The 144179-nt window shown below is 43.6% G+C and overlaps 2 protein-coding genes across 3 annotated transcripts; one reads left to right on the forward strand and one right to left on the reverse strand.

The window, feature by feature from the left end:
* The first annotated feature begins 60931 nt into the window (after nucleotides 1-60931).
* On the forward strand, nucleotides 60932-73330 carry LOC148509097 (phospholipase A2 inhibitor NAI-like). The gene is made up of 5 exons (XM_088443628.1): nucleotides 60932-60983; nucleotides 62033-62149; nucleotides 63389-63535; nucleotides 68321-68464; nucleotides 73137-73330. The coding sequence occupies exons 1-5, from the start codon at nucleotides 60932-60934 to the stop codon at nucleotides 73328-73330; spliced, it is 654 nt and encodes a 217-aa protein (XP_088299754.1).
* A 7661-nt stretch (nucleotides 73331-80991) lies between these two features.
* LOC148509098 (phospholipase A2 inhibitor 25 kDa subunit-like) lies at nucleotides 80992-105541 on the reverse strand. 2 transcript variants are annotated; one of them, XM_088443653.1, is made up of 5 exons: nucleotides 105464-105541; nucleotides 92828-92944; nucleotides 87240-87386; nucleotides 83475-83615; nucleotides 80992-81473 (listed from the first exon to the last, which is right to left on the reverse strand). In XM_088443653.1, the coding sequence occupies exons 1-5, from the start codon at nucleotides 105510-105512 to the stop codon at nucleotides 81280-81282; spliced, it is 648 nt and encodes a 215-aa protein (XP_088299779.1). In that variant the 5' UTR covers nucleotides 105513-105541; the 3' UTR covers nucleotides 80992-81279. The 2 variants fall into 2 exon arrangements, with proteins under 2 accessions (XP_088299779.1, XP_088299778.1); XM_088443652.1 differs by lacking the exon at nucleotides 105464-105541 and adding an exon at nucleotides 96710-96786.
* Nucleotides 105542-144179: the final 38638 nt, after the last annotated feature.

Here is a 144179-nt window from a genome sequence, read left to right on the forward strand (position 1 = left end):
AAAAGTTAAAATGAGTTTTGTGGATGAAGCAGATTGTTTACAGCAGAGAGAGGGGTATTCAATTCATAGTGAAAAGAGTTGGTTAGTCTAGGTTGAGTATTATTTTGTACACTTTGTTATGGAGGCTGGTAGGAGCAGAGCAGAGAGGATAGGGCATACTTGCCTACCCTCCCGATTTGGTCGGGAGCCTCCCGAAAATCGGGTACCGCTTTCGACCTCCCGGGAAGGCAGGCAATCCTCCCAGCCCCGGCGAAGTGTCCGCACCCCCCCGCGCTTTTAAGTAAAAACCCCGGCAGCAGTGGGGCCGGTGATGCGATTTGCGCTGAATCGCATCATCGAGGCTCCGCCCCCGGCTGCACAATGCCATTAATCACGGCATTGTGAAGAGGGGGCGGAGCCACGATGACCCGATCGCGCCATCACGCCCCATGCTCCGCCCCCAATGTTGCGTCATGTGCCGGGCCCCGCCCCCTTTGGCCGCGTCACGCCCCCAGCCCTGTAAGTCCGACAGCTCCCTCCCGGAAGGAGGGAGCTAAATGTCGGCAAGCCTGGGATAGGGAGGTGGAGAAGAGGGCTGTGGTTAAGAGAAGGCCTTCTGTAGAGGATAGGGAGGTGGAGAAGAGGGCTGTGGTTGTGAGGAGGCCTTCTGTAGAGGATAGGGAGGTGGAGGAGAGGGCTGTGGTTGTGAGGAGGCCATCTGTAGAGGATTGTGAGGTGGAGAAGAGGGCTGTGGTTGTGAGGAGGCCTTCTGTAGAGGATAGAGAGGTGGAGAAGAGGGCTGTGGTTGTGAGGAGGCCTTCTGTAGAGGATAGGGAGGTGGAGGAGAGGGCTGTGGTTGTGAGGAGGCCTTCTGTAGAGGATTGTGAGGTGGAGAAGAGGGCTGTGGTTGTGAGGAGGCCTTCTGTAGAGGAGGGGGAACCAGCATTTGCTGAAAGTGATCAGGAGGAGGGTCCAGGAATCTGAATCTGTGGAGGAGCCACAACCTGTCAAATCAAAAAGAAAGAGACACATGTAACATATGTTAACAAGCGCAATTAGCTGGTAACTTAACATATACAGGTGACTTAATGTACCTAGCAACCATCCCACCTGGCATTTGGCCAACCTCGAACTATGCAGAGAGGGACAAATTACTGAGGATGTAGGCATCGTGACACGAACCAGGATAGCCTCACAGACCACCTGCAGATTCATAGAATATGCATGATGGCGATTAATGTAGAGGTGCGCAGTATTCCCGGGTGGTCTCGGCCCAATGTGTGTGCAATCTATAGCTCCCAGGACATTCGGCATGCATGAGATACTATAGAAAGGTACCCTAACTTCATGCCACCATGACTCCTGGCTGGAAAACAAGATGTAGGTGTTGCAGAGGGGAGAGGTTGGGGGGATAGTGCTGCCATAACTTGTGAGACGCGTCTGCTAAAGGTAGGCTGAGGAATACCTAACACTCTCCCAGACAATGACTGAAAGGAGCCAGTGGGAAGAAAATGCAGAGCACACAGCAGCTTGTGCAGATACGGCACATGACAGAGCAGTGTCCGGCTCAGGCTGAGTCTTGACGAGGTCATACAGCATCATAAGGTTGGAACGGGAGAGGTGAAACATCTGTATGACTTTGCCAGCAGACAAGGCATTAGGATGTAACCACCCACAGAAGAACCTAGGCCAGCGTAGACTCTGCGGTACCTCAATAAGCTGCTGCTGTTTCTCTGCTACAGGCTCCTGGGTACTCTGTCAGGTGGTGATTTGCATACCGCAGGAAGGTTGCCAGCATTACATATACAGGATTAGCCATTATTCCAGCAGCCACAGTGCAGCACATGCTTGTGTCCACGTTTATAAGTCGCACAATTAAGTTACAACCAATAGAATGCTGTTTAGAAGCTCAAATTGCCTGTCTGTTAGTAATCTATTATTTTGTTGATTTTGGGTTCAATCACGTGTGGGAGTTGTGTTTGATTTTCAAAACTATTGTTAGTAAATCAGGGGGTCCTATGTTCATCTATGTAAAAGTACCAATGTTTTGGCGATAATCAATTTTGAACAGGATTCAGTTTTATATTTGATTTTACACTCAATTTTGTCCTCTCTGATGTGCAAAATCGAATGAAAACCGAAATCCAAAACACCACAAATCCAGAATCAAACTTTCGTAAATATACCCTCAAGGCTTTATAAATCTTCCCCATAGTGGCACAGCAGTGGCAGACAGAATGTAAGCTATATGACCCTTTAAAATGTTTTTTTTTCTTTAATGAAGAACATATATACTAAAAGTAAAGGCCTAGCAGAAAAACTATAACATATTACCAACAAACTTCTCCAAATAGCAAATCAGAAATCACAGGCCTCAGGCCAGTACAGACAATTCAAGCCAGAGTAACAGCAGATTAACAGGCTAGTACAAGAAATGTATAATTGATAATTAATTAATAATTATCAATTATTCTAAGCAACAGAGCAGAGCAACAAACGCATGGCAGTTTAAAGGATTATAGCATATTTAAGAAACATAGTGGCACTGCAGTGTCAGACAGGAAGGCAGTTTAATAAACTATATGACCATATAGAACTAATAACCTAAAATAAAATTCCTAGTAGAAAATATCATATATTACCAACACACTTCTCCAAAGCCGCTAGTTTAGATGCTGCCCACAGCAAAAACATAATTTTTGCATGGGGTTCCCCCAAATCAATAACCAGCCTTGAACCAGCCTGTTGGCTGATGCTACAGCTGGGAGATACATGGTGTGGGGTCACCCTGCTATGCCGTCAACCAGCCCCAATCTGGTCAGCCCGGGGCTGCAATTCCTCCAAAAGTGCAGACCCCAAAAATAAAATGGGTTATCCTCCTCCCAAGGAAGTACTAGCTCTGGGCTAAAAGCCCAGGCTATTCCCTGCACCCCTGGTGGCGGTGTGTGCAGGGTTAATAGTATTAATATAATATCTATATATAGTATCCCGGCTTGATGGCATTTGTAGAACAACATGTGCCAGCATGCACAGACATAAAAGGCCAGCAGGCACCTGTAGTCCACTTGTAAAAAAAATATTAAAATAACCACAGTCCACAAACAACATAGGTGGTAAATTTTTATATAAAAAATAAAACTAACGCTAATTACATGCTTTCCAAACCCTTGGGTGGCCTTCTCTGTGGTCCATGTAGGCATTCATAAGTCTTAGCAAAATTAAAAAACACAAACCCAATCTCATCACAGAGAGTGCTGCACTCTGTGCAGTGCCCAAACCCGTATGACTGGGGTTACTATCACAGAAATGAATGGAGGAAGTACTGAATGGCTGAGAGCAAGGGAGTGTTGCTCTCTGCCAATTAGCGGTTCCCTGTCATTTTGGGTTTACACACTGTACAGAGTGGAGTGCTGTCTGTCATGGGATCGGGTTTGCGTGATGGGATCGGATTTTCGTCACTACCGATGGGTGTCTTCATAGTATGACCATGAGTTGTGGCCTTAACATAAAGAATCAGTAACGGCAGCAACATAAGTGCACACACCAATGAATCACCCCCTGAGTAACAAACTAATCAGCTTGAAGAATATTGCCCAACTATTTACCATTCCCAGGGCCATTAAGAGCCGTCTTGGGCCACATCACTAATGAGGGGTGTGGCATAATCATGGAAGGTGTGGCCACGCCCACTTAGAAAAAAAAATAGGACCTGCAAAGAGGAGGGGGCGCTGTGAGCCCCTTAACCTGGCACAAATCCAGTAGGGTGGTGATCAGCATCATCCCCCCCCCCCCCAAAGGCAGAGCATTGAAGCTTGTAACGCACATGTAATACGCATGCTGGACTACAACAGCTAATTGCAATTACCGGCACAGCAGTATTTATAGAGGCTGCTGCAATCTAACTACATACTTCTTGAGAAAGCCGCCGATGGGCCTGAGAGGCGGTAAAATGCGTACAAATTAGTTCCCACCTGTGGATAGGCTCTGGTGAAGGAGGGCTGGCATGTGACTGAGTGGTTCCCGGGTCCGATGTAAGCACTATTCCCAGCACTTACTCTACACTGGTGCTTTACCGACTGCCGGATTTTTTGAGCACCTTGATGTGATGGATTGGTAAAATATGCAGTATTCTGAATTAATAACATTTGAGTTCTGATAACTTATAAGGGATACCAGGTGGGAGCGAGATTTTGGGCAGTAATTATTGTGCATGCATGCTACTTATCTCTAACTCTCCCTGCCTGAATCAGTATGTAATGCCGGTGGCTGTTTAGCCGATGGATCAAATACTGACAGTGGCAGGCCGGTGGGTCGAAATCCCGACAGCTAAAGGTAAATACCCTAATCCTCCCCTCTCCCCCTCTAACCCTAACCATTCTTTAGGGGTGCCTAACCCTAACCTCCCCCCTTAGTGCCTAACCCTAACCTCCCCCCAGGGGTGTCTAGACCTAACCCTAACCCCCTCCCCGCACCCTTAACCTAACCCTCTAAGATGGGTACCAAACCCTAACCTCCCCCCCTTCACCTAGCCTACCCCTAACCATCCCGGGGGGGCTGCCTAACTCTAAGTCCCCGCAGGGTCCCTAAACCTAAACCCCCATCCCCAGGCTAAGTAGTATACTTATCTGTTCGAGGACGATCGGGATGTCGGTGATCGATTAGGATAGGCGTCTGCATTTCGATGCCTATCATAAGTCCCTTGTCGGGCAGGACTAGTCAGGATTTAGACCAGCAGCATTGCGTCTGCCGGTCTATTAACTACATCCCTCCCTGCCACCCATGCCTAATAAACACAGTCCCGACTATTTCAAGCAGGAATGCTTACTTAATTGGATCCTATTTTCTACTTTGAAATACAGCGTATCACTTACAAGCCTGATCTCGCTTACCATGCCTGTGTGAGTTTTTATAAGCAAAGGGAAATGCTGCTACATTTACAAAATTGGAACATTGAGACTGTTTTTTTTTTCTTTTCCTAAAAAAATTGCAACATCTGCTATAAAAGATACATATCTTGATATTATTAACATTGCAAACTTTATTTTGTTACTGTTTTTTGCCAATGTTTATGTTACAGTTGAAATAAGGTTTATTTTTCTGTGCCTATCTGCTAATTGATACATTTCAATCCATTCGCATTAATTCTTGTGTAGTTTTCTATCTATAGGGCTGTATCTAGTATATTGATTAGAGATAATTTTTGGTGCAAAATAAACCTGATACATTTTTAGGCTGATTATAATTTATTGTATGTTATTATGTCTGTTTTTCTTTTTGTTATATATATATATATATATATATATATATATATATATATATGTAATAAATGTTTATTTTTAAGTGACTAGCGCTTCCAACACTTTCTAGCGTTTTTGGTCATAATATTTGGGGATCCAGTATTTCCCCATCTGTGTAGGGGCAGCTGTCAATCTATCTGCTAATTTAAGCCCCCCCACACATGGTGCGATTTTTTTTTTTTACACAATTTGGCCATGTTCGATCCACTGGAACGATCAATCATTTAAAAAGTTCCGTGTGGGGATGATAACGATGCCGATGCACGCTCTCGCTGTCACTGATCGTGGTCGCTGATCTCTTGAACATGCAGAAAAATATCGACCTACCTTTCACGTGGCACACATCGTTCCGTTTGTGTGCACGATGAACGATGCGACGGACGATGTACGATATGTCGTCAATGCTCCTGGCCACTCCCCTCCTCCAGTGGCATATGTGAGTGAGTCTTCCTCCTCATCAGCCACTCCTTCATCCAGCAGGACCAGAATTTCCTCCTTTCCTCAGCTCCCTCATCGCTCAGCCTCATATAGCCATAGGCTGGCAGAAACTTATAGCGATAGGAATCCATCACCACAGAATAGAATGCAGTAAAAATGTCAATGTCCAGGGATAGCCAGGTATACAGTGATGAGGCCCACCACTGCTGTTGGGAGATTTGTCAGGTCCCTGTACTAGGTGGCGCAGTCAAGCATGAGGGGGCATTGGCCATGCCATCATGGGTGTATTTTGCACCTCCCTGGCAGATCAGTTCTTCCAGACAGGTTAGGGCCTGGGTATTTTGTACCCAGCTCATGCACTCACTGCACCACTTGCCAGGCTTGATATTTCCTACCAATACTGAGGGAAACAGAAGCAATGATGGTCCTGAGGCTGCCAGTCAGTATTTGTGCCAAGTGGTAGCAGAGAGGTGTATGAGGCAAGTATGCAAAACAATTTATAATTGTTATCTTACAGATTTCAGAAGGCAGGAAAAAGAAAATGAAGGTGCACCCTCTATGCACTAAGAATACTGATAGTTCTAACAATTATGATAAGCTCTATAATTAACATGGAGTATAAATGAGGTTCTTAGCATTTTTGGTCAAAAATGCATGACCATCTACCACGTCAAGGTAAATCCCATCATATGGCTCCCTAACATCTCTAATACTGACACATTATATCAATTTATCCAGGACTTACCTATATTAATGACCCTTTTGTATGTAGACAGCAATTCAAGGACCTGTACTAAATAAAATCCCCTAGCACCTGCATCTAAATATTCTTTTCCCTGCATGTCTGAGCATGTTCACATTTGCAAGTTCACAGGTGTATTCATTACTCACTGATCCATTTTAAAAGATCCACAGGTGGATATAATTATTTAACGTGATTCTGTGAGGAGACCTGGAAAACATGCACTGTTTGGGGTTCTGAGGACCGAGTTTGAGAGCCTGTGCAGTAACCTATAGCAGCAATCACTGCAAAGTGTTTTCATGTTCAGTTTGTACAGTACAACACTAATAATCCTAATAGCAAAGTTGATGAACACATATACATTAGATTGTATTGATCAATTTGGTTGTTTGCAATTATTTGTTTGTCAAATTGATTACTTATTGTATAAAATAACCAGACCAAATGTGTGTACCAATTTATTTATTAGTTTCACAAAAATCTACATTATTCTTGGTCTCAAAAATAATTTGTATTTCAAGATATTGACTTAAGTGTTTATCATGTGTAGGGACAAGCCCAAGCTGTACTGATGCCCCTGTGGAGTGCCCTGATGGAACTGTTTGCGGGTACGCATACGCGGAATCTGCTGAAGGTATGTATACAGTGTCAAGATGAGCAATAAAACTTTGGATCCAAAACATTTTGTATAATTGGACATAATAGGCTCATGTGCACAGACCTCCGAAAGAGAGGACACCAACATAACAAACAGGATGCCTTAATCTTAGGCAGTGATGTCTAACTCCGGCTATCCAGCTGCAGTGGAACTACACATCCCAGCATGCACTGCTACAGTTTTGCTATTAGGGCATGCTAAAACTGTGGAAGGGCATGCTGGGATATGTAGTCCACAGCAACTGGAAGGCCACAAGTTTGATACCCCTGATCTTAGATAACTGGATTTGTTAGCTAACTATGACCAAGTCATCTAAAGCCATTTATTGCTCAGTATATAAGACCTGATGGACGTAATGGGGATTTCTATGCAGATCGAACGATTGTTTGCCACTGCGCATGCGTATAAGATGAATTGTGCGTGCGCAGTGATCGCATTGCGATTACGGACGCACAGAGAAATCCATCGTAAAGTGAGTGCCAGGTTGTCAGTGTTTGGGGGTGGTAACAGGGGGGTGGTCAAAAAAAGAAGGCATGTCTGACTGTTTAAACGCCTTTACATTGGCGTGCATAAATTAGCCCTTGCGGTCTCCTATGCAGCACGAGAGCCCTCTGCGTGTCAGGAGTGCTGCTGAGTCTGCGGTTGATCAGACCTACCGCATGAAGGGGAAATAATTAGCAACATGTATAATTAAATGGATTTCTGTGAATGCTCTTATGAAAGAAAAAACAAAAACCTACAGAAGTAAGTACATATGAATGCTATGACCACCAACAATTTTAGGAAGGTTGTAGTAACATTATATTTAAAGGGCACTTATTCAAATTAACATATTTTTCTGTCTGCCATTGCCATTACCACAGTCACCTTATTGTTACTGATCCCTACTTACCGCCATACATTACACATCTTTTAGCGTATTTGTTGAGGGCCTGATTCCGAGATCTACGGTAATGCAATTGCATTTTCTCACAGATCGCAATTGCTAAAATATGCTAATACCTTCCAATGCACAGCCAAGCATAGAGACGCCCACTGCTGCCTTCTCATATCCATCCGACGACGTGCCACAAAGAAAACACCGGTAACAATGACGTACATCGGGCAGTCACACAGCTTGTAATGGTGTGTACACACTTAACGATTTTTTTAACAATTTGTCGTTAACGATAGCGTTATTGTTGAGTCGTTCAAAATATCATTCAGTTTTAAGCACCAAATGATGAACGATAACTACCAATGCGCGCTCCCGTTTGTAGTTGGAAGTTATCGGTCACCTTCGTCCATTCTGACTGTCCTACATAACGATTTTGTTAGTGAAATCGTTCATACTTGACAGAACCAACGATGAACGATGGCCATTCACTGTATGCATGCTAACGATATCGTTCATCGTTGATGAAATCGTTGACAATATCGTTCATTTCACTATACAAAATCGTTTGCTTTTTCAAGGGAAAATCTGAAGGGAAATCGTTACATACTTATCGTGGCATACACAAATCGTTACATGTGTACACACCTTAAGGTAATTCTAACCAGCCTATATAGATAACTAGGTAGGAATGCGCTTAATTAAGGAAACAAAACTGTGAAATGGCAGAAAATCATATAGCAGTCAGGGTTCCACATAATTTTTGATTTAATCACATATAAAAAAATAATAAAAGCACACAGCATCATTTTAATTTACACTATTAAGCATATTATTAATAATCAGCTATAATTCTTAAATGATCGATCTATATCAAGGTTAAAATGTCAATGCGTACTTTAAAAAAAATGTCCCAAAAGGATATTTTATGATGGAATAAGAATATTATCTTCCTTTAATAGGAGAACATATAAAGTGTATCAGTGTATCAAGCTCCACTTGAAATTGTATCGACAAGACAATCTGTGAGAAATGGTTTGTAAAAAAAATGTTCACGTATGGTCTGTCAGTCTCAAAAATGGGAAAAGCTGTATAATTAGCAAATAGTTCTTATAATGTTACAAGTTCTGACCAAACTTGGTATACCTGGTCAGCGGAGTTACTCTGGGTAGCAGCCTGAGTCGGGCAGCCCTGCATCAGCAGTCTTATTCAGCTCCCATGCGCTCCAGCCGATCCAGCCATATAGGTCCACAGGGGCCAGCTACAGACACAGTAGTAGTTGCGGACCAACTTAGGCCCCCGTTTACTAACGAGTTTTATCACCAAAACGAGTGATAAATGTCACTGTGTATGATAAATGGTGCTCCAGCCAATCAGCTCCCAACTGTCATTTTTCTAACAGGTGACAGTTGGGAGCTGATTGGCTGGAGCACCATATATCATACACAGTGACATTTATCACTCGTTTTGGTGATAAAACTCGTTAGTAAACGGGGGCCTTGGTCTTACAATCCTAAAAATGAGAAGGCATGGCAAGTGCACACGATAACTACTGCTGTGTCCATAGCTGGCCACAGTGGAGCCAGCAGTACGCACTGAACTTTTAACCTTGATATAGATCGATCATTTAAGAATTATAGGTGATAATTAATAATATGCTTAATAGTGTAAATTAAAATGATGCTGTGTGCTTTTATTATTTTTTTATATGTGATTAAATCAAAAATTATGTGGAACCCTGACTGCTATATGATTTTCTGCCATTTCACAATTTTGTTTCATTAAGTGAGCGCAGTCCTACCTAGTTATCTATATTGTGTTCTTTTTTGGGTGCACACACAGCCTGTAATGTGGACTTGCAGCTAGTTTACTAATTAGAGTGTTTCTCTACTGATTTGTTCATATAGTTGAATTACTACAGTGACTTTAAGGAGTTATACAAGCGCCGAGGTAATTTGTTTGTCTTTATGTAATTCTAACCAGCCGAAAACACTGCAGCTCTCCTGACATGCAGAGCAGGGGCATAAAAATAGCCCCTGCAGACCCAATGGTAGCTTGGGGGCACAGCTGCTTGGGGGGGGTTCTGTAGCTTGGGGGCAGTGTTTATGCAGATTCCATGCGGTCTAGCAGTCGACATGGAATCTGATGAAAATATACCTTCAAAAATGGCCTAGGAGGAAACAGATGCTAAAGGTCCTACTTAACTTCTAGCATCTGTCATGGAAGCACAGAGCACATAGCGGGTTCCGGGAACGCTGGTGCCACCGAGAGAAGATGCAGAAAGTTGCAGTTTCTGCCGTGAAACCCCTGGCAACAAGCATGGAACCCCCGGCAATGAGCATGGAACCCCTGGCAATGAGCATGGAACCCCTGGCAAAGAGCATGGAACCCCTGGCAATGAGCATGGAAACCAATAGCATACAATCCCTGGCAATGAGCATGGAACCCATAGCATGAAACCCCTGGCACCGAGCATGATACCTCAAATAACTAGCAGGTAATTTAAAAGTAATTCGAAGCTTTACTGTGAAGCATAAATGGTGTTTAAACGGTCTAACACATCTGTATTTATCTAACCACCCCCCATTACCACCCCCAAATGCTGACTACCTATCACTCACATTGCAAATGTTTCCTCTGTACCAGCGTAATCGCAATGCAATAACTGTGAGTCTGCAGTGTGGCTTTCACCCATGCGCAATGACAAACAATCACTCGGCTTGCAAAAATCTCTGAATATTCATAAGTTCATGATGGAAAAATGCTTTTATTTTCCTATAGGTAGTGAAATACCAAACAAAGTCTTGCTCAGGGGATGTATTGTAGAATATCAATGTAATGTCACAGGAGGAATTACTTACAAGAATGGAAAGATAAAGAGTGCCATGACTTGTTGTACCACTACCAACTGTGATCTACTTCCATCTACAAGTAAGAGCTTCCATAATTATATGTTATGCAGGCTATGAAGTGAAAATGAATTATCGTTTGGCTAATAATGTTCTCTGCTCAAAAGAACAAATTCTAACCTCCAAAACTTTAAACTTTAAACATTTTCCTGAAAAATTAACACACCCGAGTCGAATCGAGTCCCAGTTTGGAATCACATTGGGGTTCTGAGTAGAGTAGATCTGGGTCTGCTGTAAGTTTGGAACTCAAATTTAAAAAATGAAACTCAGGATTGCATGGAAACAGGTACAAATTAGATGACTTATCTATTTTTATGGATTTTTAATTGAATTTTTAAGGAATCCAAACCAAACAGAAACAGAACCAAAACACTTGAGGGTGGTTTTGCCAGATCCAAAACATGTTGATAAATTAGAACCAAAACCAAAACACGGGGGTCCTAGCACATAAGTCTGTTATCACCCAGTCTTGTATTATATCTCGAGATGTGAGCCGACTCCTGTGGTTTGATTTTGTTTTTTAACCATCATCATGTTTTGACTTTGGCAAAACTACCCTCAAGTCTTTTGGTTCAGTTTTTGTTTTGGGTATGGACTTTTTTAAAAATGGATAAAAACAGCTACAAACATGTAACTTGGAATTCTGTTTGTTCCTATAGTATTAGTAACATCAGTGACATTAATTTCCAGTAATTTCCAGTAAATTTTGACCACCTCACAACACCTGAAATCACGAGGGAGGGACTTACATGCAATCCAAAACCAGATATATCTGAGTTACAGTTTTAAAAATCTTTTTGGAAGTGCCATGGGTACCAGGTTTGCCCCCAGTTATGCTAACCTCTTCCTTTCCAAGTTGTAAGAGGACAGCTTATGGCACCATACATCATGGGGGCAAGACCTTGTATCCTGGAATAGGTACAGTGCATCTGGAAAGTGTTTACAGCTCTTCTCTTTTTGCACAGTTTGTTATGTTGCAGCCTTATTCCAAAATGGAATAAATTCATTTTTGTCCTCAAATTCTACACACAATACCCCATAATGACAACGTGCAAAAAGTTTTCTTTAGATTTTTGCAAATTTAATAAAAAAAAAATAAGAAATCACATGTACATAAGTATTCACAGAAATGCAAGAAAGAACAACTGAACAAAAAAAAAAAAAGTCCTCGAACTTGAAAGAGAAACCCTCCTTAGACCCAAAGAGAAAAAAGAACAGGAGAAGAAAGAATGGACTTTTATAACATTATTTGGGTCTCATCATCCACATTTAGACAATATGTTTAAAAAACACTGTCCCCTTTTACAAAAAGACCCCATTTTTATCTAAGTTTTACCGGAAGAAACAAGTTTTATATATAGAAGGGTGAACAATCTCAAACAAAAACTGGTAAGAAGTGCACTGGATACAGAACACACAAACCCAATAAGAACGAAAGGGTTTCACCGGTGTGGCACCTGCAATATGTGCAAGACAGTGGCCCAAAAAGAATGAAATTTACGAAGTTTACAGTAAAAGGAAATGAATATACAATAAAATACTTCATTACATGTCATACTCCTAATATAATTTATCTTATCTAGTGTGGATGTTGACTTCTTTACATCGGACGCACATCAAGAGCCCAAAAAACAAGAATGATGGAACACCTACAAAACATCAAAAATGACCTTGAAACACACTCCTTGTCAGATCACTATAGAAAGACTCATGCTTGTTCAACAAATTTTTTTCACTAACTTTATGGATATCGAATGTGTCAAAAATGATTGGAAGAACAGAGACCAAGAATCCAGACTAGCCAAAAAAGAAATGGAATGGATCTACAAATTAAAAACTCTGGCACCGGAGGGTTTTAAACAAGCACTTTGAATTAAAATGGTTCCTTTAATGCCCGATCCACTGACCCTTCCTGATTAAGCACTTTACAGCCAAGTTTCTCCATATATCTATTTACAATATTCTATAAAGATTCCTTTATATTTTATGTAGATTCATATATTAATATATTTTTAATGAATTCTTTTTATATAGATATATAATTCATCAAATATATTTTTATATGTAATTTATACTTATATTCTTCTTATTTAAATGGTTAATGTGTTTTTAAAAGAAACATTCAGCACTTTTAAAACATCAAGCACTTTATTTATATTTCACTAATTGGCTGTATTTTATTTACTTGTATATTGCCGTTGAGTGAAATAAGCTACAAAATGGAGGTCCCTGCCCCAAGCACTAGAGCACCGACTGCAGTATGCCAAACCGGAACCAGAAGTAAAGGGATGCACACTTCCGGTTCACGGTACTCATGAGGAGGCCCATTCTCTGCATTCTAGATAAGTCTTTCCTCGATGCCAATGATGGGAGTCACCTCAGGGAAGCCAAAGTATACGTTAAGAACTGAGAGTACATAAGGACCGATGGCGCCACTCGAACCGGAAGCCGTTGTATAACGACTTCTGGTTACACACGATGATGCACCAGCCATTCAGTATTTAAAAGGCCCAGATCTGATTGCACATAGACAGCCTTTAAGAAGAGCAAACTTGCTCGAAATGCGTCAGGGTTATGTGTGCAGCCTACTACAATTCCAGAACTCTGTTAATGCATGTGAGTGTCCAACAAGGGTACATTCCGAATTACCTCTGCTGCTTAATTAACTTAGGACACTCACCGCCACAGACTGGTATGCATACCTGCTGTTTTTATTTACTGTGTCATATTCACAGAATATCTGCTTCATTTGGAGCTAATTATTATTGTTATTACTATTGTTTATCGTGTAATATGTTTTCTATCATTTTAATGGAAAAAAGAAATCTTTAATTATTTTATACTTCATCTGTATACATCTTTTCAGCGCCCAGATCGCTACAGTATATGTATTTTTTGCAGGTTACATGGGCTGACACACCCACGACTCCATAGGATTGCATGGTGCAGGCACAGCTGTGGCTAATCGCATGGTGCGATGCGTGCGCAAATTTGCAGCATGAGAGCCAAAGATGCAAGAGGACACATCTGTAGGTCACCTCCCAGTCTGCACCCTGAAAGGCTCAGTGATTGCAAACCCCATCTCAAATGTTAGCGATTCCGTACGCAATTGCGAACGGCATTGTTCACATTGGTTTGTGCGTGCGCAGTAAGGGTTTATGAGTCTTTTCTCACATTATTATTATTATCCTTTATTTATATGGCGCCACAAGGGTTCCGCAGCGCCTTACACAGTACATAAACAAATGAGCACACAAGACAAGTACATAGACAAATGAGCACACAAGACAAGTACATAGACAAATGAGCACACAAGACAAGTACATAGACAAATGAGCATACAAGAAAACAGAAATTAACAGTACAAACAATGGAGGACAAATACATGATTTATACATTGCTGCATAGCACTTAAATAAATAGCATGGTGTCTGTAACCAAGGGTTGGGTGCTGTTGTGAATTAAAGTATAATTAAGTGAAGGAGAAGCACATGAGGTAAGAGGGCCCTGCTTGTGAGAGCTTACATTCTAAATGGGAGGGGGCATACAAACATGGGTGACACAGATAGGCTGGATAGAAGGGTCACAGTAATATAACATCTATGGAGAGGTTAGTCTAAACTTAAGAGGAAACGACAATGAGGTCTGCAAAATTGCACCAAGCCTTATGATTTGGAGGCCACAACCAAGGCAGCAGCAGCAGCAAAGCATCTTTCAACTGTGTAAATATTGGCACTGTCTCTATCTCTGAAGCATGCTTATTCGGGATGTACAGTACTAAGGGCAAAAATGCAGTCAAACCCCCGAAAATGCAGTTTTTGACGACATTTCTCATAAACACCAAACTTGGTCCCAGGTGGTACCAATAGAAGCCTATGGGATGGATCCAATCTAATGCCTCTCAGCACCCCCACCTGGGCGAGCCCTGTTCTGCGCATGCATATAGAGACTTCGGGGTAATAAACCTGCAAGTCCTCTAGTATCTATCTATTGCAAAAGACAGCGCTTATCGTGAGACCTTTCCTATGCGATTTTAATAGCATTTCTAAGTACATACCGGTATAATTAACGCTGGTTTGTAACCAATAAGTGGTGGGATGTGCCACCTTTTATGTAAGTAAGATCCTGTGTGCTTGTGTGTTTGTATTTCTATAACATTAAAAGCCACTGTATACATTTACATCACACAGTAACATTCTTTCATAAGTGAGGTCCAAAAAACCAGCCCTCACCAATAATTGCTTTTAAATGCATACTGTAGTATTGTCAATGTGAAGCCCCTGTAGTAACATCAGGGTGGTCCTTTTTCAGTATACGTAGCAAACAAAAGATTACTTCTGTAATGTGCATTGCTTCTAAACTAGACCCAATGGTCCATTTAAACTGGTTGACTTCTGTACCTTTAAAGTTCCGGTTGATTCTACTGAAAAAAATGGTCCGGTTTGTCGATCTTGTGCAACGTCAAAATCTGAATGGTGTTACACCAGCGACGTAACTGAGTGCAGTAGGAGTGGAAATATGTGTCTGCTGCGGACGGCAAGGCTTATAACAGGTGAGTGCATTATTTGGGATTTTCTTTTTATTATTATTAGTAATATTATTATTATTAACTATTTCAAATGTGACTTTATATGATTTAAATTCAACAGCAATAACGGGATCCACACTCAGCCTATTATTTAGAAAGAACTGTTACGTTGAGCTAAGGAAGCAATATCAAAGTACGGGGCAATATTAAAGCCTTAAACTAGAAAGGATAATTCCACTCAGAAGTTTTTAGTTAGTATCCCCCTCCTCTACATCTAGCAATACTGTGATGTACAACTTGTGAGGACCACTGCTGTTTGGGAGACGTCATCCTCTATCAGCAGAGAATGAATAATAACTGGTGATACCCTAGCCTGTACATATATTGTACTTAGGGGTTCAGTATAGTATGTAGACAGTGATCCTGTTGACTTTCATTATGTCGACATGAGAAAATTGACATGTTGATAATGTCAACAGAAAAAAAATGTTGACATGTTCAGCATGGTGACATTCTGCATGTCACCACTGGTGAAATGTCGACATGGCGACAATATTGACAATTCTTTGTAATTTGTATCAGTAACCCTAACTCCTAACTAATGATGTGCGCTGACCCCCGTGTTTTGTTTTTTGTGGGGATCTGGATTTCTTTTTCATGTTTGGGTTTTGGTTTTGAATCCGGGTTGTTTTTTAAATAAAATTGATAAAGTTTTTTAAAACATCTAAAATCATATAATTTGTTTAATCCAAAACATGAAATTCAGATTTAAAATCCAAAATCCAAACTGCGGGAAGATCAGAAACATCACTCACAGGATTCACAAAATTCAAGTAGATTCGGATTTCTGTAGAACTAAACCGCACATTTCTACAACTCACCCCTAAATCTAACCACTAACCCTAACCACTAAATCTAACTGTAACCACTAACCATAACCCCTAAATCTAACCCTAACTTCTAACCCTAGTACCTAAATCTAACCACAATCACTAACCCTAATCCCTAAATCTAACCCTAACCACTAACCCTAACCCCTAAATCTAACCATAACCACTAACCATAACCCCTAAATCTAACCGTAGCCACTAACCCCTATATCTAACCCTAATCACTAACCCTAACCCTAAATCTAACCATAACCACTAACCATAACCCCTAAATCTAACCGTAACCACTAACCCTAACCCCTAAATCTAACCATAACCACTAACCATAACCCCTAAATCTAACCGTAACCACTAACCCCTATATCTAACCCTAACCACTAACCCTAACCCCTAAATCTAACCATAACCACTAACCATAACCCCTAAATCTAACCGTAACCACTAGCCCTAACCCCTAAATCTAACCCTAACTTCTAACCCTAGTACCTAAATATAACCATAAATACTAACCCTAGCACCTAATTCTAACCACTAGCCCTAACCCCTAAATCTAACCCTAAGTTCTAACCCTAGTACCTAAATATAACCATAAATACTAACCCTAGCACCTAATTCTAACCACTATCCCTAACCTCTAAATCTAACCCTAGTCACTAACCATACCCCCTAAATGTAACCCTAACCACTAACCCTAACCCCTAAACCTAACCCTAACAACTAACCCTAGCACCTAAATCTAACCCTAACCACTAACCCTAACCCCTAAATCTAACCCTAACCACTAACCCTAACCTCTAAATCTAACCCTAACTATTAACCCTAGCGCCTAAATATGACCCTAGCTCTAATGCTCAACATAGTGATTGTCAACTATGTGACTGCATATCACACATAGCAATGTAGAGGCATACAGATGAACATAATAAAATAGTGTACAACTATAACTATAAGTACTTACAATTAAAATGCTCTCTGTCTGAGGGTGATAGCAATAGAAGCACCATAGTAAAAAAAAATTGTAGCTGGATAGCAATTTGAAAAAGTAGAACTAGGCAACTTAGTGGGAAAACTACAAGTCCCATCATACCTGGTATCTGAAATCTTTACTATAAACTTGTTATTATGCTATTGTGACATAACCAGTATATGTCACTTTCTTTCTCTTAAGCACCGTTGGCGATACGCGGATGTGCGTCTAGAAGCATCTGCAATCATGCAAAACATTCTCTGCCCAGACGGATCCTCCTATCTCCATCATAATTCTTATATCTCTGGACTTTTTGCTCCTCTATTGATGAAACTTCTGTCCTAAAGTTTAGCAGACATGAGACCTTTCCCAAGCACAACTGGAATGGACTTGAGACTTTCTTAGTATAATTTTGTAGGCAGCGCTAACAACCTATGATTGCTGATTTGCATTTACATTGTTATACTCAGCATAATGGATGGGAGATGTTTGCAAATTAGGGAGGTTATTTATTATTGCTCTCAAAGTGTTTGTTAAAAAGTATATTTTTTTATAGCTGCTGTCTGCATCACTCAGAAATGAATTATATCTGCTTATAGGGAAACCGTGCTCAGGGCCTGATTCAGAGCCGGACGCTATTTGCGGACGCTCGTTCAGAAAAAGGGGCTGCTATTTAAATTGAGCGCTCGCTCTTTGCGGTCTGTTGACGCCTCTATGTCTGAGTGAGCGTCCGAAACATGCGCTCGCTATTTTGTAAAGACGCCCCTTGGCCGCTCGCATCATACGTCATCTCCGCTATTTATTTGATTAATCGAGTACATCGAAAGGCGTATGAACTGCTCGCTATTCTTGTGGTAGCATTTTCCTACCGCAATCATGCGAGCAGTTCAGGCTAAAAGACAACCAAGTGACGTGGTCGATGACGCTGCTTTGTTAATTATGCACACCCATTAATCACCCGTTTTGACCGTTTGGCACGCCTGCGTTCGGATCTCCACTCCCCGTTTTCAAGCACCTTCCCCTGTTACCACCCACAAATGCCTCATCCTGTCACTCAAATTAGCAGGCATTCGCTGTTTTGCGAGCACATGATTTCCAACCGCACTGACTGGTTGGTGCATGCGCATTACAACCCATACGCATGCGCAGATGTGCGAACATCGCTCGGGCGCGAACGAGCAGACGCTTAAGAGCGGCTCTGAATCAGGCCCTCAGTCCTATACAATGATGCTGCTAAATAACAAGCATTATCCAACAAATAAAATAAAGATGTTTATAATGCAACAACCTTAATATATGTACTCTCCCCTGGTAAATATATTAGGCTTGTTGTGCTATAAATATTTCTATTTTATGTACCAAATAAGGGGCGTATCCAATTAGACGCAAAAACGGTAAGTTTTTGCATGCAAAATTTTTGCGCACGCTTAGCGGCATTCGCCCCACCAAAAAATACGACAAAAACTGTGCCTGAAAATGGGAAAATCTGCCTGTACTCCCAAAAAAGGTAAACTAACATTTGGTAATAGTTTAGAAGAGTATTATTTGGCAAAATCAAAGGGTTTGGGGTTTTTTAAATTATGTCAAATGACTGTTATATGCGTTTTTCTTTAACAGTGAACAAATGATAGAAAGCAAGTTTTGGGGGCAAAATAAATAATGCAGTTAAATTAGGGATACATAAAAATGTGTGTAAGTATATTTTTGTGTCATTTTAGGGTATTTTGTTTTTTAAAGTTAAAAATACACCTGCTACAGCCACCCGCAATTCCAAAAACACTTGTCCCATCCATATAGCCTCCCAAAATACCTACCACACTACTTTAACCACTTAACTGACGATTTTTTTTCCTGAAAACCGCTCCAAAATTGTCGTTGTTTTTTTTTAGTGAATTAGGTGAGGAACATCCATTTTAACTTATTTAAAATGGTTTCATCATAAAAAAAAAGATTTTTTTTAAAAAAATCGTTTTTTCAAATACCAGAACATCGGAGCCACCATCGGAACATCGGAAACATTGCGACCATCGCGACGTTCAATTTGAGACCAGATCCAGGCACCAGGTATGTAAGGGGAGTGAGGGGGGAGGTTTACTTACTTTTCCCCAGCGGCTGCTCAGTTCTGCAGGCGCTGGGTAGGGGGTCCTGCTTTGCTGACCGATCAGCAGTGATCGGCAGCACAGCAGACAGAGGGGGAGAGGGTGCTGACAAGCAGAGGGACCGGAAGGTCCCTCTGAGAGCAGCAGCTGCGGGAAGATTCTCTTCCTGCAGCCGCCCTCATGTTTATCTCTCTGGACGAAATTTTACGTCCAGTACAGATAAAGAACTGCCTGGTGTGGTCAGAAGCTTACGTCCATGCCAGGCAAGTGGTAAACCCATTTTCCAACACTTTTTACTTTTTCAGCCCAAAAATGACATGTCATTATTAGGGGGAATTAAGTTAAAAAAATATATTTTTGCCTAATTAGTCATTAGGGGGGATTTGTGTCCAAGGGGTTCTGAACCAAGGACCTCATTCAGAGCCGCTCATAAGCGGCCACTCGTTCGTTCCGAGCGATGTTCGCACATCTGCGCATGCGTATGGGTTGTAATGCGCATGCGCGAACCAGTCAGTGCGGTTGAAAATCGTGTGCTCGCAAAATAGCGAATGCCTGCTAATTTGAGTGACAGGATGAGGCGTTTGTGGGTGGTAACAGGGGAAGGTGCTTGAAAACGGGGAGTGGAGATCCGAACGCAGGCGTGCCAAACGGTCAAAACGGGCGTTTTAAGGGTGTGCATAATTAACAAAGCAGCATCATCGACCACGTCAGTTAGGTGTCTTTTAGCCAGAACTGCTCGCATGATTGCGGTAGGAAAATTCAACCACAAGAATAGCGAGCAGTTCATTCGCCTTTCGATGTACTCGATTAATCTAATATATAGTGGAGATGACGTATGATGCAAGCGGCCAGGGGGCGTTTTTTACAAAATAACGACTGCATGTTTCGTTCGCTCGTTCAGACATAGAGGCGTCAACAGACGCAAAGAGCGAGCGCTTAATTTAAATATCCGGCCCCTTTTTCAGAACTACCGTCCGCAAATAGCGTCCGGCTCTGAATCAGGTCCCAAGTCCCCACATTTTTAGCCTAAAATAGGGGTTTTGCACAGTTTTTCATTTCTCTGAGATGGTGAAATCTATTAGCTGCATTTATCTGTGCGAAAAGCCGCAGCTGATAGGATAGCACAAAGCGCATCTTTGGTGAAAAGTTTGCACAAGTGTACACTTTTACCCAAACCGCGGCTATTCGCAGCTAATTGGATACAGCCCTAAGTCTAGCCGTGACAGTGGCACCAATGACTGACTGTCCCGGCAAAGACTTTACCAACTGTGCACTTTGCACTTGCAGAAAGCAGCAGCAGAATAAAAGTCTTACAGGTCCAGGACCATTCTCTATACTGAGGCCAGTATTGTAATTACCCAGCAGCTGGGAGGTATCAGAGTTTTAATAAATTATTTTCACTATGTAGATTGACCAATAAACTTTGCAGGTACCAAATATGATTTTTTGACAGTCAGAATGTTAACACTGAGGGGTAAATTTAGTAAGATAGGAGTTCTATTTAAGAAGTGATGATGCCCATAACAACCAATCAGATTCTACTTCTCATTTATCTAGCACCTTCTAGCAGATAATACCTGGAATCTGATTGGTTGCTATGGGCAACATCACTGCTTAATAGAACTCCCATCTTAGTAAATTTACCCCTGAGGATGTGAACATAGAAAGCCGACAGGATAGTAATATGATTTAAAGCGTTTTAACCATGTCTACATTATAACTTTAAACATGATGTTACTACCGAGTCGGCATTCTGTAGTCGACATCACGCTGTCCACAATCTCGGTATTGTGCAATGTTTATGGTGGAGAAGTCTGTGATTTCTCACCTTTAGCACTTTAATACATTTTCTAAAGTGTTACCTGAGTTTTGAGTTAACTCCACCTAACAAACACTGGTGACTCTGACTGTCTATGATGTCATTCAAGGAAATCTATATATTGTTTTTAAATCACAGGAGACTTTAAATAGTGACCTCACATGATCACATGGAGCAAGTCATGACTAGAGATGTGCGCTGACCCCTGCGTCTTGTTTTTTTGGGGGGATATGGCGTTATCTTCATGTTTTGGATTTGGTTTTGCAAAACTACCTTCAAGTGTTTTGGTTTTGGAAACGGATAAAAATGGTAAAAATCGATAAAAACAGCTAAAATGTCCAAATCCAAAACCCGAGTTCCGGGTCACAAAAGTGAATCCGAATCTTTATCCAGTTCTACTCGGAAGCCCTAAATTCGGGTGTGCTTGGATTTCAGAAATCCGGAACCCACACATCTCTAGTCATGACCCTGTATTGCAAAATAGTAGTTTGAGCATGACTTCTATTCAAATAAATCTGTAATTGTAGTTATTTTAAACAAAAAGTGAATAAACCTCTATATTTTATAAGTACATTTGGTCATTATTTAATGCATCGTTTAATGTATTTCAATAAAAAGCATAAAACAAAGCTGTCCGTGAACATTTGGCGACAGTTTCACTTTATGAAGAAAACCAGTATCTCTATATATTTGCTTATTTGTCTCAATCAACACCTCTTAATCAAATTAAACCACAGATGGGTGGAAGGAGTGAAAGGGATCAGATTTACAGGGACCATCCACATTACTAAACAAGTGGTCCTTGGCCAATTGAAAGTCCTGTATCGATATACTAAATATGTGAAGTGATACATAAAAATATCAGGAGAATAATATCAATATGGATGAATATCGGGTATGTATTACTGTGCATGCGCACTAACCGGCTACACCTGGTCTGGAGCGGGGACTTCTGCTCTGAGATTCTCTGGGAGCCTATCAGAAGACACCAAAAAGCTTTCAGCCTATCAGTGAGGGACTGATTCAGAGGTGCAGATTAGCGGCACAGTCAGAGGACATCTCTGTATGAATCCCATTGGCTGCAGCATTAGCATGAAGACGCACTCGCACCTCGGAAAAAGACGCAGCTGCATTAGTGAACACCTCTCAGAACCTCGTGAAGCAGATGCAGGAGAGAGCTGTAACAGAAACGCTGGGAGGCTGAGAAGGATATATAATAACAGCAGCATCGAAACACATATTATGTCACGTGAACCCCTTTGACTAAAATACCAAAATCAGAATGGGGACCATCTATAAATGTTTTTAAATATTTGTATATTGATGCCCAACTCGACTATGTCACCTATGGAATCCATAGCAGCCAGGAGGGAGCAGCCAGGTCGGTCAAGCAGGGAATCATGGCGCTGCATAGGGGTGTGTGGCCGGGAATAATACCCGCTGATGAGGGAGGAGTGGAGCGTGCTCACGGAATCGCATAATTTTGGCCCCGCCCCTGCTCCACAAAGTCGAGACTTTTGCCATTGTGAAGCAGGGGGCGGGGTCATGATGACACGATTCAGCATGAATCGCGTCATTGCCCCTCCCGCTGCAGGTGTTTTTGTGGAAATTGTGTGTGGGGGTGAGGGGGCGGGCGGGCGACTGCCGGCCGGGAGGCTTACCTATTTTTCTGAGGGGCCCGGGAGCGGCACCCGATTTTCGGGAGGTTCCCAGCCGAATCGAAGAGTAGGTAAGTATGGACAGGAGTCAGGGGCGTTTCTAGAGAGGAGGGGGCCCGTGTGCAGTCTCCGACACGGGCCCCCCTCCACTCTGCCCAGCGGCCGGCAGCGCACTGAGCTGTGCCCGGCCAGCAACGGAGTTATAGACAATGGGCACTAGTGTGTGCCCAGAGTCTATAGTGTATGCACAGGGCACCGGGACAATGGCCGCGGCGGCCATTTTCCCTGTACTGCGCATGCGCTAACGATGGGAAAATGGCCACCGTGGCCATTTTCCAGTTGTTTTACAGTGCCGGACCCCCGCGCCGATGTGGGACTCCGGAGAGGTAAGTAATATTATGGGAGCAGGGTGTGCGGTGCGGGGCCCCCGTGGACCCAGGGGCTCACACACCCTGCACCCATTATAGATACACCCCTGACAGGAGTACTGCAGAGCTGATTACTTGCTCCATGTTCCACCTCTGGACAATACCTTGGATTACCAGTAGACAGATAAGACTTTCATCTGTGTACAGGAGAGTAAGAGGAGGGGAGCATTTGTGAAATGGGGATTTAGATTTATTATTAATGGATATATTAATTTCAACAAATACAATAGAGATGAACATGCTCTGAACGTAGATTCCTGACCTGTCGGCATTGTGAATACTGACGCTTTGTGAAGGTAATACTGTATGTCTATATTTTAGTATCAAAGTTATAATAAATTACCTTTCCGTGACGATATTGACGTGTGATGGGTTTCCTGACTTCCAGCTTAGTAAACCTGACCAAGTTGAGTGGATACTGTAGAAGCTCTACCACACGCGCCGATGGTCTGTGCAGTGCGGATGGGCACAATCTACCTGTCAGATTTGTAGACACATGTCTGTAATATTGATTAAAACATGTGAAAAATAAAATGATTCCTATTATTTTCAGAAATATGGTGATTCTGAGAATATGTAATATTTCCCATTATGCCATATATGTTATATGTAACACACTAGGGCGCATATTCAATTTGAGGCAAAAAGTCCGGGGTCGGACTTTTCGCCATCATCGCCTTTTTACCTGGGGATAAAGTATCGGGCGTGTGCCCACGTATCCCCGTATTCAATTAGGAATCGGCGAAAATGGGACCCGGCGGAAAGATAAGTATCGAAAAGTCCTGTCACTTTTGGGGAAATCAGTCTGTCACACCCCAAAATATGTCCTGACATGGAGAATCACTATAGGTACCCCAAATTTTGCCTGCTGAATAATGTCGGGGTTTTTAAATAGCTGCAGGAAGTGCATAAATGCGGCTATGAAGAATTGGTGAAGAATAGCACTTAGCTTTTTTGGGGGGGGTGAAATAACTATTCCCATTAAATTTGGGGTACATGAAAATAGGTGCAAGTATATTTTTAAGTACCTAAAATGATTTTTAAAAACTCTTCAAAATCCACTTGCTGCAACCACCCGCATTCTTGAAAACACCAGCCGCATACTTGGGGACCCCCCCCCCTGAGTGAATTTCACTAGTTTTTAAGTTTGTCTCTCAACTTTTTTTTTTCACCCTCAAAATGATGCTCCCGTCTGACTGAGCATAATGCAGTGCCGCCCGGCATTTGGCAGAATTGCCCGATGGCCACTCCGGCCCTGTGTGTATATATATATATATATATATATATATTTATATATATATATATATATATATTAGGGATGAGCGGGTTCAGTTCCCTGAGAACCGAACCCACCCGAACTTCGGGGATCCGTGGCGATCCGAGCCAAAGCTCGGATCTCCCTGTCTGCCCCGGATCCCTCTCCCGAGGCAAAACCTCGAGATCTGCTGTCGGATCTCGAGGTTTTGCCTCGAGCGGCCATTTTAAAAAAAATGCCTTTGCCTTTAATGGGCAAAGTGCTGATTGGCTGACAGAGCCGTCTGTCACGGCTCTCAGCCAATCAGCATTATGGTGCTCATTTGCATGTAGCACGGACTCGTGAGAATCGTGCTACATGCATCTGTGTGACTGACAGTGACACAGAGCACAGATGGGTCAGTGAGACCCGTCTGTGCTGCTGTGTATTTCAATGACACAGATGCACGCACGGACCAGGAGATCCGTGCTACTTGCATCTGTGTCATTGACACAGCAGAGCAATGACAGGTCCGTGAGACCCGTCTGTGCTGCTGTAGTAAAAAAAAAAAAAAAAACCTGTGTAAAAAAAGAAAAAAATGGCGTGCACCCCCCCAAAAAAGAGCATCCAGCCCCGGGCATTAGTGACCCAGGTTATTAGGTTATTAAAGGTTATTAAAGTTTACCCTGCGGCTCCCACCATTGACTACAATGGAGGGAGCCGTTCATTGGCTGAGAGACGGGAGATGACCTCTCTCGGCCAATGAACGCTTAGCAGCGGGGTTTCCATGGTGATACCCCGCCGCTAAGCTCTCATTCGGGAAGTACCGTTCTATAGAACGGTACTAAGTTCGTGGATCGCGTTTTCGTTTTGTTTTTTTGCCAAGTCCGGGGATGCCTACTTTGGAACGAAGAGGACAGAACCTCACATAGGAGATGGTGAGTATGTTTTTTTTCACAGGTCCCCTATGGATACTTTACCGGACAAGTGGACCGATGCTACAGGTTACATAGGTGAGTATGTGTACATGTGTGTGTGTGTGTATGTATGTTTAATAAACTTATACTGTCACGGTGTGTGTGTCCTGTGTTTTTTTTAAACATTTTTTTACAGGTGAACTACAGGTACTAGTGGGCCCTTAATGCCCTGCATGCTGGTACTTGTGGTTCTCCAAGTACCAGCATGCGGGGCAGGCTTGCTGGGACTTGCAGTTCTACTTGTAAAGACAATGTTTGATATTCTTTATTTACACCACACCACACAATCAACCTGCCACTCACCGCCACCAGGGGTGGCGGGGATAGCCCCGGGCTATCAGCCTGGGCCTGGGGTGCCCTGGAGAGGGTGACCCCTTTATTGGGGGGGTCCTCAGCTCTCCAGGGATCCCCAGCCTGGGCTGACTAGCGGTCAGGGCTGATGCTGCGGCTGGGGGGCCCGGTGAAAGGGCTCCCCTGGCTGTGGCATCAGCCCCCCGCTAGAAAAAGTCCAGTGCTGGTTCTGGAACATACAGGGGAACCCTACTAATTTTTTTCCCCTGTATTTCCAGAACCAGGACCGGATCAGAGCCCAGAGCTGGTTGCGCAAAATACGGGGGACCCCTACGTCGTTTGTCCCCTGTATTTAAGCACACCCAGCACTGGGTTACTAATGCCCAGGGCTGGTTGCTCTTTTTTGGGGGGGTGCACGCCATTTTTTTCTTTTTTACACATGTTTTTTTTTTTTTTTTTACCATAGCAGCACAGACGGGTCTCACGGACCTGTCATTGCTCTGTGCCAATCACACAGATGCATATAGCACGGATCTCCCGGGTTCTTGCTACATGCAAACGGGCACCATAACGCTGATTGGCTTCCTGTCTGCCACTGCAGTGCCACTCCTAGATGGGCCACGTGTTTGTGCCGCCCACTTGTGTCGCTTAGCATAGTCATCCAGCTACCTCGGTGCAACCTTTTGGCCTAAAAACAATATTGTGAAGTGTGAGGTGTTCAGAATAGAGTGGAAATGAGTGGAAATTAATGTTATTGGGGTTATTAATAGCGTAGGAACAAAAAAAGGCCCATTTTATGTGATTTTAGCGTTTTTTTTTATTTTTTAAGAAAAAATCCAGATCCAAAACACAAAACCCAGAACCCAAAACACGGAAGGGTGGTTTTGGCAATAACCAATCCAGATCCAAAACACGAAGAAAGATCCAGATCCAAAACCAAAACACAAAACACGAAAAGTGGCCGGTGCACACCCCGAATATATATATATATATATATATATATATATATATAAATATCTATATATACAGTCAGGTGCATAAATATTGGGACATTGACAGAATTTTCATATTTTGGCCTCTATTCACCACCACAATGGCTTTGAAATGAAACAAACAAGATGTGATTTAACTGCAGACTTTCAGATTTAATTTGAGGGTAATTACATCCAAATCAGGTGAACGGTGTAGGAATTACAACGGTTTCTATATATACTGTATATTCCACAAAAAAGGCGGCACTCAGAGTCTTTTTTGGCGGTGAAACAATTAGTGTTTTAATCGTCAATCAACGGGAGTCCTTTGGTTGCAACCACCCATTACCAAATGTCTAATTTTTGCCTATGCTCAGCGGGATGAGGGCACTATATTGTATGGCAGACATTTATTCTGCTAATCTGGCCATAACAGTGACTGACAGTCTGTTGCCATTTCTTGGCGGGGAGGGGGCGAGTATGGCTTCCATTTTCCCAAACAGAGGTGTGCCGCCCCCATTAGGGGGGAGGGAAAAGGCCAGGAGCTCCGTTGGCTAACAGAGATTTCCTGGACATTTTTGAACTTCTGCGATCACCGACTGAAGTATCCCCTTTGACATGTAGATGATCTGATGCTGCATCTTAGGATGCAGCTCAGATCAGTAATGCACCTCCTGCTGCATGACCATAAACAGCTACCATATTAGTAGCAGAGATAGCAACTTCGTCCGAGCATGAATCACCCCCCATTATCCTGTGTGGGACTCCTACCCTCACAGGCCCGGTGACAGCAGGCCCGTAGAGAGCTGGGTAGTTTTCGGAGGGCATGCCTTAATAGCGGGCAGCATGGCCATGCCCCCCTTAGAAAAATAAACAAAACAAAAAGTTAGGCAGCAGATCCAAGCAAGTGTGTACAAATACGTAGCCGCTATCGCAGATCATTTGATAATCAGCCACCTGATTAGCCCTGTGGTATGCAAACGGCCACCTGAATTCAGCCACTCTATCTGTGTATGGGATCGCAGATGCAGGCTACAACATGCCCCAAAAATGACCAGCACACACCACTCCCCGTTACCTCCCCCAAACGGTCCCTGACTGTCAGTAACTTTGTAAAGGAATCCTCGCTGAGTATCATCGCAAATGTACTGTACCTTGGAGCCTGCGAAGTGCGTCTGTAACACAAATGGCGATAATAGCTCAACTGTGTAAATATTGGAATAGTGTACATCTTTAAATCAGGGCCACAGTGTGCTGCAATTGAATACTACCAGATAAAAACAGCATAGAAATCTAGCTATCTAACTAATGAAAGTCATGCCACTTATTTTGATCTTGATTTGGAAAATCCCCTTTAATATTAATATAGAGTTGCCGAAAATGCACCTACGCTACCCGGTACTGTCAGTGTTAATACATGACTGTGCAGTGCACAGAATCTGATACAGTAATAAGAAAGACTAACCAATGACTGACCAATGATCACAAGCACCATTCTATAAGTATTGGAAAAGAAATTGCTAAAAGCTGGCAGATATAAATATGTATTAGCCACTGTTAGCGAGTGGAGGAAAAATGAGATGTGTGTAAGGGTTAATAGTGAGCAATGACAGCAGAAACAATCCATGTACTCTTAAGGCTCTATTTACTACAATCTGCATTTTCAATGGTAGTGTGATAATATAGACTGAATTCGCATTGTGATTTCAGGCAATATCACAGGTATTACTACAAATCCCTTGTAGACAGAGAAAGCTCTGTCCCTGCGAATCCCCTCCGCACACTAGTCATGGTGTTTTCGCAAAACTGCTGTGGCTGCTACCCTCCCCCACCGGCGCTAAGCCCCGCCCCCATGACAAAGCCCCGCCCCATGCGATCGCGGATCCCCCCCTGTGACCCTCCCTCCCTTAATATCACTTACCTGCAGTCATCGGTGCTCCGGTGATGTCTTCCATGCCTTTGGTCAGGTGATATCTCATACTGCACTGGGACCCGATCACCTGATGACCGGGCCACAATGCAGCATGGGAGACCAGCTGACCGGACAGAGAACATCACCGAAGCCCCGACCACCGGTCCCTGGAGTCAGGTAAGTGAATTTTTTTTTTTACTATTTTTTTTTTGCAGTGTATCAGCTTGCGGTCTGTTTAGACCACACAGCTGATTACTGGGGTCAGCTCCGGGCTCTGCTCTCCCTGTTAGAGCAGAGTAGGAGCCCGGTAACCGGGGGAGACCCTGGATAATGCCACCTTCAGGTGGCGTTATTATCACAGGGCTTTCCCCTGTATTTTTTTACAATTTATTTTTAGTAACTTTGGTCGGATCACATTTCCCCTTACAATTATGGGAAATGCGATCTGCTTACTAAAAATAAGTGATACTTAGGGGTTGGAGTAGAATTTTACGAATTCTACACCAATTGCCCTGTAATAACTATAGGTGATACTAAAATTATGTGAAAAGGGTGTGAAAACACCCTTTTTCACTTTATTTTAGTAAAAATAATGTTAATAAATCGAGCCTTTAGTAATGTGCTCATCATGTTTTCTGAGAAACTGTCTATGAATTATCACATCGTAGGAAGTCAAATCATTGGCTTTTAATGATCACATGGGATTAGAGTCAGAGGCTCTTCAGTAGGGATGATCATCGGCAGGCTAATTATCGATGGGCACCATCAATGGTGCCATAAGTTATTAACATTGTTGGCAATAAACCATCAACTGTGAACCATTGTTGGTTTTTGCCTATCAATGACCAACCCTACTGGGGTTCACGGCAGGCAGCGGGCCAATAAGCGATAAGCTCTGTGCTCCTGGCACTGACAGGGAATAAAATACATCGATTCCTAGTACGCCGTCAATGGTGGAGACAGATCAAATCTCCACCATCGATGGCAAAACCAACGACCATTGGTTGTTAACCATCAATTGTCGATGGCCATTCCTACTCTTCCGCCCACAAAACAGCCAACCCAACAGCTAATGTAAAGAATATACAAGTGTTATAGATGGAAGTACAAGACCGGATGGGAGGGCTGAGTGCTTCCTGCGCACATCGTATTAGTTTTACCTGCATTAAAAACTGCATAACAGATACACTTTAGTTTTCTATTCTACATACTGTATGTTTGTAAGAAAACAGAGTTTATAAACAAGACTTGACAACCTTCCTTGAAGAAAATTTCAGCATAGATGATTTAACTACATTTACGTGCACATATATGACTGTAGGAACTTTCCACAGATTGTTTAATTGTTTTGTGGCCAAAGTATTGTGCATTGGTACCTGATACGTATGTTCTAGATGCCATATAATCAGATTTACACTGCACTGACTGCACAGATTCTGAGAGCAACTTTTTTCCATTATGTTATAAGTGTTCTTATATTGCTAAGCAGTTACAGTACCATTCTTAAGGACTGATGCAGGTGAGAACCTACCCGGCCAGTAAATACCTGTAATGTGTCCCAATCAGAAAGTAGTGCCAGAAACAAGTCAGTATAATTCTAGTAAATGGAAATATATAGTTTGATAAGACGTGCAAAATTTATATGCTGTGATGATTGACCTGCATGACATCAGAGCTGTGCTGGTGAGTCATGTCAATGAAGAATGAATGTACAACAGTTTAGAATGAGCTGAGGGAGCAGTCACATGTTGACATTCAGAATGGGATGGGAAGGTTAGGGCAGGGCACTAGGGGCAGGGTTACGGTAAGGCTGCGAGATGGGAGGTTTAGGGTAGAGCACTATGGCCAGGGTTACAATAAGGCTGTGGGGCGGGAAGGTTAGGGTAGGGACAGGGTTACAATAAGGCTGTCGGGCGGGAAGGTTAGAGCAGGACCCTAAGGGCATGGGAGGAATAAGGTACTGCACTAGTGGAAGGGTTACGGTAAGGCTGCAGATGGGATGGTTATGTTTAGGCTGCAGGACTGGAGGGTTATGTATAGGCTGTGGGTTGTGTAGGGCACTAAGGGCAGGGTTTACGGTAAAGCAGCGGAACGGGAAGGTTAGGGTAAGGCACTAGGGGCAGGGTTACAGTAAGGCTGCATGACTGGAGGGTTAGGGTAAGGCACTAGAGGCAGAGTTACCGTAAGGCTGCGGGACTGGAGGGTTAGGGTAAGGCACTAGGGGCAGAGTTATGGTAAGGCTGCGGGACTGGAGGGTTAGGTTAGAGCAATAGGGGCAGGGTTACGGTAAGGCTGCAGGACTGGAGGGTTATGGTAAGGCATTAGGGACAGGGTTACAGTAGGGCTGCAGGACTGGAGGGTTATGGTAAGGCACTAGGGGCAGGGTTACGGTAAGGCTGCAGGACTGGTGGGTTAGGGTAGGGAACTAGGGGCAGGGTTACGGTAAGGCTATGGGACTGGAGGGTTAGGGTAAGGCACTAGGGGCAGGGTTACGGTAAGGCTGCAGGACTGGAGGGTTAGGGTAAGGCACTAGGGGCAGGGTTACGGTAAGGCTGCGGGACTGGAGGGTTAGGGTAGGGCACTAGGGGCAGGGTTACGGTAAGGCTGCAGGACTGGAGGGGTAGAGTAGGTCACTAGGGGCAGGGTTACGGTAAGGCTGCAGGACTGTAGGGTTAGGGTAGGGCACTAGGGGCAGGGTTATGCTAAGGCTGCAGGTCTGGAGGGTTGGATTAGGGCACTAGGGGCAGGGTTATGGTAAGGCTGCAGGACTGGAGGGGTAGGGTAGGGCACTAGGGGCAGGGTTATGGTAAGGCTGCAGGACTGGAGGGGTAGGGTAGGTCACTAGGGGCAGGGTTATGCTAAGGTCGCAGGACTGGAGGGTTAGGGTAGGGCACTAGGGGCAGGGTTTTATTGCTAACAAAAAAATGCTGGTGAGGAGAATGGGGCATGCAGATCCATATAATAATCAGTTCTGAAATCACAGAAGCCTTAACATGTCAAAAGGGGATCCCCTCCCAGGGGTGCACAGCTAATGGCAATATTTCCCCCATAGCCACCCACATCTAAGGTAAGACCCATTCAGTAAGATGGAGACGCTGGCCCCAGACTAGAGGCTAACAGCCAAAACACCGCTGTGATGGACAGTGTACCCACTCTGCACCCACAATTCGTTTTGATCTGCCAAACCCTGCTGCCACGACACTGCTAGAGAAAAGGAAAATAGTGAAGGGAGGGAGGGTCATCAGCAACAAAGAGACCTGAGTTCAGGAGCAAAAGACACATAAAGGCCTGGCTCTTGTGCTCTGTTCCATGTTTACGCAGTTGAGCGATGTTCGGTAATCTGCGCATGCGTCTGCGTCGCGCAGCGCATGAATCAAGATGCATTACCATAGTCGCTCACAGTAACTATGTACTCAGAGTGTGATTGACAGTCAGGGCGCATCTGCAGGAGGTAACGGGGAGTGGCGGCAATGAACGCAGGTGTGTCCCAGGTCACACCCTGCTTCTTCTATCCGGTACGCAAAAAAAATGTCTCCGGCCTCTCTGAGAAGACAAGGATTTCTCCAGTATTAAATGGTGTCACTCTGTGGCTGGGAGTATTAAACATTATACTCTCAACTTGGACAATTTTCAGTTGGTCCTTTGCTCTCATTATTTTTAAGGGTGTGGTTCATCATCTAATTGTTCTGGAGTCTACTTGTATCTTCCATATATTTTTTGTGATTTATATGAATTTATATTATTATTATTGCATATTATATTAATGGATAAAGGAACAATATGTGACAGTTACTGTGCTCTTTAGGAGGCTCTAGTTAGCCTTATCTTTGTGTGAGCTAATCAGAATTGTTCTCTTCGGAGCAGCATTTACTGTATAAGACAGAGATTCTCAAATTTGGTCCCCAAGTGACACTAACGGTCCAGGTATTAAGGATAACCATGCTTGGGCACATGTGACTTAATTAGTACATCAGTCAATTTGATTTAGCCATCTGTGCTCAACCATGGATATCATTAAAACCTGGACTGTTAGTGTGCTTTGAGGACTGAGTTTAGGAACCTCTGGTATAAGATCATTGTGCTCTAGTTTTTAAGCCTATTGCACCTGATTAAATATTTTTCCAGCTCTGCGTAAGTGTTTAACCTCCAATTAGTCTGATTGGACTTCCCTTTCAGACATGAGCCGGGGTCCCCAACACGTCCTCAACCCGTGTCTCAGCTAGGGTCCCTCTTTCATACCCCTTTCACACTGCCAACAATAACCCGGGTTATTACACATGAAAGCACAGCAACCCGGGTTACTGTGCAGTATGAAAGGATTAAGTTGAAATAACCCGGGTTGAGTGACCTGGCAATTCAACCCTGGTTACGAGCAGGGTTGAACATGGCTTCAGCTCGGCTCACGATGCAGTGTGAACAGGTAACCTGGGTCGATGGGACCTGGGTCCCATTCACAGCATAGAAAAAGCATCTCCAAGCGCTGGCTCAGCAGGTGATGTCAGTGACATTATCGAACCAGCAATAAGACGGGTCGGGCCGCCAGTCTGAAATGAGTCTCAGTCGAGTCGCACCTGAGATGGACCAGTGTACAGTACAAAATCCAAGGAGCGACCTGGCATTGCGATGGGAAAGGGGTATCACACTAAACCTTGGACCAAGGACATTTCCGGGTTGACCCTGCTCACACTAAGCCCGTGACTGCCCTAGAATTCAGTGTGAGTCATTGAAAGGGGACGCTGTTCTGTGGCTCACAATAATCTGCATGCACTCCAAACAGCCAATCTAGTGTATTTTCCGTTTGAGATGTGCGCCGACTAGAGATATGCGCTGACTCCCGTGTTTTGGTTTTGGATCTGGATCTCCCCTGGTTTTGGATCTGGATTAGTTTTGCCAAAACCTCACCTACGTTTCTGGATATTTTCTTAACAAATCATAAAAATAGTTAAAATCACATAAAATTGGCCTTTTTTTTGTTCCTACAGTATTAATAACCTCAATAACATTATTTACACTCGTTTCCAGTGAATTTTGACCACCTCACAGCTCACAATATGAGGACTGTGCAAAGATGGTGGTTGGGGTATCCCTTGAGGATTGAAGAATTCATAGTTGAAAGTTGGCGCAGTCACTGGCTGAAGTAAGAAGAGTTGATACTTGATAATTGGCGCAGCCTCTGGATGAAGAATTGATAATTAATTGTTGATGCAGCCTCCGGGCTGAGTAGTAGTGGAATATAGAGCTACGATTAGGAAGGAACCAGTCCTGCAACAGCCTTGAGGCCTGGAACTCTTGGCAATTTGCGGCCATAACAGCCTTGAGGGCTGGTGAGGTAAGGAGTGACGATAGATGGCCTTTGGGCCGGGAAGTGGGATGCAGTCTTTGGGCGGTGTGGTAGCAGCCTTAAGTGCTGAGAACCCTTGGCTGAATGTCACTGTTGTGCAACTTGTGCCACCGGGTTGACACAACAAGCAGCAATTGGTTCAGAATTTTCTTTAAAAAAAAATGTAAGAAGCATGCAGGAGGTGCTGTCTGTGGCCATTACAATTTCTGGACATTCATAAACCATAACATTAAAAATGTCAGGCAGCAATGCCCCAACCAGCACATAATGGAAAGGAAAAAGGTGCAAGATGGATTTGTGCTAGGGCCCTCCAACCCCACCCTTATGTTGTATATACAGTATGAAACAGGACATGCACAGTTTAACAAACCAATTACTTCAGCGACAGTTTGGATCCCCCATGCTGCCAATGTGCAGTGGACATTGGTGGCAATGATCCCATACACAAACTGGCTTTAGATTAGATGTCATCATCATCATCGTCATCCCCATCAGTGTGTGCATCCTCCTATTCTTCACACAATATGAATTAATCCCCACTGGAAACCACCATTACAGATGCTTCTGTATTTTTTGGATGTAAGTGCTGGTAAAGGTCTTCCTCATGGAATTTGTAATTCATTTTGATGAACATCATCTTTTCCACATTTTGGGGAAGTAACCTCCTACGATGATCACTGAAAAGGTTCCCAGATGCGCTGAAAACTCGTTCAGAGTACACACTGGAGGGTGGGCAACTTAAGTACAGCAAAGCCAGTTTGTGTAAGGGACTCCAAATTGCCTCTTTTTCCTGCCAGTAGTGAAATGGACTGTCTGACATACCTATTTGGATGCTAACCATAAAATAGTCATCCACCATTCTCTGAATGGTGACCGTATCAGACAAAGTCACGGTAGACATGTCACTCATTGTAGGCAGGTCTTTCAGACCCAACCAGATGTCATTAGATTTTGCTGACTGATCTGCATCACCACCAGCAGTGGATCTCTTACGAAAATGTAGTTTTTTCCTGGCAGCTGTAGAAACTGAAGGAGGAGATGCTGCCATGTCACATTCTGCTTGAGCTGACAATTTTTTCCCCACCAGCTCTTTGCATCATTTCAGATATATGTCCATAAATATGTCCATCGGAAAGAAAGACACAAGGTATGACTTAAACCTAGGATCAAGTATGGGCAGCAAAATATAGTGAACTGATTTCTAGAGATTGATGACCCTTGGATCCTGTCGAAGCGAATGAAGGGCTTGATCTACAAGTCCCACATACTTAGCAGAATAACTCAGTTTCACCTCCTCATTCAGTTTCTCTGCTGCTTTTGCAAAAGTCTGATTAGAGGAATGACCTGACTCAAGCTGGCAGTGTCTGAACTAACTTCACGTGTGGCAAGTTCCAAGGGTTTGAGAATCTTGTACAACATAGAAATAATTCTCCACTGCGCTTGACTAAGTTGCTCCTTTCCCTATGTCATAGGCTGTAGTGCAGCCTTGGATGGCCTTTTTCTGCTCCTCCATCTGCTGAAGCATATAGAGTGTAGAATTCTACCTAGTTACTACCTCTTGCTTCAGCTGATGGCAGGGCAAATTAAACAGTTCTTGCTGGTGCTGCAATTTTACATGTAGTTGGTTAATGTCGAAAATGTCCAGAAATCTTTCTGGCCACCGAATGCATCTCCGACACGCCACTGTCATTTTTAAAAAAATGTTGCACCACCAAATTAATTGTGTGAGCAAAACATGGGATATGTTCGAATTCGCCCACATGTAATACTTGCACAATATTGCTGGCATTGTCAGAAATCACAAATCCCGAGGAGAGTGCAAGTGGGGTAAGCCATTTTGCAATGATTTTCCTGAGTTTCTCTAAGAAATTCTCAGTGGTATGCCTCTTAGTGAAACCAGTGATACAGAGAGTAGCCTGCCTCTGAATGAGCTGGCATTTGTTAGCTGCTGCTTCTGCTGCTGCTGTTTGGACTGTTGGAGACAATACACCTACCCAGTGGGCTGTCACAGTCATGTAATCTATAGTTTGACGTGTCCCACTTGTCCACATATCTGTGGTTAAGTGGACAATGTGCACAACGGCATTATGGAGGACATTAATAACGTTTTTTTTAATGTCCTTGTACAGATTGGGAATTGCTATTCTAGAGAAGTGGAATCTAAAAGGGACATGGTAGCGGGGACACATGACCTCCATTAACTGTGTAAAACCCACTGCATTAATGGCGGATACTGGACGCGCATCTAATACCAGCATAGATGTTATGGCATCAGTAATCCTCTGTGCAACTGGGTGTTTTCTGTCATACTTTTTTGCCAAATCAAAGGATTGTGTGACAGTCAATTGCTTGGTTGAACTTCTTGAACTACTAAAAGTAGTCTTCTTCCTGGTCCCCTTCTGGGGACCAGGAAGAAGGAACAACAGCAGCAGCAGGCGTAACACTCAAGGATCCTTCTGAAGAATAATGAATAGGAGAGTCAGTCCTTATGATATTGGATGCAGGACTACTTCTGATCATGAATGAGAATGTTGATGATGCAGGTGTTGGTGGTGTATACTGCAGGTGCTTGGATCCAGATAGAAGGAACAGCTTGGTGACACTGGACTGATTCTTGTTTGTTTTTTTGTCCCCAAAGTTTCAATACCCTTTCCAATTTGATGAATGCGCTGCAAGTGACTTAACAGGGAGGAGGTTCCAAGATGGTTAAGGTCCTTACCTCTACTCACTGTTACATGGCAACGGTTACAAATGGCTTGGCAAAGGTTGTCCGGATTTGGGTGGAAATGATTCCACACATGAGATGTGGATTTTTTGGTCCTTTGCCCAGGCATGCCAACAATGGGATTTTTCCCACCATGGGCAACAACTGTTGCCTGATTGTGATTTACAGTTTTTGCACAAACATTCTCGGCATCAACATCCTCATCAACATCCTAGTCATCATCAACATCCTCATCATCCTTGTTGTTGTTATCGCCAACTACATAAATATCCTCCTCGTGCATTTCCACAGAAGCATCCTCGATTTCTACGTCAGCCTGTTGACTTGTGCTGCTGATCCCCACATTTGCAGAGGGCACACAAATGGTGGAAGTAGGATCCTCTTCAAGTACAGTATTAGAAATGTCTGGCTCACACATGGCAACCGCGGACACACTTGGACTCTCATCGGGGATCTGTGACTTTTCTGAGACAATTTTATTTAAGCAGAAGGGCTTAAATCATCACAAGTAGAACCACGAGTCATAAATAAAGGCCAAGGCCTTATCCTTTCCTTGCCACTTCATGTAGTGAATGGCATTTTGCCAATTATTTGTTTCTCTAAAGCTGACTTAGCTTTAGATTATTTTTTTCTTAACAGGATAAAAGTTGATTTTTTTTAGCCTGACTTTATGGCCTGACTTAAGCCCTGGTACATCGGCCTTCATAGATGATGTTGACGGCCTTGCATCATCATCATCATCATCATCATCATCATCCTCATGACAGCAGCTACAAGACTGGTATATGGATCTTGCTCTCCACCTCCATACTCACTACGCACACAACAACACAAAAAAAAAATTGTTGGTTTTTACTTTTTTTTTTTTTTGGACAGCAGCCTTTGACAGACAGCAGCACAGCACCCCTGCGCACCTACGCCGATGACAGGTGTGGCTAACATGCACACAAAAAAAAAATATTTATTTGGGCAGCAGCCCTTGACAGACAGCATCAAAGCACCCCTGCACAGCTACGTCGATGACAGTGACAGCCAGGTGTGGCTATAACACACACAAAACAAATTGTTGGTTTTTACTTTTTGATTTTTTGGGGGGGGCAGCAGCCCTTGACAGACAGCATCACAGCACCCCTGCACAGCTACGCCGATGACAGCACACAAAATAAATTGTTGGTTTTATTTTTATTTTTGGGGCAGCAGCCCTTGACAGACAGCAGCACAGCAACCCTGCGCCGGTACGCTGATGACAGTAACAGTTGTGGCTAACACGCACACAAAAAAAAAATATATATCTTTTTTTTCACACAGAGCACCCCCTGGACAACACAGCACAACAGCCAGCCCCTAAATGGACAACAGTAGCCAACCAGCCCCTATATTGACAAAGGTAGCCAGCCAGCTCCTATAGCAAGCAGCAGATCTCTGCTCCCTCCTTGTGCACGCTCCACAGCCGGAATGAAAAATGGCAACGATCGCGGGACCTTTTATAGAATCCAAACCCGCGAGAATCCGGTAGCGGGATGATGATGTATTGCCTCGTTTTCAGATCCGAGTCTGGCGGAAAAACCCGAGCCGACTTGCATCTGCCTCATATCTCCTAAATTCGGGTGGGTCCGGTTCTCAGGGAACCAAACCCGCTCATCCCTAATCACGACTGCTGATGGCAGCTACAAGACTGGTATGTGGATCCTGCTCTCCTGTCATGTGACTGTCCTCCAGACTCACTGTGGTCTTGCAGCAGTGTAAACAACCATTATAGCGCAGCTAAGTAGCGGCTAATGCACACAACTACACAAAAAAATATATATAATTTTTAAACTGGGGGAAAGCACCCCTGAATGAGGCAGCAGCCCCTTGATAAATGACACAGGGCGCAACCCTGCGTAGCTATGTTGCTGATAAGTGTGGCTAATGCACACACACACACACACTTAAAAAAATATACTTTTATTGATTTGTTTTTGTTTTGTTTATACACTGGGGGGGAGAGCACGCCTGAACGAGGCAGCAGCCCATTGATAAATGACACAGGCGGCACCCTTGTACAGCTACGTTGCTGATAAGTGTGGCTAAAGCGTACGCACACAGAAAAAAAACTTAATTTTTTTCACACTGCAGGTGAAGAGCACCCCTGATGGACAGAGCACCCCCTGGACAACACAGCCAGCCAGCCCATATAGACAACAGCCAGCCCCTATGGACAGGACAACAGCCAGCCAGTCCCTATGGATAACAGCTAGCCCCTATGGACATTAGCAGCCAGCCACTGACAAGTGACAACAGTAGCCAGCCCCTATACACAGCACAGGGATCCCAGCCCTCCTCTTCCTCTTCACTTTCCACAGCGGGAATGAAAATGGCGGCGATCGCTGGGAACTTTTATACATTCCAAAACCCACGAGAATCCAACAGCGGCATGATGACATTTTGCCTCGTTTTGAGATCCGACTCAGGCGGGAAAACTTGAGCCGACTCGGATCTTGGCTCAGATCGCTAGGTCCGAGTGGGTTCGTATCTCTGATATCCGAACCCACTCATCTCTATTTTCAGTGCACCGTTCACACTGCAGGAGACCTAGGGCCTGATTCAGACCACTCGCTAGGATGCATTCGCTCGCAGCTGGCCAATTTTTTCGCATTCTGTGCATGCGTGAACCAGTGCGAGAGATCGGAAACCGTTTGCTCACTGTGCTTGGACTGCCCAGCAGTGTGAGTGGCAGGAGAAGCCGTTTGTGGGTGATAACTGTGGCTGGCCATTAACAATGGGGGAGTGGAGGTGCGAACGCAGGCATGCCTAAGCGACTTAACACCGTTTCCGAGGTGAGCATAATTAACAGGCAGCGTCATAGTACACGTTACTTGGTTGTATTTCACACTGAAGTAATCGCAGTGCTTGCGGTAGGGTATAGTCAACCACAAGCGCTGCATTCGCTTCCAATGGTCCTCGATGTACCGATGGTTTCATACTCTTCCTGGAGCAGAGGTGCGCAAGTGGGCATCTTAAGACAAGCTGGTGGGCATCTGCATACTCAAAGCGATCGCACGCCAAGACATAGTGGGCGTGCTTATGCCTTGCCGTGCGATCGCCTGCCTTGCTGGGCGTGTGCCAGATTTGCATACACTAGGTGCGAGTATTCGCATCTAGCGAGCGTGTCTGAACGAGCCACTAGGTCGGTCCCAGAAATAACCCTGATGCATCGCAGCGGCACGGACTTGGGACATCCATCACACATAGCCGCAAGCCCCGGCAATATCCTAGGACGAAAGGCTATGTCTGAAAAAGGTATAAGTCTTCTGAGAAGTTGGGAGTAGAACTGAGGGCCTGACCACCCACAGCTACAGCGAGTGGCCATGATGATGGTCGTGATGGTCAAGACCATCGCAACCATCGGGCTTGCGACCAGACCCTTGTGGTAGGGTCTTGTGGCCGCAAGCCCCAGAGAGATTTTGGCTCTAACAGAGCCGAAATCTCTCCACTGACATCACTCGCCACTCCCCCGTCCCACCCACCAAAGGGGGCGAGCTGTCACTCAACATCGACAGCTCGCCACCTTTGGTGCGAGACCCGGAGCGGCGGAGTGCCCGTCACTATCCGGGTCTCACGCATGCGCACGTCGGAGCCGGCTCCGTTGTGCGCATGCGCACTGGCCCACCATAGACCCGGTTGCGAGCGCTTGCGACCGGGTCTGAATCAGGCCCTAAGATCATGGGATATATTTGTACTGAAATGAGAAACTAATGTACTTAGCAGAGCAGTTTTAAAAATTCCCCTCGTCTCTACTTAAATTTCTCTGTATCTTTTATTGTACCAATTAAAACACGTAACACAGAGGAGATATAAAAAAAAGTTTATAACATGTTTGTATGGGCTGTTCCTGATAGCTATGGTTTTATTTGTGCAAGTACTCACAATAACATTTTATTACATATCAAAATTACAAAACATTATGCCCAGCATACCTCTTGGGAACATTTACTAAAGGCAGTCTGTCACCTTGCACCGTCTATTTAGTCACCTATGTGTAGATAAATCAGCTTGGTGAGGTTTATTCATAGCCATTGTCAGGTCAGGGGTGTTGAGACAAGAGGGTCTGGGAGCGGGTACTAATTACCCGGGCCCAGGCTTGTTGCAGCAGCAGTCTCTTCTTCTCTGACTGTGGCCCTGATTCAGAGCCGGTCACTATTTGCGGTCGTTCGTTCAAAAAAAAGGGGTGGTTATTCAAATGAACCGTTCGCTCATTGCGGTCTGTTCACGCCTCTATGTCTGAACGAGCGAACAAAACGTGCGGACGTTTATTTGAAAAATACGCCCCCTGGCCGCTCGCACCATACGTCATGTCCGCTATTTATTAGATTAATCGAGTACATTGAACAGCGTATGAACTGCTCGCTATTCTTGTGGCTGGTTTTTCCTACCGCTATATTGCGAGCAGTTCTGACTATAAAATAACCCAGTGACATGGTCAATGACGCTGCTGTATTAATTATGCACTCCCTTAAAACGCCCGTTTTGACCTTTAAGCACGCCTGCGTTTGGATCTCCACTACCCGTTTTCAAGCACCTTCCCCTGTTACCACCCACATACGCCTCCTCCTGTCACTCAAAGTAGCAGGCATTCGCTATTTAGCGAACAAACGATTTTCGGCCGCACTGACTGGTTCGCGCATGCGTAGTATAAACCGTATGCATGCGCAGATGTGCGAACATCGCTCGGAACGAGCGTACTGCCGCTTACGAGCGGCTCTGAATCAGGGCCTGTGATCACACCCCCCTGAATTTGTACCTGGCTGAGGGGCTTACAGCGCCCTGCAAATATTTTTTTATCTTTTTATTTTCTAAGGGCTTATGCCCCCGCCCCGTGGCTCTCTACGGCCATTGTTTAAATAGCAGTGCTGCAATATAATACTGCCTCAACATTGCTTCTTTCTGTCTATTTCGTGAAAATCTGCTGTTTTTTTAAGTTACGTTGTGCGAAATGGGTGGAATTATCTGACGCTGCTGTATTACAACATGCCAAGAAGCTGAGACAAAGGATAAGATGTCCTGCGGTCCACTTACGTCTTCCTGCTCTTTTTCTGGTGACTAGTGTACTAAACGGGCCTGGTTCGTTATGGATTGCAACTGCGATAACGCACGCAGGCCCGCTGCGAAAATATGCTAATGTCTGCAATCACTATGCCATCGCAGCCCATCATAAATACGCCCACTTCCCCTAACTCACATCCGTAATACCTTGCAAGTCTGCAAAACCATCAGTAACATCGCGTAACATCGGAGCCTCACGCACAATTACACATGGTCTGACCTTACTCAGGAATTGCTAACCTTCCGGCACGCAGTGAGAGATCAGGCTGCGTATGGCATCGCATTGGCTAAATTATGCACGCCCCTGTAATGGCGTTCAAACACACTGACACGCCTGCATTTCGATGACCCCTCCCGCCCGCCCGCCCTGTCAACATCGCCAAATGCTCACTTCCTGTCAATCACTCCGTGGTGGGTCTGCGTGGTGTCTGCGATTGCAGTGATGTCTTTATGCACGCGCATTGCGATACATATGTATGTGCAGTATGAAGCAATCGCGCTTCTGCGTGCGTAATCGCAATTGTGATCCGTAATGGTTCAGGGCTAAAGTACAGTATAATAAATCCATTTCTAGAGGCAACTATAGAAATTCCAGGCAAGTCTGTTTACCAGTATTAAAGACTCCCTGATTCTGAGTTGGGACTAAAGCAAAACGCGCAAATAACTTTGCACCCGGACAACCCACGCTGCACTGCAAGGGGTGCAAATACATTTATTATTTTTGCATGCATAGTAAACACTGGCTGCCTTTGCGTGTAGTCCACAGGTTGTGGTTTATTAGATCGACATTATAAAGGGGTTGACAGTCAATAAGTAAACAGGGACAAAAGGTCAACACACAAGGTCAACATGGCTGAACAGGTCGACACAAAAATGGTCAACATGTTTTTTGTTTTTGTTTTCGAACACTAATCTTCACCCTAATGCTCCCCTTGGTGCCTAACTCTAACCATCCCTCATAGAACCGTTCCCTATCCGTCGTGGTAAGTGCCCTAACCTTAGCCATTTCTTCTAGCGCCTAACCCTATGGTAAGTGCCTAACCCTAAAAAAAAAAAAAAAAAAAAAAAAAAAAACATGTGTTGACCTATTGACTGTCGACCATCTGGTGTTGACCTATTGCTTGTCGACTTTTTTACTGTCAACCTTTCATCCGGAAGCTTAGCCCACAAATGCTGGACAGCTATACTGCAATTTAGATTTGAGTTTGAAAATACATCTCCCACATGTAAATCTCTGCACATTAAATCTGCCCCACTTACAGTCCAGCTTGGTTAGGAGGGGACCCATGTGCAATCTCTGTCCAGGGCCCCTCCTCTCTTTCCGGCGGCCAGCAGCGCAATAAGGGGTCTATTTACTGAGCTGTGTTAGGGGATAAAGTGAACGGTGATAAGGTACCAGCCAATTAGCTCCTATCTGCCATGTCACAGGCTGTGTTTGAAAAATGACAGTTAGGAGCTGATTGGCTGGTACCTAATCACCGTTCACTTATCTTCTAACACAGCTTAGTAAATAGACCCCTTAGTGCAGCACAGTGCTGCAGCCGTAGACTCTGGGCTCTGAAGATGTTGTCAGCTTTCAGGGCCAAGTTCCGAAAAGATAAGCTTTTTGGAGCTTGATACATAAGGGTAGACAGCAGTCCTAGTGAGAATAATAATCAGAACTTGACAGCAGTGGCGGCTCCAGAGTCCAAAATTCAAATAGGGGAGATACACCAACTGCCACTCCAAACGCTGCAAAACATCACCAATACTCAATGGCAGTTGGTGTGGTTCCCCTATTTGAATTTTGAACAGCTCTGAAGCCCCTTCTCTCTGGAGCCGCTACGGCTTTACCATATTGATCTATTGATCTATTGATTTATCCAGAGTGGAGCTTATTGGATTTATTCTGTGCACACTCACAGGTGGAGAACGGGAGACTCAGGAAGAAAGGCACACTGGTGACTGGGATAATGCTAGCAGGGCCGGTTCTAGATATTGTGGAGCTCAGGGCGAAAGTTCCCAGTTGCGTCCCCCCCCACCCCCAAATAAAGAAATAACTTTTTTTTAGATGGTGTTCCCCTGCGCGCGTGCTTCCGGAGAAGGGGGCATGTCCTTGCGGAATTAATCACACTGTGGGGCGTTTCCAGCACTTACGGAGGTGCTGGGCTTCCCCCAAGCTCTCCCCTCATGGCGAATAATTACCATGCGCAGTAAAGCGCCTTACACACTATGTCTAACACAGTAATGCTCTTTATAACACATTATGCCACATGAAGTAATGCCCTTTATAACACATTATGCGACACACAGTAATGGCCTTTATAACACATTATGCCACATGCAGTAATGCCCTGTATAACACATTATGCCACATGCAGTAATAACCTGTACAACACATTATGCCACATGCAGTAATGGCCTTTATAACACATTATGCCACATGCAGTAATAACCTGTACAACACATTATGCCACATGCAGTAATGGCCTTTATAACACATTATGCCACATGCAGTAATGCCCTGTATAACACATTATGCCACATGCAGTAATAACCTGTACAACACATTATGCCACATGCAGTAATAACCTGTACAACACATTATGCCACATGCAGTAATAACCTGTGCAACACATTATACCACATGCAGTAATGGCCTTTATAACACATTATGCCACATGTAATAACTTGTATAACACATTATTCCACATGCAGCAATGCCCTTTATAACACATTATACCACATGCAGTAATGGCCTTTATAACACATTATGCCACATGTAATAACTTGTATAACACATTATTCCACATGCAGTAATGCCCTTTATAACACATTATGCCACATGCAGTAATGGCCTTTATAACACATTATGCCACATGTAATAACTTGTATAACACATTATTCCACATGCAGTAATGCCCTTTATAACACATTATACCACATGCAGTAATGCCCTGTATAATACATTATGCCACACGCAGTAATGCCCTGTATAACACATTATGCCACACGCAGTAATGCACTGTATAACACATTATGCTATATGCAGTAATAACCTCTACAACACATTATGCCACATGCAGTAATGCCCTGTATAACACATTATGCTACTGTATACGCAGTAATAACCTGTATTACACATTATGCCACATGCAGTAATGCCCTGTATAATACATTATGACACACACAGTAATTCCCTTTATAATACATTATCCCCAATTCAAATTACGCCACACGGTAGTCCCTTATTCATGTTATGACACACAGTGGTACCCCTTTTACACAATGCCCAAATTACTGCCCCTTATATACAAGGCCCACAGTAGTAGTGCCTCTAATACAATGCCCACAGTAGTAGTGCCCATTTTACAATGCCCACAGCAGTGGTGCCCCTTACACAATGGCCCTGGTAGTGGTGCCCCCCATGCAGTGCCCCTATTAATAGTGCCCGCAGTGGTAATGCCCCCATTAGTAGTGCCCACAGTGGTAATGCCCCCATTGGTAATGCCCCCTATAGTAATGCCGCGGAAGTAGTGTCCCCATTAGTAATGTCCCCAGTGGCGTAACTAGGGCAGGGCGAGCGGGGCACGTTCCATGGGCGCCGTGGGACCGGCGGCGCAGGGTGTGTGTGTGTGTGTGCCGCCGGCCACGGTATCGGCCCACCCTAGTTAGCCAGTGTAGTGCCGACCGCAGTGAGTGCAGTCAGCGCTACACATTTAGACAGGACCGGCGCTAGGCTTCCCAGCACCGGTCCTGTGTTGCACAGCTGAGCCCCTTCCCTCCCTCTGAGCGCTTGCCCAATAGTGCCAGGAGGAGGGTGGCAGGCGGGCTCATGCTGTGCATAACACACACGTCGCCGCCAGCACTGGCGGCGATGTGTGTGTTAATCAACAGCCAATGAGAGTCAGACAGACTCTCATTGGCTGCTGCACACACATCTCTGCCAGCACTGGTGGCGATTTGTGTGTTAAACAGCAGCCAATGAGAGTCACATAGACTCTCATTGACTGCTGCAGCCGCAGCACCCACTGCAAGAGCTGGCTCCCTTCCGGCTCCTGCAGTGGGTAATGGGAGAGACATCATGACATCTCTCCCATAATGCAGAGCACGCCAGCCCAGGAGGACTGATGTGCGGACAGCGGCGGGAGCCGGAGCATGGATTCAGGTAAGTATTTTATTTAATGTTAGTGTGTATTTGTCGGGGGGGGAAACGGCACTTATACTGGGAGCACTGCATCGGGGGGGGTACTATTACTAAGGAGGGGCCTACTACTGGTGGCACTGCATTGGGGGGGTACTATTATTAATGGAGGGACTACTACTGGTGGCACTGCTTCGAGGGGGGCTATTACTAAGGAGGGGACTACTACTGGGGGCACTGCTTTGGGGGGGACCACTACTGGGGGGATTCTCCTGGGGGCACTGCAAAGTGGGGGACCACTATTGGGGACTACTACAGGGGGCACTGCATCAAGGGGGACTCCTACTGGGGGCACTATATAAAGGGCACTGTATAGGGGGGACTACTACTGGGGATACTACATTGGGGGGGACCACTACTGGGGGCACTGCATCAAGGGGGACTATTACTGGGGCACTATATAAAGGGCACAGTATAGGGAAGACTACTACTGGGGGTACTGCATCAAGGGGGACTCCTACTGGGGCACTTTATAATGAGCTTACTACTGGGGGCACTGCACAGGGGGGACCACTACAGAGGGCACTGAAAAGGGAGAACCACTACAGGAGGCACTGCATAGGTGGGGTAACTACTGGGGGCACTGCATAGGGGGGTAACTACTGGGGGCCTGCATAAGGGGGGCAACTACTGGGGGCACTGTATAAGAGGCACTGTATAAGGGGCACTATTGGGGGCCTGCATAAGGGGGATCACTCCTGGGGGCACTGTATAAGGGGAACTTATGGCAGGCTGCATAAGGGGGACTACTACAGGGGGAACTGTGTAAGAGGCACTACTGGGGGCCTGCATAAGAGGGACCACTACTGGGGGCATTGTATACTGGGGGTACTATAATAGGGGCCTGATTAAGGATGACCACTACTAGGGGCACTGCATAGGGGGGACTGTATAAGGGGCACTGCATTAAGGTGCAAATGGAAAGAAATGGTCCCAGTGACAAGAAAGGGGTGTCATGTTGACACGCCCCATTTTCAGTGGCCACACCCTTTGTGACCATGCCCATTTTTCAGCATGCGCGCGCCTGCGGCGCACACACATAGTTGGGGGGGCTCCATTTTAAAATTTTCCCTGGGCTCCAAATACACTAGTTATGCCACTGAATGTCCCCTATAGTAGTACCCCAAGTAAAAGTGCCTCAGTTGTAGTGCCCCCATTGGTAATGTCCCCTATAGTAGTGCCCCCATTGGTAATGCTCCCAGTGGTAATGCCCCCTAATAGTGCCCCCAGTAATAATGCCCCCTATAGCAAACCCCCCAGTAGTAATGCCCCCTTTAGAAGTGATGCCCCCTATAGTAGTGCCCACAGTAGTAATACCCTCATTAGTATGGCCCCCAGTAATAATGACCCAATTAGTAGTGCCCCCAGTAGTAATGCGCCCATTAGAAGTGCCCCCAGTAGTAATGCCCCCTATCGAAGTGCCCCCAATAGTCACCTATAGTAATCCCCCCAGTAATAGTAATGCCCCCATTAGTAATGTCCCTTATAGTCTTGCCCCCAGTAGTAATGCCCCCTATAGTCGTGCCCCCTATAGTAATGCCTCCATTACTAGTGCTTCTAAAAAAAATACAATTAAAATACAAACACAATACTTACCTTAAGCCCCGCTCCTGCGTCCACTGCCGTCCTGTCGAAACCCTCCATGGATCTATGGAAGAGACGTCATGACATCCCTCCCATAGTGCTCTCTGTGGGAGCCAGAAGCCGAAGCTCAGGAGTGAGCTCCAGCTTTCGTCTGCCACTGCGGGGAGGGAGCCGGGTGCCCCCGCTGGTAACAAATCTCAGCGGGCGCCCGGCAAATGGAACCTCCCTGCGGGGACTAGCGGGGAGCGGCGCAGCTTTTTTTTTCTGGGGACCTTCTTTTTTTTTCCTGGGAACTCAATGGCGCCCGCTAGAGACCAGCGCTCCAGGTGACAGCCCTGTTAGCCCGCCCCTAGAGCCGTCACTGAAAGCTAGTGGGAGAGAATGAGGGAGGAGAGCCCTGCCTGTGACAGTTTACAGTCTAAAGCCGAGTACATACTAGACGATATGGCATCCATTCCCGCTGATTGGGCCGACATATCGGGCACATCGTCTAATGTGTACCCACTATTCGCGCTTCCGTGGGTCATTCGTCAGGGTTGATGGAGTGACCTAGCTGCCGACGCCACCAAGGTCAATGGTCCTGGTGAATGATACTGTATATCGGGCGGTCCTTCACTGGATCGCGCAGTGTGTACCATCCGCCCAATATATTGTTCATCAGCACCATCAGAAGTCGCATCGGCTTGTTGCTTTGTGTGTACCCAGCCTAAGGGGTAGATTTAATAAAGCTTCTAAAAATTAATTTTCTTGTCATTTTAGAGGCTTAAGTAAATCTACCCCTAAGAATTACAGGCTAACATGTTACATTATAAATTTTCATAAATCAAAATGATTTATTAATGATATTTATATAGTAGTAGCGTATTCTATTGTGCTTAACAAATGAAAATAACTACAATTTAAAAGTTTGAATATGTCAATTATATCTTAAAACAAATGTATCTTTTACTTTTTGAAACGTCCATTTATTTAAACCATTTTATGTACAAAGAGCAACAGGGTGGGGTAGGACTTTGGGTGCCAGTCTCCTCCCCTAAAGGGCACTTACATTACACGAGACGGACGAAATGAGGCTGATTTCTACAAACTAGTCTCTGATATTGTTCTATATATTGAAGGATATTGCCACATACGTATATTATATTACAGGCCAGTTAGAGTGTCTGCCCCAAACAGCTTTTTATTTGAACAGTTTTATTTCCTGATATTTACAATGGGTGGATTTCTCGTCATCACGTTTATTGCCCATCTGGTTATTGTATAAATACTCTTATGATTTATTATCAGCTTAGAGCATACAGTACACCATCGTATCCCAGTTGAGGAACAGTACCAGGATGTTGTATCTCGTGGGCATTGCCTGTATACTTTCAGCTCTTGCAACAACAGGTATGTGTTATGACGAGCCCAGGTTTTCTGATATTATATAAAAGCAAAGAGGATACATTTAGTAAAAGCATTTTATCATGTACATACAATAAGCATTATTTCCAAATCAAGGTCCAGCACTCACATGGTGTGTTGCAATAAATGGGCAGTGCCCTCCAAATGTGGGAACATTCAATTATGGAAAAGATAGGTGGCACTCTGGGGTCTTCGATATAATACAAGTATATTCTTTTGTAACATAATGCAGTAGTACTAACTTTTCAGGGCATATATACTGTATATATAGATACAGTATGTCTATATCTATATCTATCTATCTATATATATATACAATATACATATATATATATATATATATATATACAGTATATATATATATATATATATATATATATATATATATATATATATATATATATATATATATATGGATAACATTTAGGAGGCAGTGCCAATCAAATATATATCCCAACTATACAAGCAGAACTTAGTGTGAACAATCGTTATATTCTCAACCGCACTCTCCAAACTTATGGGTGTCAGCTAGACCAATAATATTAAAGGATTTGGCTATGTGCTAAAGAATAGAGCTAGTCAGTGAAATAGGTTTGCAGTGACTGGCGTGTTGTGTTATTTGTAGCTCTATAAAACCATTTGATTACCATGTGTATGTGAATATTCAAATGCAATAAAGTGCAATGTGTAACAAAACGCTTGATCAGGTATAAATAAATATAATTTCCACCACAATAATTTAAGATTAAAAATATATAAGGAAATGTATCCATACATACAATAAAAACACACAATAACACTAGATTAACCCCTACTGGGTGTCCACCCGATGACCATATATACAGAATAAATGTGAAAAAGGGCAAAGTACAGTGCATTTTCACATGACAATCACTATCACAAAAATAGCTGATATAATGGGTAAACAACTACATATAGCATCATCAACATATACCAAGAGTAAGATAAAATCATCCAATTTTTTAAGTTGATAATCAATACACTTTTTTTTAAAAACAGATATATAAAAAATTTAATAAAAAGGTTCAATTCAAAGCAGCATCCATATATAATAAATAGAAGACATACATAAAGAAATTCCTAAGAGTGCTATGTGCAATCAAAGTAAGACAGTTTGTGCTAGCAGGTTGCTTGAATGTGAAAGTCTGTCCTCTAAATGTTTAAATAAGGTATTCTCCTTTTGAACTGTGTGACATTAGACCATGAGGGTGCCTGTGGATATACCCTCAACTAGAAAATCACCCAATAGAAGGCCAAAAAGGCCAATTAAGATAGATACCAAATGTTTATTTTTAATAAAAACATTGATTCAACTTTTAAAAGTTCTGGTTCACAGTATATATATATATAAAGTAGGGGTGAGCGGGTTCGGATTTCTGAAATCCGAACCCCCCCGAGCCCCCCCGATCCGAGTCCGATCCGAATCAGGCTCGACTTTTCCCACCTGACTCGGATCTGAAATCGAGGCAAAACGTCATCATCCCGCCTTCCGAGTCTCGCGGGTTTTGGATCCTATATAAGGTACCCACATCGGCGCCATTTTCTCACTCGGCTGTGGACAGTGAAGAGGGAGGGTGGGAGTTAGGGCTGTGTAGTGTAGTGTAGTGTAGTGTAGTGTAGTGCTGCTGTTGTCCACTACTTCAAAGTCCATAGGGGCTGGCTGTGTTGTGCTGTGCTGCTGTTGTTAATAGGGGCTGTGTCCACTACTTCAAAGTCCATAGGGGCTGGCTGGACTGTGTTGTGCAGTCAGTTCTCCATAGGGGCTGTGTCCACTCCGAAGTCCTGTGCAGTGTCCCAGTCCTAAAGGAGTGCTGCAGTGTTGTCCAGGGGGTGCTCTGTCCATCAGGGGTGCTCCCCCCAAGTGCTAAAAAAATAATATATTTTCTGTGTTTGTGAATTGTGTGCGCAGTAGCCGCACGTGCATCAACAAAGTAGTGCCAAGCGTGCGCCTGTGTCATAAGTAAAGGGCCGGCTGGCTTGACCGTTAAGGGTGCTGTAACCCCCGAAAGTACACTCCAGTCCAAACCAAAAAAAAAATTATTTTCTGTGTTTGTGAATTGTGTGCGCAGTAGCCGCACGTGCATCAACAAAGTAGTGCCAAGCGTGCGCCTGTGTCATAAGTAAAGGGCCGGCTGGCTTGACCGTTAAGGGTGCTGTAACCCCCGAAAGTACACTCCAGTCCAAACCAAAAAAAAAATTATTTTCTGTGTTTGTGAATTGTGTGCGCAGTAGCCGCACGTGCATCAACAAAGTAGTGCCAAGCGTGCGCCTGTGTCATAAGTAAAGGGCCGGCTGGCTTGACCGTTAAGGGTGCTGTAACCCCCGAAAGTACACTCCAGTCCAAACCAAAAAAAAAATTATTTTCTGTGTTTGTGAATTGTGTGCGCAGTAGCCGCACGTGCATCAACAAAGTAGTGCCAAGCGTGCGCCTGTGTCATAAGTAAAGGGCCGGCTGGCTTGACCGTTAAGGGTGCTGTAACCCCCGAAAGTACACTCCAGTCCAAACCAAAAAAAAAATTATTTTCTGTGTTTGTGAATTGTGTGCGCAGTAGCCGCACGTGCATCAACAAAGTAGTGCCAAGCGTGCGCCTGTGTCATAAGTAAAGGGCTGGCTGGCTTGACCGTTAAAGGGTGCTGTAACCCCCGAAAGTACACTCCAGTCCAAACCACAAAAAAATTATTTTCTGTGTTTGTGAATTGTGTGCGCAGTAGCCGCACGTGCATCAACAAAGTAGTGCCAAGCGTGCGCCTGTGTCATAAGTAAAGGGCCGGCTGGCTTGACCGTTAAAGGGTGCTGTAACCCACAAAGTACACTCCAGTCCAAACCAAAAAAAAAATTATTTTCTGTGTTTAGCCGCACGTATATATCAAATCGATATAACATAAATGGAGGAACCAAACTTTCTCCGATAAAAATAAAATAGAGAAAGATCAAGAACCACTTCCTCCTAGTGCTGAAGCTGCTGCCACTAGTCATGACATAGACGATAACATGCCATCAACGTCGTCTGCCAAGGCCGATGCCCAATGTCATAGTAGAGGGCACATACAATCCCAAATGGCAAAGTTCAGGAAAATGACCTTGAAAAAGACATTTAAATCAGCTGAAGAGAAACGTAAACTTGCCAATATGCCATTTACGACACGGAGTGGCAAGGAACGGCTAAGGTCGATCCCTAGTATGTTCATGACTAGTGGTTCAGCTTCACATGACGATGGAAGCCCTCCTCCCACTAAAAAAATCAAAAGAGTTAAGCTGGCAAAAGCACAGCGAAGAACTGTGCTTTCTAAGAAGATATCACAAATCCCCAAGGAGAGTCCAAGTGTGGTGGTGGTTGCGATGCCTGACCTTCCCAGCACTGGCCGGGAAGAGGTGGCTCTTTCCACCATTTGCACGCCCCCTGCAAGTGCTGAAAGGAGCACCCACAGTCCACTTGCTGATATGCAAATTGAAGATGTCACTGTTGAAGTACAACAGGATGAGGATACTGGTGTAGCTGGCGCTGAGGAGGAAGTTGGCGAGGAGGATTCTGATGGTGATGTGGTTTGTTTAAATCAGGCTCCGGGGGAGACAGTTGTTGTCCGTGGGATGAAAAAGCCCATCACGGTCATGCCTGGGCAGAAGACCAAACATTCCACCTCTTTGGTCTGGCAATATTTCTATCCAAATCCGGACAACAACTGTCTTGCCATATGTACCATATGTAAAGGTGAAATAAGTAGGGGTAGGGACGTCAACCACCTAGGAACATCCTCCCTTATACGGCACCTGCAGCGCGTTCATAAAAAGTTACTGTCAAGTTCAGAAACTTTGGCTAAGACCGTAAGCAGTCCAGGGACACCTAAATCCCGTTGTCCTGTTGTATCCAAGCGCCTGCAAACCACACCGTCAACTCCCTCCTCGTCAATTTCCTCCTTAGTCAGGATCGGAAGTAGTCCTGCAGGCCATGTCACTGGCATGACTGACTCTCCTATCCGGGATTCCTCTGGAGGATCCTGCATTGCTACGCCTACTGCTGCCGCTGCTGCTGTTGCTGCTGCTGGGAGTCGTTCATCATCCCAGAGAGGAAGTAGGAACACCACTACTTTTACTAAACAATTGACCCTCCAACAGTCCTTAGCGAGGAGGATGAAGTACGACAGCAGTCATCCTGAAGCAAAACGTATAACTGAGGCCTTGACTGCTATGTTGGTGTTAGACGTGCGTCCGGTATCCACCATTAGTGCAGTGGGATTTAGACAATTGATGGAGGTAGTGTGTCCCCGGTTCCAAATCCCGTCTAGATTCCACTTCACTAGGCAGGCGATACCGAGACTGTACAGAAACGTCAGAAAAAGTGTCCTCAGTGTCCTGAAAAATGCCGTTGTACACAATGTCCACTTAACCACGGACATGTGGACAAGTGGAACAGGGCAGACTAAGGACTATATGACTGTGACAGCCCACTGGGTAGATGTATCACCTTATGCAGCAACAGCAGCAGCGTCACCAGTAGCAGCATCTCAGAAATGCCAGCTCGTTACAAGGCAGGCTACGCTGTGTATCACCGGTTTCAGTAAGAGGCACACCGCCGACAACCTCTTAGAGAAACTGAGGGAAATCATCGCCCAGTGGCTTACCCCACTTAGACTCTCCTGGGGATTTGTGATATCTGACAACGCCACCAATATTGTGCGGGCATTACATCTGGGCAAATTCCAGCACGTCCCATGTTTTGCTCACACAATAAATTTGGTGGTGCAGAATTTTCTGAAAAGCGACAGGGGCGTGCAGGAGACGCTTTGGGTGGCCCGAAAAATTTCTGCCCACTTTCGCCATTCAGCGACTGCGTGCCGAAGACTGGAGCGCCAGCAAACACTCTTGAACCTGCCCCGCCATCACCTGAAGCAAGAGGTTGTGACGCGGTGGAACTCAACCCTCTATATGCTTCAGAGGATGGAGGAGCAGCAAAAGGCCATACAAGCCTATACATCCACCTATGACATAGGCAAAGGAGGGGGTATGCACCTGACTCAAGCGCAGTGGAGAATGATTTCCGTGTTGTGCAAGGTTCTCCAGCCCTTCGAACTTGCCACACGTGAAGTCAGTTCAGACACTGCCAGCTTGAGTCAGGTCATTCCCCTCATCAGGCTTTTGCAGAAGCAGCTGGAGAAAGTGAAGGAGGAGCTAAGACGGAGCGATTCCGCTCGGCATGTGGGACTTGTGGATGAAGCCCTTCATTCGCTTTGCCAGGATTCCAGGGTGGTCAATCTGTTGAAATCAGACCACTACGTTTTGGCCACCGTGCTCGATCCTAGGTTTAAAGCCTATGTGGTGTCTCTCTTTCCGGCCGACACAAGCCTGCAGAGGTGCAAAGACCTGCTGGTGAACACACTGTCAGCTGAAGCGGAACGTGACACGTCAACGGCTCCTTCTTCATTTTCTCCTGCAACTGGGGCTGCCAGGAAAAAACTTAGGTATCCTAAGCAACCCGCTGGCGGTGATGCAGGGCAGGCAGGACCAAGTTTGGACATCTGGTCCGGACTGAAGGACCTGGCAACAATTTCTGACATGTCTACTGTCACTGCATATGATACTGTCACCATTGACAGAATGGTGGAGGATTACATCGGTGACAGCATCCAAGTAGGCATGGCAGACAGTCCATACCTGTACTGGCAGGAAAAAGAGGCAATTTGGAGGCCCCTGTACAAACTGGCTCTATTTTACCTGAGTTGCCCCCCCTCCAGTGTGTACTCCGAAAGAGTGTTTAGTGCAGCCGGGAACCTTGTCAGCGAAAGGCGTAGGAGGTTGCTTCCACAGAATGTGGAGAAGATGATGTTCATCAAAATTAATTATCAGCTCTTCCAGGGAGACCAGCCTCCAGAAGGTACAGAGGGACCTGTGGTGGTGGATTCAAGTGGGGACGAGTTAATACTTTGTGAGGATGAGGATGTACACACTGAAGAGGGTGAGGAATCGGTGGATGAGGAGGATGAGGATGACATCTTGCCTCCATAGAGCCAGTTTGTGCAGGGACACATTAATTGCCAGCTTGTTTTGTGGGGGCCCAAACGAACCAATCATTTCAGCCACAGTTGTGTGGCAGACCCTGGCGCTGAAATGATTGGTTTGTTAAAGTGTGCATGTCCTGTTTATACAACATAAGGGTGGGTGGGAGGGCCCAAGGACAATTCCATCTTGCACCTCTTTTTTTTCTTTGCATTATGTACAGTTTGGGGCCTAGTTTTTCAAACTGCCATCCTGTCTGCCACTGCAGTTTCACGCCTAGATGGGTCACGTGTTTGTGCCGCCTACTCGTGTCGCTTAGCATAGTCATCCAGCTACCTCGGTGCAACGTTTTGGACATAAAAACACTATTGTGAGGTGTGAGGTGTTCAGAATAGACTGGAAATGAGTGGAAATTAAGGTTATTGAGGTTAATAATAGCATAGGAGCAGAAAAACCTACAAATTCTGTGATTTTAGCTGTTTTTATGCTTTTTAAAAAAAAAATACAGATCCAAAACACAAAACCCAGAACCCAAAACACGGAAGGGTGGTTTTGGCAAAACCAATCCAGATCCAAAACACGAAGAAAGATCCAGATCCAAAACCAAAACACAAAACACGAAAAGTGGCCGGTGCACACCCCTAATATAAAGCAGAGTATTTGGTACATCTTGGGGCTGCTGGTAACTAGATAGAAAGCACAAGGGCATGCCTGTCTCTGTGGTATATAAATAATAATAATTATTAAATTAATTCATTGATTAAGATAAAAAAGAAAGTGAATACTATCATTTATAGCAAAATAATAATTATATGTTTATATGTGAGGCTGCTGAATATTATATTTATTGTTAAATTTCAAATTAGTATGATTATAATGAATTTCAGCAGCAAAATTCTGTTTTTATTTTTTTTGTAGAACAATGTGATTATATTTATTGTTATAATTGATCCACTGTGATTTCAATATATTTTGTTTTCATACCACAGAGACAGGCACTGGTATTTTTTTTAATCTTTATCCTTTGCACCTTTTGATGTTGGAGACATCAAGATTGAAGGGAATATTAAAGGACCCCTAAACCTATATTTTTACATACTTTTGTGATCATGTGATTTTTTTTTCCTGTGGAGTGGTCCTGATCTATTTATGAATGAGATTAGCACCTTAATTAAATAATGGAACCTGTATTTTAAGTCTATTGGTCTTTCTAACCTTGAACTAATTATTGATGCATATTCAGTTATTTTAAAAAGAAAACTCGGGTAATCTGGAAGTAAGCCAATCTCTTGGGATAAACATTGACTTTCTGAAGTGGCGTTTCTAGCGCATAGAAAATGGCCAAGGCACCCTGAACCCTGGAGAATGGGCCATTGCACACAGAAGGAAGATGAGAGTATTAAAAACTGTTGTGTTCTCTGGTCCCAGAACACTGTAGATAAGTTGGGATGGAAAATTGATTGATAAAGACAAACGGTTTTAGTTAAAAATTTTCAGTTCTAAAATTGGTTGTGCTTACCAGCATGCAGTTGCCCCTAGGGATTACATTCAGAGTCCTAGGTATGTACAATTACAGATAAAAATAGATAACTGATAGTCAACAGGTCAAACGGATTAAAAAGGAAAAAAATGCAAAAGTTGGTAAACGGGTACAAAAGAACCCATATTATAGTAATACAGTACAGACCTATTGCATGAGGTAAGGTCCCAAGCCCTGAACTAAAGAGACACAACACCAGAAGTAACACTTTATACTTGCCTATGATTGGACCCTCACATACGTTGGTGTGGAACATACAGATGTTGCATTGTACTATAGGTTGTGATTCCCGCACATCTTTAAGAATCCTATTTAGAAACTGATGTTATCCAATAATGAAGAGTTGGAGATTCCTGGACTCAGATGATCAGGGTCAAGTTTAGCTCTAGTTCCAAACAACATTTATGGCATTATTTGAGTTATTCAATGTTCTACCAGCAAAAACTCATTTTGAGCTAAACCTTTTTTCTAATAAGCCAGAGCTGCGATCACACATGATCGTGTCATCTGCCTACATACTACGGAGAGAAGCTAATTTAAAGACTGTTGGTGATTTATACATACTGAAAATGGCAATGACCCCAGAGAAGAGCCTTGAGTCAGAAGGTGGCACAAATTCCAGATAAATAGGAGTGACCCTACTTTAGCGCTTCTGTTCTAACACATTGGGCGGAATTCAATTGATTTTGCGGACGGCATTTCCCGTCTAAAGTGACAGGAGATCGCAGGCCGCTATTCAATTGTGCCAGAATTTCACGCTGATCGCGCCCATAGAGGTCAGGTTTAGCCGCGTAAAGCAGCTAAACCCGACCAAAGAGCTGGGCGCGATCACGAAAAGTGATGTTTGGGTGCCCAAACATGTCACTTTTCGCACATTTCAGCTCTCATCCCCCAGGGGCTGCGAGCTGAAATGTAGCGCTTGGCAGCTGATCGCGCCCAACAGGAGCAAGAATAGAATAGCTCCGTCGGGCGCGATAGGGGCTGGAAAGAATTGAATTCCGCCTATTAAGTTTCCTTAGTAGCACAATAATAACGCCAATTTTGATGCAAGTCAGGAAAAACCTGTTGCTTATCTGATTAAGGGGTCTATTTACTAAGGAGTGTTAGGAGACAAAGTGAAAAGTGATAAGGTGCCAGCCAATCAGCTCCTAACTGTCATCTCACAGGCTGTGTTTGAAAAATGACAGTTGGGAGCTGATTGGCTGGTACCTTATCACTTTTCACTCTGTCTCCTAACACTGCTTAGTAAATAGACCCCATAGTCACAAAAAACACACAAAAAGAGAACTGACTGCATTATAATTAGCAATGATAAGAATGCATATAAATATAATTCATCTGCTCTTTGGTCAGAAAACACATGAGGCTTCTTATTAGTACGGGATTCGTTTAGGAAGCCAGCGGATGCAATCCCGACCGCCGGCTTCCCGAATAATTTATCCCGGCGTGGGTTAAATGACAGGCATCTAAAATCTAGATGCCTGTCATTTTCCCGATGCCGGGAGACAGGCGCCCGGCATCCCGATCGAAGGGATGCCGGGCGCCGCGAGCGGGCAGCCGCGGGGGTTGGGTTAGGGCACCCGGGGGGGACTTAGGGTTAGGCACCCCCCCGGGAGGGTTAGGGTTAGGCTAGGGGGAGGGAGGGTTAGGCTAGGGGGAGGGAGGGTTAGGGTTAGGTACCCCCCCGGGGGACTTAGGTTTAGGCAGCGGGAAGGGGGGGTTAGGGTTATGCACTTAGAGGGGGGAGGTTAGGGTTAGGCACTTGGGGGGGGAGGTTAGGGTTAGGCACCCCTAACCAGGGTTAGGGTTAGGGGGGTTAGGTTAGTATAGTTTATACTTATCTTAGGGACGATCGGGATTTCCAGCGCTGTCGGTCTTCCGCTGCCAGGCTCTGCTGTTTGGTCGGGCTGCCGCAGCCGGGAACTAAAATGACGGTCATGCGGCAGCCGGGATTCCATACCGAATGCATTAGTACATACATTTTATTCCAACTAGACATACTCTAAAAACTCCTAATAAAACTTTTTCTTGAAATTGGAGACCTACATTACATCTTGGAGGTAATCATCCTTAACATAGGAATCCCCCACTAACAACAGACAATGCATTTGAAAATAATTAAACTTGCCTATTCTACACACTGACACAGGGGTGCATCTAGACTGTTCTTTTAGGGGGGGTGATTAATGACTAATTATGACTCCTCCTCTTCCTGTATTGAACCTCCCCTTTCTGTTCCCAATGCCTCCCCTTTACAGGTTTTTTTTGTGGCCACATTTATTATTACAATGTATATATTTATGTATTCACTGGGCGGAATTCAATTGATTACGCGGTCTGGATCTACCGTCTAAAGTGACAGGAGATCGCGGGTTGCCATTCAATTGTTGCCATTCTTCAAGCTGATCGCGCCCATAGAGGTCAGGTTTAGCCGTGTAAAGCAGCTAAACCCGACCACAGTACTCGGCGCGATCGCGAAAAGTGATGTTTGGGCGCCAAAACATGTCACTTTTCGCACATTTCAGTTCTCACCCCCCTGGGGCTGCGAGCTGAAATGTAGTGCTGGCAGCTGATCGCGCCCGACAGGAGCAAGAATTGAATAGCTCCGTCGGGCGCGATGGGGGTTGGAATCAATTGAATTCCGCCCACTATGTGTGAATACACAGTTTGAGCACCAGCAGCCATCTCTCTGCTCCCCCCTCCCCCAGCTCCACACACCAATTCCCTGCTCCCCCCTTACCCAGCCATTTCTCTGCGCCCCTCTTCCCATGCCCCTGTAGTAGTGCCCAAATAGTAATGCACCTGTGCCTATATGTTAACGCCCACATAGTAATGCTCCTGTAGTAGTCCCCATATGGAAATGACCCAATAGTAATGCCCCTGCAGCGCCCATATGGTAATGCCCCATTAGTAATGCCCCTGTAGCGCCCATATGGTAATACCCTATTAATAATGCCCCTGTAGTGCCTTATAGTAATGCCCCCTGTAGTGCCCTTATAGTAATGCCCCCTGTAGTGCCCTTATAGCCGCTGACACACACACACACACAAAAACTTACCTTAAACTCGCTCCAGCGTCCTCCGCCCTCTGGTCCGCCAGGCAGCTCCTCGGAAGTCGGAACTATGGGAGAGACGTCATGAAACGTCTCTCCCATAGTGCCCGTGGTGGGGAGAGCCGGAAGCTGGAGTTCAGGGGAGAACTCCAGCCTCCGGCTACGGCACAGTCCGCATCGTGCACTGAGCTGAGCAGTCTGTGTTCACCCAGTGCTGTGATCGGAGCCTGCTTAATGCGCTCTCCACTCTCTGCTCTCCGCACATTACACAGGCTCCGATCACAGCACAGGCTGAACACAGACTGCTCAACTCAGTGCATGATGCGGACTGTCTGTGGTAGGGGGGCGATCGCTCCAATCGCCCCCCCTGGATCCGCCACTGCACTGACAAGGGAGTAAAATTAATGATTGATTTTTCTATCTAAAGACTGTTGCAGTTTTCGTGATATTCTAACCATTATTTATATTACTATTGGTGACAGTATATATGAGTTTTATTAGGAGTTTTTAGCGTATGACTAGTAGAAATAAAATCGATATATTGAGAAGAAACCTCACGTCTATAATTATATTGTGTTCATGTCATTGCTAATTGGAGGGTAGTCAGTTCTCTTTTTGTTGTGTGTGTTTTGTGATCTCTTTGCATGGGTTGCAGACACAGTGGGATATGTGACCCCTCCAAGCTCCTCTCCAGACAGGTGGGCATTAAAGCTGACAGAAGGGCACAATGCCTACATTATATCATATACATTGTGTGCCTAATTCAGAGGTGAACACAATACTGATGTGTGTGCAGTTTATTGTGCAATTGCTACTGCGCATGTGCAAAGCGTCCTGAAAACCACGATGGCGCATGCGTTCCCCTGAGTGTACATGGAGTCCGCTGTTACAGACCGAAACTTGGACGTTCCTGGGCATTGACTGGGAGGTGGTCTGAAGTGTGCGGAAAGACAGTCGGTCTCATGGGCCTGTTATGGGAGTGTCACGGACATGGCAGCAGTGCTCCCAAACACAGAGCCACCGCCATAGAGGCCATGTTTTGCCAGAGTTCAAAAGGAGACACTTTGCCAGTCATAGGTTGGTGCAAGTGGCGATGTTGAATGCCATGGCGCGCCAATGGTGGAGTGTTTGGAACCATCGGCAGCTTTGCACTGTCCACAGGCATTGAGAGTGGGCACTTCAGGGCTTGCACTGTCTGGAGCACGCTAGAACTCACGGGAGAGGCTGAAACTAGCATTTAGATATTACCGCTGATGTGACTCCACACAAAAAAAACGCAACTGCGCATGAAGTAGCATCCTCCGCTAAGCTCTGTGTGCTGTCAAATTTGACAATGACGCTGTTGCCCAGCATGTGCGCCAAGCAGCAGAAGCCGCCCGTGTGTGGTCAGCATAATGTTTCAAGTCATCCATTTACAACAACAATTTATGGAACTTTATCATATGGTTTACTTATAAACTAGCCACCCGCCCCGGCTTCACGCAGGAGCAATTTTGAATTTATGGTGATAATCTTTTTTAACTGAGATCTTATAAGATTGTCTTGTACGCGACATTAGTCGCTTTTTATCCAGACATCAACATGAAAATATTTTGTTTTATTGCAAAAGAGCCACGTAAAGTTGTCTACGAGAAAGCAGTCTCCACTCAGGTCAGCTCCAGCCACGTTACTTGTCTGTCCCTGTGCTTTATTTATTGTCATGGCAAAGCCGACTCTTACCGAGAATTTTTACTCGTTTGAAATGAAAGAATCGTTTTTCACATTAATGAAATAGGAACGGTAAAAAATTGAAAAAAATTATTTAGTATTCGCAAACAGGGCTTACAATAAATTTTCTGGAGAAACCCGGATAATACGTATCAATCTCTACATGGTATAAAATAAAGTCCATCGTTGTGATATATCTTTAACGGTTTGGGCATCATAAGCAAAGAAAGCGCTGGGACGGCCATATTTTCATTGACTTGCTCGGCTCCCTTTTGTCATACATTAATGTGTCACATTTTCCTCGACAAATGCTCTATATAATAGTGACAACTGCATCAAAATACTCCCAGTGGTTCTTGAGATTAGCCCAAACAAACAGACGCCTGCCAGGGACTTTATTTTATACTATGTACAGATACTGTATAGTGCTATGTTATTGGAACACATTTTTTTTATTATATATAGCTACGTTTAGTGTATTTTCAGACTGATAAAGTTTAAATTGTTTTTTTTAATACTTAGCGATAATTTGTCATTGCAATCTTTTTTGGTTTCTTTTTGCAGATATTTTAAAAGATGGATTTGTATAAAGATAGCTATATATTGCTGCTTTTGCCTCTCAGCATTAAATTAATGCAATTAATTCAAAACTATCATCTTTATTTTTCATGTTTTTAAATGTTTATAACTTCTGTTTTCTTTCTCTCTTTTTGTTACTTCACTGTAGGTCACTGCCTATCGTGCATATCATGTCACAATGCAACCTCACCATCTTGTGAAGGAGGAAACGTTACCTGTCAGGAAGGCTATGTTTGTGCATCTGTGCACTCTCAAACTACAAAGAGTAAGTTGTATTTAAAGGAAAATGATTGATGCTTCCTGTAAAATGATAAAACTGGGGTATATATTGTTATACAGAGAGAATTTACAGTAATATTTTTTTTTTTTTACTGATGTGAGGGGTTCTGTACTTGCTAGGCAGGCTCCAGTGCAACATCGCCCCCTCATGGCCACAGTGGTAACATGGTCTTTGTAAGAAGCAAAACATCTCTAAGCTTTGGTATCACTCTTGCTGAAAGGAGAATTGTACTGTACAATAATTATATTTTATTCTGAATAGGATATCAGTGCATTGTCTTTTTTTTTCTGATTGCGAGGTGTAGATGTAATAGAGTAGCACAAGTGAACGTAATAAAGTATTATTCTTTTGTTATTGCTAGTTATTTATATAGCACACACATATTCTGAAACACTTTACAGAGAAAATGTGGTCATTACCTGCCCCAGTGGAGCTTGCAATCTACAGTATATTCCCTATCACACATACACATATATTAGGGTTATATTTTTTAGTTGTATCCAATTAGCCTGCCAGTTTATTTTTGGACTGTGGAGTAACCTGGAGCATGTGGTGGAAACCCCCGCAAACACGGGGAGAACATACAAACTACACACAGTTGGTGGAAATTGAATCCATGACCTTAGTGCAGTGACGCAGTAATGCTAATCACTACACCAACTGTGCAGCCCAAACACAGAGCCACAGCCAGCCACAGAGGCCATGTTTAGAGCTATTTCAAAGGGAGACACTGTACCAGTCACGGGCTGGTGCAAGGGAGGATATTGAATACGATGATGCGCCGATATTGTAGTGTTTGGAACCACCAGAAGATCTGTATTGTCCACGGACACTGAAAGTGGGCATCTCAGGGCTTGCTCTGTCCAGCATAAGCTAAAACAGAAGGGGAAGGCTGAAACTAGCATTTACATATTTGTGCGCAAATGACCACACATGCGCAGTCGGCCGCCCGGGGACCCTCAGCACAAAGTAGATCACTTTACTTTACACATCGCAGTGACAGGCTTCGGAGACCCTGGACTTGCATGGGATTTTTTATACATCAGTCCAGTACAGAATTTCTTATGGCTGCGATCGGTAGTGATGAGAAATTCTAATTATCTAAAAATTAGAGAATGAATTAATATAATTATAACATTGAAATTCATATATTTTAGGAAAAAAATTTGAGTTTTAGCAACAATTATGTTTCGGTGGAATTAAAAGTGTTTTCTTCCCTTACAGATAAAATCACCTCTGACACTTTCCTCAGAACGTGTGCACCAAAGAAAGATTGCAACATAAATGGTTCTATTACCTACAGTGACCGGACACTCAGGCTTGCCACCTCATGCTGTAATACTAGTGACTGTAATCCGGAAACCCCCCAGTGTAAGTGACATTTAATGTATGTGTCCAATGCTGTCATTTGTCTGCATAAAACAAGCTGGATGTATGAACCAACCTTTACAGGATAATTGTTCAGGTTCATCAGTTTAGCAGGGGCTTCATATCAATACACTATGCTGTTGAGGGACTGTGGTCCATCTACAACCTATCAAAATATAGAATTAGGTAAGTGCGCTCCAATTCACAGTACTAATGGTTTGAATGGGAGCAGCTTGCTGGCAAGGTCACTACTCAATCTTTAAAATAGTCACAAGAAGAAGCAAACCTATGAAATTGTTTGTGCAGCAAGCACTCAATCACATAAAATGAAATGTTCTGTCTTTGTGTTTAAAATAAAAAATGACAATATACCTTCTGTAATGTTTGAAAAGAATAGTAATAGATACGTTGTTATCTTGGACCACTGTGAACTGTCCCAGTATGAATTTTAAAATAAACAGAATATAATCGAAAAGTATTGTAAATGAAAATTGTTTAATCTCTCATGTAGATAATGGTTATGTACAAATTAATACTACACACTATGGGGCCTATTCATTAAACCTAAAAATTCTCTAGAGATAATTAGGTTTAGAACTCGCATGGAGTTCTACCTAATTATAGACAGAATTCATCATTCCACCTCTCCATAAGTATCTATTCTGAAAAGATGTCATTTTTGCGATGATAGCTTTTTGGGAAATAGATACTTTTCCCTGCCTACACTACCTTATCGCATCTGGAAACAGTGCTGCACATGCGCTGTTACATCTGTAAAACCAGCGCATGCGCAGCACTGCCTACAGATGCGGTAAGTTTGTGTACCCCCCCGATCCCCCCACCCCCCTCCGCTCACCTCCTCCCCCCCCCGACTTACCTGTCCGCGCAGCAGCTTCCTGCTGGTCTGTCATGTGGTTTCCCAGCAGACCACATGACAGATTAGAAAAAAAATATATATATTTTTTTCTTTTTCTAAACTTTCTTGTGCTCTGCTGGGGAGCAGACATGTCCGACCAGCCTCCGGAGCCTGAGGACGGAGCAGAGCGCCGGAGGGACTCGTCGGGGGACCTGCACACGCTGATACAGGTAAGTCGATTCAGCTATTCGCCACCTCACAGTGGCAAATAGTAACTGTATCAAATTCCGAAAATTCATAATTTTCGGAATTTGATGAAAACCACAATTTCCACATCCCCATACTAATGTACTAATGTATGGGGAGTGTGGAAATGAAAGCAGGGGGACTTAGCAAGGAGATATCTGTGATATCTCCTGTGCTAAGTCTGTTCATGAATACCAAAATAACGTTATTTAAGGAAAATGTATTTAAAAACTTTATTTTAGTGTTGATGAATAGGCCCCTATATATGTTACCACACTATTGATACGTTGGTGAAAGGGAGGGGTTGCACAGGTGGAAGTGAATGGGAAGTGAATGTACTTGATATGAAGGAGGGAGATGGGGATGAAAAGAAAGGGAAAAAATAGGATGAAAATAAATGAATAAAAATGAATATAAATATAAAGATAAAACTAAAAATAAATATAAAAATAAGATTAAAAAAAATTGAGTATACAGAGTAGGAAAAAAATAAATGAATAAAAAAAATGCGGATAAAAATGGCAATATATAATGGATACAATGTTGAAAAAAATCCAATGTTGATGTTGGAGCAATCAGATTCTGCTTGAAATCGATCGCTCTGTGTTCTTTAAATGCAGGTAAAACAACAATGCAATGTCTATGTACACTTGTTAAAAATGGATAGTGGGTTCAAATTGAGAATCCCGTCTTTTGAGTCCATATAGCGTGGTATTCCCAGAATAAACCACGTCTCTGCAGTAGCCGTAGCCCGCACACAGCCTGCTTCACTGCTGGCAGACAATGCATGGGGTGCCTCTGGGCACAGCAGAGAGTGCCTCACTAGACCAATTGCCCAGGTATTGGCAGTCCAAACAGACACGGCAGCCGGGATGTGAACCTGCTGCCTGTGCTGTGGCTGACAGTATGCTCTGGTCCCCTGTGCTAACGTGACCCTCCCGACCACGTCACCTCCTCGCAGCCGGAGCCGAGGGCACCTCCGTGACAGCAGATCTTGAGGAACGTCCGTCAGTCAGATGGATGTGCAGCTGGGGTAGCTTACCGGTGTGTATGGCTGCTCGATTGCTGTAGGTTAGGGTCCCTCCATGCACTGTCTAGGAGCTGGTTGCGGTAAAAGTGTGGCGTGATGTTCAATTCCTTTTCCGGGTCCAACACGATCTGGGGTAGCAGCGTACTTCAGGTGTTTCCAAGTTGATGTCTCCAATGCGTTTCGGCCGGCTTTCGGCTTTTAGCTCCAGCTAGCACACCAGTCGCACACCACGGGACGGCTCTGGTGGGAGCGTACGCTTGGGCTCCAAGGATGGCAGGCTGGCAGAATCTCCCGACTCCTGTGCCCTGCCTAGGTCCTGCCACTCAGGTTAGGACCTCCACTCCACTCAGGTCTCTTGTCAGAACTCACTAAAAACCCTGCACTTGCCATTATGAAAACTCTCATTTTCCCATGATTAGGTGACACCCCTGAGCCCTGCTATTGGGTGTCTTGAATGCTCTGTACAGTTAGTGATCATATCATTCACTGCTCCCCCCTGTGGATATCGGTGCCGGCCAGTCCCACAATGTCGACTTTGGTACAAAGGAAACTTAATCATGTTGATAAGCGGGCTGGCTTCCCTGGGGCTATAGAAGGAGTCCCTGTTAACCCCTTGTCGTCATTTGTGATGTCACATGCCATTCAGCTGGCTATGGCTTCCTGTCTTCAGCTTAGAGAGGGGGGCTGTGGGGGGTTATCAGCTTTGTAACTTCCTATGGGGGATATTAGCAGGCATACACAGATACCTGTCTGTCTGTACATTCCAGTGGGTGGGGGATGTCTTCCCCTGCATCCTCACCACACATTATAACATCAGATACATATGTCATATGCATCTTATACGTAACATATCAGGCTTTAGAGATATTATACACTGATAGGCACAAACACTTGTATACACAGTTTACCTGCATATTACACACAGTAACACAACGTGGACAGACCCATTTCTATAAGGTCATATTAATGTCCAATACGCAATTCTGTCCCCAGCACAATGTGATGCACAAATACTTAATTTGCATTAAGTATGACACACAGGCAGTGGTGCTGAGCAGGAGAAACAGCTATTTTCCACCTCCTGGACTTACACACTGGAAAGCAGAAAGCAGACTGTAAAAAGTACACAATTTTGGGCCGACCCAAGCTGCAGGCTTGTATCATGCTTACATAGGTCGTTACATATTCCTCTCCTACTTTTTCCAGACGCTGCTTGTAAGTGTTCCTAACCTTACGCTACCCAGTTGGCAGGAGCAGAGATCACGCCCTGTCCACCTGGGTCAAACAATTTGCCATCTGAGCCCACAAGCCCTTTCGCTGGATCTGGGGGAGCTCGGCTCAGTAGTTCACAGTTTTTACAACTCCCTCCAGAGTCCCAGGCCTGGGTACAATCACCCTCCCCAGTAGAGTGCAACCCACCTCAGAGATTTGTCCCTTCTCCCCCTCCTCCTTCTGGGGCCTCACTCCCATCGCCTCTGGCGCATCAGGGAGGATCGTTATCTGGGGCACTCGGCCCATGTCAGTGAGACTGCCAGGGGTAGGCTATGACTGGAGGTCTCTCTCTGCATCTAATACCCGGGCTGAAGTCGGCTGCAGGGGAGCAGGGAGTTTCTGCTCTTTTTTCTCCCCAGGCTCCCCCCTCAAAAGCCTCTGCCCCCTTCCCTAGGCCTATTACCTCTGCTACTCCCTCAGGGATTAATAACTGGGCCTCACCTTGGGTGTTCTCCATCTGCTCTTTCCTCCCCAAGCCCGGCCGGCTGAGGGACTGGTGGGATGTTACCGTAGGGCTGGATTGCTGGCATCTCCATCACGGCCCCTGATGCTTCATCCCTTTAACTCAGTTGCACAGAGCTGGGAAGCGACAATTCTTCCTGGGCATCTTGTGGCTGGTTTTGAACAAAGTCTTCATTCAGCATACTGCCCGTGGGATCTTCCTGATCCCCCAGCGGGGCAGAGTCTCCTCTAATCCCCACTCCAGATGCATTTTACTCTGACCCCGCTTCACTGATCTGCTCAGGACTTATAACAGAGCTGAGGGGAGAAGGGCCACATTGCATTTCTTTCTGTGCGCCATAACCCTTACCCTCACCATTAGAGCCTAAACCTAACCCCCTAGTGGTGCCTAACCCTCACCCCTGGGGTTGCCTAACCCTAACCTCCCCCCCAAAACCCCAATTAAAAATACTAACCTCGCTATGCTACCTCAACCTTAACACCCCCCCTCCCCCGCATGGCCAACAGCTATGGGCTACTCAGACTTACATCGTTCGGGTAGCCATCCTTCTGGATTCCGGAGTCAGGATTACGATAGGCGTCGTTATTTCAACGCCTTTCTTAAGTCCCTTGTTAGGCTTCCCCCGTCATTGCAGCCGGTGGTCTCATAACTACATACCGTTCCTAAGTACCTAGCTAGTCTAAAACAATTAGTAAGTAAAAACAAGATATTGTCATATGTAATAAAGTATGTGTTCAGAAAGAGTTGTTATCATATCTACTTATCATATAGTATGTAGCCAGCAATAATTGTCATTTTATTTTATTATGTATGTTCATTTTGTTCCATTGTGAAGTTGGATCTAAATGCTTAGGACAAATGACTTTGCTGTGCATAAAAATGCAGAGGAGAAAACCTGTGTTCTTTGTTTTGTCCTTCTAGTACCAGACAATAATGGCAACAACAAAAATGGCCTGATCTGTCGGTCGTGTCTCTCTGATAAATCAGACTGGTGTTACACTTCGGATGAAATGAAATGTACTGGAGAAGAAAAAATGTGCATACGCCAAGCTATACAAATAACAGGTAAAGGACGTTATAAAGAGATTGTGCCATAAAACTATACTGGTATAATAAAAAAGAGAAGCCATTTTTTTATACGGAGGAAGACCTACACAGGGCCGCTGAGACATTAGGTGGGCTCCTGCATTGGGGGCTGAGTGCGGCCACATGGGTAGTCCAGTAGTGGACTCTGTAAGTATAGTGCACTGAGGAAGGCACAGTCGTGCTATTTTGTTGTGTGCAATTTCACCTTCCACTCAAGGTGCATACACACGCAATGATTTTCTTAACAATTTGGTGATAACGACGTTGTTATCGTTAAATCGTTAAAAAAAAAACGTTCAGTTTATGAGTTATAACAATGAACGATAATCACAAATGCGCGCTCCCATTTGTAGTTTGTAGTTATCGTTCATCGTCCATTTCAGACTGTCCAACATGACGATTGTGATTAAGGGAAGGAACATTATTCATTCATCGGTCAAAAAATCGTTCATAACCCTTTATAAAATGGTTCACTTTTTCAAGGGAAAATCTGATAGAAAATCGTTGGTTACAAAATCGTTACGTGTGTATGCACCTTTACTCTCTCGGGTCCAGGGATGCAGAGGGGGGGGGGGAGCGGGTACAAATTACCAGTACCCGGGCTTGCTGGATGGGCCTGGAGGGGGCCGGGTCTGGTACCGCTCCCCCCCTCTTTCATCACAGCAGCCCAGCACACACTGCTGTGTGCTGGGCTGCACTGGGGCTGCTATGAAGCAGCCCCAGCAGTCTCCTATGCCTGTGGGGGGAGCAATACGCCAGGCTGAAATTGTTTTTTTTTTCTTGAAGGGGCGTGTCCACATCTCCTGCAATAAGGCCATGATAAGGCCACACCCCCTTTACCAGGGCCCGCTGCAGCCCCTATGAAGCTTCAGTGCCAGGGCTCTTTGTATCCACCCCACCCTATAGGCTTCCATAGATACACACAGGGCCGGATTAAGGGAGTGGCGACAGGGACGGTCGTCCCTGGGCCCCCACACCCGGAGGGGCCCCCACTAGCAGAGGTGCGCTGTTTGCACCCACTGCTAGTGACCCCTCCGCTAGTGTAGTGTAGACCGCGCAGTGGGCCTGATTCAGAGCCGGACGCTCTGACAGAGCGCTCGCTCTGAATCAGGGCCGGCCCTCTGGTTTTGCAGAACGGCCTCCTGGCCACTCGCATAGCGGCCATGTTGATGGTCGCGATGGTCAAGACCATCGCGACCATCAGGCTTGCGACGAGACCCTTGTGGTAGGGTCTCATTGCCATAAGCCATAGAGTGCTTTCGGCTCTAACAGAGCCAAAAGCACTCCCACTGACATCACAAGTGATGTCAGAGGGGCTGGCCCGAGACGGTAGGCGTTCTCATGGGAACGCCTCCGTCTGGGCAGCCACGCTCCCGGCCCGCCCACCAAAGGGGCGTGCTGTCACTCAACATTGACAGCACGCCCCCTTTGTAGAAAGACCCATAGCAAACGGCTTGCCCGTCGCTATCCGGGTCTCGCGCATGCGCACGACGGAGCCGGCCGCGTCAGGAGCGGGGATTCAGGTAAGTGGTGATTTTTTGTTTTGTTTGTGTGTGCATAGGGGAGAGGGCCGCTACAGAGGTCACTGCATGGGGGGACAGCTACAGGGGACACTGCATAGGGGAGGGGGCCACTACAGAGGTCACTGCATGAGGGGGCAGCTGCAGGGGAAACTGCATAGGGGAGGGGGCTGCTATAGAGGTCACTGCATGGTGGGGGGGCAGCTACAGGGGACACCGCATAGGGGAGGGTGCCACTACTGAGGTCACTGCATAGGGGAGGGGGCAGCTACAGGGGACTGCATAGGGGTGGAGCCACTACAGAGGGCATTGCATAGGGGGGCCGCTATAGGAGTCACTGTATAGGGGGCCATTTCATGGGGGCACGGGGGGCATTTTCTAGGGTCAATGCATAGTGGGGACAACTACTGGCCACTCTGTATAGGGAGGGACAACTACTGGCCCCACTGTATAGGGAGCGGACTATTACTGGGGGCAATGCATAGGGGAGCTACTACTGGGGGCAATAGGGGGGGACCACTACTGGGTCTGGGGGCACTTTATAAGGGGCACTGCTGGGGGCACTGTGTAGGGGGACCACTACTGGGGGTATTATATAAGGGGCACTGCATAGGGGGACCACTACTGGGGGAAATGCATAAGGGCATTACTACAGTGGGCACTGCATATGTGGGACCATTACTGGGGGCACTGCATAGGGGGGGACCACTACTGGGTCTGGAGGCACTATATAAGGGGCACTACTGGGGGCACTGTATCGGGGGACCACTACTGGGGGCATTATATAAGGAGCACTGCATAAGGGGCATTACTACAGTGGGCACTGCATAGGGGGGACCATTACTGGGGGCACTGCATAAGGGGCACTGCTACTGGGGCCCCCACAAGTTTGTTGCACAGGGGCCCCCACAGATCTTGATCCGGCCCTGGATACACAGAGAAGACACCAATAAAAAACTGAGACAACATAGAAAAATATAAATTACTGCAACAAATTGGGTTGCTTTTTCTTAACACAAGTGGAAAAGGTATACATCAAACAATGCGGTAAATACTTATATTGACATAATGCAAGGCTTCAGATTGGCACTATGCAGTTGGAGGTTTTGGTTTATAAAGTCTGGCACCAGCAGTCAGATGTGATGTATGCTGAATATAGGAGTTCATAGCAGAGTATGATATATACTATTATTGTACTTTTAAACAGGGCCGTAGCTAGAGTAGTGTGGCCGGTGCCATCGCAGAGGGCACCACAGGGCAGAGGGCGCTGTTTGGGTCTGTCAAATTTCTTTTTATTATCATTCTTGTAGCTTCCTCTTATATCATCCCCAGCATCTCCTGGCCTCTCCTATCTCTTCCCTGGCCCTTCCCCATGAGGCCCTGGCCCTTTTTTGGGTGCATTATGTCCCTTTGAAAAATGAGGGGGGCGCCAACGCTCTTTCTGGCACAGGGCACCAAAAAGTCTAGTTACGGCTCTGCTTTTAAATAATTAGTATATTATATTGCTGCAATAAATCTTTTTTTTTTGTTATAGATCACCTTTAATATACTAAATAAATATTAGAGATGTGCGTTTCGGTTCTCCAGAAATCCAATTTCACCCCAATTTTGTGAATCCTGATCCAGACAGATCAGAGTAGAGGTTCTGATTCTCTTGCGGTTCAGAACTTGGATTGCAAAAAATACATGATTTTAGCTGGTTTTAAACACTTTCAATCAATTTATTTATTTATTTTTTTAAAAACCAAGATTCAAAACTAAAACATGAAGATGATTCCATATCCAAAACCAACACATGGGGCTCAGCGCACATCTCTACTAAATATGTTATATTATTGTGGTAAATATAAGGAATTAAATAACTGGTACATTACAACAATCTATGCGATAATCTAATTTGCTGTTTAATATTTCTCATCCCAACCTTCCGATCTCGTAGAAACCTTGCAGGCAGCTGCCAGGGGGTAACACTGGGGGCATGTTCATTGTTTATGCCAGGGATGGGGAACCTCAGGTCCGGGGGGCATATAAGGCCCCCGGAATCATTTGGTCTGGCTCTCTGAGTTTTTTTCTGCTAGCCTCATCTTGCTAGCACGGTGCCTAGAATGGCTCCCTCCAGCCAGAATCTATGCAGCAGTGCCGCCTGGAGCGTCCTTAGGATGCTACAGACAGTCACACTACTGCCCTTACAGCTCCCCGGAGCATCCTCAGGATGTTCCGGGCGTTGCTTTAATCATCGGCGATTGTGGCCCCACCCCCTTGGCCTGCACCGGGTCCGCAAATAATATTATATATTAAAATGGCCCTCGGCAGAAAAAGGTTCCCCACCCCTGGTTTAAGCGATCAGTTGCCGATCGAAAAGGTGTGTCCCCAGCTTTAGTGGCCTGGTCTAAAGAAAAAGACCCGAAGTGATTAGATAGTTAACTGGAACTGGGTCCAAAAAGGCCAATAGGCAAATAGATAGGACACTGAAACACCCCTAACTTTTTACTCATACATTGTATATAGAAATAGCATGAAACTGAGCTGAACAGGGGAGTATCTATAATGGGTGCAGGGTGTGCAGGGAACACGGGCCCCCTGAGTCCAGGGGGGCCCCGCACTGCACACCCTGCACATATAATATTACTTATCTCTCCATAGTCCCACGCCGGGGCGGAGGGGCGGCACTGTAAAACAACTGGAAAATGGCCACGGCGGCCATTTTCCTGTTGTTTGCGCATGCGCAGTACAGGGAAAATGGCCACCGTGGCCATTTTCCTGGTGACCTGTGCATACACTATAGACTCTGAGCACACTCTAGTGCCCTGAGTCTATAACTCCGGAACAGCTCAGTGCGCTGCCGGCTGCCAGGCGGAGAGGAGTGGGACCGTGTCGGAGACTGCACACCGGCCCCCTCCTCTCTAGAAACGCCCCTGGAGCTGACGCATACCTCCTTTCCTCCCATTTCTTATGTATGTACATGTGAGTTTTAGTATAGGCATTATGTCCATACTGTATAATGTTCCTGTGGGTGACACAATCTAATCCTGAAAATCCTTGCCAGCATCTTTAAATACTCTTGAAAATGATTTCATCTTACATCTTATGAATTTACGAACGTTTCAATAAATATTTTATTTTTCTTCTAGGATCAAAGAAAGAAAACCAGGCGTTCCGTGGCTGTGCCACTAAAAGCATTTGTGACCTTGACCACAAAATTGTGACGTATGATGGAAAAACCTTAGGTGTAAACTTCATCTGCACCAATGGAAATATCGGTCTTCATAATTACGCCTTCACTTCTGTCATTATCTCTGTCTTGTTATTAAAATGTTTGTTTTAGAACCAAGATATTATGTTTCTTTGGGGGGCGATAAAGTGGAGAGAGATAAAGTACAGGCTGTGATAGATAAATGACAGATGCTGATTGGTTGGAACAGTCCCTCCTCTCTCTCCACTTTGTCTCTCTCCAATATTTGATAAGTCTCCCCCAAGAATGAGTAGATTCCCACTTAATTTATATGTATCAAACCTACAACAAAAGGAAGTTAATGTGACTGTGGTCAACTGAACCATTGTAACAGTTAACAAGAAATATTATACAGTACATATATATATATAAATATATATATATATATATATATATATATATATTTATATATATACACATGCACACAGGTTGAGTCTCCCATATCCATATATTCCGAAATACAGAATTTTTTTAGCATGATTGAGATAGTGAAACTTTTGCTTTTTGGTGGTTCAATGTACATTAACCTCGTTTAAAGCACAAATTATTAAAAATATTGTATACAATTACCTTCAAGCATTGTGAATAAGGTGTATATGAAACATATATGAAACATATATGAATTTCATGTATGTACACAAACTTTGTTTGAGCCACAAAATTATTGAAAATATTGTATAAAATGACCTGCAGGTTGTGTGTGTAAAATGTATATAGAACATAAAAAGCATACAGTGCTTAGATTTGGGTCCCATTCCCAAGATATTTCATTATATTATGCACATATCTCAAAATGCAGAATATTCCGATATCCAAAATACCCCTGGTCCAAAGCATTTTGGATATGGGAGACTCAACCTGTATATATACAGTATATATATATATATATATATATATATATATATATATATATATCAACGTTTGATCAATACAGCCTCTTTAATGTGTAAATCCATACCATGTTTTTTTATTTTACTTTATTTTAGAAAACCCCTCCACCCACCCACACTATATGTTAAAATGCTTTGTCATGTTTAGAGGCTTTCACTATGTCACATATTTATATTAAATGCATCAGTACAGTTGCAAGGAAATTTATCAGGGTGACATTAAAAGAAGCTTTTCATCCATATAATTATTTTTTTTTCAAGTCTAACTTTAATATCGATAAACAAAATTGTGCTCAATGATGAAATTGTCTGTGGTAACAGCAGCATCTAAGTTAAAATCAGTGACACCTGCCAGTCAGTGTTTCGGAAGAGAATCATCATCATCGTCATAATTACAAAATAATGAGTAAAACAGAAAGATTTTTTAAAAATATAAAATTTCAAACTACATTTTGCAAACTGTTGTACTATAAATACACGATAGCTCTCCTTTCAATTGATCATATACATCTTGATAGCTCCTGATTGGCTGCTTATATAGAAAGTAGGCGGGCTTTCCAATCTTAAGTCATTTGCACCGTTAAAGTAATTTGGTCACTTGATAAGGAAACTGTTCCCTTGAACAGAAGATCCAGAAAGGTAAGTATAGCAGCCATGCACTACACCACAGAAATTATTGGGGGACATAAAGACAATTTTTTGAATTAGGTGCTAAATTAATTTATAAACAGTAATGGTTCCATATTCTGAACTACAATAATAAAAGGGCATATATTAGTTTTTTTTTTTAAGATAATTTTATTTATTACTGGGACATATATATTTATTTAGATAGATATATAGATAGATAGATAGATAGATAGATAGATCGATCAGTGGCGTCACAAGGTGGTGCAGAGGTGTAACCGAGCGGTGACACCAAGGTGCTGAATCCCCCTCTGTCACAGTGAGGGAGCTGGCATTGCGCACAGGGCACTCACATCATTGCCCTGTAATGGTTGTACAGGTCACCAAGTTATATGTGTCGTACGGTTGTTCCAAAAATGGAAAAATATAAAGTGTGTACTGTATTTAATAGGAACCAATTAATAAAGTCCAGAACTCAGTCTTCCATCCATTTGATAGGCACTTTGCACCCTTGTCCTAGGATGGTTGCAATAAATTTATGAATCCTTCTCCATGGTCAACTGAGTATCCTGATGACACGTCGTTGCCAGTGCATGAGAGGAAATTAGGTTCTAAAATCTAGGGGAAGATATGGTGCCTATTGTATTGAGGAAAAGGCTATTTGAATCTGTAACATGACAAAAATATTTAAGAGCCTTAGAACTGAAAATGACAATTACCAAAAGTGTACATACTGTATATATTTACTAAAAATCCGTAATTGTACAAATAAAGATCTTTTCAAAATAGTCTCCTAACTCTTACTACACTTATTGCTATTGGGTCACCCCTCTGATGTGGCATTAACAAGCCAAACAGATCTAGGCTTGAACAACACCACACTTTATCACTCACCCATTGAAATAGGCCAGTTCTTCCCAAACTTGATCCTCAGGACACCAAACAGCTCACGTTTTCCAGACCGCCTATTGGGGCATAGATATATTACCAACTGTCACATTTGTGATATCCACAGGTACCTGGAAAACATTAACTGTTTTGGCTCCTGAGGACCAATTTTGAGAACCATTGAAATAGCCTAATCCTCAATACAGGAGAGTTTGGAGTAATGTTTTAGTTTCTTTGTATGTTTCCCATACAATTCAACCAACAAAATTCTAGTTACCTTTATGACTCAAAGCACCGGGCGCTCACTTAGTTAAATTCAGTGCCAGTTGTTTTATATTCAATATACAGTATTAAGAAACACCGCAACCCAATAGGTACTTCTGCAGTAACCCAAAATATTAACAAGAAGAAAAAACAAATGGAGGTAATATTACTCTATTTAGGGTGCGCGCTATAATAGGTGAATCAGGACACAGATATAAATCAAATAGTTTCATTTCACACTAAAAAAGAAAGATATCTAAATCTTCATTAAAATTGTCTGCACATAAATACATCCAATAGAATAAAAAACTCCTCCTCTTGAATTCGATATTAGAGACACGAATCAATACATAAAGAGTAAATCCTGCCACAATTATATAGTAGTTAATTGATAGAGTATTTCATTCTATTTCCACAGGAATTATAAATACTTTTTATTGTCATTTGGAAAGCTTACTCCATATTGTAGCTTGACACACCTGTAAAAGGAATATATGATATATATCGTCTTGCAGTAATTATCAGTCACTTCAATTTAAATTCTTGAAAACATCCAATATGGTTATTTTGTGTTATTTTGTATAAACAGTCTCTCTAGTAGTTCTTTATATCATCCATTTGCTCTCAAAAGCGAGATTAGGGCCTGATTCAGACCCGCTCGCGAGCGCAATGCGCTCGCAAGCGGGTCAATGGCGGCGCATGCACGAGACCCGGATAGCGATGGGCAAACCGTCGCTCTGGGTCTCATACCAAAGGGGGAGTGCTGTCGATGTTGAGTGACAGCACGTCCCCTTTGGTGGGCGGGCCGGGGGGTGGCTGCCCAAACGGAGGCGTTCCCATGTGAACGTCTACCGTTTGGGGCCGGCCCCACTGACATCACAAGTGATGTCAGCGGGAGAGATTTCGGCTCTGTTAGAGCCGAAATCTCTCTGGGGCTTGCGGCAATGAGACCCTACCACAAGAGTCTCGTCGCAAGCCCGATGGTCGCGATGGTCTTTACCATCGCGACCATCTTCCTGGCCGATCGCTATATCTGTGGGTGGTCACCCACAGCTATGCGAGCGGCCAGAAGCCGTTCTAAAAAAAAAAAGCCCTGCCCTGATTCAGTGCGAGCGCTCTGTCAGAGCGTCCGGTTCTGAATCAGAGCCACAGTTCCAGTATAAATTGCTAACACCCAACTCCGGGGCAGTAAAGGGTCACTGTGTGATGGTGAGATTATCACTCATTCCCACTATTAGCTGTAGATAACGGGACGTACTCACAGTAACCACAGACAATCCTCCTGGTCGGCGAGTATAAAGGTGGCTGTTGACTCTTGAAGCAGACGTGGTTACTGCGTAATGCCCAGCTTAATCCTTACTGGCAGGTGGTTTGCGGTGACAAGGAGAGTTTGATTCACGTCAATCCAGTATCCGAATAGAGGGTTAGGAATAATCCGAAAGGTCCCAATATTCTTATACTTGACGCATTTCTCCATTTAGGTATAGTCACGGTTTCCTCAGAAGGTGAATAAAAAGGGGGACTTCATTCTGGTATTATATAATTTTAATGCAAGGCATTGATATTTATTTAGGTTGTAATATACCCGATGATTATGTGTCAATGTATTGTAATCTTGTTCAAACTAGGACTAGATGACTGCTGGTCAAATGTACTTGGATTTCTATGTTTCAAATCTAATTGTCTGATTTATCATGAAAAAATTCCTTTACCTTAACTTATGTCCCAATTTATAAAGATCAATTTTGAACACAAAATCATTCCTCGTAAATGTGGGAACAATGACATCCCGAGGGCCAAAACTGAAATCCCATGTTCTGTTAAAGTGTAAGATGAGAGATTAAACACATTGTCAATCAGTGCTTTCTTCAGCCTCTCCTTGTAGCCCCCCTCCGCCTGTGGGACCTCTGTTGTCCCTGTTTTCTCCAGGGGTGTGTGTCAAATGTGTTACACCTAAAAAAGGCTCTCCTTGAGATCCACTAGGTGGCAATCTCTCATTTGTCTCAATATCAGAAGAACAATAGCAGGAATCCACATTATAACCTGCCCTGCTTCTATTTAATTTAAAGTGACACCAGGGGAACTGGGACTTATCCCCTGTTAACCATTTATAGACCGTATGATTTCTATAATCTTGATGAACAAGTTCTAACTTATTCCTCTTAAACGCTATTAAATCCTTTTTATAAAGATCGAGACTTAGTCCCAATTTATCTAACCATTTTTCAGATTTATCATCTGCTAGAACATTTTTTGAGGACGAACGAACGTCCTCCAGGTCAGCTCTAGTTTTCTTTAGTTCAACCTCTACTTCCTCTACTGCCAGCAGAAGTAAATCCAAGGAGCTCTTATTCAAAATACCACACAATTTACTGCAGAACTCTGGGCTGGTGCATCCTATCGTGGGTACATTTTGAACCCGAAAGCCCCTTGGAATTTTCCTATGACGGTAGTAGTCAGACAAAAATTGTCCATGTAGGACTAGATCAACCTCCTTTTTGCTTAAACACAACAATTTGTGGTACAGATCTAATGCTGATTCAGTCGGGAGCTGTGCAAAGTCCTCCTGCTCAAACAGCACTCTATCCTCATCCTCATCAGTCAGGCTCACCTGTGCATTCTCAAAGTTTCATCCAGAAACCCTTGGACATCCTGAAATCCAATTCTTGATATAAACCATCAACATAAAACAAAAACAGAATTATGCAGCTGACCAGATCCAATTCTATTAGAATGTCACAAATACACATTTCAACACAAAACACTTAAACGGAATAAAGAAAAATTAATTATAGAAACAAAAATAAAAAGTGTCCTTATTGATCCAAAAAATTAATTCTCATTTTAGTTCCAAATAGGCATAAACTTGTTGGGTGCAACTTCAGTAGGATGACAGTATAATCACCATGTACAGTAGTATATCCTTATGTCAGTCAGTAGTTGCACTCATGGTCAGAATAGTTATATTATAGGGGTGCTTTAATAATCACACAGCCATTTATTACTGTGTGAACTTCATAAAATCCAAAAGAAGGGTCACTCACCATGTTCACCTTATCAAAAGACCCATTTAATAGCCAACATTTAGGACACTTTCCATGATCTGTATCCAAACAATCAATTTTAAGGTTAAAGGAATTTTTTTATGATAAATCTGATTTCCAGAACAGACAATTAGATTTGAAACTTAGAAATCCAAGTACTTTTGACCCACAGTCATCTAGCCCTAGTGTCAAGATCTATTTGAGAATGTTTGAACAAGATTACAATACATGGACACATAATCATCGGGTGTATCACAACCTACTTTAAATAAATATCAACGCCTTCCATTAAAATCCCTAAGCACTAATGACAGTATTGTGATAAGAGTTGCTGATAAAGGTGGGGCAGTGGTGCTTTTAGATTACATTTATTACAATGCTGAAATTTTGCAACAATTAAGCTGTAGGGATACTTATACCAAGTTGGACTACAATCCGATGTTTGAAATGAAAAGCAGAGTTGATGCTTTGAAATTAAATGAAAACATACAGATAGGAACACCCTTTTATATACCACTAGTCACCACTCCAGGGCACTAAAGCATGGTTTGCCTATATCCCAGTTTCTCCATGTACTACGCAACAATATCAACAACATCTTAGCGGAGACACAATTCCTGGAGATCAGGGCCGTAGCTAGGGTAGTGCGGCCGGTGCCTTAACACACGGCACCACAGGTCAGGGGGCGCTGTTTGGGCCTGTCAAATTTCGGTTTATTATTATTCTTGCTTGTAGCTTCCTCTTATTTCATCCCCAGCATCTCCTGGCCTCCCCTATCTCTTCCCTGGACCTTCCCCATGAAGCCATGGCCCTTTTTTGGGTGCATTACATCCCATTGAAAAATGAGGGGGGCGCCAATGCTCTTTCTGGCACAGGGCACCAAAAAGTCTAGTTGCGGCTCTGCTGGAGATGTCCAGGAGCAGGGGTGTATCTAGGGGGCTGGTCAAATGTAGACAGCCAAAGGGTCCACATGGACATGACTGCGACAGGGTCGCTATGTCGGCAGTTAAAATGTAGACACAAGCAAAATGTCAACTGCCAAAATGTTGACAACAAAATGTGTCTAATTGTCATTTCAAGATATGTGTAGGACAGGGGTAGGCAATCTATGGCCTGCCAGCTGCTGTGGAACTACACATGCCAGCAAGCCCTGCCACAGATTTGTTATTTGGCCATGCAAAACTGTGACAGGGCATGCTGGTATGTGTAGTTCCACAACAGCTGGAATGCCACAGTTTGCCTACTGAAGGAAGAGCCCTGCACATGCATAAACAGTGATCTTGTCAGTGTCAGCCATACAGTAATTTTTCCCTAAATATCACATAATAAAAAAAAACATTGTCACCCCTCCTGATAGAGAACCTTGCACTGAATAAACACACCGGTTATGTGCCGCACCATAAATTAATTGCATGGTCAAAGGGCGGTATTCAATTGTTATAGCGCACCCGATCTCCTGTCTAAAGTGATGGGAGATCGTGGGGTGCTGTTCAATTGTTGCTGCTTTTCGCGCAGATCATTTTGATGGCTCCCCCCACAGGCATAGGAGACTGCTGTGGCTGCTGTCATCTAAGAAGGGGGGAGCGGTGCCGGACCCGTGCCCCTGCCAGACCCCTCCAGCAAGCCCGGGCAATTTGTACCCGCTCGCCCCCCTCTCGTCGCCCCTGCTCCTGCACATCAGACTCCAGCTCATCAGCCCTCCTGCTAACGCAATGCTCCGCCATCAACACAAAAAACACTGAACACACACCACCGACACTCACAAGTAATGACAAGACAAAAATCAAAATGCCACAGGATAAAAATAAAGACAGACTTTTAAGCCTAACAAGACAACAGAAAAAGTCAAGACAACTTACAAAACCAAGCAACAATCGCAAAATATCCACAAAAACTCTCCTCTCCAGACATAGTGCACACTCCTGCCAACACAAACAAAAAATATATTCCAGTTAGTCATTTTATAGATCTCTTTATAGCCATGAACTTAAAGTAAAAAAAAAATATAATTTATAGAGTATTTCTAATAATTTTTTTCCAATCATTTGTTTTCTATTTTGACTTCATAAAAAAGTAATAACGTCATATGCATTGCAATATATCTTCAAGGGAAACTTTTACATATAGTTCTCTTAATATGGAGATAATAGTGAAATGTCCAAAACCTAGTAAATCTGTGGTAAACAGAGTACTTTCTATATAAAAGTGAAATGCATGGAGGACTTAGATAATTAATATATATATAATTAAACTGTGTCTAGCTGATCATAATATTTTAAAATCTAAAAATAATCGTGGACATGTATTTTATTTTTTTTATAAAGATTTTCTAAAGTAACAATTTTGCCAACAGGAAAGCAAATGCGGAATACAAGAATCCGACATATAGGCCAACTGCTCCGTTGCTGCAGTACATCTTCGTATCGATATTTAACCCACTGAGAGTAGTAACTTGAGGACCAAGTATATCACAGAAGCTTTTGGTTGCACAACCACGAATGGCATCAGTTAGTTGTTTTGTTCCTGTGAGGAAAAGAAAAGGTAATTCATTTCACTGATCCTGTCAACTACAGTCTAAGTAAAAACACCTTGGGGCTGTTGCAGTGACTGCTACACCAATTGGGGTAGTGTACTGTATCTTGCATGGGTTTGCACTGTGTAAACCCAGAACTGTGGCATGTGCATATGCCGTCTTACTCCCACTTGCTGTGTTTGCGCTTGGATGGGCAAAAGCAGGGTAATGCTAAAGCAGGGTTGGTACAGTAAGGGTATATTTGAGCAAATGCATAGGCATGAAGACTGAGAAAAAGGAGCAGATGCACTTGAGACAAATATATTATTTGCTGGCGTTTCAGTGCAAACATCAGATAATGAAGATGTTTCTGATTAACGGTTGTCGAACACTCCTCTGACGATGTTTAATGATTTCTTCATCACTTGAATGTGTTTAGGCAATTTTTTATTATTTTATTTTGCATGCAGGAGAAGAGTAGTTGTTTCCACTTTATTAGAGACATTTTTCATTGTACAGTATTGACACATAAAAGAAAAGTTTTAAACTAGAGATGTGCGGACTCGGTTTTCTGAAAACTGAGCCCACCCAAACTTCCTAAACCCTGATCACAAGTGGGACATACAGTATGTGCCTGTGAGGTATGCCTGGGATAAGACATGCACACAAACTCATCTTGCAATGTGAGCTCTGTATTTGGCTGGAAACACAATATTCCGGCATTTATCTTTTTCAGTCATAAATTATCCTAATATTGCAGCCAACTCTGCACCAACCCCGGTGTATTTTATATGTAGGGTGGCCAAACTCAGCCCTCAAGGACACCTAACAGCTCATGTTTTCCGGACCACCTGTGAATCATCTAACATCTAACAGACAGTCATGAAAGCACCAGCTAGGAGATCTTGAAAACAATAACAGTTTGGGGACCTTAAGGACAGAGTCTGTCACCCCGTTTCATAATGAACTATGGGGGAGATGTATCAAACCTTGAATAGAAGACAAGTAGAGAAGTTGTCCATAGCAACCGATATGCTTTTGTCTATATTATATATACAATCTATAAAATGATATGTAGAATCTCATTGCTTGCTATGGGAAACTTATCCACTTGTCCTCTTTGGAAGCTGTGATACATCTTCCCCCCATCTCTCCAATGACAGTATATCTGCTGTGGGCGTATCTGTGACAGCACAATCAGAATATGATGACTCTGACAAAGTGTTCCAATACTGTTTTACAAGATGTTAGGAATCTTCAAAGTCTCAACCTTGACAGCTCCCGTGACAGTTTTTTTTATCCATGGCTGACACTTTGGAGAAGTCTGAATTACAGGGATTCAGTATCATGGCCGGTGGTTCAAATCCCGACAGCGGCATCCCGGCATCAGTGAAAATCCCGATTGTCGAGTTAAGTATTCACTAACCTATTCTCCCCCCTAACCTTAACCCTCCCTTCGGGGTCCCTAACCCTAACCTCCCCCAAAAGTGCCTAACCCTAATCCCCCCTCTAAGTGCCTAAACCTAACTCCCCTTCCCCGCCGCCTAAACCTAACCCCCCCTCCCCTGCCGCCTAAACCTAAGTCCCCCAGGGGGGTGCCTAACCCTAACCTCACCCCCGGGGGTTCCTAACCCTTATCCCCCCCTGTCCGCACCCGGCACCCGGCTTACCTTCTATCGGTAAGCCGGGTGTCGGGCTCCAGGCGTAGGGAAAATTACAGGCATCGGGAATTTGACGCCTGTCATTTAGCCCTTGCCGGGATTAGACAGTTGGGAAGCCGACGGTCGGGATTTCGTCCATCGGCTTCCCGACTATTTCCCGATTTACAGTACTACAGTACACTACTCAAGTGTGCAGATAAAGCTGATCCATACTGTAGTTGGAATGCAGATGTCTGGAACCCCTAGATACAATATAGGATTTAAGAAAAAAAAATCCTAGCTCAGGTAATTGAACCATAGCAACAATTACCCACTGTCGTTATTTTAAAAAAAATTTAAAAATCATATTACCAGTTAACTTTCTTGCCATACGACTGCACTTGACCTCTTCTCCGGTGCACTGCAAAGTGTCGTCAGTGTAGCAATAGTCGGATTTGTCGGAATAGCAGGTTCGACAGGTCAGGTCATTCTTTTTTGAGCTATCAGCCGGCACTATAATAATAATAATAATAATAACAATAACTGTATATAAAGTGTATAATTCAGTGGAGTGGTCATGTTTTTGTGAATCAGTGTAGGTACTGGCCAGAAGGGAAGACTGTGACTGAGTTGGCCGGCTAAACAATTTATTTAAACATTTTGGAAAAACATTTCCTAAATTGAAATAAAATACAGTTTGAAGTGTAATTAGGTGAGTGCAGATCCTGCATTTTTTTATTTTATTTAAATGGTGTGGTTTGAGTGGCATGGATCAAAGCCTAATGTATAAACTATATATAAATATAATAAATATATATACACACACATTTAATTTAATAATTGCAAAACAACCTTTCAATACAAAGGTTAATAAAATAATCTATCTAAAATGATTTTTTAACCCGAGAACTTGTAAAGCGATCTCACAAAACTCACATGGCTTTTATTTGAAATTATCTGACTTGATAAGATAAAGTATATTGCCCACACAATGGTAGAACTACCACGGCTGCTGGGGCTGTGATGGCTAAGGGACTTTGGACCTCATTCAGAGTCGGTTGCGAGCGCTGAGTGCTCGCAACCGACTTGATGTTTTGGCCCTGCGCACGTGCAGCAGTCGCACTGCGCGTGCGCAAGCCCCGGAGCGAGAGAGAAAATCTATCGCTCCGGAGCTCACTACAAAAGCGGCGGCTGTCGATGGTGATCGACAGCTCGCCCCTTTTTGTAGGCGGGGTGGGGGGGTGGTTTCACAAACTGAGGCGTTCCCATGCGAACGCCTGCCGTTTTTTGGGCGGCCGCACTGACATCAGTAGTGATGTCAGTGGGGAGCTTCCTGCTCGATCAGAGCAGGAAGCTCCCTGGGGCTTGCAGTTGCCGAGACCCAACCCTGGTCGCTAGCTAAGCTGTGGGTGGTAACCCACAGCTTAGCTAGCGACCAGGAGGCCGCACTTAAAAAAAAGAAGCGGCCGCCCTCAATCAGACCGCCTCTGAATGAGGGCCTTTAAATGATAGGGGCCCGGCAACCATTCTACTGCTCACATGGACAGGAAAGGGCCAGCTTGGCTTTCACATCAGCAACTGAAAGCAAAAACATGACTTCAATGTGCACGCCCCAGCCCCTGCCCTAAATAGTACAGTGGGGGCATTTTATTGATGGATCAGCATTGCCCAAATTTTAATATGTGGGTAAGGTAAATTGCACCTCTGTGTCCATTGATCAATATGCACTGATTAATTGTTATTCTAAAAACATAGTATGTCACAGTACACATAAGGTACATCAGGTGTTTTTCATTTCATGGTTTTGTGGTCTGCATTATGTTTTTTATTCATCAATAAATTTACCATGTTATGTAGTTTAGTATAGGTTTTCCTTTAATTAACAAAACATTATTTATAATTATTTAGCTTTATCCCATTTATGGAGTAGGTCATGGCTCAAGGATGGGTCACAAAATGAAATTCACCGCAACAGACAGATGCACAGTACAAGATCTCACTGTAAAGTTTTTGTATTTATTTTTAGATAAAAAAATAATTAGACTGGGACTTTTGTAGAGTGTTACCAAATGTGGGAAATCTTATCATCTAATTGAGATTAACTCGTTATGTATTATTTTCAGAATTTCTAAAGAGACTTAGCTAAGCTTCCATGGATATTAAATCTTACTACCATGTTCTGTACTTAGTAAATGGCTGGCTCCTCCATATTAACTACAGTACCTTGGTGGTCAGAACAATTTAAATTCTATTTAATGCAATTTCTCTAAATATGCAAATAGCAACTTTAAATATTTGAACAGGATAAACAGGGCAGAATTAAGGGGGGGGGAGTGTTGGTCCCCCTCTGGGGCCTCCAAAAACAAAGGAGCCCCCACAGAGGGTTAGAGTGTCACTGCTGAGAACACCTGTCCCAGTACAGACGCTCAGCATGCACAGCTAGGGATGGCCATCGACCATCAATGTTTTCAAAACATTGGTGGCCAACCTATGTTAACTAGTTTTGCCATTGATGGCAGAGAACCAGTCTCCAGCCATCGATTAATCAGAGGGAGACAATTTTTTTTCCTTCTCAGGATGGAGCTTGCAGTGGCCACTAAGCTCTGCCTCCATTTTTGATTGACCAACTGTCTGCCATGCCACCAGCAGCTGTGGCCATTGAGGGGGTGCAAACCATCAATGGTTCACCATAGATGTTTTTGTGCCATCAATGGTAATCACCGATAGCAACAATCGATGGACACCCCACCAATGGTCATCCCTATATACAGCACAGTCAGTGCTGCTGCATATAGCACAGAGCGGCTCCCGAATACTCTCATCAGCATTACGTGACATATAACATCCGTGACGCTAATGAGGGGACTCGGAAGCTGCTCTGCACTATGTGCAGCCGCACTGACTGTGCTGTGCACGCTGAACATAGGGTTGAAAAAGCTGCAATCATTCAGGTGGATCGTGAGTAATCAGGGGCACTGAGGGGTGGAGCACAGTGTGGCATATAGGGGGGCACTATGACATATAGGGAGCACTATGTTGCATATAGTAGGGCACCATGTGGCATATAGGGGCAGGGCTGCCAAGAGTCATGCCGGGTGAAGCGGCATGGCCTGATTATGGGGGCGTGGTCTAATTGTGGATGGTGTGGCCATGCCCCCTTAAGAATAAAAAGGAGAAAAATACTATTGAAGTGCGCTGGGGAGGGGGGCACTGTGAGCCCCTCAACCCAGTGCATATCCAAGGGGGGCATGATCAGGATGATCGCTCCCCCCCCACAGGCAGGGGATACAGCTGCTGCTGAGCTGCTAAGCTGACAGGGAGGAGCAACGATGGACCCAGGCCCCCTCCGGGCCCCTCCAGCAAGCCCTGGCCAGGGTAATTAGTACCCGCCCCCCCCTCTCAGCACCCCTGTATAGGGGGGGCACCATGTAGCATATAGGGGGGGCATCATGTGGCATATATTAGGGTGGCCCACTACTTAGTTGCCCTGGAGCCCCATAAGCATTCATCTGGCCTTGAGGATAAATCTGTTTTCTGTGTACTGTCATATATTGAATAATATCCCAACTAAACCTACAATATAAACTTTTTTCCATGTTACTTTTATGACCAGTTAAATATAAGGCCACCAGTTGTTTTGACTTACATAGAGGCTTTATACACCCAAATGTGCATCTATACAGTAGGTGCTAGTACACTATAGGCCTGATTCGCATCCAAATCTGATGTTAACGGAATTCAGCAAATTTTAACTAATGTACCTGCGCAAAATTCCCTAAAAACTCCTACGGCATATATGTACTACTGTGTGTACGTATAAAGCCGCAGTTTAATATTGTTGTTTATTCTTCTCCCATTATTGTTTGATCCACTTGATCCAGCTTCGAGCACTCAGAGAAAATGGTTTTGCCATTTATAATGTAATCGCAAGGTGTGGAGGGTCACCTGGTGGTCTTCTTCTGAGCGGCGATAATCAGGTGCACTGTTTTTTTTTCAATGATCTATCTTTATAAAACTGAACAATGTAATTTACTTTATGAGTCAGATCTGAAAAATTTAATTGGTGTGTTTAGTAGTCTATTAATATAGTCAAAATAGTGAATGTTAGGAAATGTTTGAATGTATCTATGTACTTACATGTAGGAGTAGGTGGGTTGCAGTTATCTGTGTCACAACATGAAGTCCCTGTCCTTACTTTGCCGTGTATAAAAGACAAACTTCCAGTTACATTACATTGTTCCTTTGTTCCGCATGATATAGAGTACTGGTACGTGTCTGCACCCGCTGTGAACAGTAAATGAGAGAATGTTATTTATTATTTGACTTGCAATGCAGCATACACATTCATTGTTTTAGTGTCAACTTATACCACATAGTGGGGTATTCAATATGAAACGTTAACTTCACTGTCGAAGTTAACGTTTCATATCGGAGTTTTTACCTGCGTTAAAGTATCGGGCGCGCTCCCGCTTATCCCCGTATTCAATATGAAATTAACGAAAACGGGATCCTCCGAAGTTGGATTTGCGTAAAGTTAGGAATTTTTCCCTAAAAAAATTGTAGTACCCCCCTAAAGTTGTAAAAACATGGGGGAACACTATGGGTACCCCCGTTTTAGCCTTTAAATGAAAGTCGGGGATTTAAATAGCCGCAGCAGGTGTTTTTTTCCCGACATTGAAGAAGTGATGCAGAAGAGCACTTAGGTTATTTTTTTCGTTTTTTTAAGTGGTGCCATCAATTTTGGGGTACATGAAAATGGGTATTAGCATAGTTTTAAGTCCCTAAAGTAAGTTTTTAAAAATTCTGCATTTGTGCACCTGCCGCTATTAATCTATTCTAGAATACACCTGCCGCATACATGCAGAATAGCCCTGAACCTATTTACCTATTGTTAAACAATTTTTTCCCATTTTTTTTTTTTCACCCCAATTTTTAAAATAATTTTTTGGGGTGTCCCTATTTTTTTTAAAACTTTTTTTGACACAGTTCTTTTTAAAATGTCATTCCCAGAGTTGCAGGCAATTTTTTCTAAGCCTGCACCCCTAAACCCCAATTCTGCACTTTTTTTCGACACCTATTCAATGGTGAAAAGTTATCACCGTTTTTTATCAAAGACTTTTCAAAACTGCGATAAGTCTTTGAAATTGAATACGGTGTAAAACTAAAACCTGCGATAATGACGTCATAAGTGCGATATTATTGCAAAAACAATGTTATCGCTCCCATATTGAATACCCCTCATAGGGCGGTATTCAATTAGTTTTGCACCAACAAAAATTTTTCGATTGCCGTACTTTTCACCAACATTGCGTGTTTTGGCCGCGAAAACTTTACGTGCACGCCCCCCACTATTCGTCGTATTCAGTTCCAAAAGATGCGAAAACGTAACCTGGCAATGTGAACCAGGCAAGAAGTGCTGTCAGAATTGGGGAAATCAGCCTGACACCCCCGAAAACTTGCACTAACATTGGGGTTCAATGTAGATGCTCCCGAATAGCCCTATTAAAGCTATTTGGGGTACTTAAGTTGTGTCATTTGCTTCTAATTAGCGTCTTTACACAAGTGGTGAAGAATAGCATTAAGCCATTTTTGCAGGTGAAAATAAGTATTCCTGTCAAATTTGGGGTACATGAAAATGCGTGCAAGCATGGTTTAAAATCGCTATAGTGAAGTTTTAATAAACGTAAAATACGCACCTGAAGCAAGCACCTAGAATCAAAAAAACACCTCCCCCATACTTGTAGACCCCCCAAAAGTCTTTGTACTTTTTCACCCCCAATTTCAAAGTGCTTTTTTGGAGTGTTCCTCACTTTTTTTATTGGATTTTTCGATACAGTTATGATTGGGGGGCTGTCCCAAGGGTGCTGAGGGGTTTCCCCAACATTGCACCCCAAAATAGCGATTTTGCACTTTTTCTCTCTAACTATTCAGAGGCGAATCTTTTTTGCCTGTTACATTGCATTGCGTTTTCGCATACGCAAAAACTACTTGGAATTGTATACGGAGTTAAGTTTCCGCCTGGAGAAATGTCGCAATCGGCGATACCTTTTTGCGAATTCCGACTTTTCGCGGCTAATTGAATACGGCCCATAGAATGAATAATAAGTCTTTGACAACCTAGTACACATCTTTAAAAGTAAATTGATGTAAAACATGAGAAGCGATCCAATTAAACATGAGTGACATTGCACATGCTTTTAACCTGGATAAAGTGTTCTGAGCATTTCAATTACAAATCCTGGAATCCCCAAAGCTCCCTGAAATAGTGCCTAATATAGTACATTTTTGCATGCACCTGGTGCCAGGAACTTATCCTAGTTCTTTAATATTTGGTCCTGAGCTCAATTTGAAATTTACAACATTATTGGAATTTTCTTTTGTACCTTCTGTACATTTTTATGAAACACTTTTGCAATGAAGCTCATGCAAAATAGCATCAATGCGCTGTATGAAAGAGCAAACAATGAAAAAAACAGAAAGCAAACAAATGCTGAAAGCAATGGGAAGAATAAAGAAAATGTGCATGAGAAATAGACAGAATTTTAGACACAGACATAAGTGCAGATGTACCAAAGGGATATTGGGTTATAGTGTTACAAATAACTGTATTACTCGGTAAAACACAATGATTCGGCACATGCATGGATCTTGGAAGAATAAAGTAAGATTAATAACCATACCACTGACGGACTGCAGGATAAACTTGCCGAAGCAATACATTCAGTATATTTATCATATGACTCATGGATTGGATGTTGAACTTTACCTAGCAAAGCAAGTGTAATATCCATATATATCTGATGCCATTTAAGGATAGGGGAAGAAACTGATGCTGAATATTTAAATCCTATAGTCTCCATATTGCAGCTCCAATGGATGTTAGAAATAAATTAGGAGATAGATGAGGGAGCGAATTGTCTCCATTATTGGGCTATGGGTCGAATTTATCCACTATCTCGTACTCAATGCAATCTGGGCACGATATTAGTACCCATCATTGCATTGCAGTATACAATAATGCCGCCCGAGTGTATTAAATAGCACACGCAGCAATAGAGGCTCCCTGCAATATTCTTGGAGTGAAGTGACTGAATCAGTGGTGCAATCTTTGTTAATCAGGGGGTGTGGCCTATGTTAATTAGGCAACCCCCCCTTCGCCACATGCGACAGGCGTTGCGCAGGAGTCCCTCGCCACACAGGGCGTGGCTAGGGCTGGAGTCGGCCCCGGTTACGGCCCTGGTTGCGGCTGCTGTCAGAAATGGAGGATATATATTCTGTGGCCTCCATGGCAGATACTTAATATTTCTGGATATCCCCCCAAAAACACTCGCAAATATTTATTGATAAATAGGCCCCTAAATCTTATCTACTAGCAAAAAGAATATGGCCTGTTATATAGCTGCTTTACAAATGAAGAGGAGGATAAAACTGAAGAAGTGTTATTTCAGTGATGAGCGGAAGCCTCTTTCCAATGATCTTCCAATTACTTCAAAAACTTCTGCCCACAAGAATTAGTTTACAGGACAGATCCAAAACACAAGAATCAAGGTCCCAATCTCACCAGCATTCCTCAACAATACTGAGAGGCAGAGCCGTAACTAGACTTTTTGGTGCCCTGTGCCAGAAAGAGCATTGGCTCCCCCCTCATTTTTCAAAGGGACATAAAGGGCCATGGCCTCATGGGGAAGGTCCAGGCATGAGATAGGGGAGGCCAGGAGATGCTGGGGATGAAATAAGAGGAAGCTACAAGTGAGAATGATCATAAACAGAAATTTGACAGGCCCACACAGCGCCCCCTGACCTGTGGTGCCCTGTGCCATGGCACAGGCTGCACTACCCTAGTTACGGCCATGCTGAGAGGTAATGTAAGGAGCCACACTTTGGGATGCCTATTAGGAGTGTGGTTTAATCAGTGAATGATTTTAAAAGCATTACTGAATAGTTAATGCACTTAAGTGGAAATGTATCCAGCCTTGGAGAAAGATAAAGTAGATAAGTTGGCCAATGTAACCAATTATTTCATAGACTGTGCTAGAAAAATGATAACTAAAAGCTAATCGGTCCCTTTGGGGGAAGTCTCCACTTCAACTCTCTCTCTCTAAGGCTCGATACACCTCCCCCTTAGACATTTTGAGTAATAGTGAGAAGGATATGGAGGGTAGAAGATAAATATTTGTTTCAAGATGACAGATTTCACATAAAAGGGCAGATGTGCTAAGCTCTGGAAAGTGACAAAGCGGAGAGTGATAAACTACCAATAAATCAGCTCCTGTCATTTTTCAAACAGTCTGTGACATGACAGTTAGGAGCTGATTGGTTGGTAGTTTATCACTCTCCAATTTATCACTTTCCACAGCTTAATACATCTCCCCCAAGATGTACTATAATTGCTGATCTATTTCAATAAGATCAAACTGCAGCAAATTATTTTCATACTGCCCATCCGTAGCCAGCCCCACATACTGTATATAGCAATCTGTGGGGGAAATGTATCAAGCCTTGGAGAGAGATAAAGTGGAGAGAGATAATGTACCAACCAATCAGTTCCTAACTGTCATTTTTCAAGCACAGCCTACACAATGACAATTAGAAGCTGATTGGTTGGTACTTTATCTCCCTCCACTGTATTTCTCTCCAAGGCTTGATACATCTGCCCCTCGTTTGGACTGGTTTATTAATGTTGGTGGTCCAAAACGTCAGCGACATCCTATCATAACTTGAAAGCATGGTTGTAAGATGATCTCTATGAGGTAATCTCCTGACTGCTCGAACAAGCCCCAGTGCAGCCAGGATCGATGTACAAGTACAAGGCACATGGACCAAGAGGCCACATTTCATCCAGTTTATTGTCCAATATGTGGGTGGCAGGTTCGCTCTGCATGTAGTAGCCAGTATAACCCATTCTACCCTGTTGGATCACCACTGTTTAGTGCTGGTTGGAGGATGCTGTTTGCAGAGCAGTGATGGCTTATTTGTCTCTAAAGGGTATTGTGTCAGAGAACACACAACGGGGCCTGATTACAAATTGCTGGTAATGTCGTGACAATTCCTGGAGCATCCAGTGATCAGAAGTAGGCAAACTCCCACTTGTATTCTGCATCTATGGCACAGTAGAACCCCCAGCCCCCCAGTTGCGAGAGCAGCAGTCACCACCATTAATTGTATCTCCACCTACTCCATGCTTCCTGAAAGACATCTAACTGAAAATGATGTGCACTATCCATATGCTCTACTCAGGTCGGAACTATGGCTACACGACCACGGGACATTTCTCCTACATGCAAATGCCCCATTGCTGCCCAGTAACTTCCATTCAGCCATCAATGAAAAACAGCTAAGACGCTTTGGAATCGCTCGTAGATGGTAGAAGTTGAGCATATCAGCTGCAGCGCAAGCACACTTTGCTAACAATCTTGCATGAAACTAAGAATCAGGCCCAGTATTTATAGAAATAGCAGCCGACTAGGTTAGCAAACATGCATTGTATGGGAGTATGCACTCACTAGTGTCAATGATAGATAACAGAAGTCACTGAGTAATTGTGTGACAATATTAAAAGTTACATGGCTATAAAGGTGAGTTGTATTATAAAACATCACTTCTGATATGTATTAGGATGTATTGTATTGAGGTGCTTTATTACATAGGAACACTTTACTCCTGTTTTACCTTTAACTTACGTTTTATGGATACAACAGTAATTCACCATTCAGTCATAGACTTACCTACTTTGACTACAGAGTAGGCGGCAACACAGATATTCCCCGAAGGGCATTTCTCTGTAGGAGACGTACAGGGTTTATCACTTGAATGCCAACAACTTTTACAGGTGATGGAATAACCTGGAATAGAGAATACAATATAGTCTAAATTTATAGATACAAATTATCATCCACAATTCTCAATTGGATGTTAATGATTCTGTACATTACAGAGATACACTGTAAAATAATAATAATAATAATAATAATAATAATAATAATAATTAATTATTATTATTATTTTTTTTTCCTTAATAATTGTTTTTTATTGAAGCATAACAAACATAATCGTAACTACAATAGTACAACAAGTGCTCAGATACACTTTGGTTATACAATAACAGTGACAAATATGTGACAAAAATATTTACATGTATAATCTACAAATTTCATCATCAACCTATCAATGCAAAATTATGCACAAAATAATGTAGATAGAAATAATGCGAGCATATACACATTGTATGAGCCCGGGGTCTCAACATCGTCCTAAAACATTATTATTATTATTATTATTATTATTATATTATTATTAATATTATTATTAAAAAACTCTAGATGAAGTGAATTTAAATTAAATAGTATAATTTTTTTTCAATAAACCACAAAAAATAATGAATATCCTCTTGTCATAGACCACACTCTTTCATCTATACACCGGTTTTATATTAATATGGATGCACTCATTACATTAAGTCCTGAGGTGGGAACCACATCTAGTGATTCTGTAGTTAACCTACTGTACCTTATTCTCTTTCATTACTACATATAATTTCTGTTCCACAATACCTAACAGTATGCAGATGAGATCATTGAGCATTGTAGGTGGCAACTAATTAGATTTTCGGTTATCACCTCTGTACATACCACGGTTCCCACATATAGTATATACTCAAAGAGCCAGAAGTTTAAATCTCATGCACCATTTTGCTAGTAGAATGGAAAATACCACTGAGGTCATATCGAGTAGACTCTTAGGTAGAGACGACCAAGAGTGACCTGCCTAAATTGGTGGCCAAGTGGTAGGGATGGAGATCAGAAGTGGATGGGTAACAACCGTCAATGTTTTTGATTCAGTAGAAGTAATTTTTCCATCAAATACCAGGAACTTGATGGTTGCCAGCCATCGGATGTAGCTTTCCTATGCCCATTCGATGGCTGGCTTGTGGGGGAGGGGAGGCACACCTCTGCTCAGGTTACCAGCAGGAGAATAGATGCCGTGCACATGTGCACGGCATCTATTCTCAGTGTAGGCGGAGCCTGGGGGAAGCCCATCATCTCGGAGAGTGCTGGGCATGCCGCCACAGTAACGTGGATGGGGATGCCATGAGGCTCTGCCCCCTTTTCACGATGGTTATACTATTTAATGGTTACGATGCAGATGCCGACAACCATTCGAAACCGGGCTTCCAATGTCCATCCCTACAAAGTGGACTTACTTCACATGAAGATGTAATACGAAATGCAAGACATTTCCACTAGATTAATACCAAAATATAGTTTTTATTATTAAATGGAAACTAAAGTACTTTATCTTACCTTGTTTATTAAATGTACAAGAAGGCCATACTTTAAGTTTTCTCTTCAGAGCTGTCTGTTGCGCTAACTAATAGGCAGGATTCAAACTTGGGGGTCAATCCTATTAGGTGCGAATGGCGAGTAGCGCGTTTGTTTCTTGAAACTCGTACAATTCGCCGCGAAGCGCGCTCCTGAGAATTCACCAATCCAATAAAAAATGTCTATTGGCACTACTCGCAGCGGAGGGGTGCAAATTGACTGCCAAATGAGATTTGCGAGAAATGCATGAAAATGTGGCGAGACCATCCTGGACCTCCCCAAAATGGATAATTTCGTTAGCAGGACCGTATAGAAGGCTATTTGTGGCCATTAGGAAGGTACTGTAGATTTTGAAATGGTGTCAAATGGCTGATTTGTGCTATTTTTTTTAGATGCAAGAAAATGATAAAAAAAATAAAATAAATAAATTTCATCTCAAACGGATTAAACGAAAAATGCAAAAAAAAAGTAGGAAAAAGGGTGATTTTGGGGTACTTTGAGGGCACATTGAAAAATTTAAAACAATTATATAAACAATTATTTTTCAACTAAAAAATTATTGTAATTAAATTTGGGGTACCTAAACTAACGAAAAAGTTGATTTTAGGGTAATTTGAGGATAAATTTGGGACTAATTAAGCTAATTGGAAACTTCCAAATGCCTAATTAGTCATTAGGAGGGGGTCCCCCAATCTGTCACCGATGCATGCATTGAGCAGACTCTGGCACTGTGTCTATCAAGCATGTATAAATCTCTGGGAGAATGGTGTCAGCGCCATTTTCCAGGTGATATTTGCAATGCTCGGTAAAGAAGGAAGAATAACTTTGTGCGCACCAAACACCATGAATCCATTTTAGATATGCCCATGTACAATATGAGCCCCTTTATAGGGATAAAAAAGTGACTATAAAAGAATCAACAGATCTGATTTCTAAATCACAAATTTTGCAATGTACACAGAGTTTTCAGTGATTCGTGTTCACACAATATTTACATGAGCGACTGTAGCTCCCTCCCCTCTCCATTGTTTTAAGATTTCCTAAACCTGGCAGGAACGTTGTTATGAGGGGGTGTTTTTTTGTAATAGAACTATTGACACACAGTACTACTGATTCTTTTGTGACATTTTATAAAATGCATAGTCCGTCTCAGTTACTACCGTAGAAATTCTACATACAGCGCGAGATACTATATTTATAAATTTGTTTTTCTATATCTTCACCCCCAGTAGCTCCACCCACCATTCCTCAATTTATTTTTCCAGAAACATAGCCCTGTATGCTTGTATGTACTGTATATATAATATATATATATATATATATATATATACACATAATATATATATATATATATATATATATACACAGTGTATATAGTATTTAGAGAAGAGGGCCCTCAAAAGGGACTTTAAAATAAAAGTTATCTTACAGAGAATACATTTTGGCCCAGGACATTACGTTGTAGTTAATGAGGGCCAAGAAGTACATCCCTGATGACAAATAGCACTGTATATTGTGTATATATATTATATATATATATATATATATATATATATACTTCATCAGGTGCGGCACTCCACAGAAAAGAAAAAACATCAAACACTGTTCTGATGACAATGCTGTAAAGTAGCATTAAATCGTTGACACCTTGAAGCTGACACTGTGGGGGCAACCAGCTAAGTACTCATTATATTACAGAGTGCCAGATTAATAATGAAGTATGTATATATAACAGCCAGCCCTGTATAGATGTGTCCCTCTGTATCTAGGAGGTGAGTACATTTAACTGCAATGTAATGATGTGCTAGGCATATATGCTAGTGTTAGGGACCTGCAGAAAAATGGGGTCCCTTGATGCTGGGCTGTAGGCTTAAATGCTTTGATCAAATCATGACAAAATCCCCTTTGTTTTATTTGCTGCACACACATACATTTGCAGTATATTATTGTTAGCGCCGATAGCAAAAGTTTTTCTGTTTTGTATACATATATGGCATTAATATTGCCATGCTGCTGGTACCATGTATGATATGGGTAAAACCGAGCGCGGGCATATTTCTTTTCTATATATATATATATATATATATATATATATATATATATATACACACACACTCATACAGTACATATACCTACTTTCTGAGTTACTTTCCAGCTTGCTTGTCCTACTGCACATGAAGAGGGCACTACAAGAGGTTGAATTCTACACTTGAAGGAATTTTGTTGTTTGCAAATCACAGAGACCAGTGAAAGCATTGGCAGGAGTGTAATATTGCTGTAATAACTTACCTGTCGCTGTCATTACTGAGAGCACAGCCAAGAATCCTAACGACTTCATCATCAGAGTATTTCACAGTGATTGTGGATTAGTGTAGGGCTGTTCTGCTCAAAGGGAAACTTCATTAGGACTCTCCCCTATTTATTGTACATTGACTGATGGGGCGGAGACAACAGGACAATAAAGAGAGGAAAGTAGGGACGTAATGAGTATACTCTGCCCATTTCTACATTTTCCTCTTTCTTCATTTGATACTTTGTTGTCTTACTCATATGAATCACATGTAGACTATTTCCTGGAGCAATTACACTGTATTAGTGATAACAGGGGCTGGCACAGAGTTGAATGTACGAGTGTTTGCTGATAGTATCGTGTGTGAATTTGTACTGTGCAGGCTCTTTTAATGGGCGCACGTGAGTGTGGGTAGTTGTTGGGGTGTACATGCAGGTGGCGTCTGGTTCTAAGAGACTTGCCCACTCTTCTCTTGGTGGCCGGCAGAGTCAACAAGTATACAGTATGTATGGCATACAGTATGTAGACTATAGGTTTATTGTCAAATTAAAATCTTTCATAAAGATATATAATATATATAAATATATATATATATATATATATATATATATATATATATTTACAGGTCATTCTATTCTTGTTTCACTTTTTAAAATCTTGTTTCTAGTACATTTTTTGCTTTTATGTTGCAGCCCCTAAACATTTTATCTACTAGCATTTATATTCAGTACAGATGTATTGCTTTGCAAATGTTGGGGGTATAAATAACACAAATAGGCTTGCACGGGTTACCCAGGTGGATAATGATTGAGAACCACTGGGCTAGGAACAAGGAATGTTGCAGAAGAGTGAAAAGGAAACTGACAAAGGTATAGAAATAAACAAACCTACAAACCAACCAAAAAACAAACAAACAGTGGAATAAAACAGAGAATAAATCAACACATAAAGAAAACCAATACATGGTAGGCATACAGTGGTGAAGGGGAGAGCTGTAGTGCGCATGGTGGAGACACGCTCCCTCGCTGCCCAAACCCGTGTTGTAATCACTATGGGATCCCAGAGGTGCGATCTGCCTCCAGGGACCACTCTGTGAGCAGTGCCAGCTCCCTTACTGTGTCAGGAGGCGAGCATTGCCCATAAAGCTACATTACAGTACCTGGCTCCAGTCACTGAGTCGGCACTTTGGCATCACCCCGCAGGGGGTGACACCCGAGTGCATCCTGCACCCCCCCTTGTGACACCACTATAGACATATAGGAAGGCAGAACCAACAATTCCAGCACAAAAAACACTAGACATTATCCAATAGCTTCACATAGAAATCGATTAGATCAAGCAAAGATGCCATAGCAGTGAAAGAAGAACTGAGAAGGGTGTTGAATGAGGCAAACTATGAATAAAACATGGCATATTCAGCGCGTTATTCAGAGGCCACGCAATCCGCACACATGGTCAGATTCAGACCCACTTGCGAGCGCTGAGCGCTCGCAAACAGGTCGATGTTGGCCAAGTGTGGGACCTGGCTCCGTCGTGCGCATGCGCAAGACCCACATTGCGACGGGCAAGCCGTCGCTATGGGTCTCGCACCAAAGGGGGCGTGCTGTCAATGTTGAGTGACAGCACACCTCCTTTGGTGGGCGTGCTGGGGAGTTGCTGCCCAGACGGAGGCCTTCCCATGGGAACACCTACCATCTGGAGCCGGCCCCCCTGACAGTGATGTCAGTTGGAGTGCTTTTGGCTCCAGGGCTTGCGGCAACGAGACCCTACCACAAGGGTCTCATCGCAAGCCCGATTGTCGCAATGGTATTGACCATCGCGACCATCTTTTTGGCCGCTCGCTATAGCTGTGGGTGGTCTGAATCAGGGCCACATTACCAATGTTCACGTAGCTGAGTGATTATTTGTAACTGCACATGAATGAAAAATTCTGAGTTCTCCTCCTACGGCGCCTGCGTTACCCTGTGTACGTGCAAAGGTGCTGTTGTGATCAATTCAGACAGTATCAGAAGTTTGGAGGAAAAGTGACAGGCGTTCCTGAGCAGTGACTGGGAAGTGGCTACTAGTGCACGCAAAAGTGGGCCACGCTGTGGGCGTGTTCAGGGAGGGTCGCGGTAGTGCATTGCCTGCGGCCTCCTATGCCTGAGGTCAGATGGACCCACCATCTGGGTCCATCGAAACTTGCACCAGCCCTATGTTGGGTCTGTCTGTGGTCAGACATGTATGCATATAGTCACATACATGAATACATATGCACATATGGTATATTTCTTGTTAGTCATGAAACAGTAAAAATGAAACTAGGGCTGGGACATAGCGGGTAAGGTATGAGGGGGATAAGGCATGAAGGAGCCGGGAGCTGCAGGCTGAGACTGACCTCTGCATAGGACACACTGATAGACACTGACACCACCGCGCCTCACTCTCTCCGGTCGCTAACAGTAATTACTAACCTCAGTCACCTTTCAGTCACCAGGGATCTGTACCCGATAACACGCAGGGACTGTATGTGTCCAGCCGGTCTCACACAGCTCCTCCAAGCTGCTCATCAGTGCTGCAGCGGCACTGACTCCGCCCCAGCCGGTCACATGCTGCTGACATTATCAAAGGTCCTTTAGCCCACTTGGATCTAGCATCCACCCTGGCCCGATGGAAGCAGCTGGGTGGCTAAAATGGAGGCGGAGCCGTGTCAGTCACGGCTCTACTCCGCAAAAGCCCATGGGAGGAGTGTTCACGGCTGGGCATGCGCAGCATGCCTTCCTGTGGCCATCTTGTTTCCTCCTGTCTGGACAAAAGCTCATTCTGACCTGGGCGGTTAAACTGACCACTGCGCTGCCCGATCTGAGCTGAGTTCCGATCGCGGCAGGGCACGGGGGAGGGGCATGCAGCACTCCGATTGCGGCAGCCGGGGGGTCTGAATCAGGCCCTGTGATCACTTATTGGTTGGAATCCGTGATTGGTGTACCCCATACATTGCCGATTTTTAAACCCAATCATCTGCAAAACGGGGAATTGTCCCAATCCATTGTAGATGTAAAGGGGCCTTTAGAGCTGAAGCCCAAATCCATATTAAATTGGTAAATTGCTGCTGAAGCAGTGGAGAAAACCAGTCAGTTGTAATCAGCATTTGTATACAGCCAGTGGTTATGTTGCTTAGCAACCTAATGATCATTGAAATTCATTATATAGTCACCCCTATAGAGTTGCTCCCTGTGATGCCAGAAACTTTCTATTTAAACCCATCCAGACTTTTATCTGCAGTCCCGTAGCTGTTCGATTTTCTTCCCTGTGTAAGCCCCAAACACGTAACAGCATCATCATGTCACACAGAGAAGGTGGGAGCAGGAATAAGAGCAATGCCTGTAGCTCTACTGGCTGACGTTTCAGATACCCTGCAAGCCAAATGCAGATGCCAAGTGGCACTGACGCTGAACCCCATCTACCCTGCACCCTGGGCGGTGGTACCGCTCGCACAACTCTACTTATTGCCCTAGTTAACCGGTTGTCTGAGCAATAGTAATCAGTACCGCTTCCTCAAAATAAATAGTTTATTGAAGATTTGTAGTATCACATTAATAAAAATGTGTCTCGATTGTCTGGTAGGGAACTGGTCAAAATCCAGACAGTTGGGATACCAGTGCTTAGAATGCCGACACCTGTAGGAATCCCGGCACCGGCATCCCAACAGTAAGTAGTGAGGTTAAGGGGAGGGTTAAGGTTAGTCACTAAGGGGGGAGGGTTAGGTTTAGGGTGCGGGGAGGGGGAGGTTATGTTTAGGCATTAGGGGTGGAGGTTAGGTTCAGGCACCAGGGAGGGAGGGTTAGGGGGGTTAGAATACTGAAGACAAGAGTCGGTATCCTAAACCTGACGGGATGCCCGGAATCGGGATTCTAATCACCGGGATCTCAACTGCCGGCATCCCGTACCCAAACAGTTTGTTACAGCATGTGATAAACTGCATAAATATTGTTACGCGTTTCACAGGACTGCTTCTAGCTTGTTCTGTGCTGGGGATTTTTACGAGAGTAATCACTGTTTATTTGGAAGAAGTGGTACCGATTACTCAATTGTGGGAACTTGCATCAGAACGGACATTGGGCCTGATTCAGAGGTGCTCGCTAGATGCGATCGCTCGCTCCCATCGTATGCAAATCCAGTGCATGCTCAGCAAGGCTGGCGATTGCACAGCAAGGTATTAGCACGCCCACTATGTCTTGGCGAACGATCAATTTGTGTATGCAAATGCTCCCAACAGCCATTCATAAGACGCCCACTTGCGCACGTCATCTCCAGGAAGTGCATGAAAACATTGGTACATCGAGCACCATCGGATGTGCTGTAGTGCTTGAGGTTGACTATACCTGTCCTCAAGCAGTGTGATCCCTTCAGTGTGAAATACAACCAAGTGATGTGTACAATGAGGCAGCCTGTTAATTATGCACGCCTATGAAACGGCATTGAAACACACAGGCACGCCTGCCTACGTACTTCCACTCTCTTGTTTCTAGTGGATAGTCAGGGCCGGTGCAAGGTTTCTTGGCACCCTAGGCATTTCTTCAGCCTTACGCTACCCTGCCCCCACCCTTGATAGCTACACAAGCCCTTATACAGTGCCCCCAGTAGTGGTACCTCCATGCAGTGCCCCCAGTAGTGGTCCCTCCTATGCAGTGCCCCCAGTAGTGGTCAGACCATTCAGTGTCCCCAATATACTGCCCCTTATACAGTGCCCTCAGTAGTGCACCTTATACAGTGCCCCCAGAAATAGTCCCCCACCTATGCAGTGTCCCTTATATAGTGACCCCAGTAGTAACCCTCTCTATGCAGTGCCCCCAGTAGTGGTCCCACTGATGCAGTGCTCCCAGTAGTAGTCTCCCCCCCAAGCAGTGCCCCAGTAGTAATCCCCCCAGTAGCAACCCTCCCTATGCAGTGTCCCAGTAGTGGTCCCACCAGTGCATTGCCTACAGTAGCAGTGCCCATAGTAGTAGCCCCCCAGAAGTAATCCCCTCATGTTGTGCCCCCAGTAGTAGTCCCCCAGCAGTGCCCCTAGTAACAGTCTGCCCCAGCAGTGCCCCCAGTAGCAGTCCCCACCAACAGCACCCCTAGTAGTAATCCCCCTCTATGCAGTGCCCCCAGTAGTCCCTCCAGCAGTGCCCCAGTAATCCCCCCAGCAGTGCCTCTAGTAGTCCCCACAGCAGTGCCCTTAGTAGTACCCCCATTAGTGACCCCATCAGTGCCCCTAGTAGTACCCCCAGCAATGCCCCTAGTAGCACCTCCAGCAGTACCCCCAACAGTGCCCCCATAAGTGCTCCCAACAGTACCCCTAGTAGTACCCCTGCAGTGACCCTAGTAGTCCCCCCAGCAGTGCCCCTAGTAGTACCTCCATCATACCCCCAGCAGTGCCCCCAGTAGTACCCCCAGCACTGCCCCTAGTAGTACCCCCAGCAGTGCCCCTAGTAGTACCTCCAGCAGTGCCCCCAATGGTGCCCCCATTAGTGCCCCCAACAGTGCCCCTAGTAGTACCCCCACAGTGCCCCCCGCCAGACACACTTACACAAACACATGAAAAAAAAACCCTCCACTTCCCTTAATCCCCGCTCCGGGCATGCTCCTCCGTCCGGTGTCCTCCCACGCCGGCCCGCTCTGCATGATGGGAGAGACGTCATAACGTCTCTCCCATCAGCCACTGCCAGAGCCAGAAGCCCGGCTCCGGCAGTGGGCACAGCAGCCGATGACAGTCTGTCTGACTCTCACGGCTGCTAAAACAAACACACAGCTGCCGGCGCCGGCTGCTGTGTTTGTTCCTAGTAGTGTAGTGCGGATCGGCACTTATGTGCCGTCCACACTACCGTCCTGCAGTGGCCGGCGCTCTTAGGCAAATGCCTAAGTTTACCTAGTAGTAGCGCCGGCCCTGAGTGTCCTGCCCCTGTTACCACTCACATCGGCCTCTCCTGTCACTCATTCAACTGGGCTGTCTACGCTGAGCGAGCGAGCGCTTCCTGATCTGTCGCAGTGGTTCGCGCACACGCATTGTGATGAATATGCATGCGCAGAATGCAAAGATCGCCCAGCAACGAGCGATCACATCCTAGCGAGCAGGTCTGAATCAGGTCCATTATTTGCATATGGATTCTGTTGGAGAATTTATGGAAATTTCTGTCAAGGCAGCAGAAACCACCAATTGTTTGGATCTAATTCCTCAAGTGGTTTTGGCGCTGGCCTCAATATTACCGTCTGAGACTCACCTGGCTTGTTCATATGCTAGTGACTTTGATCCTGGTTTGCTTTATATTTCATGAGCTTTTTCTACCTTTCCCTACTCTACCCTGTAGTACACTGATCCTGAGTTCTGTACAGTCATCTGCTGTCTAGTAACTAGCAGTGAATACATAAAACGCGTCAACATGTTGTCGTTAATGCTGAGAAAGCAAACAGGAATCCCAGGGGCATGATTATGAAGTGTAGGATTACAGCAGTAATCACCATGCAGGAGCATCTATTTACAGTATGTCAGAGCAATGAGCCGGGGGAAAGGCAAAAACAATGGGGCATATTTATCAACGGTCCTGCTGCACATGTGCAAACCGTAGTTTCTCCATGTTTTTAGTAGAGATGTGCGCTGACCCCAATGTTTTGGTTTTGGCAAAACCACCCTGAAATGTTATGGTTTTGGTTTTGCAATATTTTGTATGGAACAACATGTCCTAGCATGCCCTGGTATTTTGCTTTGCATTATGTTCCCATTAATAGAATTGTAATGAATTAGACCAGGTAGATAGTGCATTAAAAAGCATCATTTTACAAGTACTTTTAACTTAGAAGTGACCTCCTGCTTCCAGTGAAAAATACCACTTCCATATGCAGCCGCAGACAATTTGTTATAAAAATAAAAACAAATATAACGTTACAGCATACATGCCTACCCTCCCGGTTTTCGCGGGAGGCTTCCGATTTTTCGGGTAACCCCCCGCACCCCCAGAAGGGTAGGAATTTCTCCCGCATTCTGCCCACTTCCTAGTGAAGTGGGCAGAATTAGGAGAATACCCGCGGCAATCGCGGGTCTCTGTGAATGTGGCGGGGCTTAAGCTGTGATTCTGCATGAATCACAGCATTTGGCCCCGCCCCTATGTAAATTGTGCCCAATCGCGGCAATTTTACCGCGAGGGGGCAGGGCTTAATGGTGCGAATCGTCAAGCCCCGCCCCCATCGGCCCCTTGTTGCATCTCTTACCCGGGCTTCTCCCGGGAAGAGAAAGTTAAAGGTAGGCAACCCTGCATTACAGCAACTCCAGTTTGACTTTCAAAAGTTTTTGAAAAGGCATTTCAGGGAGAGTGTGTAAGCAGCACCTACTGTATGAGCGTGGTGGTAAAGTGGGCGTGTCCTGCTACATCTGAGGGGTGTGTCCTAATACTGACTTACATCCAAATGTAAATGAGCCACAAAGCAGTCAGTAAGTTCTACATGTTGATGAAAACACACTGATACTTTTCAGATAATGCATGTAGCCATAGGGATCATTCTGCCTTATACCCAATGCAGGGAAATGATATTAATGATCCCATTTGAATGTAGATATCTCTGTTTTTTCATAATGGGGGTAAGGTGCTATCAGATAGAACTGTAGACTCTTCAGGGAGTCAGGGAGATTGCTGCTATCTCCAGGGAGTCTCCCTGACAATCAGGGAGAGTTGGCAAGTATGGGTTAGTAAAACAAATAAATATCTAAAAAAAAAAGAACAGCGATGTTGGTATATGTCAGGGCCAACACCCAGGATGCGTTTGAATGAATGCACTGCTCATCGCAGCAAGTGTTAACAAAGCCGCACAATCCACTCAGCTAATCAGATTTATAGACACATTGCAAACAGGGGTAGATTATTTTCATCTTTTCCAGGGTCCATACATAGCCGAACATTACATACTAGTGAACCTCAAGTTCTAGCTTGGCGCAATTAATACACTGGATTTTTTCAAATAGATAATAATAATAATAATAATAATAATAATAATAATAATAATAATAATAATTATAATTAATAATAAAAAATATAATCATAGGTGCAAAAAAAAACCTGAAAGCTAAAACACAAAACCTTTTAAGATTAGATATTTTATTTCCCTTTCAAATCATTTTCAGTCTCTGACGCATATCCTATTTATGAAGCTAAATTAAGAATCTAAATTGTGATACATTTATATACAACAGTCCAAAATATCAAATGAATATACCAAAAAGTTGCTTCAGGATTTTTAAAAACTCATAAGCCAACCTGGGGCACAATACAGGCAGAACATGGTCATAAATAGTTTATCTGGCAGATTATTAACCAAGCATCCTAACACCACCTACTACAACAATACATTATATAGACCAGTGATTCCCAACCTCAGTCCTCAAGGCACAGTAACAGTTCTGGTTTTAGTGATATCCATACTTGAGCACAGATGGTTAAATCAAAATAACTGAGTTACTAATTAAGTCGCCTCTGTTTAAGAAAGGCTATCCATAAAACCTGGCCTGTTAGTCTGCCTTGAGGACTGGTATAGACTATAATGGTGCTACTGTTACATTTCATATTATGTAACACAGAACTGAATTCTAACGAGATAACACAGAAAATACTTGTAAATAATATTTATACTTATATAATAGTTGCAAACTGTACCAGCTAAAGCAAGTGCTCTCCTGCTGGAGCTGGACGCTCAGATAAGGCAGATGGCAGGGTTTCCATTACCAAATATACAGTAAATCTTACCTGTTGCTGTTAGAGCAGAGAGAAGGATCAGAGATGCCAGCGGTGTCATTATGAGAGGATTCCACAATGGTTGCAGAGCACAGCAGTCAGAGCTCTGCAGGAAGTTTACACTTATGTCAGAGTCTATAGGGGGCAGGGGAATATAATGACAGAGAGAGGAGGGAGCACACTGGCACCGCATGTGTGTGATAACATTTCACATGAAAGATGATCTCCTTTATACCATGTTCTGTGTAGAATTGTATTACCTTAGATCAGTTATCCACTGCACTAAAAAGCATGAAATTAGTGTTTTTCAATGGAGAATAGCCCCCTGCTCTGACTGGCTCAGCTCCCTATCAGCCTACGGCAGGATGTGAGAGTTACAGATGTGTCCAGCTACATATTTGCCAATCGCGCTACAAATGTGCGCACGCATCGTGCCATGCAATTACCTGTAGCAGCACACTCTATGGCTCGCACTGTGATCACACCATGCATCCCTATGGTGCCGCGGGTGCAAATGCATTGGGCATATCCATTCGCGGGGACACGCCTTGCGCCATGCGTAGTGCGATTTGCTGCGTACACGACACATCTGTAGTTACACCCTTTTACACTAAAGTCCCTGGTCTGAACCGGTTTTTGGAACATGGGGGCAGATGTATTAACTGCCGAAGTGGCATCAGTGCACGTTATTTGCACTGATACCGCTTCTCCCCCTGTATGTTTGGGGGTCTGGGTGGTAAATGACAGGAATGCTATGCACCCCTGTCATTATCAGCGCGGATAACCTGGGATATGTATAAACGGTCAGTTCGCCTAACCGTTCCACCCGCTGCAGCTATCTCTATTGACAGCTGCATCTGGCAATGTCCTATCCCCACAGCAAGTCCAGCGTTGTCCCTGCTGCTCCAGCACGCGAGATCCCATGCATGCTCAGTGGAGCCGGCTGGGACTGAAACACAGCCAGTGCCAGATTAAGGTCCATGTGGGACTGGAGCTGTAATGTATAAAGGGCCTGTTGTGTGCCACTGCTGCAGTGTGACTAGTGTGATGTGAAGGCATGACCAGTGCTGTTTGTGTGGAGTCAGAATAGGTGGTGTGGCTAGTTCCATTGAGGGCATAGACAGTGCCTACCTTCAGACAGTTTACTTTATAGTGGAGCGATAACAAAATTTATTTTTGTGAAAAGTATGAACTGTATTGTCTGCCTTTACTTGAGTGCTAAAATAGTTGAAATTAATAAAAAAGAAAAAATTCTAAACTTGTTAATTGATTACTGCCATATTTCTATCAGTGTTTATCCCACATTCCTAGACACTGCAGTAATAATACATTAATTGCTTTAGCTGTAACCTTTATTATTCAAAAAAAAAATTTGCTGCAATGGTCCAGGACAACTGGGTTAACTTACACGAGGTTTAGACATGATCCAGGTCATCATGATGGCTGAACTGTCTAAAGTCAAGGTTAGAGCACCCAAGCTACAGATATGCCCAGCTACATCCTTGCCGCTGACGCAGCAAATCAAGACATGCGCCCAGCATTCGAGCCCACATCTCCATAGGAATGCATGGTGCGAGCGCGGTGCGTGCCATAGCATACCGTAGTGTATACAGGCACAGGAATTGCATGGCGCGATGCATGCGCACGTTTGTGGCACAATCAGCCACAATGTAACTGGGTGCATCTGTACCATTTGGGCGCCCAAAACCAGGATTTCTGACACATTTCTGATCGCCTCTTCAGGAGGGGGTGAGCAGAAATGCCGGGGCGCGTGTGCTTCATTAGGCGCTCGACACTACCAGCCGTCAGAAAAACAATTGAATCGCCCCCTCTGTGCCAATCTCTTGTACCCTCCCATCTTAGCATTGTATCAGCCGGCATCCCCTTAGAGTACCACTATTATATTAAATCACCATCATAAATATGCATATAGGAAATTTCAAATTGGCTGTACATCCACTTTACAAGTAAACAATCTGTAGCACTAATGTGGTGGTTCATGCATCTGCAAGATGAAACACATAGTGCCCATTGATTTTATGCCAACCTCTGCAAGTGTCATAATTAGTATCTGCACTTGCACCGGATACACACCCATAGCACTCTAACACTCCCACATATCAGTGAGGTTATGGGCATTTTCACCACTTAGTTCCTGCCCTATAACACCCTATGTCACAGAAAGACAGCTACGTTATGTCTGACTCAGGATATGATGGGATACGCAATAAAGCATAAATGAACATATGCTCATAACCTGCAATGCAAAAACTCACCACAGAGATCCATCTTGTGTGGCCCGTCATGCCATCATGTAAATGATATCGACATTGACCAACTTTGAGCGTCCATCTTTTTTAAATATATATTCTAAATAAATATATTGGAGCCGGACTGAGGAAGTATTTGTGTGAGCGTCTGTGTGTACATACAGTATATATGCATATGCTCACACATACATACATACATACTATATATATATATATATATATATATATATATATGTATACACACATGCACATATAAACTGTATAGTTTGCAAACATTACACCGATCTGTAGATCTATGTGACAGCTGCCATGTGTCTATATGTCCTTTTGCCTGGTATTTCCACCAGCAGCTCAGCCTATGAGGCTCCAACAATAATTTCAGTGCCCAGCTGCCAAGGTTCAGCGCAGTTGCCTGCAAAGGTAGAGGTGGGCGGGGCTTTGGGTGGCCATTGTGGCGGGGCTTCGGTCAGCGAAGTTGAATAGATGAGTCTTGGGACTTCCGTGAGGTGAATGGGCAGGGGATTCGCTAAGGACAGCCGGAGTGGGTGGGTTGAATGGGCGTGGCTAAGGACTATTGGGGGAGAGAAGGAATGAGACTTTGCAATGCTGCTAAAGCCGATGGGACAGAAAAAAAATAAATACACTGTCAGCACTGGCATTTTCGTTCATATGGGCCTATTTTCATTGGGGGCCTGGAGCTGTAGCTCCACTTGCCCCATTGTTAATCCGGACCTGGACACAGCGCATTAGCATTAGGCTGATGCGCTGTGTACTCAGGCAGAGATCGCTGGAGGAGATGGTAATACATGTCATCGTTAGTGCTTCCTGCTTCGATTCGGTAAAGAGGCGAGCAGGAAGCATTATAGCAGCACAAACCCCTTTTACATTGGTGCAGTGGAATTGGTCTGCGCTTGGAGATGACATCATCTCCAAGTGACGGGAAATCCATAACTCCCCATGCTTTTAAATGGGACCTGGCTCGGACGACCCGGGTTACCCGTTTACATTGCAGGGTTACATGGGTCACTCCTGTGTTAAACCCTACAGGTTAGTAATCCCGGATGGGCAGTGTCAGGGACTGTAAAACAGAAATTTTAAATACATATTTTTCTTTCAAACACAATCTTGCAGGATTGGCTGGATGTATTGTGTGACTGTATGTATGTGGGTATGTTACTGTATGTACAGTATGTGTGTATGTGACTGTATGTATGTGTGTATGTGTAGGATCCCAAACTCTACCATTACAGTCCAGGTTTTAAGGATATCCATTCTTGAGCCCAGATGGTTAAATCAAATTGACTGAAATCAGCGGCGTAAATTCATCCTAGACGCCCGGAGGCAAGTTATAATTTGTTGCCCCCTGCCCGTCACAGCTGCTGACACTGTAATGTAGCAATTTGCATGCAGACAGGCTATAGATAGACGAAGGCAGCAGCTGATGGTCTGACATGGAGCTCTCCACTAGTGTATGGTGGCTTCTCAGGTGCCGGGAAGGGGTGCCATGCATTGGGCGGCCATGACGGTACACTCTGGGTACATAGTTACATCCCTAAGTGGGGTGAATATGTTGTGGACAATGGAGGAATAGCCCCTTCAGAGCTGGAGCCCGGCGGCAGGCTCCTCCATTGTCTCCCATAGTTCTGCCCCTGACTGAGATACTAATTAAGCACCTGTGCTCAAGCATGGATATCCTTAAAACATGGAGCCTCTGATTTGTATGTGGAAATGTTTGTGTGTTTCAAGGTTTATAATGTTTAAAAGTGTCTGTTGATTATGTTTTTTATGTTTAAACATTAATTTTGTTGAAAGTACCAAAAAATCTAATGGTATAATTTTATTGACCGTTTACATTTGTATTCCCGTGAATGGGTGGGTTGGGGGCCCAGAATGTAAGCTCTTATGAGCAGGGCCCTCTACCCTCTTGTGCTTCTCCTTACTGTACTGTCGTCTACTTCTTACCCCACACTAGGGCACCTAACACTTGGTTACTTACACTCTGTTTCATATCTAGGTGTTATGGTTACTAATGTAGCAATGTATATTATCCATGTCCTTGTCTTATATTGTATTGTGCTGTAAGTCAAGTCGCTGGTCAACTTATTTATTTATGTACTTTATAATGTGCTGTGGAACACTTCTGGCACAATATAAATACAGGATAATAATAATAATAATAATAATAATAATAATAATAATAATAATAATAATATTATTATTATTATTATTATTATTATTATTATTAATAATAATAATAATAACTTTCCCCTGGCCCTACAATGCTGTTAAAACGGCCCTGTAGGGAGTGCACTGTAGGGAGTGCAGTTCCTGTGATGTCCAATAGGGGGCGCCCCTGCTGGTGGCTGACTGTGTACTGGGGGACACCCTGACATAGCTGTGTCCTGCTGACTTTCAGCCTGGCTGCAGAGCTCCTGTAGCTTGAGGTCAGTGCTGGGGACTATGGGCCAGATTCAGATCCATACGCTAGGCTGCGTTCGCACGCTGCTTGTCAATTTTCACTATCTGCGCATGCGTATGCATCCCACTGAGCGTGTGCGAGCCAGTCATTGCGATCAGGAAGCGATCGCCCAGAACACACAGACTGCCCGCTAGTTTGAGTGACAGAATGTGCTGTTTGTTGGTGGTAACAGGGGAAGGTCCAAGAAAACGGGTGAGTGCTGGTGCGAACGCAGGCGTGGCTGAGTGTCAAAACGCCATTTCTAAGGTGTGCATAATTAAAAGGTAGCGTCATTGTACACGTAACTTGGCTGTTTAAAACACTGAAGCGCTCGCAGTGCTTGCTGTAGGGTATGGTCAACCACAAGCACTGCGTATGCCTAAGATGTTCTCGATATTACATACACTTCCTGGAGATTACGTGTAGTGCGAAAGGAAAGTGGACGTCATAAGACTGGCTTGCATTCGCATGCTAAGACATACAGTAGTGGCCGTCCTAATGTCTTCCTGTACGATTGCGGCTTTTGCATATATTAGCAGCTGATGCCTGCGTGCCAACGTATCTAGCGTGCGGGTCTGAATCGGGCCCTATGTGCCCTACAGACTTTACCCACAGTGATCTCTCTGCTCAGCATCCACAGTCACACAGAGCTACTAAGGCTCAGGTAGTAGATGTAGATGTCAGTGAGTGTACAAGGGCTCAGTGACAGTGGCATAACTAGGGCTAGGCAAGTGTAGCAAGTGCCCTGGGTGCCATAGGACAGGCGGTGCAGGGGGGGCGTCTCCGGCCTTGGTCTGGCTCGGCCCATCCTAGTTAGGCAGTGTAGCGCCGACCACAGTGTGTGCAGTCAGCGCTAAACATTTACACAGGACCAGCACTTGGCTTCCCTGCACCCAGCGCCGGTCCTGTGCTGCACAGCCGAGCGCCTTCCCTCCCCATGAGCGCTTACCCAATAGCGCCAGTAGGAGGGCTGGAGGCGGGCTCAGGCTGTGCAGTTTAACACACGCATCGACGCCAGTGCGGCAGCGATGTGTGTGTTAACCAGCAGCCAATGAGAGTCAGACAGACTCTCTTTGCCTGCTGCAGTGCCCACTGCCCACTGCAAGAGCCGGGCTGGAGCTCACTCATGATCTCTGCCTTCCGGCTCCTGCAGTGGGTAATCGGAGACGCCATGACGTCTCTCCCATAATGCAGAGTGCGCCAGCCCAGGAGGACTGACGTGTGGCAGTGGTAGCAGTGGCCGGAGCGTGGATACAGTTAAGTGTATTTCTTATCATTTTTTTTAATTGTGTGCCTGCACTACGGGGCGGGGGGCTACTACTGGGACCAATGCATCGGGAGGGGGAACCTCTAAAGGGGACTACTACTGGGGGGAAACTACTACTGGGGACACTATATAAGGGGCTTACTACGAGGGGACCACTACTGGGGGCACTATATAGGGGGCTTACTATGAGGGGACCTGTACTGTGGGCCCTAAATAGGGAGGACCACTACAGGGGGCACTGTATAAAGTCACTGGATAGGGGGTATCACTGCTGGGGGCCTGCATAAGGGGGGGCACTACTGGGGGCACTGCATGGGGGAGACTACTGCTGGGGGCACTATATAAGGGGCTTATTACTAGGGGCACAAGGGGCACTGCACTGTGTGGACCACTACAGGGGACACTAAATATTGAGGACCACTACAGGGGGCACTGTATAATGGGCACTGTATAGGGGGGATCACTGCTGTGGACCTGCATAAGGGGGACCACTAATGGGGGAACTGCATGGGGGGGACTGCTACTGGGGGCACTGCATAAGGGGGACCACTACATGGGGCACTTCATAGGAGGACCACAACATGGGGCACTGCATAATGGGGACCACTACTGGGGCACTGAATAAGGGGAACTAATGAGGGGCTGCATAAGGGGAACCACTACTGGGGCATTGCATACTGGGGGTACTGTATAAGGGTAAGTAATAAGGGGCTGCATAAGGGGGACCACTTCTGTGAGTACTGTATAAGGGGCCCTACTATGGGCCTGGGACCACAACTGGGGACATTGCATTCTGGGGGTACTGTATTTGGGGCACTACTGGGGTTAAGGTGCATATGGAAAGGAATGTTCAGAGTGATGATAAAGGGGTGTGTGTCATGTTGGCACGCCCCATTTGTAAGTGACCATGCCCATTTTTTGTCACGCACATAGGGTAAGGGCTCCATTTTTAAATGTACCCTGGGCTCCAAATACCCTAGTTACATCACTGCTCTGTGAGTAAGTTTTAGTGCATTTATAAGGGCTCAGTGAGAAGGTGCTGACTGAATATTCAGTAAGTAGGGGGTCAATACATTTACAATTATTATTAGATTATATTACCATAAAACAGTCATTTTTGAGGATACTCGCAAATATTAAGCGTCCCCTAAATCTGCAGCATCAGATATTGGAGATATCAGTTGGAGTACTTCAGATTTCATTGCAAATCTAGACCCCTCTGGTTTCTAGGGGAGCCGCTATGTTGTTACATTTACCAAGCTCCGGAAAGCAATACATTTCCAATCTTGGCCCTGGTAGCTAACACTAATATAGGGTTAAAGATTTTGCAGTGCGCTTATCTGGATGGATAGGGAATAGCTACTGCTATGGAGGTCACCACTCCCCCAGATTATGCATGTAGAAAAGTAAATATAGCTAGCGCTCACCCACAGGATAGGTGTGTTCCAGTAATCTAATAATAACAGGCTTGAATTAATTATAATACAATAATATTGTATTGCCTTGTTTTAACTATCTGTATCAATGTCAAACTACTTGTTACATAGACTTACATAAAACAATAAAACAATAGGACCAGGTGGAAACAAATCTATAAAAAAAAGGGAGTGTAAACTGGTATATAATATACGTAGGTAAAAATCTATCAAACTGTACAACATAAAAATGTAGGGGTTAAAAATATTTTTACCTGATCATATGGTAAAAATCTATGCAAAGTTGTACTAAAAAATCAGGATTTATGGAGAAAATACAGCCCAGTTATGAAGCAGCAGTTCATTACATTCAATGGTCACAGAAATGAATCCAGAACAATTTGTCCAGGTTAAAAAGCATAGGTGTATGTTCCTTTTTATAAAGGTACACTCTCTGTAAGTGATGATATTGTTATTGCTGATTTTACAGTCTTTGGAAATATGCCATATATTGCTGAGAACCGGACTTGTATTGTTATACACAGACCGTCAGCCCTGCAGTGGCTGACAGCCTCTCTCAGGTGAGGTGGAGTGGTGAGGTAAGTTTCAGGCTAGCGCTCACTAGTTACTGCGATGTCACGCAGATAGTGTAGCGGTCCCTTCGCTCGTGGTTCGGGGGAGTCTATTGGTATGTAGCGGAAAAGCTAATTTCACATCAGAATGGGCATAACTGCAAATAATATTGCATTTGTAATACCATGTAATTTTCCCTCTTGTACAGTTGTATGTGAAAATCATTTGAGCCAGGGTCTGTATGCTCTAACCAGCATGAGGTCTGGTGTGTGAAAAGGTGAGAAAACCTTTGAAGCTGGGCAAGAGAGGTTGTAGGAGGGTCTATCTTCCTGAGTCAGCCATAAACTTGTCCCACTGTATATGGCATAAAAGAAATATGTCAGCTGGCCAGACCCTTCCTAAAAACAGTCCTTATGAGCCCTGTGTTCAGTTTGGAGACAGTGATCAAAAAATGGTTGTTTATATAGGTAGACACTCAGTCGCCAGAGGTGTGAATCCACCCCACCTAGTCACTGGGCACGTTTATTGACCCAAGCCTGTTTCCCAAACTTCGAAGAGAGCTGAACAGGTAATTAAATGACCCCTGCTCATGTGGCCAGGAAACTCTGAGTTTCAGCCAGCTAAACAATCCACTCTAAGCTGAAAAGACTTAAAATCATCACCAGGGAGGGGGCAAGGGGGGTGCCGGGAAAAGGCAGGCATAAAATGTGAGTCCACCCTGACCCACTTGTTCATCCTGCATGAGGCTATCAAAGAATACAAATGATCCCTAATTTGTCACTGGGAAGGCCTCATCCCAGAACCATTTAATCCAACGTGATCCAAATGGTTTGTTTCTCCCCTTTATTTTTTTATATTATTTTTTAGAAAATGTGAGTAACTGTGTGATTTTTTAACATTATTATATTCTTTGTAACTTTTTGTACATAAGCTTTGAAGACATTCTTGAATTAAACATTAATTCTAGCCTTGGATCTGTGTTTTTATGACCCAAGGCCTCATATGGCTCATGATAGCTATTTTTATTAAGTGTGCATAATTGTGTGGGCAGGTAAGGGCAAAGGCTTACCTTGTGTTTTAACACTAAAGTTCCCCTTTGCTGGTAGCAGCTACCAGGTTTAGTTAACCACACATGCTGAGGTAACCTGTAAAAGTCATGGGCGGCGATTCTCAGATTGGCATATCTGGAAGGTCGGCCCCCAGGGCCATGACATCCATCTCTCCACAAACAGTTCAAGCAGCAGTTGCACCGCTAACACTGAACTGACAGCTAAGTGCCGGACACCCCCAGCATTCTCCCGTGAAGCCTCCAGCCGTATCTTACCTTCAACTGCAGCTTTAGTGTAGTTTGTGTTTGCTGCTCTATGAACCTCCTCCCATCTCTCTTGGAGCCAAGTGTACCAGTGTCTTCAGATTGTTTAGGTGTTGGGCTATGGGTTTCAACTAGGGATGTGCAGGCTCGGATAGGTTCGAGTTTGCACGTGGAGTTCGGATTTTTCCCTCCAAAAAAACGGAACTCAGAAAGAGGCAAAACGTCATCTTGCACGGACGAACATCATCATTCCTGGACAAAAGTTTTTCCAAGTCGCTGGTAAGGATATCGCTAGTGTCAACAGTGTTAGTGCCTTCAAAAACCTCTTTGATGGATACAGCAATGCAATAAAGATCCCCATTCAAATGGTTATCATTATTATCAATAGGGTTCTTAACTTTTTGATAAATAAACTCCTGAATTCCTAATTTTTAGATATTAACTGTTAAACCCCAAGTAATGACTGGGTGACATTGGCTACTTATCATATACTTTCTGCCTAAAGCTTGCTTCCTGTGTTACGTAATGCAGTCAGTGAGTTATTTATGGCATAATATCTCTGTATGTGCACTGAATAACAAAACCCAGAGTGTAAAGTCCCATTTGCATGTTCCATAATGATAAATAATTTCCATTATTCTTGTATGATAAGATTTATCTTTGTGATATATGATATATTAGTAAAAACAACTTATGTAGAATGTAGAAAAATGCTAAAGAATAAATAATCAGTCACAGTTATCTATAAAATCGAACTAAAATAAACCTAAATCAGCTTCATAAATGTTAAACATAAACATTTATTTTATGTTTAGAATAAGCATTCTAGGTTTAGAATATTTTATACATTAATTATATCAAAACACTATGACTTTGGTCCTGGTGAATAGGTGTCCCTCACCCTCCTTCCCGGTTAGCAATGGTACTAGGCAGGCCAGTCCCTTGTCCTCACTTCTTTTTGCCCTGACTGTAGAACCTTTAGCCATCAAGATTAGAGCCAACCCTGACCTATATGGCAAACATCTGGTTACTACTCACTACATGGTTAGTCATTATATGGCTGACATTTTCCTTTCTACCTTTTAACATCTCTGCCATAAATGTTTGCTGATGTCAAACACTTCTCTAAGATCTCCAACTTTAACATAAACTCAACCAAAATTTAAAGGATTTTTTTAATCCCTCCAAAATCAAAATAACTTCTTGAATTTACTTTCCCTTTCAATTGGTATTCCCATTGTCTGCCCACCATTGTAAACCTGGATACTTGTCATTATAATTTTAAGGAGTGCCCAACCCTTCCCAAAGTGCTTCCGGGCACACAGTCTGTGTCATTAGCTCTAAAGTTTACATCTTATGCTATAACTTACTTCTACATTCTTGTTTTCAGGAACGAGTGCCAACTCGTAGCCAAATGAAGACCCCCCTCATCCCTGATCTTCTAAATATCAGAGATGATATTGTTTGATATACCACTGTGATACATCCTGAAGAAAAAGTCTAAGGAGTTTGAAACATCGATGATGTCCATAAAATCACTGTAATGTTTTGAATACAACTACTTTTTTCTACATTGTGAGTTGGAGTGCTGCCTTGTTCTTTATTGGAGGACTTTTGATTACTGTATGCATTATTCAAGGAAGGCACCCTAATGCTGGCTAATTCAACTGTTGTCCTGAGGAAGGGGTACAATACCCCGAAATGTCGACTCACCAATAAACTCCCTCTGTTGAGGGTACTATTTTCACCAGTCTCCAAGTGCCACCTGGATACTGTTTGGATACATAGTACCTGGTCTGCTGCAAAATGATGATGCTGCCAGATATGATATTTCTGTTACGCAATAAAATATATGCACAGCTCAGTGCAAACCTTGTGCCCATCACAGTCCCAGTCTGTTTAATGAAACATTTTTCTTCAAACCAGAGGTTGAATAAATTGTTATTAGTGTTCGCTCTAGGTCTGGCGCTGGGCAGGGCACCAGACCTAGAGAAAGGGCACATCTGCATGCGGTAAGGGCGCATGCATGTCCAAAAAGGGGGTGTGGACAATGAATAGGGGTGTGTCTTTAAGACGCATTCCCTTTTCATCACTCTTGGGGGCATGCCCGGCACTTACGGACTTGCCGGGCTGCCCCCAAGCGTTGCTGTCAGTGCGAATGGATGCTTGGCACATGTGCCTGGCATCCATTCACCAATGGTGACCACTGCATTGCAGTTTTCCCCACCCACGGGACACTGTGACCCGCGGGTGAGGACAGCACCTGCAGGCTGTTTCAGTAGGGCGCTATGCCGCTGGGCAGGGTGCTTTTTGCCCTTTAGACACACAGCCTATCGGGAATGCTAGTTATGCTCTCTACTAAAAACTCTGTTTGCTGTTGTGTCAATAGTATCATCTTCCTCTAAAAAAAAACAGGCTCTGACTTGAATTGGTGTTACACACGTACAAAGTTGCACATAAAGCACAATGGTACTTGGCATGGGGTGAAGCCGCAGCCACCCTCATTAGAGCCCGCATCGGTATCCTGACCGCCGGGATGCTGAACGTTTCCCATTTCTAGGTATTTTTTTCTAAAGGAAGTAACTCTCACCATTTCTCCTGTGTAATTAAGTTATAAGCACCATTCGCAGGTAAAACACCTAGATAGGATCATAAGTTATTTGTTTTTCTATTGTTAAGATACAAATTAGCTGACTTTCTACTGGTTTATGTTGTTTCTATACAGTAAGGGAAAAGAAGAACTACAGAAAAGAATGAGACACAATCTGAATGAAAGCAATGTGGACCTCATTCAGAGTCTGTCGAAGCGGCCGCACGGTCGTACATTACCGATGTTCGTTACACTGCGCATACATAAAGTTCGCCATGCGCGTGCGCAAACTAGCCGCTATGCTCAGAAATTTCTCTCTCCTTGAACACAGCCAGGTCGGTAGTTTGAGTGACAGAATGAGGCATTTGTGGGTGGTAACAGGGGAAGGTGCTTGAAAACGGGGGAGTGGAGATCCGAACGCAGGCGTGCCTAATTATGCTAACAGCGTTTTATGGGAGTGCATAATTAACAAAGTAGTGTCATGGCACATGTGACATAGGAGGTTATTACACTGACATGATCGTAGAGCTTAAGAGAGGGTATGGTCAACCTTAAGCTCTACGACCAGTTTCGATGGTTCCCAATGGTCTCAATTAATCCTTATATGCCCGGAGATGACGTGCAATGCGTACGAGAAGGGGGCGTATTTTTTTTAATTCCGGCTGCTTCCTCCCCTTGGTCGGCCAGCTACCGATCCGAACTTAGGGACGCAACTTGCGAGGGAATCATTTGAATATCCGGCCCCCTTTCCCGTATGACCGTGCGGTCGCTTCGACCGACTCTGAATGAGGTCCTGTGTCACTGCTAATCCGATGCTCTGATTGGCAGCAGGTTAATCTAATTATTGAGCAGCAGTACATCAGTTGATAAGTTTGCAGATCTTCATGAGTTCGTCTGCAGATGGGATGTAGTCAGGATCCCAGGGGTGGCCGATGGAAACAACAGCGGCAGCAGAATTCCAGCAGTCTAAATACAGATGAATCCTGACAATGAATATTAGGGTAAGGGTTATGTTTAGGGTTAGGATTAGGCACTAGGGGAAGGGTTAGGCTGTGGTAGGGGACGGTTAGCGTTAGGCTGTGGTAATGAATGGTAAGGGTTAGGCTGTGGTAATGAATGGTAAGGGTTAGGTTGTGGTAGGGGATGGTTTGGGTTAGTCTGTGGTAAGGGACAGTAAGGGTTAGGCTGTGGTAAGGGACGGTAAGATTTAGGCTGTGGTAGGGGATGGTGTGGGTTAGGCTGTGGTAGGGGATGGTTAGGGTTAGGCTGTGGTAGGGGATGGTTAGTGTTAGGCTGTGGTAGGGGATGGTTTGGGTTAGGCTGTGGTAGGGGATGGTTAGGGTTAGGCTGTGGTAGGGGATGGTTAGGGTTAGGCTGTGGTAGGGGATGGTTAGGGTTAGGCTGTGGTAGGGGATGGTTAGTGTTAGGCTGTGGTAGGGGACGGTTAGTGTTAGGCTGTGGTAAGGGACGGTAAGGGTTAGGCTGTGGTAGGGGATGGTTAGGGTTAGGCTGTGGTAGGGGACAGTTAGCAGTAGGCTCTGCTAAGGGACGGTAAGTGTTAGGCTGTGGTAGGGGATGGTTAGGGTTAGGCTGTAGTAGGGGACGGTTATGGTTAGGCTGTGGTAGGGGACGGTTAGGGTTAGGCTGTGGTAGGGCACGGTTAGCGTTAGGTTGTGGTAAGGGATGGTTAGGGTTAGGCTGTGGTATTCCAAAGCCGGTATTGTAAACATTGAGATGGTCACCGCCGGTATATCATACCCAACCCCTGCAGATAATATATGGATCTACATGTATGTTCTCCATTACTGAAGCCTGCTCATGTCTGACACACTATACACAGACTTATTACATTAATTTCTATCAATGAGCCCAATGCTCAATACAGCTGTTGGGGATAAATGTTTGCTATACTTTGTTTAGTATATTTATTGTTAGCCATATAAAATACCAACATATACTTTTCCAGATTACCCAACTCTGTTGCTAAAAACATTCTTAATCTACCTTTCATTGACTTTTAAGAATTACATTTCAGTACTTGTAATTAGAACAATTTTGTTTTTAGTCATAAAATTGTTTTAAATGGAAAAAAAATAACTTATACAAACCAATAATACTGCCGCCCCTTTGTTCTCATATATTCTTGAATCAATTAGTGAAACAATCAATTATTTTCTTTATATTAACCAAAAGCTATTAAAAGGTGTCAGATAGAACTTCCTCATATCAATTCCATCAACTGAATGAATAAAGGGGGAATGAAAAATCACTGCTATAATTACTATCAAATAACTAATTTATTAAACCCCAAAGTTTATTTAAAATAGTTTCAATATATGATGATTTCACTCAATTTGTAATTTAATAATTATTAAGTTACGGTTTTTAACACTCTGCATTACACACACTTTTCATTGTTTCTCTATAGGTACTTAATTTTTCAACTCTGGTACTATACTCACTGTAATGGTCATTCCTTCAACCTCATCATCTCCTACATCTGCTCCACATCCAACTTGTCTTTACCACTATCTGATCACAACCTCCTCTTATTTAGGGTCTCCTGAACTTCTATGCCACCCAATAGCCAAGAATACTCAGCACTTTCTTAATGCTCTTGATCCCTGCCCTCTTCTCTTCCTCTCTGCAACCACTCCTGTCTTGCCCTACTTTCTCAGTTTCCTTTTACAACCATAATCTAAAAGCTGCCCTAAACACCACTGCTCCTGCCATCATCCACAGGTTCTGGCACTCATAGCCAAAGTCTAGCACTCCAAAAATAATAGTCTGGGGCTCTAAATTGACTCCTCAGTAATAGTGTACTGGTACCTTAAGCACTTATAGATGAAATGTTCTTGTAATGATGACCTTCTTAACTTTGAATTATTTTATCATAAAGCACTGCCCTTTGTATTGCTACACAGTTTTACATAAAGTCACTCATTTCTACAATCATTTAATTCATGACACCTCTTTGCTAATACCGTACACCTGGAAAATATTTTCTGTTTGAAAACCCCACCCATTTGATTAACCTGTTCACCATAACTCTCATGCCTGGATGTATATTGGCTACAACTGCAGGAACTTGGGCCAGTGGGCTAAGGGTAGCAGGTGAGTGGAAACAGGAAGGCAATATATACGTCCTCTTCATATGTCTCTCCCAGGTGTTGCTGAATAGCGATGGTTATCAGGACTTGTATGAGACACTGAGAATGGATGGTAATCGATAGTTGGTATGGGATGCTGTGGCGATGGTAGCCAGCATTTGGTATGAAACACTGGGAATCGATCGTAGTCAGCACTTGGAATGAGACACTGAGAATCGATGGTAATCGATAGTTAGTATGAGATGCTGAGTGGCGATTGTAGCCAGCACTTGGTATGAAACACTGGGAATCGATGGTAGTCGATAGTAGCACTGATGGTATGAAACGCTGTATAATGCTTCCAGCAGCAGGCAGGAAGGGCTATAGAAGTTGCAGACTGAGGGCTTGATTCAGAGCCGGATGCTCTGAACGAGCGCCCACTCTGAATCAGGGAGTGGTTTTTTTTTGCGAGGTGGCCACTTGGACGCTCGCATAGCTGTGGGTTATCCTGATGCCGACATCCTGACAGGGTTAGTGTTCCAACACTTGTTGGCCAGTATACTAACCCTCCCCCTATCCCTACTCTAACCCTAACACTCCCTGTTTGGTGCCTAACCCTAACTTCCCCCCTAGTGCCTGGATCTAACCTCCCCCTCCACACACCCTAAACCTAACCTTCCCCCCTTAGTGCTTAACCCCTAACCATACCCCTAGTGACTAACCCTCCCCACCAACCCTGCTACTTAACTTCGGTATACCGGCAGTCGGAATTGCGGCCCCAGTTATATGAGCGTCAGCATCCCGACCACCGGGATGCCAAACGTATCCCATGCAGAACATCTTACACATTGTATAGTGGTCTTTAGTATGCACTGTGTATTGTAAAAGACAGATCCTTTCATTTTCAACACAAAACCTATGAATGTAACATTATAATGTGATGTTCCTAATGATGTTATTGTTCCCTATTGTGAAAGCTGTATAACTGGTTTAAGTTCAGTGGAAACTATGGGCCTGATTCAGACCCGCTCGCAAGCGCTATGCACTCGCAAGCGGGTCGATGTTTGGCCACTGCGCATGCGCACGCCGAAGCCGGCTCTGACATGCGCATGGGCTCCGTCACTACGGGTCTCGCACCAAAGGGGGCGAGCTGTCGATGGTGATTGACAGCTCACCCCGTTTGGGAGGTGGGCAGGGGGGGTGGACCCCATGGAGGCATTACGGAGGCATTCCCATGCGTTTGGGGGCGACCCCACTGACATCACGAGTGATGTCAGTGGTGAGCTTCCGGCGCTATTTAGAGCCGGAAGCTCACTGGGGCTTGCGGCCACGAGACCCTACCGCAAGGGTCTCGTCGCAAGCCCGATGGTCACTATGGTCGAGTCCTCCTGGCCGCTCGCAATAGCTGTGGGTGATCACCCACAGCTATGCGAGCGGCCAGGAGGCCGCACCAAAAAAAAAAAAGACACCATGATTCAGAGCGAGTGCTCTTTCAGAGCGTCCGTCTCTGTATCAGGCCCTATGTACAGTACATTGTAGTATTTTGAGTTCCCCATCGTACTGTATGAGTCATCACTTTGCTTTCTAGAAATGAGCAGGGCCGCCGGCAGCTGCGCCGGGCCCAGGTGACAGGGGGTGTGGTCTAAAAGCGGGAGGCGTGGCCACGCCCCCTAAAAAAAGAAAAAAAATCAACAATTTTTGCAGTGCCATGCTTGGGAGGTGGTGCGCTGTGTGCCCCTCAGCCCGGCGCACAGCCAATGGGGGGAACGATCAGCATGATCACTCCCCTCATAGTCATAGGAGACTGCTCCAGCTGCTGCTTTAGCAGCTTCGAGCAGTCTCCCAGTGCAGCCCAGCACACAGCAGCGTGTGCTGGGCTGCTGTGACGTAAGAGGGACGGCAACGCTGGGCCCGGGACGGCAAGGCCGGGCCCGGGTAATTAGTACCCGCTCCCCCCCCCTCTCAGCGCCCCTGGGAATGAGGATCTTATAGTTATTGCGTTCCACACACACCCATTTATGCAACACAGCATAAACCTTTTCTCAATATGAGTTTATATTATGTTCTAAATGAAAGCCGAGTTGCTAAATTATACTAATAGATATACTGTATAATATGCAGATTAATGGGAATATGCAGCAATGTGTTACAGAGAACATAAAGAGGTATGAGGCACAATATATGATCTGATGATCACGTTGCACGAACAATTATAGGACATAATAACCACATGACAATATATATGGCGATGTAATCCCTATCTTGAAAGGCAATCCTGTATAAAATATTGAAATCCTATAACAAATAATATAAATTATTTCCTATTTGGCTTATTGTAATTTCTGACTAAACAACTCAGGATAATTCATAGTAGCTGTGTGTGACTGTGAGCTCCAAGTTCCTTTAAGAGACTCATTGGGTAACGTATTGTAGAACAGTAATGATTAACAAGATAACAAGATCAATCTGAAACACAGATTTTTTATTTCCAATTGTAGATCATAGAGGGCGTAATGACCAGGGAATAACCCAACCATTGAATCGAATAAGTCATCTGGTTTTGATTTATCCTATTATAATATATAGAAATACTGTATTACAGTTCTAGATCATCGCGACCTATGACGAGACCCTAGGGTAGGGTCTCCCTTGTCGTAAGAGCCCCGGGAGGCTTTAGGCTCTGTCTGAGCCGGAAGCTCTCCACTGACATCACTAGTGATGTCAGTGGGGCCGTCCCCAAACGGAAGGCGTTCCCATGGGAACGCCCCCATTTGGGCTGTCACCCCCCCGGCCCGCCTTCCAAACGGGGCGAGCTGTCAATCAACATCGACAGCTCGCCCCCTTTGGATCGAGACCCGCTACAACCGGTGCTGTAGGACGTAGCGGGTCTCACGCTTGTGTACGACGGCGCCGGCGCCGTTGTGCGCATGCTCTTGGGGGGCCTTCGACCCGGTCCGAACGCATCGACGCTAACGACCGGGTCTGAATGACCCCCTAACTCACTGGGATTGCTAGGCATACTCTTAGCTCTCACAGCAAAAGGCAAGACTCCATTTACTAATGAGGAAATCTTTCTATCTCCCTCACATACTGTATACTGCTGGCAATGCACAGTCAGGCATCTGTGATTGCTAAGAAAACAATGCAAGCTCATGTAGAGTGGTTGGGTATGAAATGCCAATGCCCATTCATTGAAGATCCTGACAGGAGCGGTAAGTACCCTAACCCTTCCCCTTTCCCCCCTTAACCCTAACTCTCCCTTGGTGGTGCCTAAACTTGATACCACTTCCTGCACCCTAAACCTAACTCTCCCGGGGTGGGTGCCTAACCCTAACCTCTCACCGGTGGTGCCTAACCATAACCCCCCTCCCTGTAGCCTAACCGTAACCCTCACAGAGGGGTGCCTAACCCTAATCTCCCCTGGTTGTGCTAAACCCTATCCACCCCATGCCTGGTGAAACTTTAATACTTACCCTGGTCCTAATGTTCAGGATTCCGGCGTTTGGGATGCCAACGCTGGTATCCTGACCTCCTTTGGGATAGCAGCATTGGCATTTTGCAGGGCGGGATTCCAGCATCGGTATTTTGACAGCTGGCATCCCACCCCCTGGCATATTAACTGCATCCCTTCTTCATGTGATACTTACAGAAGACAGTGACAGACACACAGACACTGCCGACATTTGTTCTATGAAATCTGAGTAGTCTAACCCATCAATAGAAAGTCCCTACCATCTGTACTGTATAAACACAGGATCACACTCCACACATCCAATATCAAATGTTTCCCAATCTGCAAATAATCAACAAAAATATAAGGGGAGATAGGACTGAGATGGGAAAGAAGGGATATGTATCTATATATAAATCTATCTTTAACACGTTTATCAACAAAGGGCCTGATTCAGAAGGCGATCAAAGCTGCGATTTCATACGGAACGCAGCAGCAAAAATATGCTAACGGTCCCAAAGATCACCCAGGTATAGGGTCGCCCACTGCTGCCTTCTTATCTGCGTATGATGACACATACATGTGTAAATATTAGTAACATCGACGCACATCGAGCAGCCATCTTGCCCTGGCGGCAGGTCTGACGAGGCGCAGGCTCAGCAGCTCTCCTGACACACAAGAGAATGCAAGAGCTAATATATGCATGCCAAGTAACGGCGTTTAAATGGTCAGACATGCCTGCGTTATTCTGACCACCCCTGTTACTACCGTAACCTATGTCCACCAGTCACTCACTTAGCAATCGATTCCTATGGGAGTCCGTAATCACAATACGATCGCTGCGCACCCGCAATGCAGATAGTATGCATGAGCAATGGCAAAGAATTGCTTGATCTGCGTGAAAATCACATTAGTGTCCATCTCTGAATCAGACCCAAAGTCACACACATGTGTACACATACTCCTTATCCTTAAGTGTATTATGCTGTACATAGCTTGCATTTCATTATTTTATTTTAATATAAAAAAAAATTAATATATGTATATACTTTTTGTCAATCTTTCTATTTTACCAGAAAAAAGTTTTATTCCTTGCAAAATAACATTATTGTTGTATTACAATATATAATATAAAATTATATGTATTGATTAAAAAGTCTGTAATATTTTTAAATGACTTTATTATTGTTATTATTATTATTATTATTATATATTTTTTTATAATAATAATAATAATAATAATAATAATAATAATATTATTTAAACAGATACCTTCATCAATGAAAATTAAATTTATGTATTCTTTGTGTATTTTTTTTTATATTAACATACAAATAATCCCAATTCTCTGCATCCATGATTTCTCCATTTTTTTTTCTTTTTGCTATTTCTATTTTCCACGGTTTACTGTTAACCTAGCAGGTGTTCATTTCTAGTCTAGACTAAATACTGCTTTTCACATTTGTTTCAGCTAGCTATCACTATCGCTAATCATTTCTTCAAATGATTAAATAAGAGTTAATCACATACGAAACAAAATGAACAATATTTAAAGCATCGTGTTGGCTGTCTGTCTACATACACACAGTAAGTACACATTTATTTTGCTAGAGGTGCTATTCACTGTACTGACAGTCATAATGATAAATGCTAGTCCTTAGTACATCATTACATTTTCATTGAGTACATTTGCATGCAAAGTATATTTACAAATAACAAATGAACCAGTTGGCAAGCACCAAATGTAGCTTATCAACAAGATTAATACATGTGACTTACATGTGTCTACTACGAGGCCCTATAAAGGAACTCTAGGAACTCATGCGGAAATAGAAATTATATTTTACACTTTTCAACATACAGTTGCATGTGCACATTATAATTATACATAAAGCTTACAATGTATCTCTACTGAATCATGGATTAAAGTGTGTAAATAAAAAATTAAACTGTATTTAATTTCCTATCCCAGGCTATTCCATCATATGCAAAAGTTGGTGACATACAGTACAAACAGTGTAATTGGAAAAGGAAACGTAATTGCACCAGCCTGTGACCTTCTCTTCAACACTCAATTTAAAGTTTAATTTATAAGTTACTCACTGAAGAGGTGCCTCCCACTATAATAAAAAAGGTATCAAAAACAAGCATACTGATGTGGTGTACTGGTCACAATAATAAAATATAACCCTTATTAAAATCCATATACAATTATAAAATAAAAATATAAGCTTTAAATAGGTGAAATATTAAAACAGATAACAAAAATATAATTTTTAAAATAAGTGACAGGGACTGTCTGAATAGACAAAAAGGGAGGTTATGCACAATTATTCACTAGGCGTATAAGCATAAAATGTTTTAATTATTTATACCATTGATTGGGTCAAATCACATAATGTTCACTGCACTATTGGCAATTTTAACAGGATGATATAACACAGTTATACAATGTTTCAAGTGGTTCACTGTAATTCATTTAATACACTGTATCCTGTTCTAATAAACATTCTACTACTGATCTGGATAAGAATTCTATACACTTTTAGTCATTATTTTTATTAATTTATATACCTCCACACTGTCATTAACTGCAATAACTTTCTGCACTTTATTTCCTATGTTATTACTCAAAAAACATTTGTTATATCATACATGTGTTTTGTGTAAGTTCATTTAACACATTTAAAGATTGCTGTTTCAATATATTACTTAAGAAACACCAAATATGTTTCTCATTTTATATAAAAACATTAATATTTTCTCCTGTTCCATCAGAATAGGTAGGAGTAATTTCTCCAAGATGTTATGGGCATACATTCAGTCTTTATTATATAGTTTATTCTATTGAAAAATGTATTTTCTTTAATAATCTTAGGTAGGTAACTATAATGTATGAATAGTGGGTATTTATCCAGCCTAATTGAAACAAATTCAGGATACTCTAAGGACTTCACATATGTGGTAACTTAGGTTTTGATAACAAAAAACATCAATTATTAGACGACATTAATGAATTTGCATTTACTGAGATGTATAATTTTCTAGTCGCTGCAAGAATATTAATTAAGCAGCAGAGGAATGAAAATTAACTTATAGAATATTTTGAGCTAAGGGCCTGATTCAGAGCCGGACGCTCTGACAGAGCGCTCGCTCTGAATCAGGGCCGTCCTTCTTGCTTTTCAGAGCGGCCTCCTGGCCGCTCGCATAGCTGTGGGTGACCACCCACAACTATAGCGAGCGGCCAGGAAGATGGTTGCAATGGTCAAGACCATCGTGACCATCGGGCTTGCGACGAGACCCTTGTGGCAGGGTCTCGTTGCCGCAAGCCCTAGAGTGCTTTCGTCTCTACCAGAGCCAAAAACACTCCCACTGACATCACTTGTGATGTCAGTGGGGCCGGCCCCAGATGGTAGGTGTTCCCATGGGAGTGCCTCCATCTGGCCAGCCACTCCCCGGCCCACCCACCAAAGGGGGCATGCTGTCACTCAACATCGACAGCACGCCCCCTTTGGTATGAGACCCGGAGCGACGGTTTGCCCGTTGCTATCCGGGTCTTGCGCATGTGCACAATGGAGCCGGCTCTGTCGTGCGCATGCGCACTGGGCCACCATCGAACTGCTTGTGAGCGCATAGCACTCACGAGCGGGTCTGAATCAGGCCTTTAATTCAATAGCTCTAACTGTGTATTACATTGTGATTCCTGTTAATGTGGAAACATCACTTAATAGTTCACCTTACACATATTACATTTGTTAAAACATGTATTATTTATTATTCACTGCTGGTGTATATATCTCCTATAGAAAATGGTGCTGAGAAAAGTAAAATTAACTTTTATACATACCCCAATGTATGAACAATGACAAAAGTGTGATAAAACAACAATATATGCCCGTGGATATTTTTATATTTTGAAATGTTCTAAATATATTGTAAATCTTTCTATAATTACATGCAATACAAAATATGTAGTAGACACTAAACGGCATGTATCTGCAGAAGCCTCAAAGACAAGAGCATCACAGACAAACTAGTCTTTCCCACTACTAGCTTGATACTAAAACCCCCCCAGCATTTTTGCTTATAAATACAGTAGTAGCAGTGACGTGTGGTGAGGTCAATGGCTGGGGAGGCACACATGGAAATGGTTCTGAGTGCTGGGAGCCTGTCTCACCCCCTGCTCACTGTAACTCATTACACTAAGCTTCAGTGTCCATTGATTCCCCTACCTACATCACTGTGTCTTCTTTTGCTGCTGCTGCTGCCTGAGCTGAACTCCGATCTCTAAAAACTGCAGTGCACTTCCTGGTCACATTACACATTCAAGGTGTCATTCAGTGCTTAAGGCATGCCCCCATACTCAGAGGCATGCCTCTATTAGCTCTCTTTCTGTGCAGCTTACTGCCCATGGTGTGGAGAAGTTGCAAATAGCAACCAATCAGCTTCTGCTTATCATTTTTTTAGAATGAACTTCATAAATGCTACCTTATAGCTGATTGGTTGCCATGGGTTACTTCTCCACTGGCTCTCTTCTCCACTGTTTTCCCTGCTTCATACATCTACCCCTGTTGGGTGTCTTTTCGTAGTCACGCCAGATGGAAACCGCGGACACACTTATGTTTGTGCTGGCAAGTCATCTCTTACCCTTCTGTATGTAATTACTCCTTAGAATTTCCAGGAGTGGATGGTAATCAGTGCAGATAAATTGCCAACATTTTGTCTGTTACCTCTGTAATGAATCCCAGCTTACATCAGTGCAGTACATGCCAGTCAGCAGTCAGTGTGTGGGAACCTAAAGGAAATAGTTTTTATTCTCATGTGGATGAGAGAAATCCCCATGTGATACATACGCCAGAGTAAGTCTCCCACACTGGGCCTGATTCAGAGCCGGACGCTCTGAACGAGCGCTCGCTCTGAATCAGGGCATTTTTTTTATTTTTGGAGTGGCCTCCTGGTCACTCTCATAGCTGTGGGAGACCACCCACAGCTGTTGCAAGCGGCCAGGAAGATGGTCACGATGGTCAGACCATCGCGACCATCGGGCTTGCAACGAAACCCTTGTGGTAGGGTCTCGTGGCTGCAAGCCCCAGAGAGCTTCTGGCTCTAATAGAGCTGGAAGGTCTCCCACTGACATCACTGGTGATGTCAGTGGGGCCGCCCACATATGGCAGGCGTTCGCTTGGGAACGCCTCCGTTTGTGAAGCCACCCCTCAGCCACACCTAGAAAATGGTGCGATCTGTCAATCACCATCGACAGCTCGCCCCCTTTGGTGCGAGACGCGGAGCGATGGAGCACCCATCGCTAGCCGAGTCTCACGCATGCGCACGATGGAGCTGCCTCCGTCGTGCGCATGCCGAGTGGGAAAACATGGACCCGGTTGCGAGCGCTCAGTGCTCGCAACCGGGTCTGAATCAAGCCCACAATTATAAATGTACATGTGTGAAAGAAAAATTGAGGTTTTGTTAAAAAAATTTCATTAAAGTAATCAATTTTAGGATTAAAAAAAATCAAGTACTACAATATGTATTATTAGTCTTTATGAAAGGAGGAAACATTGTTGGAATTTATAGAATTTTGTTTAACTTTTTAAAGTACTCCACACTTACTAATGTACGTTTGGGGGGTGTAATCTGAACTTCAGTATTTGGTCTACATGTGCTGGCATTTGCATAAAAATGCCCTTATTGTATTTGGCCTGTGTTCAGATGCCCCTTTCCTGCACTATACCATCCTTCCTGGCGCAAGCTGCCAGGGACAAACAGAAATGTCTGAATGTGGAAAATCTGTATGGGCACATGGGTGGCATGCCCACCGTTCTGGCCTGCACAGAGCAATTTCAAGTAAGTGATGTCACACAAGCTTTCATAGAGTTCACTCTGCATCAGCTCATATATCCAAACTTTGTATAGAGAATTCCATATGCAAATTAAGTGCAATCAAGACTTTTATAGCTGCTAGAGGTAAGTCACCTGCAGAGACTAGGGTGCTATCTATCTATCTATAAAGAAAAAAATAAATAATCAACAGTGCAAACCCTTCCCCTAATAAGAGTTTTGGCTTTTATGTCTTCAAAAAGGGCCGTTGTTCAAGTAAGCCTAAGGTAAGATATTTAAAAAGTGTGAGAAAACAGCGCCATCTAGTGTAGCTTATTAAATTTGAAAGAGATTTAAAGAGATACAAAAACACAAATGTACAAAAGTGTCTCTCTGTATTTGTTGAGATTTTTTTCTGCACGTCTCTTTCTAGAGGGTCCAGATTATGTCAAAGTGAAACAAAATCCAGGGAAAAAAAAGTATATATTCATGACAACATTTTTAAGATCGCATCCCTTAAATAACACAACACCAAGTTAGTATTGTGAAACATAGTTAAATCCGGTTCAGATTGGATTGTTGACCATAATTGGGTTACTAATAATAGAATTGGATGTGTTGTAATATTTAGGTTTGGTTTCAATGTGTGCTTATGACTCATGTGGATATTGCTGGCGTGAAATGATGCACTTTGAGGTGTATGGTTTACAAACTACACATGGAAATGCAAAACATACAGCTTCATGCATGATACTGTACCAGCACTTCAGGACATTTTCCCAAAAAGTGTTTGAAAAAAACACAAAAGAATAAGGAGAAAAATGTAATTAGCAAAAATTTGTGTTCACTAATTTCATTGTGCTCCATACGTTCCAATTCTACTACACATAAGTGTGTCTTCTGTTGCGTATTATACTTGATGCTAGACATCACTTTCTGTTGACTTGGTACTTATCACTACATATTCTCTAAACTGAAAATGAGCTGTTTGGTATGTTATCTTTAAAGTATTTAGCATGGAGATAGATATATATATATATATATATATATATATATATATACTCTCCTGGTCTGGCACTCAAAGCTCTTCTCTTTTGATTCCCTGGGTGCTCGCACACAATACAAATACACTGTCCAGATGCAAAGTCACACAAAGTGACTAAACACCATCACTCCAGGGCTTGATACAAATAGTAGTTTATTAGAAATTCATCGTTTCAAGGCTCATATGGACCCATCATCAGGGATATACATATACAGACAAACAAAGAAAACTTACCTTATGTCACACTTATTTTAGTAACTTTCAAATAAAAGGGTAAAATGATTGCTATTAAGCTAGCACGTCCATCAAATCATTTTTATAAAGGGAAATTTAATTTCATATATTGATCTTGAAGTTCTATTAGTGTAACAAATGTATTTCTTTTTGGCACCATGTATTAAATTATAGTTGCATATAACAGAAATGTGCTTGTATTTAGATGTATCAAATCAAAACCTTTCATTGATTCACTATAAAGTTGAGTTATTACATACTATTACATACTATTACTGACAAGTTGTCAAGTACTTTAAGAGGGATATTTAATTAGCCACAAGGGTTTACCATGCGACTAATTGCCAGCTTAAGTCCCCCTGGCACGGGGAAAGGCTTATCAATTAAATTGTAATTTTCCTGCACTGAAAAATCAGGGGCAAACTGCGGAATCAATGGATTTTTTCCCCGCGCCCAAACCCGATGTTGCATTTCTTTCTGTGGACTTTACCTTGCAGCTCCATGAGCAGCGAGGTTCAGTCTGACTGTGGGGATTCGCGTGTGGGGTAATCCCCACTAATGAAATAGTTCTGGTGCAGCAATTAGCGCGTCTAATTAAATACCCCTCATAGCCGTTCTAAAGAATTAACTGTCTCAGTAATTTATTTATTGCAAAATGCTTCATATGTAATTTCATATAGGATCCTGTATGCTCCAGATAATAATTATCTTACATTAGTCCATTACTCCCTTGTTCCACATGATAATATGTAATATGTTTTTATTTTTTAAGATTAAAAACAGTGTAAAAACTTTATGTTAACATAACTGGTAGATAACTTACTAGACGCTTATTATTTTGATATAGATATAATCCAATTTATAAAAGCTTGGTCAGAGTTAAAATTGTGTGAGATAAAGTACCATCCAATGAGCTTCTAACTGTCATTTTTCAAATAGTCTGTAAAATGTAAGTTAGAAGCTGATTGGTTGGCACTTTAACTCTCCAAGCTTGGATAAATACCCGCTTTGCTGATACATGGACTGTTAGGAGCAGATGGTGTTTCCATATTTGAGTGCTCATAATTCTCTTCTCAACCCTTTTGATGATATTTAAAGCTCTACAAGAGGGTATGTATTTCCTTTTCATTGTGTATTGATTTTTTTTGCCACCCTTATAAGTTTAAATTGATGATAGTAGCTTGCATTATAATTAAAATATATGGGGTTAGATGCATTAAAGGCTTTTTTGCTGTAAAACCTCAAAACCAGTTGCAGTTTTCCTAGGTTTTACTGCATCTATTCACTTCCAAATTTTTGAAAAGGGTCATTAGCAGGTATTGGAGTTATCTGCCATTGTCCCGTGGCACAGAAGTCCCCATAGTTTTCTATAGGGCTGTGTTGTGCATAAAGTTATGGAAAGTGCAACTTTCCAGAGATTGGGCCCATTATCTAACCTATCCATTGCTGTATCCTTGTGCAGGCTGATGGCTACGCATGCCCATTGGGACTTCATAGTGACAGCTTGGTATCGTGGATCTCTCCTGGCGAGGAGAATATGGAACACACTGACAGATGTTCTGCAGGCAAGTATACGATGATGACCATTAATGATTGTATTATAAATTAGATCATTATTACATCTCGCCTATAATATTTATCACCATTGGTCAATTCTGTTTCTCTATTTTGTCATATTGGTTGTTAGCAATATGGAGCCAACACCATGGGGCAGATTAAATTAGCCGCGATGGTTGACCCCGCAGCTATTTTCTGTCCTAAATCCCCGTGGCGTGGGGAAAAGCTATTCAATTAAATAGCCTTTTCCTCGTGCCGTAAAATCAAGGATTCAATGTGTTTTTTCCCAGGGAACAAGGCTGATTTGACTGTATTACCAAGGATTTGACCTCGCACCACCAGGAGCTGCGAGGTAAAGTCCGACTGCGGAAACTCGTGCGTGGGGTCTTGGGGGCTCCTGCACGAGGAATCCCCGGCAATTGAATCTGCCCCTTAGTGAGTAATTGATCTTTTATACTATAGTTGGCTGGGAAATATATTTGGGGGTCACCCGGGGATGCTTCAAGATGAGAGAAGAATCCTGGCACAGAATATTGGTGCCTGTACTGAAAATATATAATTATTCCCCTCCTCTGCCTCCACAAGCCTCCATGAGCACCCACCCCTTGCCTCTATGATACCCATACCACTCAGCTGCTGACTTTACATTTATATTATTCTTCCGACACAATAACATTTTCAGTTTTAAATATCCTCTTTAGATTAGCAGCAGTATACGATGTGCCCTGACCAAAATAGGTGAGACTGCCGCAGACACATCAATTATACAGAACCCACTGCAGGGGGCAGTTCTGCTTAGTTTGTGTGTTTGCGCAGGTACGCTGTGGAATACTATGACTAGCTGCCATTTCTGTGCTCTGTGTGTTGTATATCCATACTTGCCTACCCAGGAAGGAGAAGTTCGTGGAGGAGAAGCTGGTGGGTTGACATGGGGGTGGGACCTGGCAGTTTGCATCATTAAGCCCTGCCCCCTTCATGGTAAATTACTGCGGTTGGCACGAATTTAAATAGGGGGCGAGGTTAAATGACACTATTCATGCAGAATTGCGTCATTAAGCCACGTCCACCTACACAAAATTCTACCTGCTTCACTAAGAAGTGGGCAGAATGCAGGAGAAGTGCCTGCCCTTCCGGGGGTGCAGGGGGGGGGTTACCCCAAAAATCGTGAGCCTCCCGCAAATTCCGGTAGGGTAGGCATGTATGTGTATATCCTGTATATCAGGATCAGCTAACTGTGATTTGTGTCTACAGACCTGGTTTGTTTCATGTTCATTGCAGAGTAAGCAAGGTCAGTATTCTTAACAGATGTAAAAGATTATGAGCAATTTACTGTATAAATCCTATAATCTGAGTAGATGGTCAGGGTTAGGCACCAGGAAGGAGGGTTAGGGTTAGGAACTTACTGGAGGGTTTTGGTTAGGCACTAGAAAAGACAGTTAGGGTCAGACACCTACCCAGATGGTTAGAGTTAGGCACCAGCAGAGAGAGTTAGTGCTAGGCACCAAGGGGAGGGTTAGGGTGAAGATTAGGGCTAGAAAAAAAACTTGTGTCGACCTTCTGTACCTTTCGACCTTCTTACTAGCCGACCTTTAGTGTGTTGACCTTCAGGCCCTGTTGACCTATTGCCTGTTTAACTTCAATTGTCTACCCAAACATTGTCTATCTATTTACTGTAGACCTAATGATCCACAAACCTTCTGAAACATTAGTGGCACATTTAAGATGTGCGGATACTGAGTTTATGTGTGTGTTATTCGCAATGACTTGGAGTTACTGCATTTAAAAAGGCAGTGGTTATAGCCAGGGCCGTAACTAGGGTAGTGCGGCTGGTGCCATCACACAGGGCACCACAGGTCAGGGGGCACTGTTTGGGCCTGTCAAATTTCTGTTTATTATCATTCTCACTTGTAGCTTCACTTTATTTAATCCCCAGCCTCTCCTGGCCTCTCCTATCTCTTCCCTGGTCCTTCCCCATGAGGCCATGGCCTCTTTTGGGTGGGTTATGTCCCTATTTGAAAATGGGGGAGCACCAATGCTCTTTCTGGCACAAGGCACCAAAAAGTCTAGTTACGGCTCTGGTTAAAGCTCCTGCATGATGCCCCGGTTCCTTTAAGAGTCCCTGGATCACACAGAAAAGACACAGTAGCAAAGGTAAGATGACTTTATCTTACATAGCACACATTACCTTAATATCAAAGCAGTAGCTACACTAAACAGTCAGGTGCATAAATATTGGGACATTGACAGAATTTTCATATTTTGGCCTCTATTCACCACCACAATTGCTTTGAAATGAAATAAACAAGATGTGCTTTAACTGCAGACTTTCAGATTTAATTTGAGGGTAATTACATCCAAATCAGGTGAACGGTGTAGGAATTACAACGGTTTCTATATGTGCCTCCCACTTTTTAAGGGGCCAAAAGTAATGGGACTATTAACTCAAAAGCTATTTCATGGACAGGTGTGGGCTATTCCCTCGTTATTTCATTATCAATTCAGCAGGTAAAAGGTCTGGAGTTGATTCTAGGTGTGACATCTGCATTTGGAATCAGTTGCTGTCGAGTGTCAATATGAGATCAGAAGAGCTGTCACTATCAGTAAAGCAAGCCATCATTAGGCTGAAAAATCAAAACAAACCCATCAGAGAGATAGCAAAAATATTAAGTGTGGCAAAATCAACTGTTTGGAACATTCTTAAAAAGAAAGAATGCACCGGAGAGCTCAGCAACACCAAAAGACCCGAAGACCACGGAAAACAACTGTGGTGGATGACAGAAGAATTATTTCCCTGGTGAAGAAAAACCCCTTCACAACAGTTGGCAAAATCAAGAACACTCTCCAGGAGGTAGGTGTATATGTGTCAAAGTCAACAATCAAGAGAAGACTTCACAAGAGTGAATATAGAGGGTTCACCACAAGATGTAAACCATTGGTGAGCCACAAAAACAGGAAAGCCAGATTAGAGTTTGCCAAACAGCATCTAAAAAAGCCATTACAGTTCTGGAACAACACCCAATGGACAGATGAGACAAAGATCAACTTGTGCCAGAGTGATGGGAAGAGAAGAATATGGTGAAGGAAAGGAACTGCTCATGATCCAAAACATACCACCTCATCAGTGAAGTATGGTGGTGGTAGTGTCATGGCGTGGGCATGTATGACTGCCAATGGAACTGGTTCCCTTGTATTTATTGATGATGTGACTGCTGACAAAAGCAGCAGAATGAATTCTGAAGTGTTTCGGGCAATATTATATGCTCATATTCAGTCAAATACTTCAGAACTCATTGGACGGCGTTTCACAGTGCAGATGGACAATGACCCGAAGCATACTGCAAAAGCAACCAAAGAGTTTTTGAAGGTTAAAAAGTGGAATGTTGTGCAATGGCCAAGTCAATCCCCTGACCTGAATCCAATTGAGCATGCATTTCACTAGATGAAGACAAAACTGAAGGGAAAATGCCCCAAGAACAAGCAGGAACTGAAGACATTTGCAGTAGAGGCCTGGCAGAGCATCACCAGGGATGAAACCCAGCGTCTGGTGATGTATGCGTTCCTGACTTCAGGCTGTAATTGCCTGCAAAGGATTTGCAACAAAGTATTAAAAAGTGAAAGTTAGATTTAGGATTGTTTAGTTTGTCCCATTACTTTTGGCCCCTTAAAAAGTGGGAGGCACATATAGAAACCATTGTAATTCCTACACCGTTCACCTGATTTGGATGTAATTACCCTCAAATTAATCTGAAAGTCTGCAGTTAAAGCACATCTTGTTTGTTTCATTTCAAAGCCATTGTGGTGGTGAATAGAGACCAAAATATGAAAATTCTGTCAATATCCCAATATTTATGCACCTGACTGTATACACTAAAATTTAGTGACTAAATACATAAATGTCATTAGTATTATCCACACTCTGGGAGCCTTACACTCCCTATCATTGATTTACTTAGTGCAGAACTTATCAGGCTATCCTGTCTTACCTGAGCAAGCTCTGCTGTGAGGGAGGCCACCTAATAGGGTCCCACTGGGAGTGACGTAGTTGAGGGACTCCTCACTTCTTATGTAGAATATTTTCTGGATCCCGTCCACCTGAGCCTGCATTTTGCTAACCACAGCCTGTACCTGCAAGGTAGGGTGTAGCTTAATAATCAGCTCTTGTCCTTGGGGGTTGGGTATGATATCCTGGCAGTCGGGATCCTGCTGTCAACATGCTGACAATGGCATCCCGATGCTTGGAATCCCGGCAGGTGTCGGATAAGTATACTAAACCTCCCCCCTTCTCTTCCTAATCCTAACCCTTCCTTCTTGCACCCAAACTTGACCCTCCCCACCCTGCACACTAACCCTCCCGGTTAGTGTCTAAACCTCCTCCCTTGGTGCCTTAACATAACCAACCCCCTTAGTGCCTAGCTTTAACCGCCCCCCAGTAGTGCCTGACCCAAACCCCAAGTTGTGGTGCCTAAACCGAACTTTCCCCCAAAAGCTTAACCCTAACCCTGTGGTGCCTAATGCTAACCCCCACCTTCCGTGGTTAACAGCTAAGGGCACGCCGCTTACCTTCAATCGGGATGCTGTCTGTCAGGATTCCAGCATCAGTGTGTAGGCTGGCTTTGGGATTTAGCCTCCTATATTTAGTCCCAGGTTGGGATTCAGATGCCGGGATTTTAACAGATGGCATCCCGGCAGTTGGTATTGTGACTGCATCCCTGCTTGGGGTACACTACAGTAGGTCCATCAGCCTATGGGCAGTCACCAATGGTGCAGAGTAATCTAAGTGCCTGATTCAGCGTGCACTGCTGATCACAGGTTCCTGATGTTCGGAAATCTGTGCAGATGCCAGACCTGTTCTTCACTTGTGCAGAATGAGTCTGCAAGCCCGCACGCAAATTGGCAGCAGACTGTCAGTGATTGACAGTCTGCTGCCATTTGTGGGTGGGGAGGGGGCGGCGATGCCATCAGTTTCCCGAAAACGGTGGCGTGTTGCCACTGTTTCAGTGGAGGGAAGAAGCCAGGATATCTGTCAGGTAATAGAGATTTCCTGGCCTCTTTCTCTAAACTGCATTGCCCGGTCTCGGGACCCCATGGGTCACCGCAGCCAGCTGATGGTACGCAGATTAACCGATGCTGCGTTGGACAATGCTGCTTGGTTAAGTAATGCACAGGAGGCGTGATGCCTCCTGCTGAATTACCATATCTGCAAGGATCACAATTGCAAAGCTGCCTGTGTGCATACATCATATCTATAGCCTGTGTGCATACATCATATATCTATAGCCTGCGTGCATACATCATATCTATAGCCTGTGTGCATAAATCATATATCTATAGCCTGCGTGCAGCTTTGCAATTACGATCCTTACAGAATCAGAACCTAAGTTCCTAGAGCATGACCAGTACCAGTGGCATAGCAATGGCTCCTGCGGTAGCTTGGGGGCACTTGCAGGGCCGCCATCAGGGTGACCGCAGGGCCTCGAGTCCTGGGCCCGGAGAGAGAGGGGGGCCCGGGTGCAGCAGGTAGAATTGTTACAATGCCAGCGGCATGATAATGGTGATGGCCACAGACTGGCAGCCAATCAGGAGTGTCCGCTCCTGATTGGCTGCCGGTCTGCGAGCTGTGATTGGCTCACGGCGACGACATATTTGAAATGCTGCTACCAGTACAGGATGGCGCTGCTGCACTACTGCCAGTGCTGCAGCCAGAGCCACCCGGGTCCCCCTTTCTGCTCTCTCCATATTTCTGTCTGCGCTGATTCAGGCAGGCTAGCTGGCTGCACCAGCACAGTCAGCTGAAGAAATTATAAACAGGTACAAACCACATAGCCCTGTGCTCCCCCCAGTCCAGCCAGCCTTTCCTGTCCCCCTCCTAGTCCAGCCATCCTTTCCTGTCCCCCTCCTAGTCCAGCCAGCCTTTCCTGTTCCCCTCTAGTCCTGCCAGCCTTTCCTGTCCCCCTCCTAGTCCTGCCAGCCTTTCCTGCCATGTCCCCCTCCCAGTCCAGCCAGCCTTCCCAAGCCTTGTACGTGGGTCTGGCTTTTTCAGTGTATTTTATGATTTTATGTGGATCTGACCTTTTCGTATGTTCTGTGGTTATGGCTTATATATAAGAGGTAAGAGGCTGCTACAGGAGGAGAGTAAGATGCTGCTGGATAGACGAGAGGGAGGGTAAAAAGCTGCTGGAAGGGGAGGGGCATAATGTGTAGGGGCATTACTGTGTGGTATACAGTGTTGTAATGGGCATTACTGTGTGGCATAATGTATAAGGAATATAACACAATCCTGCACTGGAGTATAAAAATTAATTCAAAGATGCATTCAAAGATTCATTTATTTAATAATATATATCTCATAAACAAATAAATAAATAAGTAAATTAAAATACAAACACATAAAAGTTTACTTTTGTACAAAAGCTGCTCATTCACATACATCTACATCAAAATGTAACAGTTGTAATAGAATGCAACATATTGACTAGCTACTTCAGAATTGTCCACAATCATGTATTGATAAATTATTACTGTATTTAGCCTGAATTCAGTTAATGCTTTTCCTTTATAGTGCTTAATCAATTGCAAATGTTGTTTAAAGCAGAGTCAAATGCACTCTTAATCCTTGGAAATGAAAAGTCCGCATTTACAGCCTCGAAGCTGTTATATCTTTAGCTGGACTGTTAGAGACAATAATTACCTCCGGTATGTAAGCTGTTAGTTAGCCTGAAGCACAGACACAGAGAGTTCCCAGTTTTTGATGGAGGGTCTGTATCAACATTTAGATGTCACATTTGTTGACCAATTACAAGTGTCTGTGTGCACAATGGTTATGGCATGCCTGTCCGCATCAGCCAGCTCACATCTTCAGTAAGGTGGGTATTAACAAATTGTCACCGCCATCGCCACTAGGTCCCGAACGTCTGGGGCTGAGTACACCAGAGGGATACTTCAGATTGTCGGGAGCAATTACATATTTTGATCAATTTTTTGACCTTTTTCAAGTTGATGCGTAATGTGTAAGGGGCATTACTGTGCGGCACAATGTGCTATAAGGGATATTATTTAGTGTGGCATAATGTGTAAGTGTCTTTGCTGTGTGGCATAATGTGAAATAAGGGGCATTGCTGTGTGACATAATGTGTTCTAAGGAGCATTACGGTGTGGCATAATGTGTTATAAAGCCATTACAGTGTGGCACAATGTGTTGTAAGGGCATAACAGTGTGGCATAATTTGTTATAAGGGCATTACAGTGTGGCATAATGTGTTATAAAGCCATTTCGGTGTGGCACAATGTGTTATAAGGGGAATTACTTAGTGAGTACTTAATAAACTTTCTAATGATAAAACCAGTGTATTGCTAAGTGAAAACTAGATTTCTGCATCTTAGATCATATATACAGTAGAAAGGCAAAGGTGTATTAACCATGGTGTTATGCTCATATCTAAGAAAGAAAATTTGGATATATAAGATTGATCGTAGATAAAAAGTGTTTGTTTCCTAAAGTACATCACAGGCAATGATATATGTTAACTGAATATACATCAGAGGAGAGAGGAATAGCAGCATGAACAGTAATAATTAAATCTGGGACACTGTATGATCTAGCAACCACTAAACAATACTGAGACAGCTCATGCTGCAGAAGTGTCTGACTGCATTATATTGAGGCATACATAAGCAGCCTTTTAATTCTAACTACTTATTAGAAGGTTGAATATATAAGTTGTAAGATTCTTTAAACACCCAGTCTAGTCACATTATAACTCTCAGTGATTGATATGGGTATATATTACACTATAACAAATATTTTCAATCATATGTGAATAACTACATTTAGCAGTCCATTATATACAGTATGAGAGCGCTAATGACATGATAGCAGTGATTTGTAAATAATAGCAATTGTATAAACTTGCGAGCATGGACCATAGGTATGTTTTAAACTCTAGGACAGTTACTTAATCATGTATGATACCTATATACATTTTCTTTAGCATAAATATCAAATCTAATAACGGAACCGGTTCAGGAAATAAAGTGCGATAAAATGAATGCCAGTGGAGGTTCACATTGATAGATTGACCACATTATACATTTGCCAGGTGCAACTAATGTTGCAAAAACAGCCAAATATTGGTTAAGTTGCTACATAGTTTCTGTAAGTACAGATCTGTTAACTATATTTATTAAATATTTTTCTGTTTTGTGTGTGTTTTCTATGATTTACTGTCACGATTTTTAGAAATATTGTCTCACCCTACTCAAGTAAATATGATATATCCTATGTAGGGTATATGGATATGCAGATAATGATTAATTGATGTTGCAATTATATTAAATAAGTGAATAAAAGTTATAAAATGAATATATTGATGTGACCAGTGCACCATTACACTATTTCTTTTTCCCATATATACTAGATTTTAGAAATATTCAGTTGTTGCAAGTAATCAACAGTTACTCTTCCTCTGTATTCCATGGTATCCCATAGGTCTTCATGTATAAACCACATTCACTATGCGGTAATGACATGTATGGCTAGGGGAGAGAAGCTATTGGGGTGTTGTATTCTGGCCATTTCTGAGTAGAAATTTCAGTATATCTCTTATCCATATTGTAGCATATTTTCTCTTATTACAGGTCGATATTATGTGAAAATATATCGTGTGTAGCGTTTTGTGGTGGGGGTGTTTATCCCAAAAAGGGAACTGGCTCAAAATCTATATTGAAGCCAATAGTTGTTTATGTGCCCAATTCGAATATCCTTTTGGAATCTTTTTTTGACAATATTTCTTCAAAGCCCCCCCCTTCCTCCCTCCACTCCATTGGGTGGTATTTTCTTTAGACATAGATCTGCAATTTTGATGGGTTGTTTGCATGTGATTTCTTAAATTGCACTGGCACCCTATGGGGCATATTCAATAGGCTGCGGGGTTGTCCACGCTACTAATTGCTGCGCCGGTCTTATTCAATTGCCGGGGATTTCTCACGTGGGAGTCCCCGAGACCACGCTCGCGAGTCGCCGAGATCCCGTGCATGACTCGCCACAGTCAGACTTTACCTCGCAGCTCTTGGAGGTGTGAGGTAAAATCCTTGTTAATACTATCAAATCGGGCTCGCTCGCGGGAAAAAACACATTGATTTCGCAGTTTACATGGAATCAATGTGTTTACGTGCGTGAGTCCCGATTTTATGGTGCAGGGATAAGGCTATTTAATTGAATAGCTTTTCCCCGTGCCATGGTGATTTAGGATGCCAATTAGTGCAGGACAACCCTGCTTCTGATTGAATATGCCCTTATGGGTGTCTGTTTGTTCTTATTTTTGCATAGATGCTCATTGATCCTTACATTAATTTTTAGTTTTGTCCTACCTATATATTGTAGCCCACATGGGCAACATAAGAAATATATTACTCCTTTAGTGTTTCAATTAATTTTTTTCTCTTATTGTGTAGTTGCGACCATTTCAGTGTGAAGTATTTCTCTTAATTGGTTTGAGATTCTTGATTCCTGGTCTTGCATACTGCCCAAGTCCCACATTTATAAGCCTGCAGACTCCAAATTAAGCCATGTGTTGCTCATTACCTTCTTGTCTTTTATGTGGTTTTTCAACAGACTAGTCTTGATGGTAGTTGCATGTCTGTAGACTATGGGCCTGATTCAGATCTGGTCGCAAGCGCTGTGCGCTCGCAACCAGGTAGATGGTGGGCCAGTGCGCACTGCGCGTGCGCGAGCCCCAGAGCGAGCGCAAAAAGCGCTCGCTCCGGGAATCACTACAAAAGGGGCGGCTGTCGATGTTGATCAACAGCTCGACCCCTTTTGTAGGCATGGCCAGGGGGTGGCTTCACAAACAGAGGCGTTCACAAGCAAACGTCTGCCATTTGTGGGCGGCCTCACTGACATCACCAGTGATGTCAGTGAGAGAGCTTCCGGCTCTGTTGGAGCCAAAAGCTCTCTGGGGCTTGCGGCAACGAGACCCTACAACAAGGGTCTCGTCGCAAGCCCGATGGTCGTGATGGTCTTGACCATCGCGACCATCATCATGGCCGCTCGCATAAGCTGTGGGTGGTAACCCACAGCTATGCGAGCGGCCAGGAGGCAGCAACCAAAAAACCAAGCGCCTGGCCTGATTCACAGCGAGCGCTCGCTTTTTGTGAGCGCCTCTGAATCAGGCCCTATGTTTGTTTTTTTTTGATAGAATGCATCTTATTTCCTCATCTGCAATCAGTATGTGTCAATGTTTCCTTAAACTCTTTTCTAATAATTGGACTTTGCCCAGAGAAATTAGTGATGAAAAGTGGTGGTCTCTGATTTTCTGTTGGTTTCTCTTTGTACTCAAGAAGATCTCTCTTGAGCATTATATTTCCATATGGTTGCTATTCAATTACTCAACTTTGGAGTTCTCATTAAGTTGTAGTATTAATTCGTTTGATTATTTCTTAAAGTGGTCTTCTTGTGAACAGTACCACTTGAAGCACCTGAGCTGGCCTCCCCGAATGTTAGACAACCATATGATTTGATGATTGCTCCCTCTGTGCCAGGATGATGGTGCAAATATTGTGCCTGTTGTTGTTCCTTTATCTTGTTTATAGTAGTTGTGTTTCAACTAAAAATAATTATCCCCAAAATGAAAAGCAATTGCACCTATGATAAAGCTGATTTGTGCTTGTTCTATTTCTGAGGTCTCCTCAAGAAATTTCCTTACATTCTTACATTCAATCATGTGATCTACACAAGTATTTATCATGACTTAATATCACATATTGCTAACAAATAGTTATCTTTCGATTCTATTCCTTTACAATGTTCAAAAGTTGTGTTGTATCTTTGATTTAGCTACATAGTTTAATAACAAAAGGCTGTAGGAAATTGACTATGAATCATGATTGGTTCACAGTCAGTGACCCTATTCCCACTATGATTGGCCTACCAGGTGGATTGCTAAGGTTTTAATACACCTTAGATAGGTGGTAGAATACTGGAATGGTGGGAAATTCTGGGTATAGGAAGTTGTATTGTATTTGATCCTTGAAGCTTTATTTGAGAGTTTTCATGTTGTTTTGTTCTACTCACTAGGCCTCCAGCAAGTGTGAGCAACAAATAGATGCACATCCACTTACCACAAAAAGAAGATAATGGGCACTGGGCTTCCACCACTTACCACAAAATGGTTAGTAAGAAACTTAAGTTTACCTGAAAGTGTAATCTGATCATGTTTTTGCTTTAGGCACTAATATTTTTTACAAGAGCTAAGTGAATATTTCCATTTGAGGAGAGATACAGATAAAGTAAAGCAAAAAAGAAAGTGGGCCACTCTGATGTGTATCATTTTAAATGTTGAAGGTGGATAAAAGGAACCCTTTGGCAAATATTCTCACTGAACGTGAAGAGTACAAAACTAAAATAGATTCCAAAACCTACCCTAAAGTACAAAATGTTCCAGAACTGCAGTTAAATAACCCTGATGAAGTCTTTCAAACACCTTTCTGGTATCGAATGAGAGCAACAACAAATGTTCTTTCTGTGCCACGTCCCTTTTCTCAATGTTAAGCTCCCGGCGGGTGTTATCCAGAGCTTTTCTGCCCAGTGTAAATCCCACTTGGTCATGTTGAACCAAGGAAGAAAGCTTTTTGGCCTCTTGGCCGCTCGCATAGC

Source organism: Taudactylus pleione, unplaced genomic scaffold (assembly GCF_031769625.1).
Source record: "Taudactylus pleione unplaced genomic scaffold, aTauple2 ptg000332l, whole genome shotgun sequence".
In the NCBI taxonomy this organism is placed as follows: domain Eukaryota; kingdom Metazoa; phylum Chordata; class Amphibia; order Anura; family Myobatrachidae; genus Taudactylus; species Taudactylus pleione.

Bases quoted from the DNA above. Each gene is read 5' to 3' on its own strand.
- LOC148509097 (XM_088443628.1), top strand. From the start codon at position 60,932: ATGACGCTGTTGCCCAGCATGTGCGCCAAGCAGCAGAAGCCGCCCGTG. The intron at 62,150-63,388 runs GTAAGTTGTATT...CTTCCCTTACAG, and splicing joins GCACTCTCAAACTACAAAGA to ATAAAATCACCTCTGACACT. The intron at 68,465-73,136 runs GTAAAGGACGTT...TTTTTCTTCTAG, and splicing joins CCAAGCTATACAAATAACAG to GATCAAAGAAAGAAAACCAG.
- LOC148509098 (XM_088443652.1), bottom strand. From the start codon at position 96,761: ATGATGAAGTCGTTAGGATTCTTGGCTGTGCTCTCAGTAATGACAGCG. The intron at 87,387-92,827 runs GTAAGTCTATGA...TACTGTTCACAG, and splicing joins CTACTCTGTAGTCAAAGTAG to CGGGTGCAGACACGTACCAG. The intron at 83,616-87,239 runs GTAAGTACATAG...TTATTATTATAG, and splicing joins CAACCCACCTACTCCTACAT to TGCCGGCTGATAGCTCAAAA.